The sequence below is a fragment of the Rosa rugosa genome, chromosome 7, assembly GCF_958449725.1.
Source record: "Rosa rugosa chromosome 7, drRosRugo1.1, whole genome shotgun sequence".
Classification (NCBI taxonomy): domain Eukaryota; kingdom Viridiplantae; phylum Streptophyta; class Magnoliopsida; order Rosales; family Rosaceae; genus Rosa; species Rosa rugosa.
The window spans coordinates 8,709,655-8,843,574 of record NC_084826.1 but is presented as its reverse complement, the minus strand read 5'-3'; the positions used below and the strand labels follow the sequence as shown (position 1 = coordinate 8,843,574).

The 133,920-nt window shown below is 38.7% G+C and overlaps 18 protein-coding genes, 1 long non-coding RNA gene and 2 pseudogenes across 21 annotated transcripts; 10 read left to right on the top strand and 11 right to left on the bottom strand.

Annotated features, from left to right (window-relative positions):
* The first annotated feature begins 15,971 nt into the window (after positions 1-15,971).
* LOC133721402 (chlorophyll synthase, chloroplastic) lies at positions 15,972-20,650 on the top strand. The gene is made up of 15 exons (XM_062148004.1): positions 15,972-16,154; positions 16,365-16,409; positions 16,532-16,626; positions 16,848-16,935; positions 17,548-17,633; positions 17,720-17,806; positions 17,906-17,971; positions 18,060-18,143; positions 18,258-18,319; positions 18,706-18,781; positions 18,874-18,936; positions 19,020-19,101; positions 19,493-19,569; positions 19,756-19,803; positions 20,256-20,650. Exons 1-15 carry the CDS (start codon positions 16,049-16,051, stop codon positions 20,316-20,318), a joined length of 1,128 nt encoding a protein of 375 aa, XP_062003988.1. The 5' UTR covers positions 15,972-16,048; the 3' UTR covers positions 20,319-20,650.
* Positions 20,651-20,875: 225 nt separating this feature from the next.
* Positions 20,876-21,743, bottom strand: LOC133721403 (carrot ABA-induced in somatic embryos 3). Its single transcript, XM_062148005.1, has 2 exons — positions 21,515-21,743; positions 20,876-21,408 (listed from the first exon to the last, which is right to left on the bottom strand). Exons 1-2 carry the CDS (start codon positions 21,645-21,647, stop codon positions 21,182-21,184), a joined length of 360 nt encoding a protein of 119 aa, XP_062003989.1. The 5' UTR covers positions 21,648-21,743; the 3' UTR covers positions 20,876-21,181.
* Positions 21,744-23,864: 2,121 nt separating this feature from the next.
* Positions 23,865-24,645, bottom strand: LOC133721404 (late embryogenesis abundant protein EMB564-like). Its single transcript, XM_062148006.1, has 2 exons — positions 24,444-24,645; positions 23,865-24,326 (listed from the first exon to the last, which is right to left on the bottom strand). Exons 1-2 carry the CDS (start codon positions 24,574-24,576, stop codon positions 24,163-24,165), a joined length of 297 nt encoding a protein of 98 aa, XP_062003990.1. The 5' UTR covers positions 24,577-24,645; the 3' UTR covers positions 23,865-24,162.
* A 4,790-nt stretch (positions 24,646-29,435) lies between these two features.
* On the bottom strand, positions 29,436-29,796 carry LOC133722774 (protein SLE3-like). Its single transcript, XM_062149645.1, has 2 exons — positions 29,661-29,796; positions 29,436-29,551 (listed from the first exon to the last, which is right to left on the bottom strand). The coding sequence occupies exons 1-2, from the start codon at positions 29,794-29,796 to the stop codon at positions 29,436-29,438; spliced, it is 252 nt and encodes an 83-aa protein (XP_062005629.1).
* A 5,979-nt stretch (positions 29,797-35,775) lies between these two features.
* Positions 35,776-36,343, bottom strand: LOC133722315 (em protein H5-like; annotated as a pseudogene).
* Positions 36,344-37,819: 1,476 nt separating this feature from the next.
* On the bottom strand, positions 37,820-38,482 carry LOC133722316 (em protein H5-like). The gene is made up of 2 exons (XM_062149196.1): positions 38,282-38,482; positions 37,820-38,113 (listed from the first exon to the last, which is right to left on the bottom strand). Exons 1-2 carry the CDS (start codon positions 38,412-38,414, stop codon positions 37,947-37,949), a joined length of 300 nt encoding a protein of 99 aa, XP_062005180.1. The 5' UTR covers positions 38,415-38,482; the 3' UTR covers positions 37,820-37,946.
* A 1,145-nt stretch (positions 38,483-39,627) lies between these two features.
* LOC133722402 (mitochondrial succinate-fumarate transporter 1) lies at positions 39,628-41,584 on the top strand. Its single transcript, XM_062149296.1, has 2 exons — positions 39,628-40,335; positions 40,984-41,584. The coding sequence occupies exons 1-2, from the start codon at positions 39,931-39,933 to the stop codon at positions 41,518-41,520; spliced, it is 942 nt and encodes a 313-aa protein (XP_062005280.1). The 5' UTR covers positions 39,628-39,930; the 3' UTR covers positions 41,521-41,584.
* A 2,525-nt stretch (positions 41,585-44,109) lies between these two features.
* LOC133720596 (ERBB-3 BINDING PROTEIN 1) lies at positions 44,110-48,257 on the top strand. Its single transcript, XM_062147009.1, has 10 exons — positions 44,110-44,266; positions 44,363-44,489; positions 44,643-44,727; positions 44,836-44,985; positions 45,080-45,233; positions 46,997-47,212; positions 47,297-47,433; positions 47,517-47,608; positions 47,701-47,880; positions 47,969-48,257. The coding sequence occupies exons 2-10, from the start codon at positions 44,396-44,398 to the stop codon at positions 48,046-48,048; spliced, it is 1,188 nt and encodes a 395-aa protein (XP_062002993.1). The 5' UTR covers positions 44,110-44,266; positions 44,363-44,395; the 3' UTR covers positions 48,049-48,257.
* A 658-nt stretch (positions 48,258-48,915) lies between these two features.
* Positions 48,916-49,497, bottom strand: LOC133722773 (uncharacterized). Its single transcript, XM_062149644.1, has one exon. The coding sequence runs from the start codon at positions 49,495-49,497 to the stop codon at positions 48,916-48,918; it is 582 nt and encodes a 193-aa protein (XP_062005628.1).
* Positions 49,498-50,179: 682 nt separating this feature from the next.
* Positions 50,180-54,151, top strand: LOC133720595 (dnaJ protein ERDJ3A). The gene is made up of 7 exons (XM_062147008.1): positions 50,180-50,383; positions 50,732-50,787; positions 51,441-51,514; positions 51,816-52,339; positions 52,419-52,760; positions 53,035-53,388; positions 53,548-54,151. Exons 1-7 carry the CDS (start codon positions 50,294-50,296, stop codon positions 53,830-53,832), a joined length of 1,725 nt encoding a protein of 574 aa, XP_062002992.1. The 5' UTR covers positions 50,180-50,293; the 3' UTR covers positions 53,833-54,151.
* Positions 54,152-57,257: 3,106 nt separating this feature from the next.
* Positions 57,258-57,713, top strand: LOC133722772 (pyruvate decarboxylase 2-like). Its single transcript, XM_062149643.1, has 2 exons — positions 57,258-57,428; positions 57,549-57,713. Exons 1-2 carry the CDS (start codon positions 57,264-57,266, stop codon positions 57,711-57,713), a joined length of 330 nt encoding a protein of 109 aa, XP_062005627.1. The 5' UTR covers positions 57,258-57,263.
* A 3,282-nt stretch (positions 57,714-60,995) lies between these two features.
* Positions 60,996-63,152, bottom strand: LOC133719752 (uncharacterized). 2 transcript variants are annotated; one of them, XR_009851449.1, is made up of 5 exons: positions 62,707-63,152; positions 62,301-62,466; positions 62,182-62,217; positions 61,304-61,620; positions 60,996-61,062 (listed from the first exon to the last, which is right to left on the bottom strand). It is a non-coding gene; the product is annotated as an uncharacterized LOC133719752 (long non-coding RNA). The 2 variants fall into 2 exon arrangements; XR_009851448.1 differs by lacking the exon at positions 62,707-63,152 and having other exon boundaries at positions 62,301-62,623.
* An 11,861-nt stretch (positions 63,153-75,013) lies between these two features.
* On the top strand, positions 75,014-78,084 carry LOC133720462 (pyruvate decarboxylase 2). Its single transcript, XM_062146791.1, has 6 exons — positions 75,014-75,750; positions 76,115-76,278; positions 76,387-77,037; positions 77,130-77,247; positions 77,446-77,634; positions 77,739-78,084. The coding sequence occupies exons 1-6, from the start codon at positions 75,226-75,228 to the stop codon at positions 77,907-77,909; spliced, it is 1,818 nt and encodes a 605-aa protein (XP_062002775.1). The 5' UTR covers positions 75,014-75,225; the 3' UTR covers positions 77,910-78,084.
* Positions 78,085-79,649: 1,565 nt separating this feature from the next.
* On the bottom strand, positions 79,650-83,028 carry LOC133721217 (transcription factor bHLH140). Its single transcript, XM_062147765.1, has 6 exons — positions 82,886-83,028; positions 82,653-82,777; positions 81,553-82,499; positions 80,589-81,249; positions 80,345-80,515; positions 79,650-80,077 (listed from the first exon to the last, which is right to left on the bottom strand). Exons 1-6 carry the CDS (start codon positions 82,914-82,916, stop codon positions 79,742-79,744), a joined length of 2,271 nt encoding a protein of 756 aa, XP_062003749.1. The 5' UTR covers positions 82,917-83,028; the 3' UTR covers positions 79,650-79,741.
* Positions 83,029-84,171: 1,143 nt separating this feature from the next.
* Positions 84,172-87,396, top strand: LOC133722771 (receptor-like protein 7). Its single transcript, XM_062149641.1, has one exon. The coding sequence runs from the start codon at positions 84,172-84,174 to the stop codon at positions 87,394-87,396; it is 3,225 nt and encodes a 1,074-aa protein (XP_062005625.1).
* A 574-nt stretch (positions 87,397-87,970) lies between these two features.
* On the top strand, positions 87,971-88,732 carry LOC133722770 (receptor-like protein 33). The gene has a single exon (XM_062149640.1). The coding sequence runs from the start codon at positions 87,971-87,973 to the stop codon at positions 88,730-88,732; it is 762 nt and encodes a 253-aa protein (XP_062005624.1).
* LOC133721219 (transcription factor bHLH140-like) lies at positions 88,433-91,260 on the bottom strand. 2 transcript variants are annotated; one of them, XM_062147767.1, is made up of 5 exons: positions 91,105-91,260; positions 90,838-90,962; positions 89,744-90,685; positions 89,373-89,455; positions 88,433-88,611 (listed from the first exon to the last, which is right to left on the bottom strand). In XM_062147767.1, exons 1-3 carry the CDS (start codon positions 91,133-91,135, stop codon positions 89,984-89,986), a joined length of 858 nt encoding a protein of 285 aa, XP_062003751.1. In that variant the 5' UTR covers positions 91,136-91,260; the 3' UTR covers positions 88,433-88,611; positions 89,373-89,455; positions 89,744-89,983. The 2 variants fall into 2 exon arrangements, with proteins under 2 accessions (XP_062003751.1, XP_062003753.1); XM_062147769.1 differs by having other exon boundaries at positions 88,438-88,526.
* A 2,637-nt stretch (positions 91,261-93,897) lies between these two features.
* Positions 93,898-97,300, top strand: LOC133721215 (receptor-like protein 7; annotated as a pseudogene).
* A 659-nt stretch (positions 97,301-97,959) lies between these two features.
* Positions 97,960-99,341, bottom strand: LOC133721218 (transcription factor bHLH140-like). Its single transcript, XM_062147766.1, has 3 exons — positions 99,200-99,341; positions 98,967-99,091; positions 97,960-98,814 (listed from the first exon to the last, which is right to left on the bottom strand). Exons 1-3 carry the CDS (start codon positions 99,228-99,230, stop codon positions 98,068-98,070), a joined length of 903 nt encoding a protein of 300 aa, XP_062003750.1. The 5' UTR covers positions 99,231-99,341; the 3' UTR covers positions 97,960-98,067.
* Positions 99,342-101,977: 2,636 nt separating this feature from the next.
* LOC133722769 (receptor-like protein 53) lies at positions 101,978-105,139 on the top strand. Its single transcript, XM_062149639.1, has one exon. It carries the CDS (start codon positions 101,978-101,980, stop codon positions 105,137-105,139), a length of 3,162 nt encoding a protein of 1,053 aa, XP_062005623.1.
* A 15,940-nt stretch (positions 105,140-121,079) lies between these two features.
* On the bottom strand, positions 121,080-122,129 carry LOC133721220 (transcription factor bHLH140). The gene has a single exon (XM_062147770.1). The coding sequence runs from the start codon at positions 121,844-121,846 to the stop codon at positions 121,253-121,255; it is 594 nt and encodes a 197-aa protein (XP_062003754.1). The 5' UTR covers positions 121,847-122,129; the 3' UTR covers positions 121,080-121,252.
* Positions 122,130-133,920: the final 11,791 nt, after the last annotated feature.

Below are 133,920 nucleotides of genomic sequence, written 5' to 3'. Positions count from 1 at the left end.
TTCTTCTTGTTCACAAGTCGATACTCAATATTGCAGATTGAGCAGAGCGAAATCACCGGGAAGTATTGAGATCTTGCTAAAGCGTGACTTTAGCTTGGCTGGGTTGCTAGGGCGTTATCCTTGCTTGGCTGGTTCTGTAACCGTTGTGGTCGCGGCACTACCGTCGGTTCCCGAGGAGACTAGGACCGAAGCACGTTGACAGAGGGTTTGGTGGCACTGAAAGTCGGCTTCTGAGAAGACTAGGACTAGGAGTGTGATCACCGGTAAGAGAAAGAGAAGGAGAGGAGTTGCTCTTAGAGAGGTTGCTCTAGAGAGAACTTAGATCATCTTAGAGATGTTTTGATGTTGTGTTGTGAATGTGTTTGTGTTTTTTGAGAATGAGAGGAGAAGGTGTTTATATAGGGAAGAAAAAGAAGAGTGAAATGATGAGTGGAAGAAAAATAATGAAAGTGGAGTATGAAAGTGATTTGTAAAATATGGAAAAGATAGAGAAATGATGAAATGAAAGCAAGGCATGAAGGTGCAAAAACATGGAAGTGATGATGATCTATTAAAGAGATTGTAGTAGGAAAATATATCCAAGGAAAAAAAGAAAAACATCTAGCTTTCTTCATGTGGGTAGGAAACATGAACATGTGAATATTGAGCTGGTTTTAGGTCAGTTTCTGCCCCTTTATTCCTTCAATTATTTCTCCAACAAACCTTCAGAATGAGCCTTCGACTTCTTCATAAAAAATGTTCCACTATGAGTGTAGATCATCCTGACAAATTTTCAGAGCTTTATTCCATGCGGTTGGGCTGGAAATGCTGCTGGACCTCTTACAGGTTCAGTTTTCCAGTTTTGCTTCTGTAGAAAATTGGACTGATTGTTTGAAGGCCTTCCACTCAAATCTAGCTCTGGCACTCTTCATAAGAAATTATCCTTGGGCTTTCTAGAATTAATCTGGAAAGTTTTAGCTCATTTAGATTTCATTTGGTTAGTCTGCCGCCCCTACTTCCTTGTTTAGCTCGGTTTCTCCTAGCCTAAGTAGGAAAATGTGCTAAAGTTGACTTTTCATGTTTCCATGCTTCTATGCTTTCATAGTAGGCTTTATTTAGCCTCTAAATATATATTTCGAACTTGTCGACAATATATAGCTTGAGCCACTGATATTGGCTCAATTTCTCCAAGACACGCCTTGTCAGGCCAAAATGCTTATTTTGGGTCCAAACAAGAATAGCGACATGCACCCACTTAAATTAATAAATCAGATATTACACTTGTGAATTCTGATTTTTGTCGTAAAGTAAGGTTAGTTTTTATAATGTAAGTCTTTCCTCTTTTTTTTTTTTCTTTTTTTTTTTGAGATAAATAGTTCATAAATTAATATGACCCAAATTCATGGTCATAGAATAGTACAAGGACTACTCCACATAGAAACAATTAGAGCACAGAAGAGTCTATGCTAATCAAAAACATCTCGCCTTGTAGGTAGTGTCTTCTATCTAACCCTACTACGCCAAGCACGCCATTGTGGTATGAGAGAGCCAGATACTTCTACGAAGGCTTCTAGAGAAGCTTCTAACAACGTAGACCATAATCTAAAAAAGCCAACTAGACAGAAACTACCTCCTTCCCCTTAGTAGGTTAATTAGGAGTACTAACTTTTCTTAGCATAGAGAACTCGGGAAGGCCATTAGCCAACTGTTCTCCTTTTTTGCTACCTTTGCTACGCTTCATGGGTGAAGTCTTGACCACTTTGCAATCTGCCTTGGTCTTATTCTTGGCACCATGAGGACGGCCTCGTTTTTTAGTGCCTTCTTGAGCATCATTCATCACAATTAACCAACCCCATAGAGACATTGTCAAGGTTGGTTGTCCTAACTGCAAGACTGAGTTGAGGCTTCTTGGGGGAAACTCCCATCCTCAACACGTTTCCTCCTCATACCAACCAACTGTGTTATACTCTGATCGAGCAACACATCTCCAAAGACAATTTAGTACTGCCATCACCACCTGACAGAACCCGTCATGAGTTTCCCATGAAATCCGAGGTGGCCCTGTGGGGCCCACCTTAGGAATAACTCTATCGAAAATTCAGCAGAGTCACCCCTAAAATGGACTACCCAAAAACCTGAAGAAAAAAAAAAACACATTCACAATTCTAATAAGCCATGCATCCTTATTCTTCTGGAGGTGCCCTGCTCCCCAAATCACAACAACTCCACCATTAACAATTGAAATACGAACCATACAACATAAATCAAATACAAGAGTGCAACTCCCAAACTTTACAACATTTGTCCCACAGGTTATCAGAGCAATCTAAAAGAGAAAAAATAATTCATATTACAAGTAGGTTCAACGATTAACCTACAATATAAAAACAACAGCAGCAGATGCTATGCCCCGAATCCTACTATGCCGAACCAACTACTCTGCAGACTGGGCATTTGAAACCGAAGGGCCCAGGGGAAAGTAGATAAAAACGTTAGTGTGAGTGGACAAAAATAAGTAATTGTGAAACAAAAGGAGTTTATACTTTCCCACGTTTATTCCTTTAAAAGCCCGATGCATGAAACAATTAAGGAACACAAACCAACTAATGTTCAGCTCAAGAAAACCAACTAGCCCCGCTAGTCACAACAACCAAGTAAAAAGATTGAAACTCCGATACTCAAGAAAATAAGACCAGCCCCGCTGGTTAAACAAAATCAGACTAGCCCCGCTAGTCACAACAACCAAGTAAAAATATTGAAACCCCGATACTCAAGAAAATAAGACCAGCCCCGCTAGTATAACAAAATCAGACTAGCCCCGCTAGTTAAACAGCAGTAGAGTATGGGGAAGAAGTCATCACCATTCGAGTAAGGGAGCCTCCCAGGCTCGGGTCGGAGTGTCCCACACTCTTGAGCATCCCATGCTCTGCTCAACTCACCCACAAACACAGAGTAAGTGGGGAGGAGTACTAATAGGTTAGCTAGCAATAAATATGATGACCCAGGTATGGTGGGTTAAAATCATATGAAAATCGAAAATCAGTAAGGCTTCCCTAATATCTCACGAGAAAATACAAATTCCAACGACGTGGCCCCGCACGCCAAAATATTCTCGAATTCATAAATAAATAGGCGAGGAAAAATAGATGAGTAAAATTCTCTCGAAAATCCCATTTTCGAAAACCTTTCAGAAATCTTAGAATCGACAAATGAAAATATAAATAATTCCGGAAATCACCAAGGAAAAAACTTCGTCGAAATTCAATATAAATCACAAATTCAAAATCGATCATAACAAACTTCAATTCGAAATTCCAATTGATATGGTAATGAATACTTAAATCCAATTAATATGCTCGATAATTTAAATCACTAATCCATTTCCCAAATCAAAATCAAGATAAATCAATTTCCCGAAAGTAAATTATAATAATATGATAATTAATTAAATAAATACTATTTTGGAAAAAAACAATTGCATGTATCATTATTTAGAAACAAAAGTCCACTCACAGTATACGGCTAACGTGGTATCCAAGCGTAAGGATCCTCATCGAGTGATGAGTCGGTACCTCATCCTGTACATAAACAACAATTCGATAAATAAGTACGATTCTATAATGAATCCCGAAAACCCCACGTGAATCAACATCTCCATTTCTTTCCTGATTCATGCCAAACTTCACTACTAATATCAATCCGTCGATTAAAGCATTCCATATTGGAAATAAGGGAATTCCGAAGGTCGGATTCCCACAAATCGACATCCGAAACTCCAAACTTCGGGAATTCACAATCAATGTCAAATTTCTCCCAAAATTCACCAAAATCACTTATTCAACCTCTACAACAAATATAGGATTTAATAGGCTAAAAATTGAAGTCAGAAAATAGCTCTACGCGCCAACTACCGTGGCGGCACGTGGGCCCCATCCGCCGCCTGCCACCACCTCCGATGGCTACCAAATTTTGGCAGTAGCTTCGTCTCGACCATCCAAACATTTTTCTCAACTTTCACAAGTCCAGAAAACAACTAGAACTAAGTCAACAATTAAGGAAACAATAACCCATTTTGAGTTACAAAGTTCAAACCTTCGATCCGTCATTTTCGTTGCGTTTTGTGGAAGAAAGCTTGAAGGGGGGTCATCCACGGCTAGGGGTGTGCAAAACACGGTACAAACCGGTCGAAACCGACCGGTAAATATGGTTTGATTAAGGTTTTTTAGTGTTAAAATATGAAAGCCGGTTCAATACCGAACCAAACCGTTTATGAAGTGGCTTGGTTTGGTTTTTCTTTTACTTAAACCGCGAAACCCGAACTGACCAGTATGCATGTATTAAATATAATAGGATAAAAAATTAAATTTATATACATAATATATATATATATATATATATATATATATATTTATTTATTTATTTATTTGTGGGTAGTCTTTTATAAGTAAGTTCTACATCTCCAATTATAATTTCATTCTCAAAATGATATACTACCATATTGAATCCTAGACCCAAAGGCCTAAAACCCAAATAAGTGAATCATTTTGAAACTATTTTGGATTTTGTTCTTTGAATATTAGTTTTGAATTTTGATTATTAAATTTTTATTATTGAGATTGAGTTTTAGTATTTTACTATGAATTTTTCGTAAACAAAACGTTAATGCTATATAGGTTAAAACCGCCTTACCGACCGAACCAAACCATCTTTAAATGGATTGGATTGGATCGGATTAAGCTTATTTTTTTCGATGACCGGTTGTCTAAAATGTCTAAACCGCTTACTTTGGTATAGAGACGGTTTGGAGTCAAAACCGATCCAATCCAATCTGCATGCAGCCCTATCCACGGCTCGAGACTTGCAAGTTAAGCCCAGAAAAACCGTCTGGGTCGGTCGGAATCTGGAAAATTTTCCAGAAAACTCAAGCTGCTACAATGAACTTCACGAGCTCGATTCCTAGTTTCCTGGCCAAGGCGCGACGATCGACCACCACTAACGTGTTGAGGAAGATGAGACGCGTCGGTGAAGCTCAATTAGACGTCGTCTGGTGGTCGGAGCAGAGAGAGAGCCGGAGTTGCAGAGGTGAGAGAGAGCGAGAGCTCGGGGAAGAGAGAGAGAACGCGCGGGGGAGGAGAGAGAGAAAATTAACCGGCCACAGTAAAAAATTTAAATATATACTATCTACCATGAACAGTAACTTTTGTATTTCGCTTATAACTTCCGCATACAAACTCCGATTTTTACGTACCACATATGCACGCGTTCGGTTTAACGTCCTCTACAACCTTAATGAAAAACATTTTCTCAAATTTTGACTCAAACAAAAAGTCAACTTTTACGGCCACTAAAAGGATCAAAACAAAGTAAAAAGTGAAAGTAGTTGTCGTTTACCGTCCAGATGACTAGTAAACGGGTAAATTGAGATACGGGACGTTACACCACCACTGGACTCCACCCCTACCACAGGGCTCTCTACCGCCGGTGTAGCCTCACTACTACCATCAGGACCTGTCTTTCCTTTTCTTGATTTTATGTTAATAGCAAGGTTTCAAATTTTTCCGAAACTATCGAAATTTTCATCGAAATTTCCTTAATTTGGAAATACCGAAACGAAATTCATATGTTATATCATTTCTGTCAGGAGTTTCCCGAAATTTTTTGAAATTTTCCGTACATATCCGCGAAATTTTTAATTTCTGAAATATCTACACACACAGAATATATTTAAAAATTCACACATAAATTTTGTCCGAAATTTCTATGAAATTTGTATGCCACCGACAAAGAAGTTTTTTACTTATATTTTCATAGAGAAAATATGAAAAAAAAATTTCCAATCAAGTTGAATACAACAAAAAACCTTTTTGATTTTATCAGCTACCAAAATTATTTCCAAAATTCATGTACTTGGGAGCAGTATTGTACGATACTAAATGGAAACAGTTCAACCATATGGATCGAACCACGTCGTAGTAACACTTAATCTTAATACTTTATATTGTTTTTGTTGTACTTTTTCATTTTCATTCCCCCCCCCCCCCCTCCAGTTGTATTTTTCTAATTATTAGTGAAAAAGGCGTGATGACCAAGCCTCCCACTAGGTTCCAGCAAAAAAAAAATTGAATCACATTCACATTATCAATATAAGCACAATTATAATTACATATAGATAAAAACACTAGTTTAGCAACCTACTACAGTACTAGTTAATTACTCATACATATTAAATATCACAATTCTATTATAAATGTATAATTTTAGAGAGGCTACATTGTAAATAAATTTATTATAGGTTAGTTTAGCTAGTTTATGTAAAACTTTCATTCAAAAATATCATTTTATAAATGCAATTAATATGATTTATTTATTTTTAACTGAAAACAAAACTTTCTCCAAAATTTCCTTAAATTTCAGGTACCGAAATCGAAACCGAAATCAAAATTTGAAACCTTGGGTAAGACTAGTATTACTCATAAGAGCACTGCATTGTCCAAATTCAACTTGTACGCCATTTATTCAAAGTTGAGTGATGGAACAATGACAATTCAACTTGTACGCCATTGACAATTCAACTTGTACGCAAGGCCGGCCCTGAGGGTTGCCCAGTGAGGCGGCTGCCTCAGGCCACCGGCCGCCGGAGGCCTCCGGTTGATATAATTGTCTGACTTATTTTATATATATATATATATATATATATTATTTGTGAGACACAACCTTGTGTGCCAAAGTGGCATAGCGGAAAAGTTACCTTGACATGCAAATGCTGAGACTTCATAGGTTCGAATCCCAAGCTGTTTATTTTTCTTTATTTCTTCCTCTTACTTCTTCTATTTTTTTTCCCCTCTCCTGTCTTCTACTATCTTTATTCTTTTTTCAAGATAACAGGTCTTATATCTATGAAGATATATATAAGCATAATAAAGCATTAAAACTTAAAAAAAAAAAATTATTTGATTGCTAAAATGTGAAATTCAAGTGAGGCCACACATTTTTTTTTTTCGCCTCAGGCCTCTACAATCTCAGGACCGGCCCTGCTTGTACGCCATTGACAATTCAACTTGCCATTTAGTCAAGGTTAAGTTAGTCAAGGTTGAGTGATTTATATATTGTGGAACAATGACAATTCAACTGGGTTCCAGCCATAAAAAAAAAAAAGTAAATCACATTCACATTATCAATATACAGCACAATTATAATTACATATAGAACAAAATACTAGTTTAGCAACCTACTACTGTACTAGTTAATTACTCGTACGTATTAAATATCACAATTATATTATAAATGTATAATTTTAGAGAGGCTACATTGTAAATAGGTTTATTATAGGCGGTTCTAAAAATAGCTTGGCGCTAATGCCCAGAGGTCTAGGCGGGAGCCTAGGCGGTTTTTATTTTTTTAATTAATTCTTATATAATAAATATAAATAGATAAAAGAGTTCACATATCCTTAATAATTTGATTGTGTAATTTTATACAAAGCACTAAACTGTATATAATTCAAGGAAAATTCTACAATGTGTTAACGTATGACATGCATACAATTGCCTTAAAAGTTGTAAAATGAGTCCTCAAAATAGTAATATTAGTTCTCAAAGTGGTAACATGAGTCCTGAGATTGTGAAACTGATCAGTTATTCAACCTGCCATTTATATATTAATTTGGATAATTATGAAACTGATCTGTTATCCCTAAACTTATCAGAAAAACTGACAATTAAGTTGTAGTGGTCAGCTTTGACCAAATCACTCAATGGAATAGCAAAACAATGGTTGTGAACATAGTTCACATGCTCATAATTAATCTAACCCTCCAATCTCTACCTCCAATTTATGATCTTTCTCCCTCTAACTCTTCGTCACTTTTAGAGTTTTCAGATTGCAGACCCCCTTTTCTCTATCTTTTCCTCTCCCCATAATAAATCAAAGAAGTCTCCGTCTTCTCTGAAGATGGTCGAGCTATGGAGGAGAGAGAAAAGAACTAGGGCTGTCACTTGGTTTGGAAATTACCAAACCGACCGAATACCAACCGATACTTTAGGTTTGGTAAACCGAGTTTTTGGTAACCGAGACTGATAAAACCGAAATCGAAAATTACCGAAAAAGTTAGTTTGGTTTTGGTAAATACCGAATCTACCGATTATCTAAATATTAGCTTTATATACTATGGTTTTCAATAGACATACATGTATATTAAGAAATAAACATAAATTTTTTCATAATAGTATGAACATTACTCAATATACTTCATAATTAATAGTACATGTATTTTGAGTAACCTAATCCAAGATGGTTAAATAACCTAGTTTTATTGAAAATGGCAAAAATTTGATGTCATATATACAAAAGAAAGCTATGATTAGTAGATGAATACGAAGTTTACGGTTATGAAATTGAAAAACCTAATTTTGTTCATTCTAATTTATATTACAAAGAATTAGTTGTACGTTCTAAAGTTGGTAATACCGAAAACCGAAATACCGAATTTGGTAGATATGATTAAAAACCGAAAATTTTGGTTGGTAATTGGTAGCTCAATTTTGAAACCGAAAGCTTTGGTTTTGAAGTTGGTAATACCTATAACCGATTCGAACCGACCGAGTGACAGCCCTAAAAAGAACCTTTTGATGATCGGCATAAAAAACGTGCACGTGAGCGAGAGGAGAGAGGACCTTTGAGCTGTCAACGGTGGGCGTCGACATCGATCGGTCAGAAACGAGAGGGAAATGAGAGAGGCAGCAAGAGTAGTGGAGAGAGATAGAGATCAATGTCGACCAATTTGATTGCCTAGCCCAAACCCGCCCAGCCCGTCCGAAGCTTCTAGGCGCCCGCCTAAATTGCAAACGATTTTCTAACTGTTTAGTCATTAATCTAGTATGCCGCCCAGAGCGATTTTTAGAACATTGATTATAGGTTACTTTAGTCTATGTAAGAGTTTCATTTAAAAATATCATTTTATAAATGCAATTAATATAATTTTTTTATTTTTAACCGAAATTTTCACCTAAATTGAAATTTTCTCCAAAATTTCTTTAAATTTGAAGTACCGAAATCGAAATCGAAACCGAAATTTGAAACCTTAGTTAATAGGGAAATCCCGTTCACAAAAGATTCCAATAAGAAAAAGTTGGTGAAATCTGAAATGAGAATTAACAACATTTTTGAGTGATATAGCTGAACTACTCTTTAGATTTTGGGCCTGTTGCATACAAACAGCAAACCATACGAGCGCTTCGGTCCATGTACAAAACATTGTATAAGATAGCATCCCAAATTTCAGATGTATTTGAATGGCTCCCATTGAGACCCTAAGTCCCTAATGCAAGCGATAAATGTCTTTGATAATTGTATAAGCCCTTCATTGAATATTAAACTTCCCCAAACTCCCAAAGCAAAGTCTGTTTGACGTGCCTTTGATAGGCGGCAAACCGTTCATTTTGACCGCTGTTGTAGTTTGCGTGTTGTTGTTGCTTCTGTGGGGTGTGCCGACACCTTCTTGGTGTAATGTTACTGGAGCTTCGCTGATATGTCTTATGCGCGTCTTGACTTCTTCTCCGAGCGACTGTTAGACTAGAGTGAGAATAGCTCATCTCCAAGAACCGTGAAGTTTCTTGAAGGCCGCATAAGGCCTAAATCCAACTATCGACCCCGAGTGGGTAGTCAATTATTGATAACCAAAAAAAGATATTTTTCTTATTTTCACCAGATTCTATTTCCATTAGGAATATAATGAACAAGGAAAATCTTGTAAGCCACAATATTTATGCTGCAAATCCCCTTAGATTTAGGGAAATCTAAGCCCTAAATCCTTTCTTAAACAAGGAAACTACAGCTAGCCATAATGGACTAATTAAAATAGAGCAGACTTCATTAATTTTTAGGCCACAGGTATTGGCCTTCAAGCATCCAAAACTCCTTAGCAAAGTCAATTAACAGGTTTAAACACTGGCCCCTTCTTTGGTGAAACCCTAATCCCATTACGAAAGTCAGCAAGAAAGGTAGTCTATAATTTCTGCGCAAATCAATTCTAACCTCCTTGCAATATTCACTATTCAGACTCTTCTTCGATACATCGATTTCAAAAAATAATTTTGAAAATATCTATTTTTAAGCTAATATATATAGTTACTGATCAGTTTTGCTACGAACGAAATCTTCTTCAAAGGATGAAGTGCAGTTCATGAAAAATTCATGTTAAGTCCTCTGTTTGATAAATTTGTTGAAGGTCCCCAGAAGTACTATTATTTAATTATCTCTCTCTCTTGTTTGTTCATGTCAAATCCTCTGTTTGATAACTTTGTTGAAGGTCCCCAGAAGTACTATTATTTAATTATCTCTCTATCTTGTTTGCTCGGCTCATCCAGTTAATAAATGCTTACTTTCCCATCCTTGCATGAGTTGCATCAACTAGCTTCCCACTTATAACGTTGAAAGACAGTTGCACCTTTCCAAAATAGAAAGACTCACAGATCTTCAAGAAGATTAGGCTTGGACTCCCATATATAAGTACGTCGCACCGAAACATATGAACCATTCCATCCATTCCATAAAAACCCAGGAATGTTTATATATATGCATGCTCTTTCAACCACAGAAACTAAAAAATATTTGCTTCTCCGTGGGTTGCTCCTTCCCATAGTTGAAAGACATGTCCATTATTATAACTTTTGTAGTCAGTACCAATTTCTTAGATCATTTCTGTATATAAGTGGACAGAGTCCATGCACTGCCGGCCCTGAGATCGATTTCGGGTGCTCGAGGCAGATCATGAAAATGCGAGTGCTACTGTTTACTTCTGTCCATTCACTCACGTACTTTTGTTTTCCCAGATAGTAGTCTAAAAATTCTTTGCGAAAACTCAAAATGATGTTTAATAGCAAGACGCCCTCTGTTTTCGAAATCCTGAAAAGCTAGAAGCATCTTACTGCAGGTTTTGCTTACTGCAGATAGGCTTCTCAATATGAATTCCGGAATTCGTTCCACTGCTATGAATTTGTTTTTTCTCTGTTGTTTGTTCAGTACATAATAATCTGTACTTGCTTCTTACAAAGTCAATACTAGTCAATAGTAATTAATGGAAAAGGCTTTCAACTATGCAAAGGAGCACGCTACACAGAAGTACAGAGGACCACAACCTAGGAGGGAGCTAGCACATTATATACATACATACAGACATATTATATATATGTATGAAGACGAACTTGAAAATTTATTTGTTCGATCTCTTCTACTTTGATTTTTCCTCCTTTTTTATTTTTGTTCTTATTTAAATTTTTGCTCTTTATTTTTTTGAAAGGGTATTGCTCTTTATTATTAGATGCAGTGTGTGTCTGCCGGCGAGCTGTTGTTGGCCTTCTCCAACTTGGGAAGAAGGCGTGCATTGAAGAGTATCCTTCTAAGGTTGAAGAACAAGCCCAAGATTGAAGTGCTTGCTCATTGTTCCAAGATCAAAGTGTGCAAGAAGAAGCAGATGGCATGGTGGAGATCGATTTGCGCGAGCAATATGTCGTTTATTAGCAACCTGTATTTAAGTTCTTTCAATTAGCCGAGTTTCATACATGGCTTGAAAATGTTGGAATTATTTGTAATTTTATTTTCACAGCCTTCGAAGTGGGTCGACATTATGTGTAAAGTGTAATTAATCTTGTTAAATTATAAATGAACGTCTGACCTTCACTCTAGAAAAAAATTCACTTAAAGATATAGTCATTTTCAGAATGTCAATTAGGCATCGAGCCTCATAATTCCATCATCCTCGTCATACATTAACCAAGCCACTCTTGGTCAAATGGCCTAAAATAGGATATGAAGTTTCCCATTATATAATACGGTCAATTCTAGCCTTTAAAGTGGGCCCTATTATTAGAGTTAATTTCTAATTTGGACGAAATCTGAAAAATTAGACACGGCTATAGCTTAGGGGGTAAAAATTCAGAATTGAGAATAGAGGGGGTGAAATGATGACACCTCTAAACCTCATGGGGGTAAACTGAAATTAATCATTGCTTTTACTATTTCGTTAAGATATCTTAATTGAAATCAAGTAACAAGTTATCAGTTTCAACGTGCTGCCTCTGCAATACACATGGAAGCAGAAGCATTACGGGCTGGTCTTCTCATTTTGATTCATGAAGGTTGGGATGACGTCGAAATAGAGTGCGATTGTTCAGTCCTTGCGACGGCAAATGCGCATACAGATGAAGATTTCTCTGAGGTGGGTCGACTGGTAGAGGATTGCAAGTCTTACTTGAGGGAGTTCAGTTCGATACTAGTGCAACACATCTATCGTGAAGCAAATAGCGTGGCTAATAGATTAGCACAACTTGCTAGGTGTTCTTATATTGATGAGTTTTGGTTAGATGAGAATTCTACTATTATTCAAGATATTCTCTACGAGGATATTTGTCATGCTTCTAGTGTTGCCCGGAGTATAGGTTCTTTGTCCCCTCCGCAGCCTAATGATACTAATAATATTGTGTAGGGGTCTTCCCCTACCTCCCCCTAAAAAAAAAAAAAGATTTTTTGTCTATTTACCCCATTTTTAGAGATTTTTTTTCCACTTACCCCATTAAGTTTTTTTAATTCCCTTTTACCTAAAACACTCTAAGGAGGTCTTCCCTAATACCCCATTAACATTTTTTTTTTGTTTTTTATTTTTTTTAAATACCATTTTACCCTCACAATTTTGTTACTTAGAGAGAGAGAAAATGGAAGAGAGAAAAATCATAGGAGACTTCGCCGGAGCCCGTTCACTGGCCGCCGGAATCCGGCCAACTTTCACCGGATTCCGGTCACCGATCGCTAGATTCCGGTTATCGGCCGCCGAAATCTTGTCACCGGCCACCAGAATTTTCTGAAACTCTCATCGGAAATGTTTTTTTTGCCCCAAATAAACATCTATTGCGGGGAGAGTTTCAGAAAATTCTGGTGGCCGGTATTGCCCCCTAATAGACGTCTATTGCCTTCCAATAGACGACTATCAGCCAAGTATTGCCCCCCAATATGACTTTCAGTCGCCAGAATGGGAACTAATCTCCATAAATTTAAACAAATAAAACTTTGATTACAGAAAAAAAAAAAAAAAATAAGGAGATTACATCAATTCAAAACGTCTATTGCCCCCCCCCCCCAGTAGACATTCAAAACTTTTTTGTTCTTTCTTCTGTCCCATTACTTAAAAAAAAAAAATCTGATTTGGCCACCCAGAAAAAGCTCTGGGCACCAAATCATCGTTCTCTTGACACATAATGCTTTCAGGGCTGCTCTTGCCGCCACCGTCGGTCATTTGGAGCGGAGTAAATGGATGCAGTCCGTGTAATCTTCGCCTTCGTTGCTAAAGTGCCGTAACTTAACCTCTCGGTGTATCTGGTATTCCAAAACCTATCGAGCCCATCAGCTTAAACGAAACTCTGAGAAACCCTCCCAGGCACAAACCTCAACGAGCTCTGTCTCCGAGATCGCCGTAACTTGACCTCTTGATTGCCGGAAACCACCACACACTCAATTAGCTTCTCGGCATCCATAGGAAAAATTGGAGGGAAACTGTGCGACAGAGCAATAAGAAAAGCTCTAAAAATCCCTAAATCTTCGCCTCCGTTGCTAATCGCTGAAACGACGACCTCTCCAGAGAACCCGGCGATCTCGATAGCGAATTCCGGCGACAATTCAGTGGCTTTCGACACATAAGTACTACCAAACCCGAGGCGAAGAGGGATTTACTAGAAAGAAGAAATAGGAGGAGCACTTGCTTCGTAACCAGAGAGAGTGTGCATATCGGAGAATGGGGAGAGAGAAAGAGTGTTGCAGATCGGGGAGAGAGGAGAAAGAGATAGAAGGAGGGTCACTTGTAATTAATTAATTAAGTCAAGGGTAAAATTGTCATTTTGTTTTAAACAGGGTAAGTGAGAATAAAAATGTGTGCTGGGGTAATTGGGATAACTTTTGCTCATTGTTTTACTTTGGGTCAAGAACCCATATAAAAAAAAGGGTCCTTGACCCAAAGCACAAAAATTGAATAAAATTATCTCACTTACCCCATCAACAGATTTTTATTCTCATCAACCAAATTTAACGTAAAAAGAAAATTTTACCCTCAGCCTAATTAATAAATTACAAATTATGCCACTCTCCTCTCTCTCCGGCACGACTGACTCACACACACACACACACACACTCTATCTCTCTCTCTCTGGGGAAGGACTGAGCAACAAGAATCTCGCTCTCTCTCCGGTGAAGGATTGGGTCGGCGACATTAGAGTGGGTTTCGCAGCCGGTGAAGTCCGACCCGGCCACATTGGAGCTGGTTTCGACCGTTTCGTAGCCGGTGTAGTCCGATCCTAGTCGCCGCAAAGCCGGCTGCGGCGTTTCGATCGACGAGCAGCATCACCACCACCTCAGGCCAGAGATCGGCGACTGTTTCGGTGTTGGGCTCCAAATTTCCAGTTTCGTCCACAAATTCTTTCTCAAAATTCCAGACTCGCTCCACACTCACTCATCGCCCCAACGTACTCGATCGTCAGTCTCTCTTTCAAGATCGACAACCTCAATTTTGTCTTCATCGTCGTTGGTCTTACTAGTTCTTCATCATCAAACAGGTAATTGTGGCATTTTAGCATCTGGGTATTAGTCGGTTCCTTATGGGTTTGATCAATTTCAATTGCGTTCAAGATGCGATTTTGATTGGGAAAAATGACTGAGCTTTCAAGTAACCTTATCCTCTGAACTCCAGTGGCTTGGTGCCACTTAATCTATCTCGTTAACTGGTGCAAGTTTGCCATCCCAGCTCGGCGGTTTTCGGCGACTCCGGCGTTGAAGTCAGCGACTACGCTTGCAGTCTCGTCGGCGCGGGTGTTCATGCCGGTGGTTCGAGCAATTAAAGGTGCTACAATCACTTACTACCACAGATGGTTGCTACAGTTGAAGGTGAGAGAGATAGGTGGGTGCCCAGATCATTTTCTGGGTGGGCGATCAAATTTTTTTTTTTTAAGTAATGGGACAGAAAAAGAAGGAAAAAAAAAGTTTTAAATGTCTATTGGGGGCAATAGACGTTTTAAATTGATGTAATCTCCTCTTTTTTTTTCTTTAATCAAAGTTTTATTTGTCTAATTTTAAGAAATAAATGGGTATTAGGGGGCAATAGACATCTATTGGGGGGCAATAGACGTCTATTGGGGGGCCATACATGTTTATTCAGAGGGCAATAAATCTCTCCAACCCCATATGAGATCTACAACAACCTCTTTGGAGACTTCCGGCGAGGTTTCATAAACCTCTATTGCCCCCAATAGACGTTTATTAGGGGCAATACATGGCTGATAGTCGTCTATTGGGGGGGCAATAGATGTCTATTGGGGGCAAAAAAAACCTTTCCTGTGAGATTTTCAGCAAAATCCGGTGGGCGACGACCGGTGACCGGAATCCGGCGAAAGTTGGCAGGATTTCGGCGGCCGGTGACCGGGTTCCGGCGAAGTCTCTTATGATTTCTCTCTCTCTCTCTAAGTTTCAAATGGGTGAGGGTAAAATGGTACTAAAAAATTTTAAAAACAAAAAAAAAAAATCTTAATAGAGTATTATAGGGTAAGAGAGAATTAAAAAAACTTAATGGGGTAAGTGGGAAAAAAATCTCTAAAAATGGGGTAAATGGACAAAAACCCTAAAAAAAACAATTATCAACATTACTTTCATTCAAAGTCGCTTAGTAGCTATTTCCTCATGCTTTAAGATCAAACTAGACAAAAATCCAAAGCTTCCTTGATCGTGTTAAAGCCTCATATAGCAACCTTAACCCACATCGATTAAATCCTAATCACGCAACAGTCCAGTATTTACTACTCTGGCATGACAGAGAGTCAATGTTCGTCAAATTTTACTTGTCCGAGGATCGATTCAGTCAACCACCCCACTCATCCGTCGCCACGTAAGCGAGTACAGCTTAAAGCTGTACAACACATTACACCATATACTTTCTCTTTCCTTCTTCAAATATTATTCACAGGTAGAGTTATCGGCTAGTCCGCGCACAGTGAGCTCTTCTCTCTTCAGCAAGTTCAGTTCTCTGCAGCATCTATCAATGGCGTCCGTACTCAATACGGTGCCGTCCGCTAGATTTTCGAACCCTAACGCCAACCGAGTTCGTACTCACTCCGTTTTGGCGCCGATTTCCGTTTCGTTTTCCAGTGAGTTTCTCTCTCTCTGTCTCTCACTCACTCCTTTACTGCTCCGTTTGTTTTGCTCAAGAAAAATTCAAGTTGCAGAAAGCATTGTTTGAAATAGAGAAGCATCATGCTCAATCTTTCGAATCTTAGTTAGTTTTCAGTGCGATTTAGCAATTGACTTTGACATCATCGATTTGTCGTTACGCTGAAAAGAGTTGGGGAATTTTTCAGGGAGGAGATTTACAGTTAGGGCTGCAGAGACTGATACGAATGAAGGTGTATTATCATACTGAGCTTCTATCTATTTTTACTTTTTTTTTTTTGATTTGATGAAATGGAGGTGGATTGTAGTGAAAGGTTTTGTGGATTGATAAGGTTGCTATGTGTGTTGTTTTCAGAAATTAAATCTCAGGCGGCACCGGATAAGGCACCGGCGAGTGGTGGTTCGAGCTTTAATCAGCTTCTTGGAATCAAAGGAGCTTCTCAAGAAACTGTAAGTCATCAATGCTGGCTGGTTGTGTATTTTTTACATGAAAGCTAGAAGCTGAAGTTTCGTTGAGCTGGATCATAACTTTATTGATATTTTTACACAATGGCAACTGTTTTGATGGAAATTATAATATGAGGATTTGTTGAAATGCTTCTTGAAGTGGATATTAAGTTATAGTCGTATGGGATGAGAGTTGACTTGAGACTGTGATTTTTTCTGTACAGAATAAATGGAAGATTCGTCTTCAGCTAACCAAGCCTGTTACTTGGCCTCCTTTGGTATGGGGAGTAGTTTGCGGAGCTGCTGCATCCGGTACGCTCTTTGCATGTCCTGAGGGCCTTTCATTTAATAATTTCTAGCTATCTTATAATGTTGGTTTCATGAGTGGCAATTGTTTATCTAGCTACTGAAGTCTTGTACAAACAACTTCCCATGCAAAACAGTATTCCTGTCTCCCACCTGTTCAATTGGTCTTTCCAAATCTCTCGAGTTTTTTGCAGTAATAGTGTCACATTACAGGTGCATATGCTGTTAATCCTTAATATACCATTCACTCTCTGACTTTCATTGATGAAATTGTCTTTGGTTTGGTCAGTTAACACTAAAATATCTTACGGACCACAACAATAATGTTAATCTGTTCATTCTTAAAGACCACACCTGCCAGAATACTTTTTTTTTTCCTACTTAGTGTGGTCATTTATTTGGATTTCTGGATCCCTTGACATTAACAGTGAGAACTGCCACTTCAAAATAATTAGTCAGAGCATCTATGCTAGTATATGGTGTGTGAGTGATTAAATGCTTTTATAGGGTGCCATCTATTATTTACTGAAAGAAGTAATGATGGAATTCTAGTAATACTTACAACATTTCTTCCCTCGGTCCATAAATAATGTTTGAGGCCGTTTTTCCATGTTGCAGGAAATTTTCATTGGAATTTGGAGGATGTTGCCAAATCTATACTTTGTATGTCAATGTCTGGCCCTTTTCTCACTGGCTACACACAGGTACACTGTCTAGAGGTGAAAAGTTTAAGTTTTGCTTCTGATTGATTGAGATTCATACTCTAATGGCTCCCTTGTCATTTCTTTAGACACTAAATGATTGGTATGACCGAGAGATTGATGCAATCAATGAGCCATATCGTCCAATTCCCTCGGGGGCAATATCTGAGAATGAGGTAACGATGTAACTCACTGAACTATGTATGGATAACCAGGGCAGTGACTGAATTTTCTTATCTTGTTCTTTCTTGTTTTTCGTTCCTGAATTCCCTCAGGTTATTACTCAAATCTGGGTACTGCTTTTAGGAGGTCTTGTCTCGGCTGGTATATTGGATGTGTGGGTAAGTAATGTAAATGGTGGACTGGCTCTTGTTCACCCGTGTAAATATATTTGGATGGATTTCAATGATGAAATGGTCTCCTTTTTAGGCAGGACATGATTTCCCAATAGTCTTTTACCTTGCTCTGGGTGGATCCTTGCTATCGTACATTTACTCTGCTCCACCTCTAAAGGTAGTGCTTTCTTTTAATTCTTTTCTTTCTTTCCTGCATTTAATTACCAAAGTGCTTTGATGTTCGAGAAGAGACTTTGCTTAAGCCCTGACAAAGCTTCCTGATCTGTTGCAGCTTAAACAAAATGGATGGATTGGAAATTTTGCGCTTGGAGCAAGTTATATCGGTTTGCCATGGTATCATATCCTATACATAGTATTCTTTAGTAACTAATTAGAATTAACATGATTCATACAGATGTTAGTGGTGATTTGTTTAGAGGTCCTTTTGTAAATAAGATGCCAAAATGATTAGCATTTCCTATATTTTGCTTGAAATTTATAAAATAATCAGTCACCCAAGAAATTGAATTGGATGGTTATCATCCCTGTTCGTGCAATGGATAGGAATCCTTGAAGGGACAATTATTAGGCCCTGTAACTTTTACTGGTGTAATAGTCCCAGTTTTCTTGATAATCATGAATTATCACCATTATATTCTTGTAGTTTGGTTAACTGGTAGAAGCTGGTTGGACATCTACTGTGTTTGGTGACAAATTTTGTTCCAATCTCCTATTGCTAGGTGGGCTGGTCAGGCATTATTTGGAACCCTTACACCTGACATAATTGTCCTCACACTCCTGTACAGCATTGCCGGAGTATGTTACTGAAAGAAGTATCTTAACATGTGCTTACAATTACATAATCTGATCCAAGTAACATCATATATTTCTTGTTGGGAATATTTCAGTTGGGGATTGCTATTGTAAATGACTTCAAAAGTGTTGAAGGAGATAGAGCACTGGGACTTCAGGTCTGTTATATTCTATATTACAGTACTGTAAACAACTTAGATGCCGGATGATGTGACATTACATGTGGTGATGCTGTTTGCAGTCACTCCCCGTAGCTTTTGGTTCTGAAACTGCAAAATGGATTTGCGTGGGTGCCATCGACATAACTCAGCTATCGATTGCTGGTATGTTGTATTGATTTGTAAAGAGATTAGAAATGTTGAAGTTAGTTTTTGTGATTCTTGGACTTGTGTATTATTACCATGTAGAAATTGATTCTTATTAATCTGTGCTTTTACATTCTGTACATTATATAGCAGTATGTATTGACAGTTACATGAAGCAATAAAACTACATCAACAACAATATCAAAACTGATGCATTAACAACAATATCAAAACTGATGAACAATTATAGCCATATCATTACAGCCATATCAAGCTGTAGATAAGCTGTTCAATGGAGAATATTGATTGTCTTTAACAATTTTGTTTTAGGATAACTTGTTATCCCTTGATGGTTTGCATAGTTAATTTTATGAGTCTGCCTCATTGGGCCATCTGTTGATGATTGCAGGTTATCTGCTAGGGGCTGGTAAACCATACTATGCATTAGCTCTAGTTGCTTTGATAGCTCCCCAAGTCTTTTTCCAGGTAAATCATAGAAAGGAAAAATGTTGATTCAATCAAATGAGAAAGGTGTAATACCAATTTTATTTATACTTACTTTTTAAAGGTATGTATCATGATCTTAGTCTAGAATGGTAGATATTGATGATCAATAGTTTTAGGTATCATTCAGTTTAACTGCTTGCTTATACCAAATTTTATACTCTGCAGTTCAAGTATTTTCTCAAAGACCCTGTCAAGTATGATGTTAAATATCAGGTATTCTTTCATTTCCCTATTCCACATATTTATGAATATAAAATAATAAATTTGATTTACTTTTTCATTGCACTTCGGTTAACAAGGTTTTGTGCTAATGACATCAATACGGGGATTACATTATTCCCAATACGATGGGTTTCACTTGCTTAATCAAAATGCTCCTTTTTCTATAGATACCCTTTGTGTTCCATAATAAATGTTCTTTCATAGTCCAACAGATTATTTTGAATCTAAACATAAATTTAAACTCAGCTTTCGAACATTATAGCGCTAAGAAGATGGACCAGCATTTAGTCTCTATTACCTATAACATGTGCCCGTCAGGCCCTTCTCATGATATGAGCTTCTATAGATCACACGGCTTTCTCAGAGTGGTCTTATTTAACATAATGTGACCCCAATTTGATGTCACTCTCCACAAGTTCAAATCTGCTGTTTGTATATTTCAGGCCAGCGCGCAGCCATTTCTTGTACTTGGTCTTCTGGTAACAGCTTTAGCAACCAGTCATTGATATTTCAAACAGACATGGCGCTTTGGAAAGAGAGAGAGAGAAAAGAAAGTAAACAACACACCACCAAATGCACAACTCTGCCAGTCGGATAGAACAGCTAGTGCTCATGTATGTCTTGCCTTGTTGAAAGGAAGTTTTGCGTGAAAGCAATATATTTTTCCGCTAGTTTTTTTCTTTACTCAGTGTCACAATAGGAAGTTTTTGTTGTATATATGGTACTTGTGATTTCAATCAACTAAAAACCATTGCGAAAGAAGAAACCTGCTATATTTCCCAATTACCCTGCCTCCGTTATTTTAATAAAGTGCTCCTCATACTTCGACTTTGTTTCACTGGAACGACAGTTTATATTTACCATGGTTTTCCAGTATTCACTTTCCGTCCAAAAGGAGCTATAACTGTTCTGTTCTTCCGACATGAAACAAGGTGATACTAGAATTGGAAGTGAAACTTCCACAGATTTGCTAAGTTGATTGATTGGAGTGCAGAACATGAAATTCTTTACTATACTTGTAGAGATCTGAGATACTCGGTACCTCGGGATTATAGCTTTAATGTTAACAAGAAATTAAGAAGAAGAAATGCATTCACTGGGGAACTTGGAAGGATGTTTAAACAATGTCGACACTCAAAATAAAAACCCAACTTACAACAAGAAGTCACCCACATAGGTGCTTCTCTTAGGACTCATAAGACACGAATACATCTACAAACTTGAACGGGAAGCATGAACAGAAGCACCACGTACACCTTCCTACGAAGACACTGGGAACCATTTCTACAACTCTACGTTACAGGACACGCAGAAAAGAAAACACAAAACAAAAGCCTAGTCAGAAGCCGCCATGAGCTTTGAACACACATCAAGGAGTCCTAGTTTTGTACTTGGACTCGTCAATTGGGATCCCTTCCTCAGCAGCACGCTCTCCTCCAGACTTGTCCTTGGTGCTCAATCCTCCTTTCTTCCCCATCTCATGATACCCTTCATGACCTATCTGCTCCCTCCTGGTCTCGCCTCCGTGGTGACCAATCTCCTGGTACCCTTCATGTCCCAGCTGCTCCCTCCTGGTCTCGCCTCCACGCTGGCGCCCTTACCACCACCATCACATAAACACAACATTATCCCAAATCAGAGCTCATTTCCATGAAAATTCACAAACAGAAAACAAACACATAGTGGAAATGTTATATTGTACCTTCAGCCAGGTGTTCTTGAGCTTCAAGGCTCTTGCCACCAGTTCCACCAGGAACAACAGTCTCTCCCTGCCTGGCTTTCGCGTCCAGCTCTTGTCTCTTCTGTGGATCCCTTCTTTCCTGCTCCGATGCCATTCTCTCTCTCACTCTTTTCGAATTTGCTAAGCTACTTCTCACTTCTCACAAACACTGCTTGCTTTCTGAGTACTTCACGTCGAAGATATATAAGCTGTTTCTGCTACTTCACACATGCCTTTATATAAAGCTGTATTACTACTGTTACTATGGAGAGTGAGGGCATGCAGAGATAGGAAAACTTGACACGTAGTAGGGTAGACGCGGCTGATGGGGAGGTGTTGAGCTATGCCTCAGCGCCACGCAGGTGCTTTGGTCAATCGAGTGATGCAGCAAGCATGACACGAGTCCATAGGCCATAGCTATTTGGTGACGCGGTGATTTGCTTTTGGTTCTAACCACACGGTCGCCGAGGCATGGAGATGAAGATCAGCGCGTATTGTTTCACAAAGGGGGTTGGGGATCGGTTTGAGGGATTGTGACGGTCTATCTCGTTCTGTTTATAGAGGCACATCTCAGTATCTCATCACCGCTATAATTTACTCATCACCAACATTTTTTCAGTGAAAATTTTGCTCAAACTTAAACTCATCAATAAATTTTGGGGTGCTTGTTAAATTTTATTTCGTTATAATATTGTTGCTTTTAGCACGACCATTTTTTAATTAATATTAGATGGGAGATGAAACCCCTAACTTAAATTAACTCTGCTCTAATTACCAATCCCTCCTAATGACTTGAGACTAATTGAAGGTCAAATGATGTACAAAACAAAGCTTCCATATGTGGTAGACATGTTTTACAGAATAATTTGTCAAAAAAATTTACACGTGAACATGTCAGTTTTGAGAATTTAGAAACTTAGTGTGAAATTCTTCAGATAGTATGGTCATTAAGTAATTACTTAAAATAAAAAAATACAACTTGATATAGTAAAATTAATTTTATGATATTATCATCCAACAATATAAAATTATCCCACACAATTTATCAAGATAATTTAGATAATTTTAAATCATGCTGAACATGAGACTATAACTCCTACTATATACATTTACGACAATAACAAATGTCACAATCTATATCGAGTGGCTACCAGAGACATTGTACAGTTTGTTCCTATGAGAGAAGTGCAGAGTACGTGGGCGCATTTCCACGGTTCAATCGCTTCTCGAAGAGCTGCCTGGACAGTTCTTGAGTTACAATGTTACATGCGCTGCAGAGACGTCATGCCTCTCACTGTCCATGCAGCCCAATCATCTGCTCCACAGGACCACAACTTTAGAACGGCACAAGCACAGCAACGTGAAGTTTGTTGAAATATGTAGTCGACATTAAGCTGGTGATTAGTTAGCACCATTTTTGTCTCCCTTACAAGGGCAGGAATCAAGCAATTAACTCTCACAAATCTAAAATATTTTTTCGTCAATATTACTAAGACTTAACATGAAGTACATATGCATTACAAAACTCCAATGTCTATTTTTTTTTTAAAAAAAAAAAGTCGCAATCTATATTCAACAGAAAATCAATTTCAAGAATTAGATGCCTAAAAAAAAAAAACAAGTGCAAGAATAATCGTAGGAATATCCGAATCAAAGACAAGGAAGAAGAGACAGAAACCTTTACCAAGCAGACTACATAAAACCTCTGCATATATTTGTGCAAACAAATATTGCACAAATTAATATAGTAACTAAATTAATATAATAACTATGATAATACATGTATATACATATTTAAAACTCGGAGGCCTTGTAAGACCGCACCACTGAATATACTCGAGACCTATCCGTAAATAAAGTTGAATACGCAGAAATCTTGTGTGACCGCACCACTTAACATGCTCGGTGCCTATTCGGGAATAACATTAATTGTCAATTATGTATCGTTCTTACTTATTAGCCATTTACTCTTGGTTTCAAGAGTAACATTTGAGAGTACAGCATCTAATCAAACAATTATCACATTTTTCATAAAGCTTAAATTTCACGTTCGGTAAGTGTATAATGGTCAATCTGATAATAAATTTTGTGGAAGTCCATCCAAACGCATCAATTAATGTGCATGCATTTTAGTAAATGAGTTGTCTCAGAGAGGTTATTTCATCGCAGAACCAAGTTCTTGAAGGCTGACAAGTGACAAAGGGTAAATGGCTTGAATTTCATGATCGCTTCATTATTACCTTCAACAAAGCACATTAGTCCACTACCTCAATACCTTTCAAGAATGTAGGTATTGGTCAGACCTGTTCAGTCGGTGTTCTAATTTATCGGGGTATATATACTAGAGAAGAACAAGAGCTGATAGAAGAACTGGAGGGTAGTAATGAAAACCAACTTACCAGTAATACACGAGCCTAAACTTTCATACAAAGAGAAATAACAGTCGGACTACGGCCTGACCATTTTCCTCTAAAAGGAGGCTACAACAACAAACTTGGACGCAACAAAAGAAGACCTACAAACCAAAAAAAGAAGTACATTGGACTTGCTCCTAATAATACAAACACTACATAGCCAGATTTAGAAAAGCCAAGGTAGGTCTTGAGCTTAGAAGTCCCTCATCATTTCGATCAGCGACTCTTAGTATACTTGGACTCGTCAATAGGAATGCCTTCCTCAGCAGCACGCTCTCCACCGGACTTGTCCTTGGTGCTCAATCCGCCCTTTTTGCCCATCTCAGGATACCCTTCATTACCTATCTGCTCCCTCCTGGTCTCCCCTCCCTTGTGTCGCCCTAATCCATTGCCATGCAATAAGCACGCACACACCATTAGCTCAGCTAATTAAACAAACATAACATGTATAACATAGCGAAAATGGGCACAACCAACATAGATTTACATGCTAATACCTTCAGCAAGATGCTCCTGAGCCTCAAGACTTTTGCCACCAGTTCCTCCTGGAACAACAGTCTCTCCTTGCCTTGCCTTGGCGTCCAGCTCTGCCCTTTTCTGGGGATCCCTTCTCTCTTGCTCTGAGGCCATGACTTTACAGTCTCACTCCTTGATCTGTTAGTAAAATTTTCACAAACACTTGGATAGGTACTTGTCGACTTCAGTTGACGGTGAGTCGAACGTTGAGGAAATGCCAAGTTTAAATAGAGGAGGCTTACTTTCGGTGAGTGAAGAGGCAAAGAAAGGAACAGCAGACACGTATGGGGTAAACGCGGATGATGGGGAGATGTAGGATATTTCTTCACGACACGTAGGAGTTAATAATATGCAGTAAGAATGGCACGTACGAGTTCAAAAGCCCTGTGGTCACCGACAGTTTTAGCCAACGGCACCGTTTCATGAGTGAGAGCAGTCTCTATTATCTCATAAGGTTTCTTCACACCGAAGAAAAAGAAGAGGTTTGTGTAACAGTGAAATATTGCCAATTGCTTTTACATTAACTTTCGATCTGCCACCAGCAATGACTATTCAGCTATTTCCGTCTGTGCTTTTGAAAGCTGATCCTATTATTTTCACTCTCGATCTCTTTTCTTAGTGCATGCAGCATGCAGCATTCCTAAGCTACGGTCTGGTTGTAAAGACCCACTAGTTCCTTACCTATATGTGTTACGACTTACGATCCATCCATTCTCTTATGTAAAAATGGAACTGGCCGCCAAGCTCTGTAGATGAATTATACGTGACCATAAGTAATAAAGGATAAAATCTGGAAAATAAAATTTATTTTCAAAAATGCGGTTAAATTGTTAAATCGGCGTAAGCGGGGTGTCTATTTGGTCTAGAGATATAATAATATCTCATCATGACTGTTTTTATTTCTTTAGTTGGTTTGCTGTTCTTCAGTTTGTTAGGCAGATTTTATTTCTTTGGTTGTCTTGCTTCTTCAGCATGCATGCAAGTTCCTTTCCTCTTTCACTGAAATTTCATTTGTCATCAAAAAGGAAAAAAAAAAATCAAGGGTACTCTAGATCATCGTCAATCAGTTGCACATTTGACAGTAGCAATATCTTCGCAGTCCCAGTTGCCAGCTCTGATACAGACATCACCAGTATTGCAATTCATTTATGAAAATACGTAACAACTATCTTCGAGTAGATAGCCCTTGCTTCATGTGTGGTGGATATTTCTAATTATTCTTTATTTCTAGCACTCTCTGGAATCCGAAATTGGGTACAGTTGTAATTAAGTCAAGTTCCGTTTCAGCTTCCATACTTCTCAAGTGTTTGCACTGTTAAGGAACTTTATGTTGTTGTCATATTTATATAATTTTTGCTACTTGCAAAGGATGATAAGAGGGGATTTGAAATTTTGAAGTTTGGAATTAAGTTACATGTCACTGGACAACCTTCATAACATGCATCAGTACTCCATGCACTGCCATATTACCCGGTGCTTATTTGGGATGGGATATAGAAAAGAACATATATATTAAAGCAGAAAATAACCCGCTAAATGAGAAACCAGAGTTCTGATACCGGAAACAAACACACAACTTGCATATAAAGAAAGACAAGGGCAGACCATCGCCATCCGCCCAGACCAACAGCCTCTAAACAAAGCTAGACAACTGACTTCCATAACAAGAAACAACCTACTGATAAAGTGAAGAATGTAGATCATCAAGGTCAGGACAATCAAGGATCAGAATGCACAGATCTATCAAGTCAACCAAATCAAGGCTCAAGACTTAATCTCAATCAACAAGCTTCATCATCAACAGAATGCACACATGTCACTCATCCAGGCAATGATCAAGTGAGAGAAATTAGTTGCAGTAATAGATTGGAGTAGGATACGTGTCAGATTTCTCATGGTGCTGTTAGTAATTAGTTAGTACAGCTAGCAATTAGTCGGTGCTAATTGATCTGTTAGAGTTAGTTATTCATGTACTAGTATAAAAAGGAACTAATCAGCTCATAATGGTTAGCTTAGCTCAGTTGTAAAAAACAGTATCAAAGAAAGTTTGGTAGCTTTTTTCTCTCTAGCTACTTCGACTTCTTCATTCATCTCTGTACGTAGATTTCTAGGGTTTCTGCAAACTCCATAGCCATTTTCTTTGCTCTTCCGCTTTCACCATGATTTCTAGCACCTACAACGTATGCTATCCTTTACAACTGACTTCGACAACAAGAAACAACCTACAACGTACACATACTACCCTAGACAACTAACTTCCATAACAAGCAACAACCTACAACGTACACATATTAGTTCACAGAGGATACACTACTATTCCTAGTACAACTAGGTTTTAAGTTTATAGCACACATAGATAACCCAGGTTCACTAGCTTAGAATAGTTGCTGATCATTTCAGCGATGACCCTCGTTTTTTCTCCTTCTCCTCAAGTGGATGCACCCGAATGCCATCCTCACGCGAGCACGCTCGTCCCCGGACTTGTCCTTGGTGCCCAGTCCACCCTTTTTACGTCCTTTATTACCATCATGCAACCACACACTACGTTAAGTCACAGAAACATAACAAACCTATCGTGTGTGTGTAGACATACCCACTTGTATTTATACAAAATACGTACCTTCAGCAAGGTGGAGCTGAGCCTCAACGCTCTTCCGACCAAATCCACGAGGAATAACTTCCTCTCCCCTCTTTGCTCGCTCATCAAGCTCAGCCCTCTTATTGGGATCCTTGACGTCCTGCATTGTTGATGCCATGATATCTCACAGTTTGTTGCCTTGGTTTTCACTAAACACTTTGGTTTGCACTTTTCAGCCGACTTTTGAGTTGGAATTGGGAGGAAATGCCTCCTCATACGGAGGAGGGCCAGGAGGTGGCTGACACGTAATGGGGTAAACGCGGATGATCGATGGTGAGATGTACGGCTATGGTTAAAGGAAACAGTTAATTGTGTGCAGTAAGAATGGCACGAGTCCAAAGCTTTGTGGTGACTCACTAGCGACCACACCTTTAACACATAGCTAGCAGAAGAGATTATCTCCAATGGTATAGCCATCTACAGTAATTGATCGAGTTGGTAAAGTAGTATTCATTTTCCTTGTGGCCTCCAGTAATTTAGGAAAGCCGTCAAAGATTGGAACCCCTTAAACCACTCCTCAGATTATGAGCCGTGTGTCGAAAATTCGAAATATACATAATACATCCATGATATTTTATTACAATAAAGAATTAATGATCAATAAATTGTAGTGATCAGTTGAGAAGAAATATGAGAATATTATTATTCTAGGCGTGGAGTTGTGAGAGGACTAATAATATCCCGAGGTTGTTTCTCATTTTTCTTCTCATTTTATTAGAACTAGTAACAGTACTGTGATTCGCATTGGATAGCTAGCGCCTGATAGTTAAATCTCTCATCAATATTCACTGATTCTTATTTGATAATCACTTCTAATTTTCAGAATCAAACCAAACTTCAAACTTCGAGATATAACATTTACTTTACTTGCGAGATTGCTAGTTCACATTGAATCCTAATATCGAATCCTTAATCAATAAGAATCACCGAAGCACTTCAAATAGATGACAATCACTCAAAGGTTCTGAACTGCATTGTTTTTCGTATTCAGCGCAAGCCCATTAATTACTAAGGACACCAAATCATTTCTTCTCGGTTATTTTAAACACCCAATATCCTTAATATTTCCGAGACCACATCAATCGAACATCAATTTGTTTCGATACTGCGCTCATCCTCCTTGAAAATTCATAATCTTCAAATTGAATGACAATTAACCTCAACAATGCCTGCATGATCCAACCCCAAAATCAATGACATGCAAAGATTGAAATGAGTTTGAAGAACAGAAAAGAGTTGGTGGGATATAAGCAGCTCCAATGTAAAAATTGCACATTTCTCTTGGAAATCCCGGAACTTACCTCGGTCACCTCCTGAAATTTTGATCAGATCGGATCCAAATTCCAAATTCCTCTTCCTCCCTTGTTCTCTTCTCTCTTTTTTCGTCTCCTCTTCTCCGTGTCGGCAAAAGACAGATTTTGGTCTCGGTCTCGTCTCTTTTCCTTCTCATGCTTTGTGTAATTTATTTTGCTAATCAGGACAATTTAGAAAGTTCAAACGTTCTCCAAAGATGAAAATCCTCCTTGCTTTATTAAAGTAGAGATAAAGAAAAATACGTCAATAACCCCTCAAGAAAAATAAATCAATAACCCCCACACCCCCTCCCTGTGATTTCGATCTGTCAATTATGTTACTTATATGATGAAACTCTTTTCTTCTTGCTAATTAAGCTATCTTCTATCTCCCGCCGTTGGCCCTCCATGATCGAAGTTGAAGCCCTGGGAACCCGGTGATGAAGTTGAGGCCTTGGTGGAAATTGATCTTCCCAATGAAGGGGGTCCCGTATTTTTTGAGTGTGGGAAACAAAAATTATTGGCCAATTAGACTACCAAACCAGGCTTCTTGGCCTCGGATGCATCTTTATTGCTCCCAAGTAAGCTTCCGCCACAAAATGGTTCATTTCTTTTTCAATCGAAAAGAATTGAAGGATTACAATTATAAAAGAACCACACTCCCTTATGAAGCACCATGCATGAGGTGATTGAAGCCATCAAGTTAGACTTAATTGACCAAAGCTAGCTAGTCCTTGTTTAGAAGCTATATCATAAAATTGTTTCTCTGTGTGTTAATGAAGCGGAGTTGAAGTGATGTTTCTAAATAGCCTTGGTTAGGTCGTATCTCGACTACTTATTTCCATACAAATGGATACTAGATCGGACTATCGCCCGACTATTAGTTTCTAAATACAAACTACACTACTTCAGTACGTGGAAAACAAGCAACACAACAACATGTGCTAACTATACTAGAACCATATTATTCCTATTCCAAGTGCAACTAGATAGAGTGGCCAAGTTCAACGACTAACTTGATTCTTCATCAACCATAGATCATTTCAGCGACGTCCCTCTTGCTTTTCCTTATCCTCAAGCGGATTCAACGGAATACCTTCCTCGCGAGCACGTTCTTCTCCAGACTTGTCCGTGGTGCTTAGTCCACCCTTGCGTCTTCCTAATAATTCATTACCATGCAAGCACACACACCACGTTACTTAATTAAACAAAGCAATTGAACAAACATATATAACATAGAAGATTCATATGCATGTATATATACGTACCTTCAGCAAGGTGCTCTTGAGCCTCGAGGGTCTTCCCGCGAGTTCCACCAGGAATAACAGTCTCTCCCTTCCTTGCCCTCTCATCAAGCTCGGCCCTTTTCTGGGGGTCCTTGAGGTCCTGCGTTGATGATGCCATGATTTCTAAGAATCTCACTCCTTATTTCTAACACTACTTCTCACAAACACTTGGTATTCACTTTTTAACTTATCTGACTGAGTTGAATTGGTAGGAATTTCCTGGTTTATGTAGAGGAGGGCTTGGAAGGTCAGTGAAGAGGCAAGGAAAGGAGGAGCTGACACGTAATAGGGTAAATGCTTCTGACGAGAGAGGTAGGGCTATGCTCTTAACGACACGCAGGCGGCCTGATCATTTCATGACATGCGGAGAGAATGGCACGAGGCCATAGCTTTGTGATGACTCGATCTAAAACCGCACCGTTGCTAGAGAGAACAGAAGAGAGTATATCTCCAATATGATACTGCACCTTATGTTGAAGTAATTTAGGCATCCACTATTATGATGAAGTAATAGATTCAGGTATAATCTGCTGTCATAAAAAAAAATTCAGGTATATATAATATGATGAATTCATTCAAAACCTGTTAGTGATGTTTGAGGGACCACTATTCTCAAATGTAACGTATTCTAAATGTCGTGATCTTAGATTTTACTGGAAAACAGAACTGCATACCTATTTACCTATAGCTCGTCGGCTTTAGTCCTGCCTTAGTTCACCAAACTTTGATAAAATTATTATTTGGGGCAGGATGGCATACATAGATGCATTAATGGTCCTTACGTACATCTTCCTTTCAGATGATATTTTTGAAATTTCTGAATTTAGATGTTTGATTAACATCATTTGCAGTAATTAAATTGTTCTCAGAAATCATTCGTTAAATAGGAAATTTAATAGCCTAGTAGTCGAAATGCAAGTCTTTCTTGGCCTATGCATATGTACGTACCAATTGTTGATTCCTGAATATACGGTGCTCAGCGCGCAACTCCTAATTTAATCAAGTGCCAATAGAAATCTGATAAAGGTATTTGACAATAACAAATTAAATCAGTAAATACCAGGTTAATTAGTTATGAAACGTACTCGAGTAGCTTTACGTTCAAATAGAGAGGTACAACGCGCTCTGCGCTAGCTTCTGAAAAACAAACTGCACTACTTCATTCCGCAACAAGCAACAACACTACCCACGAACGATACCTTACTGCTATTACACCTACTCGATCTAGTTTACGGCAGCCACTGACGAAACCAAGTTACAAATAAGTTTATTTCTTAAGGTTGCCGATCATTTCGGCGTGCGACTATTTGTTTTGTGCACGTCTATTGTAATGCCTTCCTCATTGGCACGCTCTTCTCCGGACTCGTCTCTTGGGCCTATGCCACATCAGCCTCCTTCCTAGTCCGCCCTCCCTTCTCCCCTCCCTTGTGTCGTCCTTCATTTCCATGCAAGCACACAAACACGTTAGCTAAACAAATAGATTAATAGAAACTAACAAAAATAACATGTACAAGGGAAAGTTTAGCCCGTGTGTGTGTGTGTACCTTCAGCAAGATGCTCCTGAGCTTCGACGCTAAAACCACCAGTTCCACCAGGAACTACAGTCTCTCCCCGCTTTGCTCTTTCTTCCATTTCAGCCCTTTTCTGGGGATCCCTTCTCTCTTGTTCCGATGCCATGACTTCTCAGTCTCACTAGCTCCTTTTGTTCTCTTAAGTAATTTTTCAAGGATACTATATGCACTACAACTTAGTTTAATACTTTAATGGGGACTTGAGTTGGGTTGAATGCCTGCTTTATATCGAGGACTGGAGGAGGGGGCTTGGAGGATAAGTGAAGAGGCATATATAACGGAGTAGCTGACACGTAATAGGAATATGGATGTGGACGTTGGAGATAATGTAAAATAATACATTACTTCATCCACTCCTTGTACTTTCATTATTGTTTGGAAAAAATTTTAAGAACCGTACATGCACAACATATGGGCTATTCTGAAGATCAGTACATCAGGTTTTAAAGAAATCAGAAAGGTACATGAAGTTGCAATCCTGACTCACAATTAATTGGTACATTATCGTTACATCATCCGTTAGTTAGTGTGATTTTGGTCAAATTTCTAAGGGCAAATCGTCTCTTTAAGGATTCATAAAAAAATAAAATAAAAATTGCAGAAGAAGGAGAAGGAAGACGAAGGAGAAGGAAAAAGGAGAAGGAAGAAGAAAAAGAAGGAAGCAGAAGGAGGAGGAGCAAAAGAAAATCAGATTTGGGAGTCCAAATCAAACCTTGATATCAGGGAGGGAGGGAGGGAGGGATGAAGATGGAGAAGGAAGAAGAATAAGGAGGAGGAGAAGAAAATCAAATTTGGGTGTCCAAATCAAACCTTGTTATCGAAGAAGGAGGCATGGAGGAAGAAGCTAGAAAGAGAATGGGGAGAGATGAAGACTTAAAATTGCCCTTTGAAAATTGAATAATTGCGTAGAGTTAAAGGTGTTATTGACATCCTGTAATAAAAGTGTGTCAGATTTTGAAAGTCATGTAGCGTTCTGATTTCTTTGAAACCTAATGTACTGATCTTCGGAGGGGCCAATATGTTGTACAATTCTTAAAATTTTTGCTTATTGTTCAAATTCACCACTATTCCTTTTGTTAACTTTTGTTTTTCACTTGTGTGTGTGTTTTGAATGTGACACAATAAAGATCCCAGAAACCAAACTGACCTTTTCGCAATCCTGACAAAAATATTATTTGTCGTTGAACGTACTATTCATTCCTATGTTGGTAACATTGGGAAAGTTGTTGAAAAAGTTGTTATGAATAATTATGTAATAAAATAACAAAATGCAAGTAATTAATGCAAGGAATGAGTAAGGGAAAATGAAGCCCTTGGGGGTATAGGAGGATTTCCAAAAGTAGACTGTATTTCTTGAAACGTATTTTAGCAAAAAGTTCATAATGATTAATTAAAGTGCAAAACTAATGGTTTTAGAAAAATTTCTTTTCAGGGCGAAGACTTAACCCATATTTGATTCCTTAAAAAAAAGTCTGGAAAGAGCTTAGTGGTTGTTACTTTGATTAGATCTAAATACGGTGTTGGATATGTTTCTATCTCCTCTAATTTAGAATCACATATGAGGAATTGTTACCAAACGCCACCAAAATTCACATGAACTTGTCATTACTATGTTGGTAACATTGGGAAAGTTGTTGAAAAAGTTGTTATGAAAATCATAATTAATGCAATAAAATAACAAAATGCAAGTAATTAATGCCAGGAAGGAGTAAGGAAAAATGAATCCCTTGGGATTATAGGAGGATTTCCAGAAGTAGACTGTATTTCTTGGAACGTATTTTAGGAAAAAGTTCATAATGATTAATTAAAGTTCAAAATTAATGGTTTTAGGAACGTTGGTAACATTGGGAAAGTTGCAAAAGGTTTTTTTTATAAGGTTTCTTAGGGCTTTGCTAGGGTTTCTTTTATTTTTTATTTAACGTTTTGCTGCGCTATTTGGGTTCTGGTGGCAGTTCAGGTTCCCTCTTTGGTCTGGTTTCTTTTTGACGTTGCTTAATTCGGTGCGTGATACTCTACTTGGTTTGACTCGGTTTTGATGGTGGTGGCAAAAGAATCTGGTCGGTAGCTCGATGGTTTTGGTATGGTTTTTGGTCTTGGCAGTCTAGGACCACCTGTCGCGGTGGCGACTTCTGTGTTTCGAATAACTCGAAAAAAATTCTGAAGGAATCAAATAACATATCTTTAGATCAAATTCGAAAGATAAAGTTGCACAAATTTTTAAGGACAGATATTTATACTTATTTTTTAAATTCACCAAAGACTGAAGACTTTCTTTTCATGTCTCATATGTGATCTTTTCTTACTTCTCTGTATTAAATCAATTTTCTGCTAACCATCCTTGTCCTCAGACGTTCGATCTACACGCTGCTAAAACAAAGGCTTTCCTTCAATAAGGATTACTGTATGATTTCATCTAGCTCTAATTTGAAATCGACTCTACAATGCATTGATAGGTGAAATTCTGCTCTCTTGCTTCGGAAATGAACTTCTAAATAACTGCTACTTTATTCCCATCTTCCTACCAAATGGAAGGGAGTTATATATCACAAGAATCATATTTAAAAGTTCACAACAGAGAACATGACAATTCTGCAATACATTAAAAATCTCCTGAAAACTCTGTAGCCATGGGGGCTAGGGTTTTCCTTCGCTAATATTTCTCTCGCTTCCTCACCGATTTTGCTGGGGGAGCCATGGGTGATTCACGTGTGGTATGCAATTGGTCCTTCTTGGATGTTGCGACACCAGTTAGGGCTCCTAAGGTGAAAAAAACTTTTGCTTCTCTTTTGACTTCATCAGCAATCCCAACATCAGATCTGCCCCAACCTGTGATTAAGGATGGCAGAACTACTGTTAAAATTTCTGAAGATGGTTATCAGTTGGGTTTGGAGAATTGCAAGTTTATGTTGATCGGTCGTCTGCAACTGGCATCGACAGAAAGTTCTTATGGTCTGCAAGATCTGCGCCAGAAACTTAGTCTCTTTTGGGGCAACATCGGTCAATGGAAGATCATTCCAATGGGTCGTGGTTACTATTCTTTTCAATTTGCATCTGAGGATTGTATGTCAAGAATTTGGGCGATGGTTGCCATTGCTTTGAAGCCTGGAACATTGAGATTCATGCGCTGGGTTCCTAATTTTTCCCCTGCATGTCAGCGCAATACAAATGCCCAAGTTTGGGTGAGGTTATGGGATCTTGGACTCGAGTACTGGGAAGCCCAAACACTCTTTGAAATCACCAATGGAATTGGTGTCCCCATCAGGATTGATGCGAACACACTTGATCGAAAGTAATTTGGTCTATATGCAAGGGTTTTGGTGGATATTGACCTTTCCACAGAACCCCCATTGGAAATTATGGTAGAACGTGAGGGTGGTGGAACCCTAGTTTTGGAAGTTGAATATGAACATCTGCCCTTATCATGCTCTCATTGCGGTAATGTGGGTCATGCTATTAATTCTTGTAATTGGCTTCGTCCTTCTCAAGCAAAGGAAGTGAAGGAGAATGACATTAATTCAAGGAGGGGGCGTAAACGAAGTCGATCCCGTCGACATCGTGCAAAGAAGAGTAATGTTTTTCAAGTCTACGTTGCTAAGAAAGTGGTGGAGGTGGTTCAACAGATTGGAGACCCCTCCTCTGCTGATCCTAATGCATCATCTGGGATTTCACGGATAGTACATAATGACATGGTCGAGACTTCACAGGTTCCAGAGACACAACTTTCTCCTTTGGCTGCACCTTCTCCAAGAGTGCATTCACCAATTCTAGGACCTCCGTCTGTGGGAGGTTTGGCAGGTATTGTAGCTGTACCTACTGTTAATGCTTTCCAGGCCCTCGCAAATGAGTCTGAGACTGATAGCGAGGGAGAGACCACAGAGATACAATCTAGTGATGATGTGCAACGTGGAGCGGATGTTATCATTGAAGAGGATACTATTTCCAAAACTCCTTCCCCTAAGGAGTTACCTAAAGATATGGCTCAGTCAGAATCTGATGTTCATAAAGCTAAGTTCTGTTGGGGTGATTTGGAAAATGAAGAACCTCTTGGTAATCATACATATGCTCAGGCTGAGTTAAGTCCTCTGTGTTCCTGGTTTGATGAGGGTGAAGCAACTGTGGAAGATGAGAATCTTTTTAAGTCTCTCCCAAAATCTCAAAATAAAAAATTGAAGTCCAAAAGAGATTCATGAGACCCTTACCCTACCCGCAATCGGACACCTGTACGTTGTGCGTCTTGATTTTTGATTCAACCGGCTCTGCTTAATCATGTTTATGTTTTAGTTGTCTTTCCGTTTTGTTATTTCTTCTAAAGGATATTGGCTTCATGTCCCCCCTTCGGTACTATTTTTTTTATTTAATAAATTATTTTAATTGCCAAAAAAAAAAACATGACAGAGGCATGAACTCGATCATGACTGGGAGAATGTCTTCACAAGTTGGGAGATAAAACAGCCGTTATTTAGCAGTCCAATTCATAAATAATTAAAGAAAGAAAAGTAGGAAGTAAAGCAAGCCAAGAGTTTCATAGCTAGACAACAAGAAACAACAGTACGCTACACATAATACATTATCGATCCCTACTCTAGTCATAGCAAGACGTAAACAAGCCAAGCTAGCTAGGTCTCGAGCTTAAAAGAGGCTCATCATTTGGATCAACGACTCTTAGTTTTGTACTTGGGCTCGTCAATCGGAACACCCTCCTCAGCAGCACGCTCTCCTCCGGACTTGTCCTTGGTGCTGAGTCCACCCTTCTTGCCCATCTCATGGTACCCTTCATGGCCTATCTGCTCCTTCCTTGTCTGCCCTCCCTTCTCCCCTCCCTTGTGTCGTCCTTCATTACCATGCAAGCACAAAACGTTAGCTAAACTAATGAAAACAAATTAACACACAAAGCATGTCACACTATAGCCAAACTAATACGTACCTTCAGCAAGGTGCTCCTGAGCCTCGAGGCTCTTGCCACCAGTTCCACCGGGAACAACAGTCTCTCCCCGCCGTGCTTTTTCGTCCAGCTCTGCCCTCTTCTGGGGATCCCTTCTCTCCTGTTCCGAGGCCATGATTTTCTTATAAAGTTAAAACTCTCACTACTTTGTTTCTCTTATCTATGAACTTCGATCAATTGACGACGAGTTCAAATGTGAGGTATTAATTGGCTTCTTATAATAGAGGATTAAAGGAGCTTAATTGAAAGGTGACTGAAGGTCTGGAGCGGCAAAGAAAGGATGTACTGACACGGTATGAATGGCTAAACGCGGCTGATGGAGAGATGTACAGGGACACGCCGGTGCTTTTGGATATATAATATATACAGTACGAATGACACGAGTCCAAAGTCCATAGCTTTGTGGTGACTCACTGATTCGATCAGACCGATCCATAGCTTTGTACTTATCTTCTTATACATCTTCCTTGTTTTTTTTTTTTTTTTTTTTTTCTTCAGGGTACCTGGAGATCGATCGAATCTTCTCATCATTATACCAAAATCAAAGTTGGGTATTTCGATCTTTAATGTATAGCTAGATCCCTGCCACAGTTTCATTCGAAAAAAAATAAAAAAGATAAGTTCATCCGATGAATGATCTTAAAAGCCAAGCAATATGCATTCTTAAAAAAAAAAAAACAAAACAAAAACAAAAACAAAAACCACGTACTTAATTTGATTTATAGTGTAAATGCGTTGAAGTAGTAAAACTAAATCGTTGTGCTTGAAAAACACAACCAAGCACAAGTCTTAATTGAATCTTATACGTCCTGCACGTGGATATGCAGTGGATGCACATGAAAGCCGGATACAAAACCTCCCCAAAGTACGCCTCTCCAAAAATTTACTTCAATAAGGTTGAGAGAGAAAAAAAACGAAAGGGAGAATAGTCACTTTGGTCACTCAATTATGAATTATGACCCATTTGATATTTTGGTCACTCAAGTTTTAAATATATCACTTTGGTCACTCAAGTATTACACTGTCATTCACAAAAGTCACCTAAGGGGCATTTTTTTTCACAACGAAGTGACTTTTGTGAATGACAGTGTAATACTTGAGTGACCAAAGTGATATATTTGAAACTTGAGTGACCAAAGTGTCGAATGAGTCATAGTTGAATGACAATTTGTGAAATTCTCCCAAAACGAAAACTCATTTTATATCTTGCGTCACAAGGAATTTGAATTCGATATGAAAATTTGGAATATCCTTCTACTCCGGCATCTGTCGGTCCAGGATCAAAAGCAACCATTTAGCTTCTACCGTAAGGACAAGTGATCTTCTCTATCTTGAGCCAACGTTTCCGGAATTCAAGTCCCGGATACTTGTAGAGTTGTACGTCGTCCAAATTTTGTTTCAGTTCCTGAAGTACGTGTCCCTAGCTATATGGCAATATATGTGCTTATTGCTTCTATTTGGTGTTTGCCCTGGTTTTGCTTTCTGCATCTTGCCCTTGCATTGTTTTATCCTGCTGTGTTACAAATCAAAGTCTTAAATTCCAGTTAATTTTTCTAACTTAATCAGGTACCAAAATCTTTTGGGATGCGATAAAGCGGCACTTGTGATTAAAACAGAAATTACTGGGTACAAACTTTCACTACTTTATTATATATACAACAAACAACAACCACGTTCACTGGTCGTTACACACTTAATTGCAACACACAACAGAAGCAGTACATGCATACTAGCTAGTACAATCCTGTCTAGTCGTCAGCGACTCTTAGTTTTGTACTTGGACTCGTCAATCGGAATGCCTTCCTCCGCAGCACGCTCTCCACCGGACTTTTCTATGGTGCTCAGACCACCCTTTTTGCCCATCTCATGATACCCTTCATGACCTATCTGCTCCCTCCTCGTCTCGCCTCCCTTGTGTCGCCCTAGTTCGTTTTCAAGTGCACACAGTATTAATCTAAATTGTAAACAAACATATATAACATGTACGTACAAGCACTCGGATATATATATTTATATATATATATAACAGAAAAAAAAAATGTACAGTTAATTAAGCACTCATGCACAGAACCGCAGAGACTAATAGATACCTTCAGCAAGGTGTTCTTGAGCTTCAAGACTCTTTCCACCAGTTCCACCAGGAACAACAGTCTCTCCCCGCCTTGCTTTTTCTTCCAGCTCTGCCCTTTTCTGCGGATTCCTTCTCTCCTGTTCCGATGCCATGGTTTCTTAAAATCTCACTCCTTTGAACTGCTACTATTTTCTCACACACTTTTTATTCACTTTTCTAACTCCTGTTGACGACGAGTTGAACCAGGAGGAATGCTTCAATTCCTTATATATAGAGGAGCTTCGAATGTGTGTAGCAGAGGCAGAGAAAGGAGGAGCTGACGCGTAATACGGTAATAGGGTAAAACGCGGCTGACGGAGAGAGTGGGATATGCTACTTACGACACGCAGATGCTTTTGAACAGTTGATGATATGCAGTAGGAGTGACACGAGTCCATGCCTTTGTGCATGGTGACTCTTTACCGTAAGAATGATCATTCTAAAATTCTAGAAATGGAACTTTATAAATCGAACAAAATAATGCCTATTTTCATTTGGGTAAACGTACACTTGGGTTCAGTTCCGGGATGAAGCTACTCGTCAACCGTTCGTTCCCTTCTGTTTTTAAGTTCTATGAGTAGGGTTTTTAGTTCATTCCCTTTTGTTTCCAAGTTGTCCGAATAAGGTTTAATTTTAGGTCAAGTTTAAGGTTTAGCTATTACAAAACCAAGTCAAAATATGACCATTAAAAATCTCATTTCATCATAGCGAGTAAAATAGAACTTCACTCCACTTGCATTAATTTGATAGGTCATCAATCAAAATTTCATAGCCTCCAAGTTAAAGAGATCCTAACTCAAAGGGTTTGGTCTAGCGGAAACTGATTATGTCTGCAAGTTGGACAAATGTGAGCTGGATATTTAAAGAAGTTTAGCGTTCGATCATCCGCTTCTGCAGAACACTTCTTAGAGAGAGTTTTATCCAAATCAGGTCTCACCTAGTCACCTCAGAGTGGTAATACATTTTGCCACCATTTTTTATACCAAAAAAAAAAATTAAAGAGATCCTTCTTTTCAAAATTTGATGTCAAATATTAGAGATTGTTTGTTGAATAATTTTCTTCCAGGATTCTCCCTTCAAAACTTGATCTCCTCAACAATTGGGCCTTCCATACTTGGATCAAAGCTCGATTTGTCATTCTAAACACTCATTAATTAGTAATCCCAATAATACAAATCAATTGTACTTTGTGAGAATTTCTAAATTCCATCCACTTGTTAGTGAACTCTCTAGTGGGCCTCAAATGGGCTTTATGAAATACTCCCAAGTCCACTTGCGTGTTTTAAACTCAACAACAGCAAGGCCACCTGAAACTTCAAAGCTCAAAAGTTTCAAACCCCAACTCGCGACATCGCTTCACGCTCCCTTCACCATTGTTTACGATTTATCAAGATTCTCTGTATTCTAAATTTCAGTGCACACCTCATTTGACCCCTAAAAACTATTAACTTATTATACGCGCCGCATTCGCCGTCCTCTTTTACCAGAAGAACGTCGTCACTAGTCACCACTCCTCCTCGTTCCTCTGAAGGAGACGAAGTTGAAGAGAGAAAAACATACCCAATTCCTCTTCTACTTCATCTCCTCGCCAAAACCCAGATTCCACTTCCCCCCCCCCCCCACAAATCAATGGAGAAAAACCAGAGCGATTCCCCTAACGCCGTTAAGAAGCCCATCCCGCCGTACGTCAAGGCCCTATCGGGCTCGCTGGGCGGGATTGTGGAGGCCTCGTGTCTCCAGCCCATTGACGTCATCAAGACGCGGCTGCAGCTCGACCGGACCGGGGGGTACAGGGGAATTATCCACTGCGGCACCACGGTTGCGCGCACGGAAGGCGTCCGGGCTCTTTGGAAGGGATTGACTCCTTTCGCGACTCATCTTACTTTGAAGTACGCGCTGAGGATGGGATCCAATGCGGTTCTGCAGGGGGCGTTTAAGGACGCCCAGACCGGGAAGGTCAGCAATCACGGCCGGTTCATTTCCGGGTTCGGTGCCGGAGTTCTCGAGGCTCTTGTTATTGTCACTCCTTTCGAGGTAGCTTCATTTCTTTTACGATTACCGTCATTTGAATTTGTAAGGATGTGTTTCGATCTAGGAGGTTGCTATTTTTGCATTGTTGGATTTGCATGGTGGATTGTGAATTGTTAAGGTGTAGAGGTTATCATTTCCAGGTTATTGATTTATTCCTTGTGGTATGGTGGTTTAGTTGAGTTCATGGACTGAAAATTTTGGATACCATATAAGTACGGAAGATCAAGTTATGTCTTTAGTTCTATATGTGGAGAACCTTAACTTTTCAGTTTGGAATTAGACACAGAAAAGCCATTTTCTTTCTTCAGTGTGATACATTTTGAGATATGAATGTCAACTTAAGTTGATGAGGTAATGGGAAGTGGTATGACTATTAAGATGCTACCTTAGTGTTTGAATTCCTTGTTTAAAGGTTCTGACATGGATGCTTGTTGACTATGAGGGATAGTTTGATTAGGATAATGGGAAGTTATGAGATTATTTGGAGACAGACTTAGCTTTTGAGTTGCTCGATGCACATGTAAAATCCATTTTCGTTATTGTTTGCCACGGTCTAAGCATGGATGCATGTTCACACTATTTTATAACAATTAGCTTGATGAGGGGTAGTGGAAAAAGCTAAGTTGTTGTTTTGATATTTTATTGGTGCAGGTAGTGAAAATTAGACTGCAGCAACAGAGAGGATTGAGTCATGAACTTCTGAAGTATAAGGGTCCTGTACACTGTGCTCGTAGGATCATCCGGGAGGAAGGTCTTCGTGGGCTCTGGTCGGGGGCTTCTCCAACTGTTATGCGCAATGGGACAAACCAGGCGGCTATGTTTTCAGCCAAAAATGCTTTTGATGTTCTCCTGTGGAAGAAACATGAAGGAGATGGGAGAGTCCTGCTGCCATGGCAGTCTATGATATCAGGTTTCCTCGCAGGAACAGCAGGTCCCATTTGCACCGGTCCCTTTGATGTTGTCAAAACAAGGCTCATGGCTCAGGGCAGAGGGGTTGGTGAGTTGAAATACAAAGGCCTTTTCCATGCCATCAGGACAATATATGCAGAGGAAGGGCTTCTTGCCTTGTGGAAAGGACTGCTGCCGCGGCTCATGAGGATACCACCCGGGCAAGCCATCATGTGGGGTGTGGCTGACCAATTAATAGGATTGTATGAGAAACAATATCTTCCCCTTGCCCCCTTGTAGGTATCATCTCATTGGTTTGCTTGTTCTGGTTTTTAATCCCATCACTAGCATTCATTCTTCGGTATTTTAGTCCTTAACATTTCTTCTTCGAGTTTCTTTGGTTTCTCATACGAGCAACAGTTCTCTAATAATTTATCAGCAAGTTTTCAAGTTTAATAAGTAGACCGTATAGCGAACCTATTGCATAAAAAAATTCATCACGAGAAAAGAGGGAGCAATGGCATTTGATGTGGTCAGTAGGTGTTCCCATGTATTTTGTGTTAATGTTCTCTACATAATTGATTATTTTGGTTGATATTCAACACCACCTTCATGTTATTCTTTTGATTGACTTGTCAATGTGATATTCATTTTGAAAGAGAAACGGAACAGTATCCTCCGACCACTTACAAGTCTAGTATGACTATTGCCGACGGGCGGCCCGTCAAATTGTTGCTATTCCATGAATGTTGTTCATCAGCATCCAATACGTCCAGAACATCAGCGCTTTTATGAATTATGATGTCCAAGCATAGAACATGAACTCAACTTGTGATGTCTTTGCTCTTTGCCTTGGTGATTCACTATCTCACTCGTTTCCTTTTCCACATTTAAATTTGGTTCCAAATTGTAAGGTAAAACTATGGAGGAATGACATGAACTACCAAGTAGTATAGAACAGATGATTCTGCTAGGTTATATCCTAACTGCACCTAGTCACGACTCACAGCGGAATTAAGGAGGAAATGGGGATCCCTTTTGTGGATATGCCTCGAATGCTAAGTTTTATTTTCATTCCCGAGAGATAAACATATCGGACTAGCAGATTATTAAGCTGGGTTGCGTTGAATTTTATTTATTATTAAACCGATCAAAATTTTAGTCAAATCTGCTCTAAATCCGATTTATTGACAGGTTTATATGTTATACATAAATTTTTTTTTGTTCCATACTATATTTACTCAAGTTAGAGTATTAATTTATTAGTTATTGTACTGCTAAAAGAATGAAAAATTCCTAGTGAGCATGCTTGCCAAACGTGACTTTTCATAAAAATGATTCCATATTGTGGAATCTTGGCAGGACGGAAAATACAGTGTGAAACTCGTCTTTCATAGTTTTTTTTTTTTTAGTTTTTCTATTGGAACTTCCAAATTTACTCACTTGACCTCTATGTTTTTTACATCTCTTATCAAATTTTCAAATACTAAATTTACTCACTAAACCTCACTAAACTTCCTCAAATAACCTTACTCATATAATTTGCAAACAAATTATTATCTTTAAAATAAAAAATTTAGTCATTTCAATGATTTAATCACTCTATAAATCTTAACTAAATATACATTTCTTAATCAAACTTGAGTTTCAAAAATTAATGTCTAATCAATAAGAAAATACCATGAACTATTCTGTTTTTTTTTTTTTATAATTTTTTTTTCTATTTTAGCTGTGCAAAAAAAAAAAAAAATGAAAAAATCATTTGTTTTTATTCTAAAAAAAAATCATTTTTTTTAATGTTTATTTTTTTTCTGTATTTTTTGTACCACATGATTAATTATTTAAATATTTTTAGTTTTTTTTTTTTGTAAATATAATGGATTGACTTAGATTTAGGTCATAAATCATAAGAGGATTTATTTTGTTTTCCCTCACCAATATGCGTTCACCATATATATCATACATTTTTATGTCACATGATCTTAATCATATTTTTAATTCTTATTAAATATATATGAATGCTTTAATGAGTATGTAGTGAAATTGAAAAATGAAAATAGATAAGGAAAATAATAAGAAATACAATCTAATATTATTGAATTGGAAAGTCTATATAAAATAAATATAATATTTTTTGGTATAGTTATTGTCCTTAATAGTCATTTTATAGTAGGTTATATATGTCATTTAATAATTCATAATAGAGTGAGGTCAAGTGAGCAGATTTGGAGGTCCCAATAGAAACTCTTTTTTTTTTTTTTGCTTTTCAGAGTTTCAAAGAACCAAACGAAGTTTGATGGCGAGACAGCATAATTCTGATCTCCTTGCTCATATGGTGTTAACGACGGTGTTAACAGTGCTGATCTCCTTGCTCTTTTGATGACAGCAGAGCCATACAAACCCTCGTTTTTGCCCTTTCTTTCCCCATCAAAATTGTGGCAAGACAAAAATGAGAAAAGGGCAATACAAGCCTCTCATTGCCATTCCCAATTATGGACGAATATATATATATATATATATATATATATATATATATATATTTTTAAGTAAAGGCAGGTGTGGCTGACCTAAAGTCTTGATTAATGAAACTGCATAATACATGAGGATATGATGCCTAAACACCGGATTATAATAAACATCAAAAGAATCTCCTGAGATAATAACAAGAGTCTAAACTAAAATAATGTATTCTAACAAGCACCATCTAACGAAGAGTGCTCTACTTGCCAGTCCATTCAAATGATGTATGAAATAAATTAACAACAATAGAAAAGATCATAAGAATAAGGAATTACCTGTGTAAAAATGTAAAACAAGCAATAACGTGTATATTATTGTGATATTAATTATTAATAATAATAAAAATTAAAACCCTACAAGAAGCAGCGACCAAAATATCCTATATAAGCAAACGCAGCCGCACGTTGAAACCCTAGCCTTCCAGTAAGCCACCTCCATTTGTTCCCAATAAACCCTAACCCGATACTCACTGAGCTCCCACACTCGCCTCCACAGTCTCGTCTCCCCCAAATTTTCTTCCAACCAGGTCCGGTATCACCTCATCCAATCCTTCAATTCAATCCGCTTCTTCTGCTTCTTCGCCGCCGGTTTCTGCTATAACATTTTCCATTTCCGATTTCAGGTTTCAGAATCCGGTTTCCGAAGCTTTGAAACGATGTCGTCCGACGACGAGAGGGAGGAGAAGGAGTTGGATCTCACCTCTCCAGAAGTGGTCACCAAATACAAGAGTGCCGCTGAGATTGTGAACAGTAATTTTCTCACTCTTTATCTCATATTTAGGCATTTAGAATGTGATTTTCTTATATACTAGAGTTGATGAAGTGGACCAAATGCTAATATTGTCTGTGATGTAATCTGGTTTCGTGTTGATCGTGTGTGTTGATTTTTGTGAAAATTGGCAGAGGCTTTGCAGCGAGTGATATCGGAATGCAAGCCGAAAGCTAAGATTGTGGACGTTTGCGAGATAGGTGATTCATACATCAGAGAGTAAGTTTTGTTGTTGGCATTGATTTTTTTTTTTTGTAGTGGACAAAAATGTTTTCGATTATTCTTGGTTATTATTGCGTCGAGTAATGTGTTATTTTTGTTATGAAGGCAAACTGGTAACATGTACAAAAATGTGAAGAAGAAGATTGAACGAGGTGTTGCTTTCCCAACTTCCATTTCTGTGAACAACACTGTGTGCCATTTCTCTCCACTTGCCAGTGATGAAACAGTGCTCGAAGAAGGGGATATTGTAAAGATGTAAGCCCTTGTCTCGGAACCCTCGTTATATTTTCTGACTGTACAATAGATGATGCTTAAGTTATGAAAGTAATGGAGTTTTGTCTTTCTGCAGTGATATGGGTTGTCATATAGATGGGTTCATTGCTATAGTCGCTCATACTCATGCTCTTCAAGCAGGGCCCATCACAGGAAGGGCTGCAGATGTCATTGCGGCTGCTAATACTGCTGCTGAAGTTGCCTTGAGGCTTGTAAAGCCCGGAAAAAAGGTAATTTGTGTGTACTATTAAATCTGAAGTAGTACCTGCGGACTTGATGATGCTGATATGCATTTTGTGGTTGCTACATTGTTTGATGTAATTTGAATGAGTTGCTTTTTGTTTTTTTTTTCTTCTTTTTCTTAAATGTTTTATGTCCATGGTACCCCCTGATGATGAGCTGTTAGTATGAGCTATGGATCTAGATCCAGATGGTGCTTCTTGTCATAGTTACACTGAAGGGGTATTTGTTGTTCAATTGAGGGAGAGGAGTTGGCTTTCATGTAAATTGTCAGTGTATTCATTGTGGGGTTAGTTGATTGGCGTAGAGTGTTAACATTTTTCAGTGTGCTTTATGTGTATTTTCCATGTTTGAGCAACTTTTGTGACTGTCAAACCACACAACAATAGTTTTGTCACTGAATTGAGACTGATGGTTTAATGGCAACTTTGCCGAGGTGATTTATCGTTCGTTGATTACCTCTTTTTCCCTGTTGCCTATATGCTTGGCTTTGGATGGTGTGAGTGAACATATTTCTTTGGTCATTTTTAATGTCCTCTGTGGGCCAACATTACTTTTATTGTCTAGGATCGAATATACTATCAAGGCAACTTTGCCGAGGAGATTATGATCTGTTGATTTCCTCTTTTTCCCTGTTGCCCATATTATCCTTGGCTGCGGACCAGCTATGAGTGGATATGTTTTATTTGTCTACTCTTAATGTTCTTTAAGGCCAAACATTACTGTAGTTTCTTAGAATTGGATATACTTTCTAGGCCACTTTGCCGAGGTGATTATGATATGTTGATTTCCTCTTTTTCCCTGTTGCCTATATCATGTTTAGCTATGGATGGGCTGCTTAGGTTGGACTTTTTTCATTGTCCATTCTTAATGTCCTCTTGGCCAACATTGCTGTAGCCTCTTAGGATAGGTTATTTTTGCAAGGCAACTTTGCCGAGGTAATCTGTAATCTCGATTTCCTCTTTTTCCCTGTTGCCTATATTGTGATTGCCTGTGATCTGATTTTATGGCTGTACGTAGTTTTCTTTTGTACATCCTTATTGCCCTCTATAGGCTGACATTACCGTAGTGCCCTTAGATATACCTGCATGCTTGTTGAGGTGTTCTGTGATAGAATATACCTCCAACAGTGCTTGTTTCATTTTCATTGCATGGAATATAGTTTAGTGATCATCTTTTCAATTAAAATGATATCTCTCCGTGATGATAAGCTATTAATGGCTATGGATTGAATCCAATGAAGCTTCTTTTGTCATAGTTACACTGATGGAGGATCATGTACCCTTTCCTGCCATTTGTCTGACTTTTACATGTGAATCCAATCAATTGCAGATGATTTTCATGTGATTTTAATTGATGCAATTGGAATTCTAGTTTAGCACTGTTTTTTTTTTTTTTTTTGTCATTCATTTTTTCATGTTTCACTTCTAAACTAAGACATTGGTATTGTTCCCTGATTGGCTGATTCTATATGATGAATACTATCAAAAGCTATGGACCAACATCCAAATGAGGCTTTTTTGTCATAGTTACTCTGATAGATTAACCTAATTTTCTTTGCAATATTTTGGTTAAACTGATTGTGTTTTCTGTGAATTCCCTAGAGCATGTTATATCTATATAAAGTTATATGCCTTAAATTTGAATGCACACACCCGCTCATGAAGTCTGCTGAGTGAAGCTGGTTATTTAGTTTTCTTTTGTGTTTTCTATCACATTGTTTATAAGTTCCTCTACTTTTTGGTGTCTACAGAACAAAGATGTAACAGAGGCTATACAAAAGGTTGCTGCTGCTTATGATTGCAAAATTGTTGAAGGTGTTCTTAGCCACCAGATGAAGCAGTTTGTGATAGATGCAAACAAGGTCATATTGAGTGTATCCAATCCAGATACAAGAGTTGAGGAGGCAGAATTTGAGGAGAATGAAGTTTATGCAATTGATATAGTAGCAAGCACAGGTGAAGGAAAGGTAATAAAGTAGTCACGATCAGCCCAACTGGCATTGATACTTCTTATTTTATGGTCTCATCAAAAATTTTAATTTGATTTGCAGCCTAAGCTGCTGGATGAGAAGCAGACAACTATATACAAGAGGGCTGTGGACAAGAGCTATCACCTGAAGATGAAAGCTTCTAGGTTCATTTTCAGTGAAATTAGCCAGAAATTCCCCCTCATGCCATTCACTGCAAGGTATGTTAAACTTTTCTTATTATTTTTTTAAGCTTCTTTTGATTTTATTTTGGCTCTAAAGAGGTCTGTTTTGCTGTCATTAGAGCTTTGGAAGAGAAAAGGGCTCGTCTGGGTTTACTTGAGTGTGTCAACCATGAACTTTTGCAGCCATATCCTGTTTTGCATGAGAAGCCTGGTAACAATCTTCTCTTATTTTTTTGAAATCTCGATTCCATTATCCTCGAAGGTTGTATTGAACTTCTACTAAGAATTGTGATGGTTTTGCAGGTGATTTTGTTGCTCATATCAAGTTCACTGTATTGCTCATGCCAAACGGATCAGACCGGATTACATCTCATCCTCTACAGGAGCTGCAACCCACTAAGCAAGTAGATGATCCTGAAATCAAAGCATGGTTGGCTTTGGGCACAAAGACAAAGAAGAAAGGCGGTGGAAAGAAGAAGAAAGGTAAGCTGGACAAATGTTGAGCGAGTAGGCTATCAATTTGCTGGAGTGTTTTGTAATGTTTGGTTCCTGATGTTTTTGCACATTGCAGGTAAGAAGGGTGATAAAGCGGAGGAGTCTACCGAAGCTCAACCTATGGATGCTACAAATGGTGCTGAAACTCAAGGATGATCGTGTTTCTTGTTACCGAATCATATTTCAGTTTTGGTCTTTTCTCCCCCTTGTATCTGGCTGGATATGAATTAATTTAATACATAGTCTACTTTTCTAGCTGGATTTTCTCTAATTTGCTTTTCTAGTACTCCTTGTATCTTGAAATGCTATCGTTGTTAGACTTTAATTTTGACCCCTATAAATATAAAAATCTACAGTTAAAACTATTCGCCTGTAAAAAATACATTGAATCTTTAGGGTGTTGTGACTGTTGTCTTTTGTGGGTTAGAATAATTTGCTCATGTTCTGCTGTTTTGGACAATCCTGTGTGGTGAAAAATAATCAGTACCAAAAAGAACAATATTAATCCAGGACACGTTCAAATCAATAGTGAATTAGAAATGGAGTTGGCTGTGATGTGGGCAGCTTGGTGGATTTTTTTTATGTTTAAGAAATGCCGAAATTCTATTGATAGGCTGTGGTTCGTGGCCGGTGATGATCGGCGATGTTGCTCCGTTTCGAATCCAACAGAGGCAAATAGCTGACGTGATTTTCATTTTGTGCAGGAAAATAGTAAATTTTAGGTACTATGTCCTTTCCAACCCTAACTTGACCACCCATGAAGAAGAGATGTCAAATTGGGTCTCACATTTAGTTTTTGTTGCAAGATCAAGTCATCAAGATGCAGACTCGTGGAAGTAGTCACATATTAATTTGATCTACGTTTTTTCGAGAGCAATTCACAAGCAAAATTCTCATTGCCCACATGGGGAAAAGATTATAGCTGAGAATGAGAAGTTAATACACAACACAGTAGGTAACTAATCATAATGATCATAGTTCCACAAAATAGTTGTAATACATCACTTCAGCAACAAATGATTTCTAGCAAAGATGCTCAGTGCTTGAGCTATCCGAAATAGTGAACACGTCTGTTGGGTTGCTAGGAAGCCCAATCATAAGCTTTTGTCTCTTCAAATCAGAGTCAGACGCTTCATAATCTAAACCACCTCCATCACGAATCTTTCGACGATGCCCTGATTTCTTCAAATTAGAGTAAGATGTTTCATGATCCAAACCATCTTCATCACCAATCTTTCCAAGGTGTTCTGATTTCTCATGTTCAAAAATTTCTGCAGCACCATCCTCAACAACATGGCCTGAATTCTCTGGGTCTTCCTTCATCTGGATATTTGCCCGGCATTTGGTACAATTGAAGAAAAATGTAACTATTGGAGCTCCCAAAGAAGTCTTGGAGAGGGCGCGGCGTCTTACATAGGTCAAAGTGGTGCCTTGGGGCATGTGATTGGCACAAGTGGTGCACCGGATGCTCACCGGAAGTATCATGCTCATCAGCGGTAACCACCTCTTCTCTCCTTCCCGGAACGGGTAAATTCTATGGCGGATTATGTTAACGCCGGTAGTGAGACCGTAGGGCTTGTCGACCAACATATGCCCAAACCTCATCGCCGCTTCTCTTCAAAAACCCTGATGTTCTCTCTTCAATTTGGGGATTTTCGGTCGACTCTTTGCATTATTTATACTATTAACAAAAAGAGGCTTTGTTAGCTAAAATAGATGTGGAAAGACAATAAAATCCTTAGACTTTATATTAATTTTAAATAATTTTTGATAATTGAGTGGTAATATGACAACTAGCAAAATTAAAAATTATATAAATATAAAATAAATAATTTTCAGATAATTAACTATCTATATCTGTAATAAGTAATAACTACCCACAATTCAGATAACTTCTCACTTTTTTTCCTCTCAAATAACTTCTTTTTTTCCTCAATATAATAATTATAAAAAGTTTTACACTGTAAACAGAAAACTAGTCTAAAATCTAAATTAACAAATATTGATTCCAATGATTTCTCTGAATTTTTTTTTTAATTCTAATGATGTTAATTTCTATTTAAAAATATTTGATAGGACGTGTTCCTAAACAATTGGCTGATTACAATCACCACTCTGACGTGGATAAGCCTGTCCGCGAGAGGGTCCCCGTTCTATAGACAATCAGGAACTCTGCCATTGGTCAGTTTGCGTGGGAAAACATCATAACGCCACGTGTCCCAAACGGCCTTAAAGACGAAGTATCTGGATTTGTTGGGAACCCGCGAACTCATTTATAAGCCCCCAAATTTCAATCTCTCCCACCGTCCTTGTCCAAATTTACCAAACACCAACAAAAGGGAACCCCCAAATCTAACAAAATAAGCAGCCAAAAAATCTGACTCCGAACTCGGATTCCAATATGTTTAACCGGCGACTAGTATCTCTGATCATCGCGACGGCGTCGTTGTTACTACTCACCATCGACGCCAAAACCTTAGACCCCTACAAGGTACGCCTCTCTATTTCTTCATTCCTTCAACCTTTTCTTTATGTTTTTTCCTTGTTCTAGTTCAATGTGAATACATGGAATGTGTCTAGGATCATATATGCTTGTGATTTTGGAATTTGATTACTGAAATCTCGAACAATTTACCAAAGAAAGAAGCGTCGAATTCTGAAACTCCTGGAGACGGAATTTTCTAGATTATTGATGAAATGGTGCAAATTTTACCGCTGTTGCTGTGGTAAATTGGCAAAAGGAATTGAATTTTATGCCGGCGTTTTGTTTTACCGGTGAACCTTTGGTTTTTTGTACTTAATTATTGTTTTCTGAAATTAGCTTTGAATTGTTTATCAGGTTCTTGGAGTGGAGCGAAATGCGAGTCAACGTGAAATTCAGAAGGCTTTCCACAAGTATGTTCCATAAACCCTGATAATTGTTCTGTGACCTTTAAAATGTATTCGTGAAAGAGGCGAGACTGTAATGTGCTTAATTTTGTTTGTGCTTGACTCAATTTGGTCGATTGTCTCGAAATTTGAAGTATTGGCATTTGATATGACCCCTTAGCTGATTGGTGATATATTAAATGTATCAATTAGGAATTTAGGATTGTCTATGTGCAAAGTTTGTTATTGATTTAGATGGGGCTGGCTCAAGTGGCAAAATGTGCTCATTCAAACCTAAATCTGGCATTGTGATCTAGTTGCTGAGCTTGGGTCTTGGTGAGTAGATGGGGATTAAGGGGCTAACCATTAACATGTGGAATCACAGTTTGTGTTGCTCTTTCTGTGACTCTTTATATAGGACGGTGGTTTGTTGATCTTGAATGCATGCATCATTCATGCTTGTTTAAAACATTTTAGTTATTAGAATAAGTAGAACATTGTCTCATTTTTTACTATGGCAGATGTACATTCTAGCTTGTCTAATTGATTTTTGATGACCAATAGCAGCTTCTTGATTGTCATGAAATGGACTACAGTCTACAGATGTTCCTTTGTTTGCTCTGGCTCAAACATGTAATATTCCATTCATCTTACTATTTCACTTGAACTGCGTCCTGTAGGCTTTCTCTTCAATATCACCCAGACAAGAATAAAGCCAAGGGAGCTCAAGCGAAGTTTGCTGAGATAAATAATGGTAACAGTTCTGACTTCTCTTCCATCTTTGTTTCCTTTCAGCTTCCCATTTCTGTTGAATTTTATCTTGTTTTCATACTCAAAGCTCAAACAGTTTCTGAGTTGCTTTTGTTAATGGCCTAATTTGAATGGCTACCATGTCTATATAACTCTTGTGGATTCTGAGCTCCGCCTCAACAATAAGATATAAATACCAAAGTACTTACGTAGAGAAAACCTGATTTTTTCTTTTTTCTTTTGAGTAGACCTTTTCTTTTACTTTCCTGTTTGAAGTGTTGATTTATTTCTTCTTCTTTTGCTAGCGTATGAGATTTTATCTGATGAGGAGAAGAGGAAAAATTATGATATGTATGGAGATGAAAAGGGAAATCCTGGATTTCAAGCTGGTTCGCCAGGGGATCATGGTGGATATACTTACTTCACCAATGGTGGACCAGGACACAACCAGTTTACCTACAGACCAAGTGATTGGCAGAGCATGGGTGGGCAGGGAGGTTCCAAATCATTCTCCTTTTCCTTTGGTGGCCCCAGTGATGGTCCAAGTCCATCCGGTTTCAGTATGAATGACATTTTCTCAAACTTTTTTGGGGATAATTCTGGAGCTGGAGGTCAGTTTGGTGGTTTCACTGGTTCAAGCAGGGCTCGACCTGGCTCTCAGAGTACTCCGAAGAGCATTAGGGCCCTCAATTCACAGGTTTATAAGAAAGAAATAGTTGACCGGGGAATGACGTGGCTCTTGTTCTCTTATACAACCTCTTTGAAGGGGCATCAGCATGTTGAATCTATGATAGAGGAAGTTGCCAGCTCACTGAAGGGTGCCGTAAAGGTATGCGTTTATGCAATCCTTACCATCTGATCTTCCATTGACCACCGCATATGCTCATATTTTCATGTTCTTCTGACAGGTTGGAAGTGTAAACTGTGACACAGAGGCATCACTCTGCAAGGACCTTGGCATATATCCACGCAGAATGCCCAGGGTATTTGTTTATTCATACAAAGCGAGTGAGAAGGGTTTGTTGGTTGAGTATGATGGCGATTGGGGTGCTAAACCTTTAAAATCCTTTTGCCAAGACCATTTGCCAAGGTTTTCAAAGAGGGTCGACTTGAACTTCTTAAAGTCCTCCTCTGTCACAGTTGATAAATTTCCTACGGTGGTCCTCCTCTCCACCAAAAAAGATACTCCTGTTATCTGGCGTGTCCTCAGTGGACTGTATCACAAACGCATCATTTTCTATGATGTACAGGTGTGTTGTCTTTCGTTGAATGGATGGAACTGAGTTATGAGCGAGCTGAAGCCTTCTTAGATAACAATTTTAGACATTCAACATGAGAATCTGCTGGTTAGAATGAAGAGCTATAGAGGATTATGAAATAAATAGCAAAGAGGACCTTTTACTTCCTCGACAACATGAATCATTTTTGTTTTCAGGAAAAGAAGATCCTTAGTTTTAGCAGCCTATATTATTTTGTAATTACCTGTTATTTTGTCTTCAAATTAATAACTATGCAATGATGCAGGTCCAGGATGCTTCTGATCCAACAGTGAAGAAACTAGGAGTTGATGCACTACCAGCTATAGTTGGTTGGCTATCAAATGGGGAGAAGCATGTCTTAAAAACAGGCATCGCTGTTAAAGATTTGAAATCAGCAATTCATGATCTCAGTGGTTTAATTGAAGGTTTTGAGAAGAAGAACAAGAAGGCAGCTTCAGATCAGTCCAAGAAAGCATCAACCGATTCCAGGGAGAATCAGATACCTCTACTGACAAAATCTAATTTTGATGCTCTCTGTGGTGACAAAATCCCAGTTTGCATCATTGGTGCATTCAGATCTTTCAAAGAAAGAAAGAAGTTGGAATCAGTTCTGAACACGGTGAGTATACTTCTCCTCTGTTTGGTAATTAGATTTCCTACGATTCTAAACACCTGATTTTATATGTTATCAACGAATTTCTGTCTTCTGCGTTCTCTATGTTTGGTAAATTGGTTACCACACGACCTGACTATATATGATCTTTTTAAAATGAGTCAGGTCTCTCAGAAATCATTATCAAGGCAACAGAACTCGGCGCATGGCAGGGATTCCATCTCCTACACTCTCTTGGATGCCACCAAGCAGGCATCATTCTTAAACGCATTCGACAAAGCAGGATTTAAATCTTTAGATAAGGTCTTGGTGGCCTACAAACCTCGGAAGGGGACTTTTGCAGCATTTGAGGGTGAAATAACTACAGAAGAAGCAGAGAAGTTTATTAGTGCAGTTCTTAACGGGGACATCCGATTCACCAGAACACGACAGAGCCCCCTTCTTATATGAGTGAAAAGTAAGCCTGGACATAGCTCTAGACCCTGGCTGTTTTGTACATACCTATAGCAAAGAAAACAATTTTTTTAGGCTATAGTTAACGACCCTATGAGTTTTGGTCCTGGTTACGAGATCTGGTTATCCCACAACTTGTGAGGACTGCATTAAGCATTCAAGATGATTAGTATGTTGGTTAACTGCAGCAGTGGCTTTTTGTAATGCCATGGTGCTCTAAGTCCATTACCTTTGGTTGTAATAAACGGTGTAATTTATGTTGGGGAATGCAGGGCGGCCTTAATACAAGGCCGATGGATAATTGGTTATCTCAGGATCTAATTTTTCTCATCTATTGTGTAATTTGCAAAATAATAACAGATAAATAAAAAAAAAATAAAAAAAAAATAAAAAAAATAAAAGAAGATACGATATTTGACTTAGGTTTGGCAAATATGCCACATTCTCGGGGTAGAGCAGTACTTCTTTCTTTTAATGTAAAATAATGCGATTACAAGAATAATCTCACAATAGTGACTAAATTTCACCTAAGTGGTAAAATTTCTCTCTTGATATTCTCTCAAGACGTATACTCTCTTTCACTTAATTGAGGCACTATTTTTCTCAATCTCTCAAGTGAGGAACTCTCTGAGTGTAGCGATTGCCTTTTCTCGCAAATGATGGACTCCCCGGACTCCTGAACTTTCCCAAACTCTCAAATGTTTGAATGAGTTTGGATACCTTGATCTCGAACTCAAACAAGCTCGGATGCCTTAGATTGAAGTTAAAAAGCTCAGATACCTTTGTTCTTGTATCTGATGCGCGCCTTTATCTAGGCATTGCTCTTCATGCAATTCAGCATATGCACGTACCATGCATGCAAGCAAAGTCAAGCTTCCTCTTTGTTTCATGTTAAATGTTGGCATGCTCATTAATTCATGGTTCCCTCCAACATTCAACAATTGCTGCACCACAGACTACTTTGAGCTTAAATTGTTTTTAACAGAGTAGTCTTCTGTACTCTCTTGATCTATGAATCAGGAGCATACTTTTGTATGACCTCCTATTTTCTTAAAAAAAAAAAAAAAAAATCTACACTCCACGTTTCTTTTTTTCTTTTTTTAAGCTTCCAAAATCATAAGAAATACCACCCTGTCATTCAATAGCAATATGAAATTCAACCATCTTGAAATCAACAACAAATTTACCAGAATGCCAAAAGAACAAGAAATAAACAAATATAGCATCTTAGTATTTTATACCATATCTGATGATAAAAACAAGGACAGCAACAACCGTAGTAGTTCCCCATACTAGCACAAGTGCACAACGCTCAGCCACAGAACACCCATGCTTTTTTTTTTTCCTCATTGAAAGCTGAGCTCAGGTTACAAACATGAACAATGGAGTCCTCCTCAACAACAGAAAAGTATCCACTAGTCAAGTCTATGTGGTTATAGACGACTCCAGCAGCTGGTTCAATGCTTCACTCATGTTGGAATACAAAATCATGAGGAACGAACTGAGATTAAAAAAAAAAAGTCACCGTAGTAGACTGCTCTGCCTAGGTCAGGGGGAACCCGACACCAGGCATGAGCTTGACAGTACAAACAGTTCCACAAGCCTTACATTTTCTCGCCATATTAACGAATTTCTTGGCTTTTTTTTTCAGGGATCGAATTTGCAAAAACGTGTTCATTCATTGATACACATATCTCTTTGTCTGAGGTCTCAGAGCAAATAGTGCAGGTCACCTCTTCTCAAAATCCACATCAAGAAAGTGAAAAATCCATCAAATAGAATCAAAATCGAAATCTTGAAGAGGTAACCGAACTTTGCATCGTCCATGCATCCCTGAGGTTGTAGCTTTTGGACGACTCCACGTACGTTTCCTTTTCTAGTAACTTAAATTTTGTCTTTTTTAACAATTTCAATCAAAAAAGGAAAGGAGTGTAGATTATTAGGGTTGAATTTATTTTCATGGTGAAAAAGAAAGTCAAAACTGTAAACTAACTACATTTCATGCATGTAAGGAGTTCATATCTTTCTCAAAAAATGAATACCATGATTTTTACCCAAAAGTGTTGGACTATAACACATGATATTTTGGTCAACATCACAAGTTATTATTTTCTCAACAAAATTTTTTCATCATCAAATAATGATTTTTAAACACTTCTTGAACTGACGAAACTTAATAACTACAACACAAATTTTCTTTTACAACTTTTAAAAGTCAAAATGCATAAATTAGTTCGAGATTTTAGTATCTATCAATTGAAACACGTTCTAGAGATTATGCTCTACGAATGGTAAGCTTATGATACATGATAATTTCAAGAACACATAGTGTACGTTAACAATTTTAACATGTTTTGGCATGCCATTGCATTCCATGAGTGTTTGCATGACATCTCCCAACTTGTCAAACTATGTAAAGCTCCAATTCTATTAAAATGGTTATTTTCTTAATCTCATCATTGGTAAAGCATGATATTTACTATTTAGAATGTGTTCTAATTTGCGGAATATCAATATCTCTAATGGATTTCTTTTCACAACTTCAAAATCAAAAAGTAAGAAATAAGAAAAAAAAATCCGTTCAATATTTCTGTGTTTCACAAGTTCAAGTAAGAATTTGACATATATATATGTGACTGAGTGAGAACCATACTCGTTAGTTACATTTTTAGCTTTACTTTGGCTGAACAATCATTAATTGCATTTTAGGACTAAATTCAGTTTACTTCTTCAAAGTTTGAGGGAGCAAACTGAATTTAGTCCTACGTACATTTTATATATAATCTAAATACACTATGTTTAAACATTTACATGTAAATCCATTATTATTTGATTTAAATTTAAATTAGACGCATAATGTACAAGATACACTACAATCTGATGCATAAATACACAGAGTACTAAAGCCGTTCTCTGATATTTTGAAGAAAGTTAAATTTTACTTTCATTTACATATTTTGTTGGAGTGGTAAATCATCTCAAAATAAGTCAAATTTTTAAATTTATATTGAAAAAACTATTATGTTGGAGATGCTTTCTACTCAAACTTTGCAAGTTCATGTGTTTTTGCCTTTTGTTTATAGACATTGTATTTGGAAAATCTTATATGTAAGCGAAAACACTCTTATCCAAACCTGTTTGGATAAGCTTGTCCATACTCTACACTTTCTTTTTCATTGCGTATCGTAGTTTCATAATCTAAATTGTAAATCATTCTTTAAAGATATTATCATCACGGAAAAAGAAAGATGACTAAGACAACTTATATATATACGCATGCAGATAATTTACGTTTGGCTCATTTTCTCTCTTTCTAGCACCTAATGTACACATGTGCATTAAAGCCAAGAACAACTGTTTGCACACGTATATATCTATCTAATTTTATTATACATGTCTTATAGATGACTGCCCAAGATATGTCGACCATGCTACGAAATGGGCAGAGGAACATCATTTTTCTCATGAACAATGGTGGATACACCGTGGAAGTGGAGAGTCATGATGGACCTTACAATGTGATCAAGAACTGGAACTACACTGGATTAGTTGATGCCATCCACAATGAGGAGGGCAAGTGCTGGACAGCCAAGGTGATTCATCAGTTAGTTAATTAACGAATTATTTAGGAAATTGTTATTTAAATTCCTCATGCATGAACTATTATTGTAGACGATCGATGACGTACGGATCAATATTTTCTATTATCGTAGGTGCGGTGTGAAGAGGAATTGGTCGAAGCAATAAAGACCGCAACTAGAGCCAAGAAGGATTGTTTGTGCTTCATTGAGGTGATTCTTCACAAGGACGATACAAGCAAAGAGCTGCTTGCATGGGGGACTAGGGTTGCTACTGCCAATAGCCACCCACCTAAGTAGCCCTTATTACTCATCTCAATAGACATTAGACAGCCCAGTGTCGACGTACCGAAGAAGAAAAATGGAGAGCCCAGTACTTTAGAAGGGAAAAGGTCGTGCATTGAGCCGTGCCATGTGATCGAATGGTTCAACTTATGTTTCACACATGGCACGACCATCTCGCTTAAGAGTAACTCGTTCTGAAGCCATTACAAGTAAATACATAACTAACACACTCTATAGCTGTATATTTGCATAATAAATATAGAGTAAGCAAAAGTAATTCAAACTACAAATCTTCCAAGACAATTCTGATCTAAATTACAACTCAATAACAACACTAGACATCTTTGCATGTGATACAAAGACAGTGACAGATGATAATTAAAAATTCAATTAAAGGTGAAACCAGCATATATATGTCTTAGAGAGTTAGAGGAAAGGAATAAATTAATTCACTGTAATAAAGGTATATACGTACGAATATTTTATACAATGGTACGAAGCTTTTCACTAAATCTAAATATATTCTTCTTTAACAGTTTTGGATCGTGAAAATAGATTTTCTCTAGCTTCACAGTAATGTCTTTAAGGGACAATGCAACAAAAATTGATCGATGCCTTTCGACTTTGCCACCCATTCTTAGTAGTGATAGGGCAGGTCTGTGGGATGCAATATGAGACGGCCGTCTCAGGCCACCATTCTTGGCGGGCTGTGGAGAATTGAATTCTATTCTATAATTTCTATATATAGTTGTTTAATTGTTTTGCACAGTTAGCTAGAATTAAAATGCAATGTTAATGCAGTGAAGTGTTGTGTTTTCAGTTTTCACTTCTTACCGGTCAAGGTTTGAATCTCCAAAAATCGTTCTTACCATAAAAAGTCCCATTTTATTTCTTAGTCTCATGCCTATAAAATTTTTAGATCAGCCCTAGGTAGGAATGGTACTTTACGTCTGTCGTCATAATCGATCATTTTTATTTTTGATTCTATCATATCGCACTCAACACTAGTGTCCAAAATTTCCAATATTATGGCCAGTAATCCGCCAGTTTGTTGCACACTGACGGGTTTAGATTCAGATTTTTGGACAATAATTTACCCAACAAGGAAGATGGTGAGTATTGAGGAAGAATAGAGGAAGCGAAAGGGAAAAGGTAAGGACCAGAGTTTATTAGACTGCTAAGTTGGCCTTCTTACTTCGATCGATGACCGAACTACTGACACCTATATTAAGTCGGTCTTGCGCTGGTGTGGTTGGTAACTTCGGTGCCGAAAGTCGACCTCTAGATTTTGTCATCCAAGCCATGTCGTGTAGAGTAATCATCCTATAGTACGCACTATACCACAAAGTTAATCAGACGACAGTTCATTAACTGTCGTCTGAATGAAAAAGCTGCTGTTGTCTAGTAGCCTGCCGTCTGATTGACCTCATTCAGACGACAGTTAAAAACCATTGTATGTTCAAAATTCACACAACATATATAGCTAAGTATGTGTCGTCCGAATATTTTCAAATTAAAATAATTAGGTTTAACTGTTGTCTGTTACAAACTCACACGACAGTTCATTTATTAACTGTTGAGAAAAACTATATTACCTCAACAGTTTTAGGAAAACTGTGTTGTGTGTGATGAATCTCAGACAACAGCAACACAACTACATGATGTCTGAAATGAATTTCACACCACACAGTTATAATGACACTGTTGTCTGAAATGAATCTCCAACAACCGTCATTGTTGTTTTAGTTGTCTTATGGAGATCACACAACATCAATTTGTTATTTCTGTTGTCTGAAATGAATCTTAGTCAACATATTATTGTTATATCTGTTGTCTGAATTGAATATCAGACGACAGTAACTTTATTATACATGTTATCAGAATGGAGATCACACAACATCAATTTGTTATTTCTGTTGTCTGAAATGAATCTTAGTCAACATATTATTGTTACATCTGTTGTCTGATCTCAATATCAGACGACAGTAACTTTATTATACATGTTACCGGAATGGAGATCACACGACATCAATTTGTTATTTCTGTTGTCTGAAATAAAGTTCAGACAACATGTATTATTTGTTATTTTTAGATGTGTTGTATGAGTGGATCTCAGACAATGGTTTTGTGAACCATTCAGTTGTGTGATACCTTTGGAAACTACAGTTATTTGACCTATATATGTTGTCTGAATTAACTTTGCACAATTGTTGCAAATATGAACATTCATATCCTGAACAAATCCAAAATATAACATTGTCATATATCAATGCCATCTGTTCTTACATTGCCAATCCAAAACATTTCCAAAAGTACATATCCATATCCAGGTATGATCAAATCCAGCAATTCTAACCAAAAGTAACCTCAATCTAGCAAGTAATAATAATATTGTCTATGTATCTTGTAAAATCAAGGTTACCAAAATAATTCGATCACCAACCACAAGCTTACATATATGTTTTAACAACAAATTTTGCCCACTCGTTTTTGACTTCATCAATATGCTGCTTTCCTTTTTTTCTCCCACTGAAACAAATTGATTTGCACTTAATGTTCAGAAAACTATCCAATAATTCATGATTATATATTTAAACAATTCTAGAAACTTATTGAAATGACAATAGTTGGCAAAACACCACCTCACGTTTTAGCAAGTATATCCTATTATCCTATGAAGGCAATACTATTTTTGTCGTCTCAAACAATACTGAATCAAGACTATTTCTTCATGAGAGCAAGAAGTAAAAATAAGGGGATTTATCAGAGGATTTACACTTACTCTTGAATTCTATTAGAACATCGACTTAAATGGAATTTCGGATTAAAATCAACAAGTTCGGGTTGATCAGAGTTTGTGTTGGTCTGGAAGTGCATTCCTTCTAGCATCTGTAGATTACACATGAAATAGGCATAAAATGATGTTAAAATTACTTGATGAACATTAACAGCTAAGTTGGTTTACATAGATATACACATATTGCTATATACCTGATAATATATGAATCCGAACCTCCAAATATCTATCTTGGTTAAATCCTGTGTCCCATCACTGTTTTGCCCTGTGAATTGAAATTGATTAAAGACATCACAGAAATTTGAAGACTAAATGTATGGAAGTTGATATCTATACACCAAAACAAAGGGGACAAAACGAAGATTAAGATAACTGAACTACAGAAACCACCTATCAGTCAGTCTAACCAATCAGGAAATCAATGCCTCAATCCTTGTACATATTAGCAACTGATATTATCATAAAATCTATCCATATTACAGAGACCAAGATACCCAGAGCTTCTTTGCAGCACCTAGTGCTATTTTGTATCTGGACAGCCAATCCAAATGCTTGTTGGATAGTGATCTGCATTGCATGTACAGTAGACACAAAGAATTGGTGAACAGGTTGATTAATAACCATGAAATTGAAAACTTTAAGAACTCAACTTTTATTCGTGTTCCTTGGGAATTCTGATGTTTCAAATGCTAGTTACTTTCAAATCAGCATTTCATTTGCACTTTTCAAATATAGCAAACTAAATTAATACTGAAACTCAAATGTATAAATCTTAGCAATGTAGAAATTGAATTAATATATGCCATACCATGAAGCACTCCATCCAAGCCTTCATAAGCTACCAGTTCGTATATAAGAACGTTATAATGTGGAGCAGTGTAATATCCATTAAGAGTCACGATGTTCCGGTGCTTTATATCCCCCATTGCTTCAATTTCCCTCTCAAATCTTCGATCTCTATCTGCACTTCCTCAGTTCAATCTTTTCACAACAATGGCCATGGTGTCATCCTGTGTAAGTATATAAATTGTCCCATACTCTCCAGAGCCAATGATGTCCTCGTTGCTTAACTTCAATGTCTTCTTTAAGAACACATCTGATTTGAGCAATTGGATTACTGGTGCCCTGAACAAAACCATTTTGCCCCCGTAAATAGACATTACAATAACCCTTCTTTACAATACAAAGCTTACAACTATCAACAGATGCAATTTAGAGTGAACCTTAACAATTTCCATCATTTACTGAAACCATAATCAAATTCTTAGCATCCAAATCAATTTATAAACAACTCCACAATTGCATATCAATTTTATGTCAATGTTCCGGGACAACCAAACTAACATGCCACTGGGAATGATTCCCAATTATAATCATAAGACATAATTGAATGATCACAGTCCAATACAATTCTACTATAGTTGATATTTTTCCAAAAATCAACTAACAATATATAGCAAAAAGCTAGCTATAAATGTAGAAACCAATTCTCAACAACTCTACTACTTGCGGATCAAATCAAATGAAATTCCAGAACACTACCTTTTCATTTTTTCTTTGAGAATCCATGAAAATTAAAGCATAATCCATAGTGATGACAGGAAAAAAAAATAGAAAATATGCAATTGGGAAACCAAAATTAGTTAAATGGGAATGGGAAAGGAAATAGCAGAGAGCAACGATTACCAGGAACCAAAAAAATTAGTTGTTTGTTCAAGATACCTGCAAAATATAGAGAAAAAAACCCTATCAAATTGGGGATCATAACTGAAAACAAAGGCAAAAAAAGGGAAAACCACATATACCTGAGCATCATTCCATCATCAGTCTTCGAAAAACAACGAAATCATCCCCAATCTCACTGCAATCAGGCTTCAAATTGAAGGCCTGCTCTAAATCCCAGTTGATTCTGCCAGTCTGCCTCCTATGCCAACAACGCAACCTGCCTCGTCTCTTGTTGCTTCTTTAGGACTTCAACCCAACCAAAAATTGTCATTTCCAGAATTCATTTCTTTACTCAAATCATGAAGCATAACTGAAAATACCCAATTTCTTTCTCCAAATGTTCTTGACAACCATACAAGCAAGTAAAATTGCAACAAGAACTATCACACTACGCCCATATTAAGCAAACCTAAAATCATCCAACCAAAATCCATATCCAGTACACTGAGAGTTGAGCAGAGAGAAAGACATAAAATAGAGAGCTACCTGATAAGCAACACGAAGACAAAAGCCCTCAGAAACCGAATTGGAAGCGAAAGTCGAAGACAAAGGTCCTGAATCAACGAATCCGAATTAAAATCGAACGGTAAGTCTTCCGAATCCAGAGCACCGTTGAACTGGTGGTGGCTTTTACTGTTTCTGTCTCCGTGAAGAGGCGAGGAGGTCGGCGCAACGGTAAGTCTTCCGAATCAGAAAGCGATGGGGTCGCCGGGATTCTTGCCTTGCTGAACTATAATGACGTCGTCGCCAAAAGCAATGAAATAATCTGAATCAAAGCTTGAAGTAAGAAAAACCCGCTCAGATCGAGTGAGAGCGAGGTGGAGAGTTAGGGTCGGTGAGGTTGAGAGGGTGAGGGGGATTAAGGGTGAGAGCGATGGTGATTGAGGGTGAGAGCGATGGTGAGTCGGAGGGAGGCTGAGAGAGAGAGTTGACCCAAATTTTTAGCTAAGGAGGGAACTCGGGTTTACTGCTAGGTTAGGTTTTGGGTGTTTTTTTTTTTTTTGGCGGAAAGGTTTTGGGTGTTTTGAGAGGGGAAAAAAATAAATATAAATTAATGTTGTTTTTTTTTTTCGGTTATTCAGACAACAGATATCCTTGTTAGTGTCGTCTGAAATCTATCAAATTTATGAAATGATCATGTGTTGGATGAGTAGAGATGAGACGACCGATTTAAAAAATCTGTCGTCTGACTAACTCAGACGACAGCAAAAACTCATGTGTCGTGTGATGAGTGTCGTGTGATTAACTTATTCTTGTAGTGACGTTTGGAATTATCATTTGACATTTCATGCGGTACGTGATCAAGGTTGATAAGGTTGCTCGGTTTTTATGGAGCTCAATGCGTATATGAGAAAAAAAAAATTACATTAAGGGGATCAATCAATAACCAATAGTTTTTGGGTATGGAGCATCGATCCGAGCAGCGACGAGCTGCTGGCAGCTACCTGCTTCTAGGATGGTTAGGGTTTGATTCAGGCCCTAGGGTTTGTTAGGGTCTGAATGTGGGTCTAGCCATTCTATTTTATTTTTTCCCTTTTGTTGTTGGGCTTGGAAGTGACAAGCCAAGCTTAACACACTGGGTGTAGGTTTTTCTTTTTTGATTTTTTAGTTTTTCGTATGCGGAAAATGGTGGGATGTACTTTTTTAGTATAGCCGTGGTCGGCTTAGCATACCCACTATTGTTTTGTATATGTAGGGCTCTTGAAGTTGGAGTGTGTTACTATTTAGAAGTTTGTTTCCAGTTCGTGGCTGGCTTCTTGTAACGGTTACTACTGCTTGTACTTGAGTCCGATTAAAATAAAAGTGTTTTCGTTTCTTCTAAAAAATATATATATGTTATAAATATTATATATATGTGGCTGTCCACTGTAAATACTCATTAGTTATGTCCTTATGATGTAAACATTACTCCTATATAAAGGGGTCTAATGAGAATGAAATATACACTTCTACCTCCTCCTATATTCTGTTTCTCTATTCTATCTCTCTCTAATTCTCTAGTTTATAACAGGGAAAAAAATGCAAACAGTACCCGACCTTTGGCCCATTAGTAACTTTAGTACCTGACAAAAAAAAAATATCACTTTAGTACCTGAAGTTTGGACCCCGACCCAATATTAGTATCTAGAACACTGTTAGCCGTTACGGCGTTAGTCAGGTGACATATAATAAAGGGTAAATAGGTAATTTGAGTCTCTAATATTATTATTATTTTTTTTCCCCCTCCCTCCACCGTGTGGTCCATAACAAAATTTGCTCTTCGCCAGAACAAAATTTTACTTGGGTAGACTGGAAGAGACGTAGAAGTAGAAGAAGGGAAGAGAGCAGAGTAAGAAGAAGCGGCGGAGGTGGTTGACGCGGCGGAGGAGGCGGAAGAAGGCGAAAGATGAAGGGTGCGACGACGCGGGGCGGAGATTATGGGTTTGAAATCGGAAGAGAGGCTGATGCTTTCTTTTCCGATCTGAGCTTCTGATTTCTTCTTCTTCTTCCTCACGATCTCTTCGTCTTTTGATTTCTTAGAGCTTTCTCCAAGACCCAATCCTTCTCCCATTGCAATTCGCAGTCCTTTGCCAGAAACATATGACAAATTTGAGGTGGAAGAGGAGGAAGAAGAAGACTTTTCTTGCTATTTTGAACCCGAAGAGGATTATTGTGGTTGGGTTGGGAATTTTCCCAATTGGGTTTTGTGTTTGTGGTTCAAATTTTGGTTAGGTTGTCTCTGTTGCCTGAATTTGATTTTGGTCTTTTCTGTTTTGGGGTTAAGAGCTGTAGTGAAGAATTTAGATTTGTTGTTTGATGGTGGAGTCCATGGCGGAGAATCCCGAACCTAAGACGAGGCCAACAACCACAAGCACTGTCACCACGAAGATGAAGATCTTTGTTGCTTTGCCCACATAACACATTTCTGAGTTTTTTTTTTTTTTCCCTTTTTCTGGGTTGAACAAACGTATCAGAGGAGACTGTGGAAGATTGGCAGAGAAGAAAGTCTGAGGTTTGGTTCATTTTCGTCTTCTTCTCATGGTGGTGAAGATGACGAGGGGGGGAATAGGGAGAGAGGATTAGGGGTTAAAGTGAGAGAAAGAGAGAGGGGAGTTGGCACGTCTTCTTCATATCCAAGTTGGGTTTGGTTTCGTGTGAGAATAACAAGAGCCTGAAGATTTTCCATTTAGACCCATTTGATTACCAGAGCATAGTTGATGCTTTGAAGGGCAGTTCGGGCTTGTTCTACACTTTTGAGCCTCCACAAGACCAGCTCGACTATGATGTATGTTCCTTCTATTCGATCCCCATTTTCTTGGTAATATCCCATACTTGTATTCCGGGTTTCGATATTCAAAAACTCTCGGGATTCGAGCGGCTATGTACTCGCCGAGGAAGGAGAAGCAGGGAAATATTCCGGCTATGTACCCGTTGTAGATGAGAATTTGCCACCTATGGATTGGAAATCTGAGCTTGAGGAAGAAGAAGAGATTGAGAGAAACAAGGAGAGTTGGGAGGAAGAAGACGAAGGAAGCGAGAGGAAGAAGAAGAGATTGAGTGAAGAGACGAGAATACCCCTAAAAGTTTGTCACCTGGCTAACGCTGTAACGGCCAACAGTGTTCTAAGTACTAATGTTGGGTCGGGGTCCGAACTTCAGGTACCAAAGTGATATTTTTTTTTTGTCAGGTACTAAAGTTACTAATGGGCCAAAGGTCGGGTACTGTTTGCATTTTTTTCCCTTTATAACACGTTATCAGCACGAATTTGCTCTTATTTTTCTTCTTCTTCTTCTTTGAACTCCATGATGATCCGCAAGCCTTATGGTGCAACATAGTTGCTTATGACCAAGGCTAATGATCTATGAGTTTTTCTTCTTTCTCTCCTAGATGAATATCAATTTTCTTTATGCGATCATTTACATGTATTTGTATGTATCTTTTATATAATTTAATAGTTGAAAATTTATATTTCATATTCGACAATGAGAACTACATGTTCCATTGCTCAAGACTCGAGTCCTCTGACCGAGTAGTCTTAGAACCTATGGTTCTATAGACATCACACGAATGTTTTTCTCGTGTGTTCCCTATGGGATCCATTGTTCATATATATGAACATTTTGAAACTCTGTTTCGTACATGATTTTTATATCATTTTTCATAGAACATACTGTTCTAATAATTATGGATCCTGATATATCTCATCTTTTCTCTTTGTAGAAAGATGACGCATCTCACAAAATTGGACTTTGATCCTCTTAAAATTTCTGACAAGAACTATTTGATGCTGAAATTCACCTTATGGCCGGCTAAAAACTTTGGAAATGCCATCAAAGTTGACAATAAGTCATATGTGCAAGATCCCGCCAAGCCTATGATTTTCTTGCGTTATCATCTTGATAAGATCCTAAAATATGATTACCTTACGGTGAAAGATCCACTTGAGATTTGGCAAGCATTGGCTGATCGATTTGCTCACCAGAAAACCATTGTTCTATCTAGAGCACGATATGAATGGACGCATTTTGCGCCTTCAGAATTTTAAATCTGTCACTGATTTTCAATTCCGCTATACATATGATTACCTCCCAACTAAAATTATGTGGAGAATCTGTCAGTGAAGATAACAAGCTCAAAGTCTCTGATTTTTTTGTGGACAATGGAAAACATATTGATTACATGATTAGCGGCGGTTTTTCTTGACACCGATAAATTTTAAGCCTATGTTTAGGCGTTTTTTTTGTCTCTATTTATTTTGTTTAGTCATTTTAAGCCTATGTTTTGGCACCGATTAAACATAATTATGTTTCATTATCTTTATCTGTTTAATCACATTTATTATGTTTAAATTACCTTTATTACAATTCTTTCATAACTGAATTTGTCATGAGAATTTGTTGCAAGAGTTACAATTATCATGATAATATTTTTAATTGCCATTATCTTGTAGTTATTGTTATTAATAACTCATTTTATTATCAATTTTATTACCATTCTCCGGTAATTATTGTTATAAGTAACTCATTCTATTACCATTTTCGATACTTACCATAGTTATTTATTTTATGCAATCATAATGAACATTTATTACTTATGATTATTTTTGTCATATCTACCTCATATGATTATGTCGTTTGTGAACCCAGGTCTTTTTGGATGCAAACCAAATATATTAACCAACTAGACTACACCAAATTTATGATTATTTTGTTACAATGTTATATTAATGCATGTTTCAATTACTGACTCTAAATGAATCTGTCTCTATTTTAGAATATTCTGTTACTCACCAATTGATATCAACAATATCAATTATATTTTCAACAGAATCGAGGTATGTATTTTTCATGAGTTTGACGACTTCAATTTGATCTCATCTTATTATCTTATCTAATAATTTGATATAAAATTGTCAATTTATAATGAGATCGAAACTACATGTTTCTTGATTCAATTTCATGAGGACTTAAAATTCCTCCGCTGATTGTTATACAATCAAATATATCGAAACCTCTTGTTTCTTGATCTCCAATTATGTTAGGACCTTTGTCCCTTCTCTTTATGAGTACATGTGAACCTCTGTTCACTCCACTCTTAGAACATGCTTCTAATTGTGAAGACTCAAACCAAATGTTTTGAGTATGAGGGCTATGATCCCTAAATCTATTATTTATTGGAGGATATGCTTATACTCATATGGACTACTGTCCCAGACTCAAATTTGAGTATATAATTTTGACATTTGTTTTCAGTGCCAAACAATAATATGAACCACGTGTTCATTAATAAATTCATTTTGAACCATGAATGTTCATGATAAATATAATGACAAACATAGTTGTCTTGCATGCATATAATGCAACTATGGACATGATCCATTGCAATTGTTGATAATTTTTCACAATTGATGCTTCAAAAAGCTAAGGTAACAATCATCTCAAGAGTTGCAGATCTTGATTGATGACTCCAACTAAGCTCGTATTATGTTACCTATGTGGAATACCATTGCATATATTTGGTGATGAAATTTTCACCTAAATTAAGTTGTATTGATCAACTATAAGTATACTACTGTATACTGTATCATGAATTAAAATTTCATTGAGCCAAATAAAATTATTTTGGCGTGACCAATGTGTCATTATTTTATCTACTATGTCATGTAGACTTATCTACATACTTTACATTGTTGTATACAACAATAATTGCAAACTTTCCTAACGAGGATATTATAATTTATCGCATATTTGTGAGTTGTCACTTGAATAAGACAATTCTCCCGTCATTAGGGGGAGAAATATTATGAAAAACGATATGAATTGGTGTGTGATATTTATCCACCATGTCTTATTATTATCTTAAGAAAAATTCTCAATCAATTATGAGAAATTGAGAAAGTGACACTTATTAATGACAAGTTTTTGACCTACAAATTGGTTTGGGCTCGCCACCCACCAATGGATTTACAATCCAAATTTTTTGCACGCATATTTTGCGAATGGTCAAACTAGATGGTCTTCCCGCCGTTAGGGGGAGGAAACACTATTGTAACGGCGTGCATTATGTGGGATATATCCACCAAGTCCAATGTTTTAATCTCCCTATAAGGGAAGATTATACAAGCCCTATAACACTCGTTATGAGGTTATACAAAGATCCACATTCTTTAATTAATTTGTCCTTGAGAGACAACAAATGCCCTAAAAGAGGCATGGGTACCTGATATGAATAAGCTTATTATAGCTGATGCATGCATATATTTTGAATGTGTGATAGATCTCTAATTGATGATCATTGATGATATCTCATCTGTAGTAGCTACTAAATATCATCAAGGGCTGTTTACTACCACGTTTCATTGTATCGACAAATTATACTATTGGCCAAATTGGAAAGAGGCAATTCCAATGAATTTAAATATTGTAAACGTGATGATATACTTGGACTTTATCTACCCTAAAAATTACAAAGGGTGTACTAAAGTGAATTGAAATCACTATGACACAAGTCTCTTTATAGAGACATGGGCTTATCATTCTTCTCCAAGCGATAACTTTTCTATAAGTACAGTGTTACATATAGCTATTATATTGACGAGAGGCTTATAGCAGGTTGTCATGATTATTATGAAGATCTTAAAGGCAAATTGCTAAAAGCAAATCCCCAAATCCTATGTGTCATTATAAGCATATTGCTTAACCAAATCCTTAATGGATTCATATTGCCAAAGGCAAGTCCATGAATGAGTGAAAGAGCTTAAAGCTCACTCATGGAATCAAAAGTCTAAAGCTCATACATACTCATTCAATTAAGGTCAAAGTGACTTATTGCCTCAATGAGTACTATGACAAGACTAAGAAATCGAATTCGAATCATACTCACAATTTTGCAACATATTCTAACTTTCGTGAAGTTATGAATTTATCTATAGCTCATATTGAGCTTATATGAAATTATCAATCACAAATTGATATCTATGGCTAAGTATGTCATACATAAATTTCAATGCTCGGAATATTGTATAAAGGTAAATGTGTCAATTGTTGTTCCTTTATATTGTTATTCTTTAACTAATATCTTTATCTATAATTTGAGCATATGAAATTGGTTCTACTTGAGGTAAGATTTATTATCATAGTTTTATTGGTATTACCCTAACCTTCGCAGGAATTGCAATTCATGATGAGTCCCCTTTTATGCAAATTTTTATGCAAAGCACACATAGTCTCACCTATGTAATCGACACACCATATCTAATATACATGGTGCATGTATTTTATTACATACATGATTGAAGCTTGCAAAAATCAGGGGGAGATTCTCATCAGGGGGAGCATTCAAAATATGCTACCTAGGACATATGCGCGTTGTACTCTTTTTCTCCTTCGACCAGGGTTGTTTTTGTCCCACTGGGTTTTTGTTACCTGACAAGGTTTTTGACGAGGCAACATTAAGCGCGTCCAACACCATATCATTTAGTGGTGAACATCCAAGGGGGAGTGTTATAAATATTATATATATGTGGCTGTTCACTGTAAATACTCATTAGTTATGTCCTTATGATGTAAACATTACTCCTATATAAAGGGGTCTAATGAGAATGAAATATACACTTCTACCTCCTCCTATATTTTGTTTCTCTATTCTATCTCTCTCTAATTCTCTAGTTTATAACAATATATATATTTTGGGTGCTGATACTAATGCCCTCAAGTTTAATGGTGTTTAACTACAAATTTGACTGCAATGACTAAAGTGAATTACAAAGTTAAATGCAAGACTAAAGTTATATTTTTAAGAAGTTAGTAACTAAAATATTAAAATGAGGTATAATTCAATTATTATCCATGTAATTCTTTCTAAACCAATATCATTAGACCTCTCTACCTGCACAGACAATGCCTTTGTATACCATGAACTATTATTTGTTGCCTAAGGGATTGTGTGATGACATACATCAGCTATGTGCTTCTTTCTTCTGGGGAGATACAGATGAAAAAAAGAAGACTCATTGACGTAGTTGGGAGAAAATGTGTCTCATAAAGCAGGAAGGGGGAATGGGTTTTAAAAATATTTATGCCTATAATCTTTCAATGTTGGCTAAGCAGGAATGGAGGCTTATTTCCAACCCACAGTCACTTATAGCGCAACTTTACAAAGCTAGATATTTTCCTCATTGTTCTTTTTGGGACGCTGAGTTGGGGGACTCCCCGTCCTTCTTTTGGAGGAGCATTCTTAGCGGCAGACCAGTCCTTGCAGCAGTTGTAAAATGGAGAATAGGTGATGGAGTGCAGGTTAATATTTGGAGAGACAAATGAGTTTCAAATTGTGCACAATATCTAATACAAAAGCCACATCAGACAGAGTTTGAGTTTGTTGCTGATCTAATTGATAATCAGAGCCGTGCATGGATCCTGATAACTATCAATTCACTTTTCAGCTCGGAAGTTGCTGCAAACATTCTTGCCATTCCTTTGAGCAGACGTGTGTTGCCAGATAAGCTTCGGTGGAGCCCTGAAAAGAGAGGCAATTTTTCTGTGAAAACTGCCTATTAGATTGCTAGAGCGAAAGTTCTTGAGAATGTATTAACTACTACTTCTAATGGTGATCCATACAAAGAGCTTTGGAACAGACTTTGGCGGGCCAGAGTTCCAAGTAAGGTGCAAATATGTGTATGGAGGGCTGCCCAAAATCTGTTACCTACAAGAGAGAGGTTGACTACCAAGGGTTATGATGGTGATACTAGCTGCTTGTTATGCTCACACCGTTTGGAGGACAATGCTCATCTTTTTTGTAAGTGTCCAATTGATGCTGAATTGCTATCTGCACCTCCTTTATCTCTTCAGAACACTTTATTGCCTATGATTAATTTTAAAGAATGGCTGTTAGACTGTGCGACTCATCTCAAAGCTGAGATCTTTGAGAAACTTATGATGATTATATGGGCACTATGGAGAAACAGAAATAGCATGCTTTGGGAGAATGCTTCCCAAACTACCGAAAACATGCTACTGTTTACTATGGCCTGACTAGAGGATTTTAAGCATGCCAGAACTATAACAGCTCCTACCGTGCAGCACAACAAGCCAAGATGGACACCGGCTGATCCTGGACAATGCAAATTGAATGTTGACGGAGCATTTGTGCCTCATTTGACGAAAGGTGGTCTAGGGGGTGTTCTAAGAAATTCTAGTGGACAGGTCCAAGCTGCCTTTGCTCACACTGTTTATCATGTTGGATCTCCAAAACAGGTTGAACTTCTTGCTATTAGGAAGGGGTTGGATTACACAAAGTCTCTACAACTGCAAAATGTCACCATTGAGAGTGATTGTCTTGAAGCAGTGTAAGAGATTTCATGCAGTGATCATGACCTAAATGAGTTTGGAGCTATTTTGGATGACATACATGAACTTATGACCTGTATTCGTGGAGTGCAAATTCTGCATGCACCTGGAAGTTGTAATACTGTGGCACATAGACTAGCTAGCATAGCTTTTGAGTCTGATCAATGTAAAAAAATATTGTAGCCCAGCAACAGAAGCTGGGTTTCGAACCTTGGTTGGGTAGAAAAACACAACAAAACAGCTAATCATAACCGCTGGGCTGATGTTACGCTTCATGGTTATGGTTTCAATAAAAATACATATAATATCATTTGAGTAAGTAGACAAATCGGAGGTCCCCGGGAACCGGTGGCCTGAGATTGCTGCCTCACATGTGGCAGCCCTCAGGACCGGCCCTGGGCGGGGGTGTTGCTTGCGGGTCGGTGGCATGGTGCCTTTAGCAAACTACATTCTCGACTTGGGCTTAGTGGATTTTGGGCCCAAACTCTGTTTATTTTATGTTTTATTGTTTTCTATGGTTAGTTAGAAAAGGCTATATGCCGATAATAAGTCTCTACCATTTTAGGTTAGGGTGAAGTGGGCGTTGTCCCAGTATGCATCCTATGTGTGCCTTGATTGGCCTAGCGAGACGGCAAACTATTTGTTTGATCAAATGGACGCAACCTCTTAGTGGCAGGATGAAATTGAGTGTTGCCGGATTTATTTCAGATTTTCAGTGCGGCAACATAGTGGGAAAGCTGCGCTATTTGTAATGATGCTTCTTCGTGATAGAGTTATCTTTCTGATATGTCACTGCTATGTCAAAGCAAATGGAGTAGTCATTCGTGCACTCTTTGCTAATTAGTGCTTGTTAGAATACACAGATTTTGTGGAGAACCCTGATATTATTTCCGGATGTTCTCTTTATGCTTATTGTAATATAGGCTTCAGGTTCTACATCTCTCATGTATTCTGCAATTTCATTAATTAATATTTGAGAGCAGCCGCACCAACTCCTTAAAAAAATAAAAATAAAAAATTAAGTGATCCAAGCCTACATAATAATTTTTTCAACCGATGGTGATGATGCTAAATTTGCGGAGCATGTTACAGCATAGAGAAATTCTTAGGTGGGGGTTTCCCCACCACGTGTCTTTACGGCCCACCAATCAGAAGAGAGGAAATTTTTCATCTTTTCCAAAATTGCCCCTGCTCCCTGAATTGAAATACCCAAAACACCCCCCCTGCTGGGGGGTGATTGGCCCGCCCCACCACGTGTCCGTGCGGGTGCCCTACGCAAGATTCTCTCTACAGCATAATATTAGGGATCCCTACCATATTGTATTAATTTCTTCTTGGTCGACGACAAAAAACAAAAACTCCTCCCAGCAATACATTACGTCATTGCATGCAGTGAATGAGAAGCAAGTAACACGTCAAAACTTGTTGAATTTGTCGTAAATCCTCATCATCGGACGAGTGGAAAATATACGAGTCCGTGTTTTTTCTGGTTTCTTCTTGCATAATATCAGCGAAGTCATGTGACTCATGTCACTCATCATCATAAAGTAGAAAGCCAGAAATTTGATTTTGTTGTAACCAAAAAAGAAATTTGATTTTGTTCGTAATCAATATAACCAGATAAAAGATTTACACCCATATTTACAGAATTACAGTACTAAGATATTACATTTACTCAAGAAATTACAGAAAGAAAGCAACTGGTAGGGTTTAATATTCAAAACCTTTCATCTGTGCCTGCCAGGGATTCAACTCAGACACCACATGAGACTGACTACGTGTCATTTGGTACATGTGCATGAACAACAGTTGCTGCTGATTAATCTATTTCTTAGTTCTGGAATCATCCAAAACCTGGAATTTGAAATGACCAAAATAGAAAAGCTTTGGTTTTGTAATTTACCGGCAACTCAATTTCTGGTTTTTCAGAACCTTGATTCCCTCATTCAGAAACATCGCTCATAGTATTTAAAAGGACAGAACGTCGTCGTTTTCGGATTCAAGTCTTCGTCGTTAACGCGCGAAACTGACCAATCAGATAGTAACGTGCTGCTCACTGCGACTGAGGGAATCAAACTAGGATTTTACAAAACCAGGCCACTTGAGTAGAATCTCCAAATTGAAAACCAGATTACAGCTAATTGAGTTTAGGATTTTATGCATTACTTTGACTAATAATCATTGACGGTTTGACGAGATTTTCTTCAAGACCACGAAAATTACTTTCACGGAATCACGGTTCAACACCAATTCCATGCATAGGTTCAAAACCAGCTAGAGTAGTTGATTATTGCATTTTTCTTTTTTTTAGTGAAAGACATTAATTTTTACATTTAAGATTATATAGTCGATTATTTATGCTGTAATTAACTAATGTATAATTTGACCTCTGTTCAACTTACATCATTTACCTCATTTTTTTTTTTGCTGATCAAAACGTCCACGTCGTGTTCATCATGTCCCCAATATTTGGATTTAAAGCGATATAATGGGAGTTGCAAAAAATGTATGAAAAGAAAAAGCCATCTAAAAGAAAGACCTCATTTTAATTCAAAGAGGCTCGTTACGTGCCCTGCTCTTGCACCATGACAATTCCAACCCAAATGAGCGGTGTTGCACCTCTATGATTGAAGCTCCATCTCAAAATGGAATAAGAATCAAAATCAAAATTTCCCATCACTAATCAAATTCAACTTTTTTTTTTTGGTCTCAAAAGTAAAGGTTATTGCAAAATCAGATCTCTTCTTGTGCATTCCCCTGATCCCCACAAATGAAAATTTTGATTTTTCTTGGTACAAAAGAATAGATATAATTTTTTTTTGTTCCAAAAAGAATAGATATAATTGGCAATTAAAATTACAATTCTTCTAGTCCTTACCACACAAAATTAGAATTCCAATTAAAATATTTACTTGCCACTCACTCACCAAAAACTGCATTCAAGAACCCACTGCTGCCCACTGCCTTCACAAAAAGGCCATCACATGAAAACCAGCCCCTAGTAAAACCTCCATTGATAACCACCACCACTGTCACTATAAAACCCAACCTCCTCATAAACCCATTTCTCCATTCTCACCACAAAAACCCAAATCCCAATTCTCTCTTAAACCCCCAAAGCTTCCATCTTTACACTCAAAGTTCCAATCTTTGATCACAAAGTTTCAATCTCTAGACCTCCATGGACACCAAGATTGGCTCCCTCGACGTTTGCAAGGCCGACAACCACGACGTCGGTTGTTTACCAAACAGCGCATCTTGCACCGTCCAAAACTCGGTCCCCTCCACCACTTTCAACTCCGCCGAAGCCACCCTCGGCCGCCACCTGGCACGCCGCCTCGTCCAAATCGGAGTCACCGACGTCTTCTCCGTCCCCGGCGACTTCAACTTGACCCTTCTCGACCACCTCATCGCCGAGCCCGGGCTCACCAACATTGGCTGCTGCAATGAGCTCAACGCCGGATACGCCGCCGACGGCTACGCGCGGTCGCGTGGCGTCGGCGCGTGTGCGGTGACTTTCACCGTCGGTGGACTGAGTGTGTTGAACGCGATCGCTGGCGCGTACAGTGAGAACTTGCCGGTGATTTGTATTGTTGGGGGGCCCAACTCCAATGATTACGGAACTAACCGGATTCTTCACCATACTATTGGGGTGCCGGACTTTAGCCAAGAGCTCCGGTGCTTTCAGACTGTGACTTGCTTTCAGGTAAGGATCATAATCAAGTTTGATTTTTTATGATTAATTGGTGTTGGGTTTCAGTGGATTTGGTTAAAGATTCATTGTTTTTGGAAGTTTGGCATGTGGGTTTTAGTGGATCATTCACAGTGTTTTAGATTTCATTCTCGAAGTTTTCTAGTTTTGGTGTGTGGGTTTGGTGAAAGATTTGTACTTTGATCTGTGTTTTGGCAACCCAATAATATATGAATTTTGTGTTGGGATTTCTTGGATTTAAAGTTTGCTATTTTGGGAATGTGGGTTTTAGTGGGTTTGGCTAAAGATCTGTACTTTGATTTGTGTTTTGGAAACAAATAATTTTTGCTGATTTTGGTATGTGGGTGGTTTTTACTAGGCTGTGGTGAATAATCTGGAGGATGCACATGAGTTGATTGATACGGCAATTTCGACTGCGTTGAAAGAAAGCAAGCCTGTGTATATCAGCATAGGCTGCAACTTGGCCGGGATTCCTCATCCTACTTTTAGCCGTGACCCTGTTCCATTTTCATTGTCTCCAAAGTAAATTTTGTGCCTTCTGATCTCATTTGATGAAAAGTGTTGTAAAAAGATTATGATTTTGTTAATTTTTTAAAGTGAATTTATGTAACTTTTTACTTGGTATTACAGATTGAGCAATAAGATGGGACTAGAGGCTGCAGTGGAGGCAGCGGCAGAGTTCTTGAACAAGGCAGTGAAGCCGGTTATGGTGGGCGGGCCCAAACTGCGCGCTGCACATGCCGGTGATGCCTTTGTTGAGCTGGCTGATGCTTCTGGTTTTGCTCTGGCTGTAATGCCATCAGCAAAGGGGCAAGTGCCAGAGCACCACCCCCATTTCATAGGAACATACTGGGGTGCTGTGAGCACTGCCTTTTGTGCTGAGATTGTGGAGTCTGCAGATGCATACTTGTTTGCTGGGCCGATTTTCAATGACTACAGCTCTGTTGGGTACTCGCTCCTTCTCAAGAAAGAGAAGGCAATCATTTTGCAGCCCGATCGTGTGACGATAGGGAATGGCCCTACATTTGGTTGTGTTCTCATGAAGGATTTCCTGCTAGGCCTAGCAAAGAAGCTGAAGCATAACAACACTGCTCATGAGAACTACCGCAGGATCTTTGTGCCTGATGGCCACCCTCTGAAGGCCGCACCCAGAGAACCTTTGAGGGTTAATGTTCTGTTCCAGCACATTCAGAATATGCTGTCAGCTGAAACTGCTGTGATTGCTGAGACAGGGGACTCATGGTTTAACTGCCAGAAGCTGAAATTGCCACCTGGCTGCGGGTAAGCCTTTGGGAGAATTTGATGATGCTTCATTTTTTTTCTTTCTATTATAATGTTATGATACTAATTGGTAATTGGAAACGTATTTTCAGGTATGAGTTCCAAATGCAATATGGATCAATAGGTTGGTCAGTTGGAGCAACTCTCGGGTATGCTCAGGCTGTACCTGAGAAGCGAGTGCTTTCTTTCATTGGTGATGGGAGCTTCCAGGTATGCAACTTTGATCACATTACTAGTCTTGTGAATCCTGCTCTATAGAGATTGTATGCTGATTGCTGAAATGTGAAATGTAAATTACACTTCTTCTGCAAAGCATCCAATAAAATGAAAGTAAAGCATCGTAAAGCATAAGCACTATAACTTTCCACATTCATTTGTTTATGTCTTTTTTTGTTGTATTCCTAATAGGTGACTGCTCAAGATGTGTCCACAATGATTCGAAATGGACAGAGGACCATCATTTTCCTGATAAACAATGGCGGATACACTATTGAAGTGGAAATCCATGATGGACCGTACAATGTGATCAAGAACTGGAACTACACTGGACTGGTTGATGCCATCCACAATGGGGAGGGCAAGTGCTGGACAACCAAGGTCAGCTTTTTAAATACATCTTTCTGTTTGCCTCAAATCCCCTTAATCAAGTGGCTTCATGGATCATAAAACTCAATTGTTAACGAACTCATGCAATCTTTCAGGTGCGTTGCGAAGAGGAGCTGATTGAAGCAATTGAGACTGCAAATGGACCCAAGAAGGACAGCTTGTGCTTCATTGAGGTGATTGTTCACAAGGATGATACCAGCAAAGAGTTGCTTGAGTGGGGGTCAAGGGTTTCTGCTGCCAACAGCCGCCCACCTAATCCTCAGTAAAACTCTTCTGTGTCACATGAATGCCATGGAGCGCTATTCGCTCTCACAAATTTAGATTAAGCTAAGCTCTTATTGTGGAGTTTTTCCTAATGCTTTTTCATTTTACTGAGAACAGTGTCCTGGTTTGTCTGTATATTCCCTTTTGAATATTAATATCTTCGGATTTTTCAATTAATCAATTTCTGTGATCCTAAATGGTTTGTGGAAAACAAGGCGTACCTTGACACGTTTAGGATGACAGATCCTTTTGTGACGACCACAACGTTGTTTAATATCTCAACTTAACATTTGTCCCCTGTGATGTGCAGCTCCTTTGTCCGCATATGCCTGCACTCCTTGACCTAGATTATTAATCCTAAATCAACTAGTAAGCTGTCTTTGTTCTATTATTGCTGTGTCATTTTCAATTTATGCATAGATGGATTGGTCTCAATCCTCAATGGGGTCGGTTAAGGTTGTGGAGCATTCAGTGACTTATGAGAAGGAAGGGAATATTTTTTTTTTTGGCAAAGAAAGGAAGGGAATATTGAGGAGCTATTTTTAACTCACGCGCGTCTTTTTGGTACTGAAAAATCTAGCATTTGGATTTATAGTTGCACATGTAAACATAATATAAGGCATATAGAATCCTATGTGATTTTCTTCTTTCATGTCTGATGATAGACCATGAAATTGGGGGAGTTGGTGGGTCGAGCATCAATTCCTATCACTTTTAGAATGTCGAGGAATTAAAAGAGTTATAGTAGATAAGTTCTCTATAGTTATAGACTAGTATGAGATCATACTAAATTAATTTTATTCATGGATTGAGCAAGTCTATCTCTGTATTGAGCTAGGTATGTAATTTTAGTTCTCTATGATTAGAAAAAAATAAAATCATGTCATGCGGAAATCTCTAATATCGAATATTCATTGTACCGATACTGTTCCAACTTAACCACCTATTAGGTGTTGGGTTTTAATCACAAAAGGCCTTGGTACAATTGGTAAGAGCCACTGTGTTGGGTTTTAATCACAAAAGGCCTTGGTACAATTGGGTAAGAGCCACTGTGTTGTGTTTTAATCACAAAAGGCCACCTATATTAAGTTTTCTGTTTTAATCACAAAAGGCCTTGGTACAATTGGGTAAGAGCCACTGTGTTGTGTTTTAATCACAAAAGGCCACCTATATTAAGTTTTCTGTTGTCACTGAATGTGAGATCTTTTCTCTCTAACACGCCCCCTCACGTGCAACCTAGCTCACGCCCCCTCACGTGCAACCTAGCTCTAGGTATGCACGTGGAATTAGGAATCGGTTCACAAGTCCCACATTAAAGCTCGTGGCCCACCATTGTACTGATACTGTCCCAACTTAACCACCCATTAGGTGTTGGGTTTTCATCACAAAAAGCCTCGGTACAATTGGGTAAGAGCCACCCACTTATAAGTTATATTTTCTGTTGTCACTTTTCCAATGTGGGAGATCTTTCCTCTCCAACAAATTACGGGGGTGTTTAGGATTATTATTCAGATCAAGTCTCAGAGAAACAATCTCAAATAAGCCCTACATTTTTTTTCAGATTTATTATGTACCCATTTGTAAGGAGTAAGGAGCATATAAGCCAAATATTTTCTTTTCAGTCCATCGAATTGATATACCTAAAATATCAGACAGTTCATGGTTGAAACTTGAGAGACGAAACCGTTTTGGAGGAGAAACCAGTTGGACAGACAGAGACCCGAAGTTGTGAGAGAAACCAGTTGGACCATCAAAAATCATCTAGTTCATATTTACATGCAACAAAATTTCAGTCGGACACTCTGGCTTGTACACAACAGGATCCATTGCACAACTATGGATCATTGCTAGAATTGCTTGGTGCAGTTACCAGCCGACCATTGTCAAACAGGGTGCTTGGGAAGTAGGCTTGACATCTGCCAATGTGCAATTTCAATTTGGGAATGGTGGGGTGAGCACTTCTACATCGATTACATCGTAACTCCATAGACATCAGGCTTTCATCATCATTCAGTATTGCCTTTCCGTCACTACTGAGTTCCTCTAGCACATCCACAGAGTCTCGAAAGAAAGCAGTATTAAAGGAATTCCAATGTTTCTTGTTCTTCAAATGTGCTGAATTAAAATCCTGGCTGATTACATGTAGGTGCAGCTGTCGCATTGATGGTTCCTGAAACAGAAGACATCGCAAATGCTTATTAGGCAGTCTCCATTTTCATCCCCAAATTATGCTATGGAGTTATGTTCAGGGACAGATATACCATTCTCAAGAGTACTGAACAGGAGAAGACACAATTCTGAAGACTTATATCTATCATCTAAACTTAATCAGATATCAAAGATTAATTTACTTTAGTAACCCGACCAATTCTTTCAAGAGTAAATGTTAGAGAAAACACATCTAACAAAGTCACCAAGCAAAAGTAAGCATGTGTACCGAGTGATATCCAAGACGAAAGACCAATGTTGAATCATCATGTAAGAACTTTTCAGCCCACTTCAAACCAACCGCATGCATTGTCCTTAGCAACTGAATGTGTTCTTTGCATACATCTGCCAAGCGATCAAGACCAGGATGTCGCGCTACCACCAGGAGATGCTTTTGTGCCTGCAGAATTCCAAAATTTTGTCAACCAGCTAAAACATAGAAGTGGATGATAACTATAATAGGTGTGACTTACCTTTGGATAAAGATCATTTAGTACAACGACATCATCTGATATCTCTAGTACTACGTCCCTCTGCTTCTCTGGATGCATGGCAATGTTGTAGACAGCCTGGGCCCATGTTCCCCAGGATTTATTCTTGCTTCCATCAGAGTGGAGGTTTGATTTACTAGCATTAGAATCAGAGACGTTTTCAGCTTCAGCTTGATCTCCTTTACTCCGTTTGTTCCTTTCAGATTCATGAAGATCCTCTCTCTTGATCTTTTGATAGGTATTTGTAGAGTGATTTGTAGGCCCACTCTCAGAGTGATCTTTTGACTCTGGCAGCTTCAACCGAAGGTTTCCAAAGCTTCCCTTAAATACCTTCTTTTGGGTCCTCACTATTGATGCAAAACTTTCGAAAAGTGAAGTATAAGTGTCATGGAGAATTTTGCAGCCTTTGCTATAGTCATTGTCAAGATAATTTGGTCTCTGTGGGTTCATATTGGGTCCAAGAACATGTATGACATGGGTTACCCCTTCCCTACAAAACAAAGGAGAAGTTGAAGGGAGAGGAACAACCACAGCATTCCCAGGATACAGAGATTTGGCTTGTTCTTTGGTTGCAACCTCTAAAGCTGGACCTCCAGCATTGAAGATTGCAGCATTGACACCACCACCTCCTGGTTTAAGTCGCCTGCACCATTATGTTTTTTGTTTGATCAACTTTTCATATAAGAAATATGTAATCACAATATTCATTCATAAAGATAATAAAGGTGAAGAGACTATATCCACCTTTACATTGCAACTGACTCAACTTAGTAGGCAACAGATGCTAACGTTACTTCCTTAGTCAGCAGAATTATTAATTATATATCATTCACACCATATTTCATTGAAAGGGTAAAATGCTAATAACCTCCAGTTTTATCAAATTAATCTCTTCTATTAGCACCAGAATGAAATATTTGCATGGATATGAAATTTAAAAGCTTACCAGTTAGCAGCATTAGCTATCACATTGCAGCAAAGACCTCCTTCTGAATGAAGCTTAGTGATATCTCCTACAAATGTGAAGAACCTCTTGGAATCAATGTTTTTCTGTGAAGCTTTAGCCCTCACCAAGGACAAAATCTTCGATTTATGAGTCAAGTCCACTAAAACAAGTCTTGCATTTCCAAGTTTATTTACAAATTCTGCAACTTTCTCTACAATAATGTCAGATGCCTTCTCAAGGTCAAACTGAAAATCTGCTGTGGAAATAGATGGAAATGCCAGGGTGGGAGCATTGTCGAGAGAGACATCAGTGCCAGCAGAATCTACAACAGGCCGTTCACCTTTCTTGGACTCCATACTACCACTTTCAATAAAGAAACCTGTTCCTTTCACACTGGTATCCTTTCCCCCGGTAATTTGAGAAGCATTAGAATCCTGAACCTTGTTCGAAGTCGATCCAGTATTAGTAGGAGCATCTGTTTTCTTTAGGAATTTCATTATACCAAGTTGAACTTTTGCACCCGGGCTCTTCTGGCCAAAAGTCCCATGAGGAAGTGTATCCAACGGACCGAGTCCACTATATGTACGAATGGCAGATTCAACATCACTCTCATTCTGGCAAAAAGTGATCCTACCAAACCCTTCGCTCAGATTCGGCAATTCTTTCTTCTGCAGCATTCTATTCACAACAGCCGCAGCTTTTCCGCCTTGCAAGTTCCCCTCATGTCCCGTTCGCTTCACCGACCGCGATATACAAAGCTTAGCAGGAAGATCAAGCACCACAGCATGAACATCCACTTGAGGACCACCAAGCTCCACAAACTCATATCTTTGCTCTTTCTCCAGATTGCATCTATCTATAAACACACTCTTTCCTTCCCGCAATGCACTCCTCGCACTCTCTATACACTGAGCTTTCGTTCCGGCTTTCCCATTTTTGATAGTATCCTAACAAACACAAGTAATCCAAAACAACCCAACTGAAAACACAGCATTGTCTAGTCACGCATACTACAATAACCCCTCAAATTATAGATTCAAAACTCACTGAGGCATTTCATCGAACACATGGTCTGCGATATAAGACAATGATAAATGTACCTGGCAGATCCGAACCCAGGGACGAACAGAGGAGCCCATGACTTGTTCGCAGAATGTGGACTTGCCGCTACCGGGTGCACCCATCAATACTACGATTATGGGCTTTCCTTGCTTTTCTTGTTCGCCTGTGAATTTGGGGAAAATGTGGAAAGGCTCTTAGGGTTTATATGATCAAAGAAAAGGTGACGACGACCCTGAAAGAGTGAAACGCAGAGTGTTGAAAAAGGGCGTACCTTTGGTTGGTTCATCAACATCCATGTCCATAATTTCCAACCCTCAAAACCCCTGTCACTTTCGATTTCAATTTTCAAATTGAGGGCTTAAACTGAACCTTTTCCTTCTCCCACCTATTGGCGGTGCTTGGCTACCCGAAGCTTGACCCGCCCCGAATTGGTTGAAAACACCTCTATGCGGCTGACACGTGGATGCCACATGCTGTTGCGCTTGTCATTATTGCGAATTGTTTTTGACACTTAAAATTCATGTGACAATTTTGTCTATGGATATGAGAATGGTGTCAAAATTTTTGTCTCGGGCAAGGGTTGGGATCACAGGCACGTCGGTAAATAGTAACTTGTTGATTTTTATAAAACCATAAAAGTTATGTATTCGAATATTACTCATATCATGATGGGATGAGCATGATCGTAACCGCTCTGATATGTATTCATCCTTTAAAATTTCCAAGAAGAGTGATAGCATGCTCGTGTGGTTTCAGTAGTATGTTCCAAGCAAAGTCTTGAGCTTTACAGTTGCTCTTCCAACCCTCATACTTGTCATCATTTACATCTGATTCTACCTCTTCTGGCCACTAGCTTGGTTCTGGTGTCGGTCCCAGCCGATACTCGATAGATGTTTAAATATAGCCATTGGTCGTTCTATTGACTGGAAGTGGCCCCGTCTCCGCACCCGGTTTGGCCATTGCTATGCAATACCTCAAATCTCATGGAGGTTTTTCCCACGAAAAGCCCGACTTTGGGAGACTTCAGTACCACGAATCTCATGAAAGCCCTTTACACAATTTCCATTTCCAGCACCTCAGTTTTCCACAAATCTCATACACACATACAGGATCTACCACCATCTCATTTTTAACAAAATTTCCACGTAACTTGCCAAAAAAGAAAAACCAAAAAAAAAAAAAAAAAAAATTCACGTAGAAAATATAAAGCAATTAAACCAGAATTGGGTAGACCATGCCAATAACTTTCATAAGCAATTCAGATTCAATCAAAGCACTTGTTCATGATGTACAAAAGGACTCGCCTTCAATAATATCTTGCTATCTAGTCCTTATTTCTTTGGTACTAAAATCAACGTCCTCACTTTAATGCAATTTCCTGGCAAGAGGAACTGTGGAAAAAAGAAGAAGAAACTGAAATTACAAATCTGCAATAAATATAAAAGGGAACACAATCATGAAATGAATGAAGCCTGGCTGCACCAGGAATGCAACCGTTGTTAATGGCCTAGCCTATTCTGTTCTTTAATGCTTTGGTCTCACACAAAAAGAGTTTCAATGACAATTCCTTTGTTCTCATGCCATTTCTTAATACTCATTTACTATGTTTCACTCAGTGTCCTTATACTGGTGGTCTCTGGCCAATGTGACAGCAACCAGCAGCAATCTTTGCTGCTCCAATTGAAGAAAAGCCTCAATTTCGACTCTGCATTATCCACAAAACTTGTGAAGTGGAATACTGCTTCAGATTACTGTTCTTGGGAAGGTGTTTCCTGCAAGCAGGGTTGTGTTAACCATCTTGACTTGAGCAACGAATCTATTTTGGGTGGACTTGATAATTCAAGTGCTCTTTTCAGTCTGCAGGACATCGAACACCTGAATTTGGCCTATAATAACTTCAATTATACTCCGATTCCATCCGAGTTCAACAAGCTAGCCAGTTTGAGTTATTTGAATCTGTCAAATGCTGGCTTTTCCGGGCAGATTCCCATTGAGATTTCGCAGTTGACAAGGTTGGTGTTTCTTGATTTATCTACCTTCTACTTTCCCGGAACTCCTGCACTGCAACTTAAGCATCCAGATTTGAATTTGCTTATTGGAAACCTTAAGGAGATAATCGAACTTCATCTTGATGGTGTGAACATATCAGCACAGGGAGCTCAGTGGGGTCAAGCAATATCATCTTCACTGCCAAACCTGAGGGTGTTGAGCTTGTCCAGTTGCAATCTTTCAGGCCCAATTGATACTTCCATACTGAAGCTTCAATCACTCTCAGAAATTCGTATAGAGAGTAACAATCTGTCTACTGCAGTTCCAGCGTTCTTGTCAAATTTCACAAATTTGACTTCTTTACGCCTCATGAATTCAGGGTTACATGGTACATTCCCAGAGAAGATCTTTCAGGTACCTACACTGCAGATTATCGACTTAATTGGCAATAAAGAGCTACGAGGTTCGTTGCCAGACTTTTCGAAAAATGGAGCTGTTCGGTCCTTGTTCCTAGCCGGGACAGCTTTTTCAGGGTTATTGCCGGAATCTATTGGAAACCTCAAGATGTTGTCCAAAGTAGATCTTTCAAATTGCAGCTTCACGGGACCAATCCCAAAGTCGATGGAAAGCCTTACGGAACTGGTTTATGTGGACATGTCAGCGAACAAGCTTAATGGTTCTGTTCCATTGTTGAGTATGGCCAAGAATCTGACCAACATAAATCTTTCTCACAATGAGCTAGAAGGTCAGATTAACTCTACTCACTGGCAAAATCTTACAAATCTGGTCAATCTCAACTTGGGTAACAATAAACTGGATGGCAGTATTCCACTGTCTCTATTTTATCTTCCCTCGCTGAAGCAACTACTGCTCTCCAACAATCAGTTCTCTGGTCAGTTGCTTGAATTTGCCAACATCTCTTCTAACCCTCTTGAAACACTTGATTTGAGTAGCAACAACTTGGAAGGGCCGGTACCCAGGTCTATCTTCAATTTCCAACGGCTGAAAATCCTTTCACTTTCTTCAAACAACTTCAATGGCTCCTTCCCTCTCAACAGTGTCCAACAGCTCAAAAATCTTTCGAGTCTTGATCTTTCATATAATAGTTTGTTGATTAGTTATAATAGTATCAATTCCTCGCAGTCTTCCTTTCCTCAGATTACCACATTGAAGTTGGCTTCAGGCAAGTTGAGAACATTCCCTGATTTCTTGAGAAGCCAATCCAAATTAAGCACTCTAGATCTTTCACTAAACCAGATTCATGGAGAGATACCCAACTGGATTTGGAAGCTCAGTAGTCTTGCTCAGCTAAATCTTTCTTGCAATTCCCTGGTAACTCTAGAAGGTCCTTTATCCAATCTTGCTTCTAGTTTGTCTGTGCTTGACCTTCATTCAAACCAGCTTCAGGGACAAGTCCCAATTTTTCCACCATTTGCCACTTACCTGGATTACTCAAGAAATAATTTCACCTCTAGCATACCGGCTGACATTGGTGATTTCCTTAATTACACCATGTTCTTGTCTCTTTCAAGCAACAAAATTGAGGGGAGCATTCCAGGATCAATATGCAATGCGTCATATCTTCAGGTTCTTGATCTGTCCAATAATTCTTTCAGTGGCTATATTCCCCAGTGCTTGACTGCAATAAGTGGAAATCTTGTAGTACTTAATTTAAGGAGAAACAAACTTGCTGGGACTTTTCCCGACAGATTTCCTGGCCATTGTAGTCTGAAAACTCTAGACTTCAATGGAAATCGTCTAGAAGGTCAGTTTCCAAAATCTCTAGCCAATTGCACATTGTTAGAAGTTCTGAACCTTGGAAACAATCAGATTACAGATACATTTCCATGCTTGTTGAAGAGCATCTCCACCTTGCGGGTCCTTGTTTTGCGATCAAACAGATTTTATAGACGCATTGGATGTCCCAACACCACTGGTACCTGGCCACTGCTTCAAATTTTTGACATAGCACACAACAACTTTAGTGGTGAAATACCAAAAAAAAGCTTGACTACATGGCAGGCAATGATGGGCAACGAAGATGATGCCCGGTCAAAGATCAATTTCCTGCAATTTCGAGTCCTAATAGTCAGTGACTTAAATTATCAGGATGCTATAACAGTTACCACCAAAGGACTAGAGATGGAGTTGGTCAAGATTCTAACTGTCTTCACCTCTATTGACATCTCGTTCAACAATTTCAATGGATTAATACCGGCACAAGTGGGACAACTAAAAGCGCTCCATGGCCTCAACTTGTCCAACAATGCTCTCACAGGCCCTATTCCACCATCATTGAGTAACCTGACACAACTCGAGTCCTTGGACCTTTCAAACAACAGCCTGAGCGGGCCAATTCCACCAGAGCTTACAGCGCTTACTTTCCTTTCATTCTTGAATCTCTCAAATAACCAACTGTCTGGGAAGATACCAATCGGAAACCAGTTTTCAACATTTTCTCCATCTTCCTATGAAGATAATGAAGGATTATGTGGGACACCTTTGGCTGTAAGCTGCAGCAATACCAGCTACTCACCAGATGCAACTTCAATGGTTGAAAACAAAGGTGGTGTTTTTTTCTTTTTTTTCGATACGGAAAACAGAGAGAGTGTTGAAATTGGATTTACATGTGGGTTTGGAATTGCCATTGCATCACTTTTCTTTTGCAAGAGATGGAGGATATGGTATTACAAAAGTATGCAGAGCATCCTCTTCAAGATATTTCCTCAGCTGGAAGAAAGATTTGGGGATCACACAAGGCATGTTTACGTAAATCCAAGCTGGAGGCGTTGAAATGATTATGAAGAGCAATCCATGTTACGCACCTGAGTGACCTGACTCCCTTGTTGGCTTCTATGTGCTAATAGAATAAGAAATGTGATTATTTTATGCTTTGTTTCTCTTTGATGTGTTTTTACTGTAAGGTCTTTTTTGGGCTTATTCTTTGCTTTCTTCTGAATGGTCATGCACAAATTAGTACCATCCTTAGCACTTGCTTTCCTCGAAAGTTTTGCCCATATAAACTTGTCTCCCTGGGGATACGGACAAACAACCTCACTGGCACCATTGCTAATACATTTCCTCAATGGTGTAGCTTAAAAACCCTAGACCTTAATGGAAATCAAATACAAGGCCAGCTTCCAGAATCTTTAGCCAGCTGCAGATTGTTAGAGGTTGTGAACCTTGGAAATAATCAGATCACTGGTACCTTTCCACGCTTGTTGAGTAAAATGGCCATTTTGCGTGTCTTCATTTTGAGATCCAACAAACTTTATGGCCGAATTGGATGTCCGAAGACCTATGATACATGGTCAATGCTTCAAATTATTGACATATCTCACAACAACTTTTGTGGTCCAGTACCAAGATGTGTGAGAAATTGGAAAGCAATGATGGCTACGATTCCAGGTCAGAACTCAAACACCTTCAGGTTCAGGTCTTTAGATTCTCTGATCAGTTGTCTTATGATGATGCAATAACTGTTTCCAACAAAGGTCAAGAGATGAAGCTGGTAAAGATTCTAACCATTTTCACCGCAATTGACTTCTCGGGCAACAAATTCAGTGGATCAATACCTGAGGAAATTGGAGAACTGAAATCACTCCATGTCCTCAACTTGTCTAGTAATGCTCTCACAGGTGAAATCCCATCATCTTGGGGTAACTTAAGACATGTTGAGTCCTTGGACTTGTCAAGGAACAACCTCAGCGGCGAAATTCCACCACAGCTTACAATGCTCACTTTCCTTTCATTCTTGAATCTCTCAAATAATCTACTGGTGGGAAGGATACCAACCAGTACTCAGTTTTCAACATTTCCAAGAGACTCCTTTGAAGGCAACAAAGGATTATGGGGACCTCCTTTAACGGTGGACAACACAGCAGTACTATCAGCATCAACATCAAATGGAAGCCATCAAAATTCTGGAAATAAGATTGATTGGGACATTATCAGTGTTGAAATTGGAGTTACATTTGGATTTGGAATTTCCATTGCATCTCTTATGTTCTGCAAGAAATGGAGGATATGGTATTACAGAGCTACATATAACATCCTTGTTAAGATATTCCCTCAACTGGAAGAAAGATTTGGCAATCACAGAAGACATGTTCACATGAATCAAAGGTAATGGAGACGTTGAAATGATCACGAAAATAGTGATGCAGCTGGACTCCTTTATGCCTGATAATTCTGGTTTCATAATGTTTGAGTTAATAAACTATAGTCTTTTTTGTTTCCTTTTCGAGTAATTGTTATTCATGATAGCTGAGGCTTCATCCTTTTTTATTTCATTATGCTTTGGTTTGGTCAAATGTTTAAAACACTAGTTTGGCTATACAATCTGTTTAAGATATCGCTTGTAAGGTGCATTGTTGTTTCTTTCAAGATGGTTTATATGGAATGTAATTACAGCACTTTGTGGCCAATACAGATAGGCATGAGCTCTATAAGGGGTTTTACTGGTGGATCGTAGATGAGATTACAACTTCCTGTAAATTGCTATAGCAACAAACAGCCATACTAATTAGTTTAATATTCTATCCAATTACTAAATAAACTTGAGCAGTTACATATACAAACCACATGTAAAAGAATACTGCCACTTGGTCAGTGGCATCAGATTAAGAGCTTAAAACTACCATATATCACAGCTAGTAATAATCATATGGACAAATTCAACCAATATAAGATGAAAATCGCATACGTTTTAATAAGAATTAAGAATAACAAAGCAACGGTTTGGGTTTTCTTCATATATTTTTGCTTACCGTTTTGGGTTTGCTTTGAAAACACAGGACCTCCAGCGTTGAAGATTGCAGCATTGACACCACCACCTCCTGGTTTAAGTTGCCTGCACCAGTATGTTTTTTGTTTGTTCGACTTTTCATATAAGAAATATATAATCAGAATATTCATTCATAAAGATAATAAAGGTGAAGAGACTATATCCACCTTTACATTGCAACTGACTCAACTTAGTGGGCAACAGATGCAATCCTTAGTCAGCAGAATTCTATATTATTAACACCATATTTCATTAAAAGGAGAAAATGCTAATAACCTCCAGTTTTATCAAATTAATCTTCTCAAATAGCACCAGAATGAAATATTTGCACTGACATGAAATTTAAAAGCTTACCAGTTAGCAGCGTTAGCTATCACATTGCAGCAAAGACATCCTTCTGAATGAAGCTTAATGATATCTCCTACAAATGTGAAGAACCTATTGCAGTCGATGTTTTTCTGTGAAGCTTTATCCCTCACCAAGGACAAAATCTTTGATTTATGAGTCAAATCCACCAAAGCAAGTCTAGCATTTCCAAGTTTATTTACAAATTCTGCAACTTTCTCTACAAAAATGTCAGATGCCTTCTCAAGGTCAAACTGAAAATCTGCTGTGGAAATAGATGGAAATGCCAGGGTGGGAGCATTGTCTGACGTCAGTGCCAGCAGAACCTACAACAGGCCGTTCACCTTTCTTGGACTCCATACTACCACTTTCAATAAACAAACCTGTTCCTTTCACACTGGTATCCTTTCCCCCAGTAATTTGAGAAGCATTAGAATCCTGAACCTTGTTCGAAGTCGATTCAGTATTAGTAGGAGCATCTGTTTTCTTTAGGAATTTCATTATACCAAGTTGAACTTTTGCACCCGGGCTCTTCTGGCCAAAAGTGCCATGGCGAAGTGTATCCAAGGGACCGTGTCCACTATATGTACGAATGGCAGATTCAACATCACTCTCATTCTGGCAAAAAGTGATCCTGCCAAATCCTTCGCTCAGATTCGGCAATTCTTTCTTCTGCAGCATTCTATTCACAACAGCCGCAGCTTTTCCACCTTGCAAGTTCCCCTCATGGCCAGTTCGCTTCACCGACCGCGAGATACAAAGCTTAGCAGGAAGATCAAGCACCACAGCATGAACATCCACTTGAGGACCACCAAGCTTCACAAACTCATATCTTTGCTCTTTCTCTAGATTGCATCTATCTATAAACACACTCTTTCCTTCCCTCAATGTACTCCTCGCACTCTCTATACACTGAGCTTTCGTACCGGCTTTCCCATTCTTGATGGTATCCTAACAAACACAAGGATCCAAAAGAACCCAAATGAAAATACAGCATTGTCTAGTCACGCATACTGCAATAACTCCTCAAATTATAGGTTCCAAACTCACTGAGGCATTTCATCGAACACATGGTGTGCGATATAAGACAATGATAAATGTACCTGGCAGACCCGGACCCAGGGACGAACAGAGGAGCCCATGACTTGTTCGCAGAATGTGGACTTGCCGCTACCGGGTGCACCCATCAATACTACGATTATGGGCTTTCCTTGCTTTTCTTCTTCGCCTGTAAAATTGGGGAAAATGTGGAAAGGGTCTTAGGATTTATATGATCAAACAAAAGGTGACGACGACACTGAAAGAGTTTTTTTTTTTTTTTTGGCGGAACACTGAAAGAGTTTAACGCAGAGCGTTGAAAAAGGGTGTACCTTTGGTTGGTTCATCAACATCCATGTCCATAATTTCCAACCCACAAAACCTCTGTCACTTCCGATTTCAAGTTTCAAATTGAGGAGTTAAACTGAACCTTTGCTTCTCCCACCTATTGGCTGTGCTCGGCTACCCGAAGCTTGACCCGCCCCGAATTGGTTAAAAGGACCTCTATGCGTGTGACACGTGGATGCCACATGCTGTTGCGCCTGTCATCGTTGCGAATTATTTTTGACACATAAAATTCATGTGACATTTTTGCATGTAGAAACGAGAATGGTGTAATTCTCGATAGTAGATTATGACATATTATGTTCATTCTCGAGAAATTTTTTAGTAGTTTCAATGAAATTTTTTATTTTTATTTTTGAAACCCAACTTTTAGAGAGAGAGGCTCTGCTTCTCTCTCTTCCTTCTCTATCTCTTTTCCTCCGTCCGTTCATCCCTTCCCGACCCGTCTTCGTGGTCGCTCTCTGCCCCGGCGGTGGCAGGCATGCTTTTCTTTCTTTTTTGTTCCTTATTCCCATCACTCTAATCCTCCTAACCTTTAGATGTCAGATTACCTTTCCCCATCTATCCCTTTCTCCGCTTATCCATCTCTTCTCCCTTCCTTCGCTGTTTTCTCTTTCTTTTCCTTGTTCTTCTCCTCCTATATTTCAAATCTCAGATTCTTCACAATTTCGGTGCACATCTTTATCACCCATCAGTTTTTTAAACGAAGGTTCGCCGATTCGGTACTCCGAAATCGGTGTTGAATCGTATGTCTTACATTGGCACGTCGGCGTTTCCGCTGCTGCCGATCTCGTTTCCTCTTTCTTTTTTCATTTTTCTTTGGCTACCGTTCTGCCTGGCGATTCCTTGCCCGGCGTTATGCTGATGGTGTTAAATGGTGTTATGTATGGTTTTGAGATTTGGATGATGGAGTCTTCTGGATGGGATCTGGTTTCCCGGCTCTTGATTGCAGGTTTTGTGACGTCTCTGTGTCACGCAGTGGTTTGGTTTGTGGCCAGGTTGGCACAAGCTTTTTCCCACCTATTGGCGGTGCTTGGCTAACCCGAAGCTTGACCCGCCCCAAATTGGTCGAAACGACCTCTATGCGTGTGACACGTGGATGCCACATGCTGTTGCGCTTGTCATCGTTACAAATTCTTAACGACACATAAAATTCATGTTACATTTCTGCATATAGATATGAGAATGGTGTAATTCTCAATCCACATAGATTATGACATATTATATTCACTCGTGAGAAGTTTTTGGGTTGATTGAACAAAAATTTTGTCTCAGGCAGGGGTTGAAATTACATGCGCATAGTAATTTAAAACCACACAATATTTAAAAAATATTTTTTTTTCTAGTAATTATTATTACGAGGCTAAACATTTTTCTCATAATTGTCATTTTTTCAAGTATTTATGTTCCTTTCGATGTTCTCTCTCTGTTTTTTTCTTTCTTTCTTTTTTAAGGCTTAAATAGGCATGGATGAAAAGTGGAGTAGAGTCCCACCAAACTAAGCTCATAGAAGTAACACTAAAATTCGCTAATACATCGGCAATTTGATTTCTCCGGAAATATGTTAAATGAGAGGAAATTCATTTGACAAATACGATACAAGCAATTGCGCCACTCAATGCAAAATGCACATAAAACTAAACACCAATTAAAATTCCAAAGGATTTGAAAGCAAATGACTTGTATAAATCAACTCTATCCCTATGGTCTAGCTAGTTTCCTTTTGCAATTTGAACCAAATTAAATTCTAACATTTTGTACTATAGTTTATTTCCGATTAAAAATTTAAGAGACATATAATGTCAGAAAACTGTAGCTTGTTGATTTTTAAAATCATAAAATCTATGTAATCGAATATTACTCATATCATGATGGGATGAGCTCCTGCTCTGATATGTATTCATCCTTTAAAATTTCCAAGAAGAGTGATAGCATGCTCGTGTGGTATCAGGAAGTTCAAGCAAAGTCTTCAGCTTTACAGTTGCTCTTCCAACCCTCATACTTATCATCATTTACATCTGATTCTAGCTTCTGGCCACTAGCTTGGTTCTGATGTTCTTTGTACCAACATTGAACGATCTCTTCAGTCTTTCCCACTTGCAATAACTCTTGATATCTCTACACGTACATCAGTCCCAGCCGATAATCAATAGAACGACTTGTATATGTTTAAATACCAAGTCATTGGTCGTTCTATTGACTGGAGGCGGCCCCGTCTCCGCACCCGGTTTGGCCATTGCTATGCAATACATAATAGATGGGAAAGACTTGCAAGTCAAGCCAGCCATGCTCAAATCTCATGGAAGTTTCTCCCACGAAAAGCCTGGCTTTGGGAGTAATAAAGCACATTGCGATATGGGGAAGACTTCAGAGTCAAGCCAACCACGAATCTCATGAAAGTTTTTTCCACAATTTCCATTTCCAGCACCTCAGTTTTCCACAAATCTCATACACACACAGGACCTACCACCATCTCATTCATTTAGCAATGTTAAATGATCCACGTAACTTGCCAAAAAAGAAAAAACAAAAACAGAATTTTCACGTAGATAATATAAAGCAACCAGAATTGAGTAGACCAATAACTTTCATAAGCAATTCAGATTCCAGACCAAAAAAGCAATTCAGATTCAATCAAAGCACCTGTTCATGACGTCCATGATGTTACAAAAGGACTCCTTCAATCCTTCAATAATATCTCGCTATCTATTCCTTTCTTTGGTACTAAAATCAACGTTCTCACTTAAGTGCAATTTCCTGGCAAGAGGAACTGGGAAAAAAAGAAGAAACTGAAATTACAATTCTGCAATAAATATAAAAGGGAACACAATCATGAAATGAATAAAGCCTTGCCACTCCAGGAATGCAACCGTTGTTAACGGCCTAGCCTAATCTGTTCCTTAATGCTTTGGTCTCACACAAAAACAGTTTCAATGACAATTCCTTTGTTCTCATGCCATTTCTTAATACTCATTTACTATGCTTCACTCAGTGTCCTTATACTGGTGGTCTCTGGCCAATGTGACAGCAACCAGCAGCAATCTTTGCTGCTACAATTGAAGAACAGCCTCAATTTTAACTCTACATTCTCCACAAAACTTGTGAAGTGGAATAATGCTTCGGATTACTGTCTTTGGGAAGGTGTTTCCTGCAACCAGGGTTGTGTTACCCATCTTGACTTGAGCAACGAATCGATTTCGGGTGGACTTGATGATTCAAGTGCTCTTTTCAGTCTGCAGCACATCGAACACCTGAATTTGGCGTATAATGACTTCAATTATACTCAAATTCCATCCCAGTTCCACAAGCTAGGCAGTTTGAATTATTTGAATCTGTCAAATGCTGGCTTTGCAGGGCAGATTCCTATTGAGATTTCACACTTGAGAAGGTTGGTGTTTCTTGATTTATCTACCATTTATTTTCCTGGAATTCCTGCACTGCAACTTGAGCATCCAAATTTGAATTTGCTCATTGGAAACCTTTCGGAGATAGTTGAACTTCATCTTGATGGTGTGAACATATCAGCACAGGGAGCTCAGTGGGGTCAAGCAATATCATCTTCACTGCCAAAGCTGAGGGTGTTGAGCTTGTCCAGTTGCAATCTTAAAGGCCTAATTGATTCTTCCTTGCTGAAGCTTCAATCACTCTCAGAAATTCGTATAGAGAGTAACGACTTGTCTACTCCAGTTCCAGAGTTCTTGTCAAATTTCACAAATTTGACTTCCTTACGCCTCATGAATTCAGGGTTAAATGGTACATTCCCAAAGGAGATCTTCCGGGTACCTACACTGCAGATTATCGACTTGATTGGCAATGAAGAGCTACAAGGTTCGCTGCCAGACTTTCCAAATAATGGAGCTCTTCAGTCCCTGTTCCTAGCCAGGACAAACTTTTCAGGGTTATTGCCGGAATCTGTTGGAAACCTCAAGATGTTGTCCACAGTTGATATTTCCTATTGCAATTTCACGGGACCAATCCCAAAGTCAATAGCAAGCCTTACAGAACTGGTTTATGTGGACATGTCAAAGAACAGGTTTAATGGTTCAGTTCCACTGTTGAGTATGGCCAAGAATCTGACCAACATAAATCTTTCGTACAATGAGCTAACAGGTCAGATTAACTCTACTCGCTGGGAAAACCTTATGAATCTGGTGAATCTGGACTTGCGTTTCAATCAACTGAATGGAAGTATTCCACTGTCCCTGTTTTCCTTTCCCTTGTTGCAGAAACTAGTACTCTCCAACAATCAATTCTCTGGTAAGTTACATGAATTTGCCAATATCTCTTCACTGGACACCGTTGATTTGAGTAGCAACAATTTGGAAGGAACAGTACCCATGTCTATCTTTAGTCTCCGAGGTCTTCAAATTCTCTCACTTTCTTCAAACAACTTTAGTGGCTCCTTCCCTCTGCACAGTATTCAACAGCTCAAAAATCTTTCAAGTCTTGATCTTTCATACAATAGTTTGTCAATTAGTTATAATAGTACCAATTCCAGGCATTCTTCGTTTCCTAAGCTTACCACATTGAAGTTGGCTTCTGGAAACTAGAGAACATTCCCTGATTTCTTGAGAAGTCAATCCAGATTAAGCACTTTAGATCTTTCACAAAACCAGATTCATGGAGAGATACCCAACTGGATTTGGAGGCTCAGTCTCAATCAGCTAAATCTTTCTGTGAATTCCCTAGTAACTGTAGAAGGTCCTTTATCCAATCTTGCTTCTAGTTTGTCTGTGCTTGACCTTCATTCAAACCAGCTTCAGGGACAAGTCCCAATTTTTCCACCATTTGCCACTTATCTGGATTACTCAAGAAATAATTTCACCTCTATCATACCGGCTGACATTGGCGATTTCCTTAATTTCACTGTTTTCTTGTCTCTTTCAAGCAACAAAATTGAGGGGAGCATTCCAGGATCAATATGCAATGCGTCATATCTTCAGGTTCTTGATCTGTCCAATAATTCTTTGAGTGGCAATATTCCCCGGTGCTTGACTGCAATAAGTGGAAATCTTGTAGTACTTAATTTAAGGAGAAACAAACTTGCTGGGACTATTCCTGACAGATTTCCTGGCCATTGTAGTCTAAAAACTCTAGACTTCAATGGAAATCGTCTAGAAGGTCTGTTTCCAAAATCTCTAGCCAATTGCACAGTGTTAGAAGTTCTGAACCTTGGAAACAATCAGATAACAGATACATTTCCATGCTTGTTGAAGGGCATCTCCACCTTGTGTGTCCTTGTTTTGCGATCAAACAGATTTTATAGACACATTGGATGTCCCAACACCACTGGTACCTGGCCAATGCTTCAGATTGTTGACATAGCACACAATAACTTTAGTGGTGAAATACCGCGAAGACGCTTAACTACATGGAAGGCAATGATGGGCACCCAATCATCGATCAATCATCTGCAATTTCCTGTCTTTCAATTCACTGACGAGCTAAATTATCAGGATGCTATAACAGTTACCACCAAAGGACTAGAGATGGAGTTGGTCAAGACACTAAATGTTTTCACCTCTATTGACATCTCGTGCAACAATTTCAATGGATCAATACCAGCACAAGTGGGACAATTGAAGGCACTGTATGGCCTCAACTTGTCCAACAATGCTCTCACAGGCCCTATCCCACCATCATTGAGTAACCTGACACAACTCGAGTCCTTGGACCTTTCAAAGAACAGCCTGAGCGGGCCAATTCCACCAGAGCTTACAGCGCTTACTTTCCTTTCATTCTTGAATCTCTCAAATAACCAACTATCTGGGACGATACCAACTGGTAATCAGTTTTCAACATTTTCTCCATCTTCCTATGAAGATAATAAAGGATTATGTGGGCTACCTTTGGATGTAAGATGCAGCAACTTACCAGATTCAACATCAAAGGTTGAAAACAATGAGTCGGGAATTGGGTTTGATTGGCAGTCCATATTCACTGGGCTGGGGTTTGGAGTCGGAGCAGGAGTTGAAATTGGATTTACATGGGGGTTTGGAATTGCCATCGCATCACTTTTCTTTTGCAAGAGATGGAGGATATGGTATTACAGAGTTATGCAGAGCATCCTACTGAAGATATTCCCTCAGCTGGAAGAAAGATTTGGGGATCACAGAAGGCATGTTTACGTGAATCCAAGTTGGAGGCGTTGAAATGATTATGAAGATCTATCCATGTTATGCACCTGACTCCCTTGTTGGCTTCTATTAGCCCACATGAAATAAGGTATGTGATTTTTGGATTTGTTTCTCTTTAATGTGTTTCAAGTGTTTTTTGGATGGTCTTTTTTGGGCTTATTCTTTGCCTTCTTCTGAACTGTTATGCACAAATTAGTACTATCCTCAGCACCTACTTTCCTCGAAAGTTTTGCCCATATAAACTTGTCACCCTGGAGATACTCGAAAGTTTTTTAGTAATTCGAATGTGCAAGACTTTGAATCAATAGCATCATCCTTGGTGCATTTCAACTCAAAATGGTTCTTTCTTATTATTGAGAAATGTGTTTCTGCTATCACATTTTAATTTCGTTATCCCTTCATTTCGAGATAATATTTTATAGTGGGTCATATAATTAACTTGTTCCATTCATTTTTGTTGATTTCTTTTGAAATTTTATTGGATGGGTTTAGAACTAAAAATTTCATGAAGACTTCCATTAGAGGCCGTAACTCATTTAAAGCCCCATTGCAAGTCTTCGCCTGCAACTCTGTAAGTCTGTAACAGAGCAATCCTACTCTTTCAATAAGTGCAAACTGTGCAATCCTACCACTTTGTAAGTCTTCGCCTGGAGTCCTGGACTCCATACTACCACTTTCAGTATTTTTTTTTTTTGGCTGAAAGATGAGTGAAAGAGAGGAGTAACCTCCCTAACACTCTAATGAATTAATCAAAGAAAAAGTAGATAACAAGACAAGGGGATAAAACCAAAACCTCTCGAAGCAAACTAACAATTAAACAAACCTAGCAAAACCGTGAGGAAGACCCATAATGTCACTATTACAATAGGACAAAATAAAAGAATGAGGCACACCCCACCACACTAGTTGAGTTAATGACGTACCATGATTAGCCAATCCATCTGCAACTTTATTCCCTTCACGAAAAATACTACCTCTTTCAGTAAACAAACCTGTTCCTTTATAACTGGTATCCCTTACCCCAGTAATTTGAAAAGCAATGGAATCCAGAACCTTGTTCGAAGTCGATTCAGTATTAGCAGGAGCATCTGTTTTCTTTAGGAATTTCATTATACCAAGTTGAGCTTTTGCACCCGGGTTCTTCTGGCCAAAAGTGCCATGGGGTAGTGTATCCAACGGACCGAGTCCACTATATGTATGAATGGCAGATTCAACATCACTCTCATTCTGGCAAAAAGTGATCCTGCCAAATCCTTCGCTCAGATTCGGCAATTCTTTCTTCTGCAGCATTCTATTCACAACAGCCGCAGCTTTTCCACCTTGCAAGTTCCCCTCATGGCCAGTTCGCTTCACCGACCGCGAGATACAAAGCTTAGCAGGAAGATCAAGCACCACAGCATGAACATCCACTTGAGGACCACCAAGCTTCACAAACTCATATCTTTGCTCTTTCTCTAGATTGCATCTGTCTATAAACACACTCTTTCCTTCCCTCAATGTACTCCTCGCACTCTCTATACACTGAGCTTTCGTACCGGCTTTCCCATTCTTGATGGTATCCTAACAAACACAAGGATCCAAAAGAACCCAAATGAAAATACAGCATTGTCTAGTCACGCATACTGCAATAACTCCTCAAATTATAGGTTCCAAACTCACTGAGGCATTTCATCGAACACATGGTGTGCGATATAAGACAATGATAAATGTACCTGGCAGACCCGGACCCAGGGACGAACAGAGGAGCCCATGACTTGTTCGCAGAATGTGGACTTGCCGCTACCGGGTGCACCCATCAATACTACGATTATGGGCTTTCCTTTCTTTTCTTCTTCGCCTGTAAATTTGGGAAAATGTGGAAAGGGTTTTAGGGTTTATATGATCAAAACAAAAGGTGACGACGACCCTGAAAGAGTTAAGCGCAGAGTGGTGAAAAAGGACGTACCTTTGGTTGGTTCATCAACATCCATGTCCATAATTTCAAACCCTCAAAACCTCTGCCACTTCCAATTTTAATTTTCAAATTGAGGGGTTAAACTGAACCTTTCCTTTCTCCCACCTACTGGCGGTGCTTGGCTACCCGGAGCTTGACCCGCCCCGATTTGGTTTAAAAGACCTCTATGCGTGTGACACGTGGATGCCACATGCTTTTTTTTTTTTTTTTGGAGAATGCTGCTGCGCTCGTCATCTGTTACAAATTATTTTTGTCACATAAAATTCATGCGACATTTTTGCACATAGACTTGATATGAGAATGGTGTAATCCTCAATCTAAATAGATATATGTCATATTCATTCTCGATAAATTTTTTAGTAGTTTCAATCAAAAATTTTACCTCGGAAAGGGGTTGGAATTACAGGCGCGTAGTAATTTAAAACCACACAATATTTAAACTTATTCGGTAAAAATTAGTTTGTGATTTTTTTTTTTAGTAATGATTATTACGAAGCTAACCATTCTTCTCATAATTGATTATTACGAAGCAGTCCGTAGGTGATGGCGGTGCGACGGACCGGCGCAGGTTTGGGACGGCGGTGACGCAATCAGGTGCCGGCGTGGGGCTCCAATGTTGGTTTGATCTCGGATGGGGCTATATGACTGGTGGTGTGGGTGGTGGCACTTGGAATAGAGTGGACGGAACCGGGATTGGCTATTTCCGACGAGGGAAGGCGGGGCTCTGGCTGGGGTCAAGGTCAGGGGACGGCTGGGTGCCCAAAGAGTTTTTGGGTGCCCAGTTGTGGAACTGGGCCAGGCCATTTTTTGTTTAGACTGCTCAAGATGGGTTTTTGCTTGGGCTTTAGTTTCTATTTGGATTCGTATCTGGGATCCAGGGGACTTTTCATGGACTTCTTCTTCATCTACATTTTGGATTTGGATTATCAGCTACTTAGGTAGAAGATTGCTCTCTATTCAACGTATTATCTTACATGGAGTAGGCAAGGTCGGTCACACTACCGCCAGTTACCTTGATAGAAAGTCATCCTCTGTTCAACGTATTTCTTTACGTGGAAGTATGGTTGACCATACTATTGGTACTGTTTTACAGAGCCCGGGGTCTTCCTGGTGCTTCATCAAATGCTTTATTGCATCCCTTAATATCCTTGTTAGGTTTTATTTCCGATGCCTTGTGGCATCTAGTATTGCTTTTGTTATCCTTTATTTTGATGTAGTTTCTACATCTATAAGTTGTAATCGTTCTTATTTTTATTAATAAAATGGTTGACTATTTCTCTCAAAAAAAAAAAAATTCTTCTCATAATTGTCATTTTAAAAGTATTTATGTTCCTTTCGATCTTTTTTTCTGTTTTTTTTTTTCAAGGCTTAAATAGGAAAGGATGAAAAGTGGAGTAGAATCCCACCCACCAAACTAAGTTCATAGCAAGTAGCACCAAAATTCGCTAATACATCAGCAATTTGATTACCTCTCGAAATATCTAACATGAGCGGAAATTCATACGATATATGCAAGCAATTACGTCACTCAATGCAAAATTCCCATAAACAAAACACCAATCAAAATTCCAAAGGATTTGAAAGTAAATAACATGTGTAAAATCAACTCTATCCCTATGGTCTAGCTAGTTTCCTCTTACAATTGAAGTATTTAACCAAATTGAATTTTAACATTTTATATTATAGTTTATTTTCAAGTAATATAACAAATTTAAGAGACATATAATGTCGGTATGCTGTAGCTCGTTAATTTTTATAAATTGTTAAAACCATTAAAGCTATGTATTCAAATATTACTCATATAGTCATGATGGGATGAGCAATGAGCATAACCGCTGACATGTATTCATCCTTTAAAATTTCCAAGAAGAGTGATAGCATGCTGGTGTGGTTTCAGTAATATGTTCAAGCAATGTCTTCAGCTTTACAGTTGCTCTTCCAACTCCCATACTTGTCATCATTTACATCTGATTCTAGCTTCTGGCCACTAGCTTGGTTCTGATGTTCTTTGTACCAAAATTGACCGATCTCTTCAGTCTTTCCCACTTGCAATAACTCTCTTAATTTTTATGTGTAGAAGTCAGTCCCAGCCGATAATCAATAGAACGACTTGCATATGTTTGAATATGACTTCAGTGGTCGTTCTATTGACTGGAAGTGGCCCCCCGTCTCCGCACCCGGTTTGGCAAGCCAACCACGAATCTCATGAAAGTCCTTTCCACAATTTCCATTTCCAGCACCTCAGTTTTCCACAAATCTCACACACGTACAGGATCTACCACTGAAATATTTAACAAAATTTCCAGGTGACTTGCCAAAAAAGAAATAACAAAAACAATTTTCACGTAGATAATATAAAGCAAACCAGAATTGGGAGACCAATAACTTTCATAAGCAATTCAGATTCAATCAAAGCACCTGTTCATGACGTCCATGATGTTACAAAAGGACTCCTTCAATAATATCCCGTTATCTAGTCCTTTCTTTGGTACTAAAATCAACGCTCTCACTTTAGTGCAATTTCCTGGCAAGAGGAACTGGGGAAAAAAAAAAAAAAAACTGAAATTACAATTCTGCAATGAATAGAAAAGGGAACACAACCATGAAATGAATAAAGCCTTGCCACTCCAGGAATGCAACCGTTGTTAAAGGCCTAGCCTATTCTGTTCTTTAATGCTTTGGTCTCACACAAAAAGAGTTTCAATGACAATTCCTTTGTTCTCATGCCATTTCTTGATACTCATTTACTATGTTTCACTCAGTATCCATATGCTGGTGGTCTCTGGCCAATGTTCCAGCAATCAGCAGCAATCTTTGCTGCTCCAACTGAAGAACAGCCTGAATTTTGAGCCTGCATTATCCTCAAAGCTTGTGAAGTGGAACAATGTCTCTGATTATTGTTCTTGGCAAGGTGTCTCCTGCAAAGGAGGTTGTGTTACCCATCTCGACTTGAGCAGCGAATCGATTTCAGGTGAACTTGATAATTCAAGTGCTCTTTTCGGTCTGCAGTACATCGAACACCTGAATTTGGCGAATAATAACTTCAATTATACTCAAATTCCATCCCAGTTCAACAAGCTAGCCAGTTTGAATTATTTGAATCTGTCAAATGCTAGCTTTGCAGGGCAGATTCCAATTGAGATTTCGCACTTGACAAGGTTAGTGATTCTCGATTTGTCGACCTGGTACTTTCCCGGTCTTCCTTCGCTGAAACTTGAGCAACCAAATTTGAGATTGGTCATTGGAAACCTTTCGGAGATAAATGAACTTTACCTAGATGGTGTGAACATATCAGCACCGGAAACTCATTGGTCTCAAGCAATATCATCTTCATTGCCAAACTTGAGGGTATTGAGTCTGTCCAGTTGTAATCTTTCAGACCCTATTGATTCTTCTTTACAAAAGCTTCACTCGCTCTCAGTCATTCATCTAGAGAATAATTATTTCTCTTCTCAAGTTCCAGAATTCTTATCAAATTTCTCAAATTTGACTTCCTTGCGTCTCGGTTATTCTCGGTTAAATGGTACTTTTCCTGAGGCCATCTTCCAGGTACCTACACTGGAGACCATTGACCTATCAAATAATGTCCAGCTTCAGGGTTCTTTACCAGAATTCAAGAAGAACAGATCTCTTCGGACCCTCGTTCTAAGTAGAACAAATTTTTCAGGGTTGTTGCCTGATTCCATTGGCGAGCTCAAAATGCTGTCAAGAATAGATCTTTCATTCTGCAATTTCACGGGAGGAATTCCAAGTTCAATGGAAAACCTTACAGAATTAGTTTATTTGGATATGTCAAATAACAGGTTAAATGGCTCAGTTCCATTGTTCAACAAGGGAAAGAATCTGGAGGAAATAATTCTCTCTCACAATGATCTATCAGGTCAGATTAATTGCATTCAATGGGAAAGCCTTATTAACCTGATCAATCTAAACTTGGGTGACAATAAACTGGATGGGACTATACCCTTATCTCTGTTTTCTCTTCCCCTGCTCCAGAGACTACAACTTGACACCAATCAATTCTCTGGTCAATTGCTTGAAATTTCTAATATCTCTTCCCAATTGCTGGACACTCTTGATTTGAGTAGCAACAATTTGGAAGGGCCAATACCCGTGTCTATCACTAAACTTCAAGGGCTTAAGATTCTTTCTCTTTCTTTCAACAACTTCAGTGGCTCCTTTGCACTTGATGGCTTTCAGAAACTGAAGAATCTTTCACGTCTTGAACTTTCATACAATAGCTTGTTGATTAGTTATAAAAGTACCAGCTATTCGTATTCCTCCTTTCCTAATATTACCACATTGGCTTTGGCTTCATGCAAGTTGAGAAAATTCCCTGATTTCTTGAGATACCAGTCCACATTAAGGTATTTGGACCTTTCACAAAACCAGATTCATGGAGAGATACCCAACTGGGTTTGGAGGCTCAGTGATCTTCATAACCTAAATCTGTCTTGCAACTCGCTGGTAACTCTAGAAGGTCCTATACTTCATACCAGTTCTACTTTCAGTAGTCTGTCTGTGATTGACCTTCATTCTAACCAGTTTCAAGGACAAATCCCAATTTTACCACCGTCTGCCACTTATCTGGATTACTCAAGGAACAATTTCAGCTCTACCATACCCTCTGACATTGGTAATTCCCTTAATTTCACTACTTTCTTCTCTCTTTCAAGCAATAACTTCCATGGCATCATACCGGGGTCAATATGCAATGCATCATATCTTCAAGTTCTTGATTTGTCCAATAATTCTTTGTGTGGCAAAATTCCCGAATGCTTATCTGCAATGGTAAGCGGTCTTGCAGTACTCAATCTAAGGAGAAACAACCTTGTTGGCAGCATTTCTGATAACTTTCCTGGAAATTGTAATTTGGAAACTCTAGACCTCAATGGAAATCTGCTAGAAGGCAAGTTTCCAAAATCTCTAGCCCAGTGCGCCAAGTTAGAGGTTTTGAACCTTGGGAACAATCAGATGACAGATTCATTTCCCTACTTGTTGAGAAACATATCCTCCTTGCGTGTTCTTATTCTGCGGTCCAACAATTATTTTGGGAGATTTGATTGTCACAAGACTAATGGCACCTGGCCAATGCTTCAAATTATTGATCTTGCCAACAACAGTTTTACTGGAGATATTCCAGGAAATTGTTTGACAACATGGCGCGCAATGATGGTTGATGAAGATGCTTCACCATCAGTTCTGAACCAAGCTGAATTCCGGGTGTTTCAGTTCAGTGAGCTGTATTATTGGGATGCATTAACTATCACCAGCAAAGGTCTAGAGGTGGAGTTGGTAAAGATTCTCAATATCTATACATCAGTTGACTTTTCTTGCAACAAATTCAGTGGATCGATACCTAAGGAAATGGGAGGACTCATATCACTCTATGCTCTCAACTTGTCCAGTAATACTCTCACTGGTGAAATTCCATCATCATTGGCTAACTTGAAACAGCTCGAGTCCTTGGACCTCTCAAAGAACAACCTGAGTGGGCAAATTCCGGAAGAGTTTGCAAAACTTAACTTCCTTTCATCCGTGAATCTCTCTTATAATCAACTTGTTGGATTGATCCCAACCAGTACTCAGTTTTCAACACTTCCAGCATCTTCATTTGAAGGTAATAAAGGTTTATGGGGGCCTCCATTGACAGGACTCCCAGGAAAGAACAGAACTGTGATGCCACCGCCAACAAATAATGGAAGCCATTCACATGTTGGACAAGAGATTGATTGGGATTTTTTGAGTGTTGAAATTGGATTTGTATCTGGCTTTGGAATTGCTATCGGGTCACTTTTGTTCTGCAAGAAATGGAGGAAATGTTATTACAGAGCTATGTATAGCATACTTGTTAAGATATTTCCTCAGCTGGAACAAAGATTGGGTAATCATAGAAGACATGTTTACATCAATCCGAGGTGGAGAAGCTGAAATGATTATGAAGATAGTTATGCACCTGCAATCCTTCATTCCCGATGAGGTATGGTTTATAATATTAGAGATAGTATAGATTTCTCTGTTTTCTATTCAAATAATGTAATTCGTAATCTCTCAGCCTCTATACCTTTGCGATTTATGATGCTATGGTTGATCAATGTATAAAACTCTGGTTTGGCTCCCTACATATGGCTTGTAAGGTGCATTGTTGTTTCTTTCAAGATGGTTTGTATTGGATGTAGTTACAGAACTTAAAGATGAACTTGGCATGACATAGCTATGAGCAGCTCCATAAGGTTGATTTTCTGGGATGGAACTTCATTCTTGTTGACTAAGGCATAATAGTTATCATTTGCAAATATTTTTAATGTGTCAATCAAGCTCTGAATTTGTTTTTTTTTTTTTTCATTTTATTTATTTTTTTATTTATTCTGGTGGATCCTAGCTGAGATCACAATTTGCTGCGAATTGCATCAACAACAGATACCATATACCAAACCACAGCTGAAAGATTACCATATATCACAATTAGTTCTTTTAAATTCCATAGATTTCTTTAAAAGTTCTACTAATTCCATATACAATATACCCCCATAGTTATTTATTAAACTTGGACATATAGGATGACAATCACAAGTTTGGTTTTTCCTCACAAATTTTTTTGCTTCCCGTTTTGGGTTTGCTCTGGAACATGTACGGCCTGTCGTCGTCCGCCTGAGAAGTTCCGTCACCGGCCGCCGGGAACAACAAGTAGTCCGCCTGAGTAAGACTCGTTGTTTTTCTTTACTTTTTTTTTGCCAAAATAAGAGATTTTTTCTTTCTTAAAAGGGTGTCGGGCAAAACAGAATCGCCATAAACGACGTCGTCCGGCATTAGAAATGTTTTTTCTTTTTTTTCTGGGTCATTACCAAACTCTGGGTTCCAGTCCCTTGAACAAAAGCTTCACACTCCACTAAACCAGCAATGACTGCATATCAGATTGGAGATAACATAAGACCATTTTAGGACTAATTATGTTGCCCATATTTTCTTGGAGGCATAACATAAGACTAATTTCATTAGATGACTGCCCGTTGAGCTTTATATTAAAGATTGATTTGACTGAGGCAGTTATAAATTCATGATTTAGTTTTAATTAGTGTTGCATTCGATCTGCACGTCTCTATAGATCTATCAGCAGTTGATATTATCAATATTAACATTAGCATCTTTTGAATTGTTCCAGTATTAACTTCAATATTATCAAGATTAGCTACGTCATTGCAAGTTTGCAACTCTTCTGATATATACTTCAAGAAGACGCGAATAACATTTGATGAATTTTAACAAGTTGGATAAGACCAAGACGCGAATAACATTTGATGAATTTTAACAAGTTGGATAAGACCCACAATTACATGGAAAGCTATATTACTTGCTTTTCAGGGCTATACTTGCTTGTTTTGGCTTTGGAAGTTCTGCTCTGTTTGGTTATGTGGTTTCTTGTTTTCTTTGTATTACTCTGTTTGCTCTGTTTTTTTATATATCTTGTCTGAGAAGAAAGGGGAAGTTCTTTTGATTCAATACCATGTCAAGACTTGTAGATGCCTTTTCCCACTAATTGATCCACGGTCCACTGTTTCACAGTTTTAGAATTCAACTTATAAAATGTCGGCAACAATTATGTAAGAAACAGAACACTTGCATTTCAATGCTTCATGTATGTGATTTGACGGATTTATACAAAAGTTTCAAACAAAGTGTCCCAGAACTACATCAGGTGGTGTTCCGTCGCTTCATCCAGATCGAGGATGAGGACCAAATCCAACTTGGAGGTGGTTGTTAATAACGAACGCATGCAGGTGAATTCATATGTTAATGGTAGTTTTCGATCAGTCAATGATTCCAATTTTATATAATAAATCCTTAGACTGCAGTCTATGAAGTTTGAAACCAGCAGCAAAAGGACCCCAACTGCATCCATACGTTCCGGTTTTATTAATCAAAAAGTACACAATTGAAGGACTCCATTACTATTGTTCAAACACAGGCCGTAGGCATACAACTTGTTTCAGTTGTTTGGTGATGGGGGATAATTAATTTATTGACGCAAAACCAGAATGGTTCCAGTTGTACAATTTCCGGCCGTCATATACAACAAGTCCTAATCTGCTGCCCATTTATTTACTTAATGAAACACAGAGATGACTTTTACATAAACATGTGAACCCACTCAAGTCTCAAGTCTCAAATCTCAACCAGGAAGCCGGTGATCATATGTCAATTATAGTTTGGAAAATATAGACAAAAGCAACAAAGATAAAGCAAATCAGATCAGCATGGAAAAATCACAGAAATCTCAAAATGGAACTCGAACTTTAGTGCTCATCATTTATCACTGTTGCTCTGCTTTTTCACACAGAGCAGAACATTAGTCTTGGTAAAAGAAAAAAAATAAGGAGGGAGACTAACTTCATTCTAGCTCAGAGAAAATAGATATTTGTTTTATCTCTAATGGTGGAAAGATCAGATACCATGTGGTGGAGGGATCCTTCGAGAAGAAGTGATAGAATTGAATTGAAGAAAGTAGTTAAAGCAGTTCTTAAGAGATTGTCCTGGTGTTCCACTAGTAGTAAACTTGGTAAGCCAATTACGAAGAGCTAATTTTCCCAATAGATTATTTTCATTTCTTGTCTGGATTTGGGCTTTTACGATCATCCCAGATGAGTTTATATCTTCAGATGTATTACAAATTGTTCAAATTCTTCAGTTAATGAACCCGGATTGAAGCTAATATAAGAAACACAGTAATATTATGTAAAAATTAGCTGTGACTGTGATAAAATGAGTTGAAGCGAATGAAACACAAATTCTGCTTTAATAACATCTAATTTTAGTCCTCAGGTTTGATAAATCAACTAATCTTGATCCAACCATAACATTTCGTCTAACACCATTAGTGAGGCCGTCACATGCGGGAGTAATTTTGCCTTTTACATTTAAACCACAATCTACATCATATATCCAAATCTTTTCGACATCAGCATACAACTCTTGATGCTTTTGCTGATTCTCGTCAGACAAACACCATTAGTTTCTACATTCTTATGCTTTATTTCCAGCCATGTGGTACTACTGAGAGCACCATTTGACACTGGTCTTGCTCTCTCATTGTATTGCTTGTCACTAGTCCAACTACTCAAAACAGCTAAGCGAGTGGCAAACTGACCTCGAAAGTCATGCATGACCACAATTGCTTAGACAAGCGACTCCTTCTAGATAATCCTCCCTTGTAATCCAAAATTCAGGAGCATCCTTCATAATTCCTGCACTTAAAACTATATGCTGGTAAAGCATCATCCTATTGTCAAAATCCATTCCCTTTCAGTGCCGACTTTGATCACCCTTCCATCTGGCAGAGTGCAAGTCTTTACAAGTACGGTTGTCTCAAGTCCCAATTGATACACCCTTCTGTAATCGACTAATTGTAACTTATATAGCAGAGCTTCTCTTTGATTCCCCCAACACTCTCAAAATCAGCATCGCATACCCCCTCCGTGAGAGCAAATCAACAAGATAGGATGTTATGTGCCTGCCAGGTACATTCATTCGCTTTGTAAGAAGAGTAAATGAGTAGCCATCAACAACTGGAACCACATGAGCAGAAAAGGTCATGAGTCTTTCAAGGCCCTAGCGAGAATTATTCTTAGGGCTCGTATTTGTATATTGATAAACTCAAATATGTCATTTTTTCTAAATTGTCAAGGGTCAAGGGTGCAACAAAGTCTATATAAATTCTAATTTCATAATTTTTTGAAGATCAACACAACTACACTAATAAAATAACATTTCTTTCTTAACTAAAATGAAACTAAAAAATTAAAAAACAAAATATCTTTCAATGATAATGTCAAACTCTAATTCAAAATTCCAACAACCAAAAAAAACCCTACTGCAAAACTCAGCAAAATCATTAACAAAACATGCATTAGTATTGAGGGTTAACCAAACTCAAAAAAACCCTAAAGGCTCTCACGGCGGTGCTCTGAATAATCTCTCTTCAAATAATACATCTTGCCACATCATAATCTTGCAACACCAACTTAACCCAAAAATTTATTATTAGATCAACTCTTAACTCTTTCTTATCATATTATATTTTTCTATCATTTATTAAAGAGAATTTAATATTACTTTAATTATCGGATTTCATAAGTCGAAATTACGATTTCAATATATTTTCTTTCTATTTTTATGGATTCAATTATATTTCTGACTTTTCTTATTAACTTGTTAGTATAAGAATGATTAATTACCTTCCATTCATTTCATTAAATTTACGTAGAAACAACTTTTTACACCACAACATAACTATATATATATATATATGAAAAATGGATAAAAAAATTTGGCCCGTACTTAGTATCGGCAATAGGTCTGAATATGTATCTAAAAATATCAAATTTATATATTTGTATCCTGTCGAAGTAAATACTCATATGAGTGTGAGGGTCTTACATTTTTAGTTTGCTTGAGGCCCTGGCAAAGTGGCGTGTGCTTGACCAAGACATGACATATCATATTGGGATCACAAATTTTAGGCTTTAATTGAGGCCCACAATTATTTTCTAAGAACCAAAAACATTTGAGGCCACAAATTTTAAATCTTATTTGAGGCCGACAATTTTAAAACCAAAAGCATGCACAGCGAGAAAACTGAACAGTAAACCTAAAACATCCAAACAAACTGATCACCATGAAAAACCCTCAATCCGTCCTCCTACTCCTCCCTCTCATCTTCCTCTTCTTCCTCCATCCAACCTTAGCCGTCGAATCCCCCTCCTCCTCTCCCGCCCCCACCACCAACCCTGCAGATTTCATCCGCACAAGCTGCGCCACCACCCTATACCCCGAGCTCTGCGACTCCTCCCTCTCACCCTTCACCTACACCGTCCAGTCAAACCCTACTAGGCTTGTGATGGCAGCCGTTGCCGTGAGCCTAACCAAACTCAAAAAAACCCTAAAGGCTCTCACGGCCGCCCAACCCCTAGAAACCCTAGCTCCTAATTCCGGCCTCTGTGTCGGCCTTTCTGCAGCCAAATCAACCGGATTTCCGCCGGCCTCACTACCTAGCATGTCTAATATTGACTCTGTCACCAGAAGTTTCGCCACTTCGCTCGCCATTGCGAGCAATGATGTGGTTGACATCTCTGCTATGTCGGATGGAGGTGCGCAGCGAACATCGCAGTTCTATCTCCTTGCATGGCCGCTCTCCCCAAAACCGACAACAGCCATGGACCTGAGACGTCATTTCAGGCGTGTTTGGGTACTGAACCAGGGTTTTACCGTCCAACAAAGGACTCCAACTCGGTTCTTGTTCTCTTTTGACCTTCGCAGTGACTGCAGGAAGGTGATGATGGGGGGGCCTTGGAGTTTTGGCCGAGCTCTGGTCGTGATGCAGCCATATGATGGTATTGCTCCGCTGCAATCAATACCAATGCAAGACCTATTCTTCTGGGTTCGCATAACAAATATGCCACCGGCATATGAACAACGGAAAACTATTGCCAATGTAGCCTCTGTTGCAGGGAAGTACCTGGACATCGATGGAAAGTTGTTTGATGCTACGGGAGAGATTAGGGTTCGTGTCTCCCATTCAATCTTGAAGCCTTTCTTTCCGACAAAAACCCTAAAGTTTGCTCGAGGGGTTGAGCAGGAGGTACAATTTCTGTTTGAAAATCTAGTAGGCGAGTGTGATATTTGTGCTCGTGTTTTCCATGAGAATGGTCCATGCAAGCCAGATACTGTACCATCTAGTGTCAAGACTGTTGAGCAATCTGTGGCCCGAAAGCTCGAGCTCACTAATCAGTTTCTGGGATTCCATGGTTCTCAGTTCAAGGAAGGGACTTTCAGGTTTCGGGGCATCACTACTCCTATCCTGCCACCAGTGGGGCGTTCCCTGTTTGGTGGTGTTGAGTCCAGCAGGCCTAGGCGACCGGTGATCATCAGGAATGCTGAATCAAGGGTAGCCAGTGATGAGAATTCCCGTGCTATTGTGCCGGTTGAGACTGAGAGCCAGGCTAAACGAGGTAGACCTTTTCCCTCCCCACACAAATTGCAATTTTTGATGTCTGACTTACTTGAAGGTAAAACCAGTCCGGTTGCTTCTGCAAAGAAAGTGAAGATGCCTGAATTTTCTTCTAAATTCAGTGCTAAGTCTCTGGGCCTTGTGGAAAGCCCTGGAGGTATGTTGGTGCCGGCTGAGGTCATGATGCCAGTACTTGAGCTGCCGGGGACAAAGAAGAAGAAAGGAAGGCCTTTGGGATCTAAAAATAAAAATCCAAAGACAAAGAAGGTCTCTGCTGAGGAGGTCTTGACAGTGCTGTACTCGGGTACACCCCCAAGCCCTAGTTTGAAGGGCAAGGAAAAGATCTAGCGGGCTGTGGTAGGAGCCTATTTACTATGTCTCTCTATTTTTTCATAGTTTATAGGCTCACTTTTAAATAAGTGAGCGGTTAGTTCGAATATAGATGGTCTGTCTCTATGTATCAAAGTAGTTCTCTTACTACAACTTCTTGATCTGTCTAGTTGAAGGCAGCAGAAGGATATGTAATGGCCACCTTGGCATGCGTTAATGAAATCCACATTTCCCTCAAAAAAAAAAAAGAGGGTTAACCAAACTCATTAAAAAAAAAAAAAAAAAAAAAAAACATAATCTCTTTCTCATTCTCTATTGGAGTCTACAAAAGTAGAAGACATACATTTTTATTATTATTTCAAAAACCCTAATTTCTAGAGATCCAACAAAAAAGAAAAGGAAAAAAAAACACAGAAGAGAACCATAGGGAAGAAATATCATATGCAGCAATGACTAGATGATCTTGTGAGAGAAGATGGATTGAGAGAGACGTGGAGGGAAATGTTGAGAAAAGAGAGATTGTCTTCTTGTTTTATGGAAGAAGAGAGAAAGTCGTTGGTTATGTTGCAAAGAAAGAGAAGAATTACCTGGGAGGGAGATCCCAACTTTAATTCTAACTAGTCTGCAATTACATACTCTGCATGTGTAAGAAAAACTTTCGTTGTAAAAAAAAAAAACAAAAAATAGAAAGTTATCTGCACATAGTGGGTAGTTATCTGCAGAGAAAATGGATTCAGTGGATAGTTATTCATGGGGTTGGTAGTTTTCCCACGTATTTATCTATTTCCCTATTTTTTTTTCAATTCTTATTTTTTTGTTTCTCTTGTAATTTGACTTTATTATCCCTATATGTTTTATGAGTATGAAAGTTTATTAATATTTCAGGGTTATTTTGGTACAATTTTTCAGTTTTGGATAACAAAGCCTCTTCTCTTAATAATAGTATAGATTAAATACAACTCCTTGATTTTTTTTTCAGTTTTTCAGATCGGTTTTTATTTATTTTTTCTTCTTTATCATTCCCAAAAAGGCCTCATAGCAAACACATATATACACTAATATATACATTAGGCTTTCATAATCAGTGCCCCATTCTAGCACCAAGGCCGAGCCTGCACATGAGTAACACCGTCACCAAAGTCAACAACTAATCCTATCAGCAGAAAGTGATGCAGTTGAGACTTGGAGCTGTAAACAAGGAATGGGTGACTATGGTTTAAATGTAAAAGGAAAAATCATTCTAGCATGTGACGCGCAAGTGATGGCCTCACTAATGATGTTAAATGAAATGTTATAGTTGGACCGAGATTAGTTGATTTATCAAACCCAAAAACTAAAATTAAATAATTTTAAACCACAAAAACAAATATAGCTATGAGGGCAAATCACGGGAACCATTTATAATATTTCTCCTATATTTCTTACTAAAAGACATAAACTAAAAGTAAATAAAAAATTGTGACACCTCCAAGGTATCCCAACTCAAATTGCATTCTCCTTTGCTTGAGAAGAAATATCATGTACAATTATTTTTGCGTCATCCTCAAGCTCTTCCCATGAATTCTCTAAATCAGATTGTAGTAAAAGGTAGAATACACTGGTATACAAATGTTTCATTTAAAATACTCTTAAAGTTATATAGTTCTACTATGAACCAAGGTCCAGGTAGACCATAGGCAAAATGAGGGGCAAAATGGGGCATTTGGGTGCAAAAAATGCTGATTTTTTTGCCTTGGTGCAGGTGGACCAAGGTGCACACAAGACATTTTGGGTAATCATTCTCTTGAATTATCAAGTACCCAACTGATTTGGCTAGATTGTCAATGTCTTCCGGACATGATTGATTATTGTATGACTTAATCTTTTCAAAAGATGACACTGAAATTAGTTTGAAATTTTTCATGATCATAATGCAAGTACCATCAGGTTGTCCATCTTTTCCCCGATATAATGCCTCCTGTCCATTTCCATGACCCTCCAAGATGCCTGACGTATCAATCTTTTCACACCGTGCATATTATATCCTTGTTTCTGGTACTAAAATCTACATTTCTCACTATAAGAGTGACGCATTCAAAATAATATGCAAATTTTACAAGCAAAATGGAGATGACATATGCTGCATAAATCCAAAGATCTATTAGCATGCTAATACAGACTATCCTGGTAAGAGCAATCGGTGGAAACTATTACATAAATTTAATTCGGCCCTAAAATACTGTTTAAAACATGAAAAAAAGTCTTACTTAGTTTCAAAATCTAATTAATTAAACAATGATAATTGGCTGGTTTGCAACAACCACGCCTTACATCCAGGCTCCAGCATATGTTAACCAGGCAATGTAATACTATAAGAATGATTAATGTTTGGACGACAATCACTCATACTGGTCTGTTTTGAAGGCTCTAACTCTTCAAATTATTCTTTGATAGATGCCAATTAGGCTATGGGAGTTAGCTTCCAAGCTAGATTATCGTTAACATTTGTCATTATGTAGAAGTCTATGATTACGATATCAACACTTGATAATACAGAGAACTAACCCCTTATTTAAGCTCCCCGGTCCCCACCAGGCACCAACCTTTCCGATTCTCCTTAATGCCAGTGTAATTTCTCGCTGAAAACAGTTTACTTCCTAAATCACCATTTAAAAATCATCTCTGCATTATTATCCAAAAAAAAAAAAAAGATCTTCTCTGCACGATCAACGAATTAGTGGAAGCTTTATTCGCATTAGTCATCCAAATAATTATTTAATACATAGATAGATGGACTCTCATTTCGTGATGCGATCGCCTTAAATTAGTAATATGCAATTTTCCAGATGCAACTTGGTAAACCCATAAAACTTTTAACAACATATACTAAAGGAAAAAATAGGGAATAAGTCGATATCAAACTTGGGAAAAAAACAAAGAGTACTTCTGGTTCTGGGTTTGAATATTCCAAGTTTGCAACTTGCAAAGAAATACTGTGGGAAGGTGTTAGTCAAAAACAATAAAGAAACGCCGCCCCTGGAACAAGTCCACATTAATACAAACAAAAACGCGCTTCTGAGGTGTCCTTTCTGACCAACCCCACATTCTCTCCTCTCTCACCTTCTTCTTCCTCCTCCCATTTTACACTTCAAGTTTCTCTTCCGTGCCAGCTCTGCTAGATTTTTGTGATTTTCCACAACTTGATTCCAGAAGCCAAAGGGTTATGTTCATGAGTCTTGACCTTCATGAAACCATTGTTAAAATCCTAGCCTCTTCTGTTCAGTGTTTTATGGGTGTCACTTATCCCAGATTGCAATGAGAATTCCATTGCTTCCATGGTTTTTCTTGATACCCTTTTGCTATTTTGCACTGTTCCATACAGTTGTGGTGTCTGGCCAATGCGACAGCAACCAGCAGCAATCTTTGCTGCTCCAATTGAAGAACAGCCTCAATTTTAACTCTACATTCTCCACAAAACTTGTGAAGTGGAATAATGCTTCGGATTACTGTCTTTGGGAAGGTGTTTCCTGCAACCAGGGTTGTGTAACCCATCTTGACTTGAGCAACGAATCGATTTCGAGTGGACTTGATGATTCAAGTGCTCTTTTCAGTCTGCAATACATCGAGAACCTGAATTTGGCTTTTAATGACTTCAAACAAAACCTGATTCCATCGAAGATCAACAAGTTGGCCAGTTTGAGTTATTTGAATCTGTCGAATGCTGGCTTTGCAGGGCAGATTCCGATTGAGATTTCGCACTTGAGAAGGTTGGTGTTTCTTGATTTATCTACCATTTACTTTCCTGGAATTCGTACACTGCAACTTGAGCATCCAAATTTGAATTTGCTCATTGGAAACCTTTCGGAGATAGTTGAACTTCATCTTGATGGTGTGAACATATCAGCACAGAGAGCTCAGTGGTGTCAAGCAATATCATCTTCATTGCCAAAGTTGAGGGTGTTGAGCTTGTCCAGTTGTAATCTTTTGGGCCCTATTGATGTTTCATTGTTGAAGCTTCATTCACTCTCAGAAATTCGTATAGAGAGTAACAATTTGTCTACTCCAGTTCCAGAGTTCTTGTCAAATTTCACAAATTTGACTTCCTTACGCCTCATGAATTCAGGGTTATATGGTACATTCCCAAAGAAGATCTTCCTGGTACGTACACTGCAGATTATCGACTTAATTGGCAATCAAGAGCTACGAGGTTCGTTGCCAGACTTTCCGAAAAATGGAGCTCTTCAGTCCCTGTTCCTAGCCAGGACAGCTTTTTCAGGGTTATTGCCGGAATCTATTGGAAACCTCAAGATGTTGTCCAAAGTAGATCTTTCAAATTGCAGCTTCACGGGACCAATCCCAAAGTCAATGGAAAGCCTTACGGAATTGGTTTATGTGGACATGTCAGCGAACAAGCTTAATGGTTCAGTTCCGTTGTTGAGTATGGCCAAGAATCTGACGGACATAAATCTTTCTCACAATGAGCTAGAAGGTCTGATTAACTCTACTCACTGGCAACATCTTACAAATCTGGTCAATCTCAACTTGGGTAACAATAAACTGGATGGCAGTATTCCATCGTCCCTGTTTTCTCTTCCCTCGCTGAAGCAACTACTGCTCTCCAACAATCAGTTCTCTGGTCAGTTGCTTGAATTTGCCAATATCTTTTCACTGGAAACCGTTGATTTGAGTAGCAACAATTTGGAAGGAACGGTACCCATGTCTATCTTTAATCTCCGAGGGCTTAAAATTCTCTCACTTTCTTCCAACAAATTCAGTGGCTCCTTCCCTCTTAACAGTGTTCAACAGCTCAAAAATCTTTCCAGTCTTGATCTTTCATACAATAGCTTGTCAATTAGTTACAATAGTACAAATTCCTCAGAGTCTTCCTTTCCTAATATTACCACATTAAAATTGGCTTCTGGAGAGTTGAGAACATTTCCTAATTTCTTGAGAGATCAATCCAAATTACGTTATTTGGACCTTTCACAGAACCAGATTCATGGAGAGATACCCAACTGGATTTGGAAGCTTAGTAGTATTTTTCAACTAAATCTTTCTTGTAATTCATTGGTAACTTTCGAAGGTCCTTTTCTCAATCTCACTTCTACTTTGTCTGTGCTTGACCTTCATTCCAACCGGCTTCAGGGTCACATTCCAATATTTCCACCACTTGCCACTTATCTGGATTACTCAAGAAATAATTTCAGCTCTAGCATACTGGATGGCATTGGTGATTTCCTTAATTACACAATGTTCTTGTCTCTTTCAAGCAACAACTTAAATGGTAGCATTCCAGGATCAATATGCAAAGCGGAATATCTTCAGGTTCTTGATCTGTCCAATAATTCTTTGACTGGCTTCATTCCCCAGTGTTTGACTGCAATGACCGGTACTCTTGTAGTACTCAATTTAAGGAGAAACGAACTTGCTGGCCCTATGCCTGATAGATTTCCTGGCAATTGTACTTTGAAAACTCTAGACTTCGACAGAAATCATCTAGAAGGTCAGTTTCCAAAATCTCTAGCCAATTGCAGAGTGTTAGAAGTTTTGAACCTTGGAAACAATCAAATAATGGATACATTTCCATGCTTGTTGAAGAACATATCCACCTTGCGTGTACTTGTTTTGCGATCAAACAGATTTTATAGACGCATTGGATGTTCCAACACCACTGGTACCTGGCGAATGCTTCAAATTGTTGACATAGCTCACAACAATTTTAGTGGAGAAATACCAGGAAGATGCTTGACTACATGGCAGGCAATGATGGGCAACGAAGATGATGCCCAGTCAAAGATCAATCACCTGCAATTTCGAGTCCTACAATTCAGTGACTTAAATTATCAGGATGCTATAACAGTTACCACCAAAGGAGTAGAAATGGAGTTGGTCAAGATTCTAACTGTTTTCACCTCTATTGACATCTCGTGCAACAATTTCAATGGATCAATACCGGCACAAGTGGGACAACTGAAAGCACTCTATGCCCTCAACTTATCCAACAATGCTCTCAGAGGCCCTATCCCACCATCATTGAGTAACCTGACACAACTCGAGTCCTTGGACCTTTCAAACAACAGCCTGAGCGGGCCAATTCCACCAGAGCTTACAGCGCTTACTTTCCTTTCATTCTTGAATCTCTCAAATAACCAACTATCTGGGACGATACCAACTGGTAATCAGTTTTCAACATTTTCTCCATCTTCCTATGAAGATAATAAAGGATTATGTGGGCTACCTTTGGATGTAAGATGCAGCAATACCAGCAACTCACCAGGTGCAGCATCAAATGAAAAAGAGTCAGGAATTGGGTTTGATTGGCAGTCTATATATACTGGACTGGGATTTGGAGTCGGAGCAGGAGTGATTGTTATTCTGTTAATGTTGTGGGAGGAAGGAAGAAATTGGATGGACGACAGCATTGATAAAATTCTTCTGGTACTTCTTCCAATGATGGGATTCACTTACAAAACTCGTCATGAATGGGATGATGATGGGGAAGAAGATTATGAAGAAGATAGCATGTATTTCACAGGAGACTATGATCAAGATGAGATCGAATCAGAAGACAAAGGAATTCAGGGTCCATTTTGTGTGTTTTGTTCGAAACTGGATATCAGTAGGAAGAGTCCCATCCATAACCCAGATTGTACATGCCATTTGTCACCACCTATCTCATCTACTTCTTCCTCCTCGTCCTCGTTCTCTTCATAGATACTTTTTTTTTTTTTTTCTTAAAATGTTCATTCGGTTTGCTTTCTTTTCTTCGCATTTTAGTTCTCTGGTATATACATACATTCATAGCTATCAACCCAAAATGAGGGGACAGGAACAATATCTGTTTATGTGATGTTGTAATCTTCATGGTCTAGCTAGATTTGAACTGGGTTTCTCTGTTTTAGTGTTTTACAGGAACAAGAATAGCGTAGATTGACGGTGATAATGCTCAGTCAGGCACTTCATCAAACAGGTAGAGAGCATTAAAACTACTTAAACGCTATAAGCATCTGAAGGTTGTAAATTAACAGAATCAAAGAGTCCAATTAATACCTGAACACAAGCATGCCATCAATGTTCTCTCTCTGCTTTACGAAAAAAAGGATGTGCACAGTGCAGCACATGATTCCTGCAAAGCCAGGTTGAACTTGGTAAAACATTCTCTCTGCTCTTTCTAATGTAAAGGATTTGAACCGGAGCACATTACACTGCCTCCGAGTCCCGCCAAGTGCTCTTAGGCTCTTGCAACTAATATCGTACGGGCTTGTTTAGGCTTAATATGGGCTCAATCGGAGAAAAGGGTCCAAACTCTGGAACTATCCTTTGCTTGCAGCCCAATGGGCGGTTGGAACTTCAATTCCTTTTTTTTATGGCATTGAGAGCGAAGAGATTTGAACTTAAGATTATATGCAATATTGTGGTAAAGATTTACTAATTAATGGTCAATCACTCGATCATTTGTGTAACCGGAAGTTAAAAGCATATGTTGTGATTTGTGAACTTTGTGATAAAATTTTTACACGAGCTAGTACTAGTTCATATTTAAAGCCTGCATTCCAAATGGTACATATCTTAGACCCTAGTCGACTTTGTTTCAATCAATCAAAACTAGTACATATACTTTTCAGTGGTTGCATCTTGCTAGTTAGCTAGTAACTTTTTCACGTTAAACAATTTGGAGGTTTGATTCCTTTTAAAGATTCTCATGCTTTTCTTCTTGTTTCACCTTTGGTGTCCTTACTTAGATGTAGCTAGATAAAGTACTATTTTGATTGAACAAAGCCCTTGGACACTTATTCGAAGGGTAACTTATAGCATAGGTACCATATATATATATATATATATATATATATATATATATATATATATATATATATATATATATATATATATATATATATTATTCACCATTCTTCTTTAGATATATAAAATATAATTTAGAATGATTTTTGGTGGTAGTTAGACCTACAAGTCTTGATTAAATCGATTCAAAAAAGAATTTAATTATGTATTGAACGAGAAATTGATTTTTCAAATGACAGTTTTATACACTTGACATAAAGTTTAGTATCTGCTAATCGGATCATATGGCTTGTTAGACCTTTCAATTATAATACATCATTTTAGGGATGTTATGAGTATACCTAAGCAACAAAATACTAAATATATTGAACTCACACATTGTCATGTTCCTGTTAAGTCTAACACACCACATGGTATGTACAAGTCCCCCCTCAAGTAATCTATCTTTTCTAGTGTGTGGCATTCATTGTTGGCCTGTATACTCTAAGATGGAGAAAATTTTATATACACCCCCCAATCTACTTAATAAACACCCCTCAATTTTTTTGTCTCATTTTTTTTATCAAACTTCCACCTATACCCCTTTTCATTAAGAAATAAAAGATTTATATATCAAAATTTTAATTTTAGATATTTTCTATTTAGGGTTAAACACAATAATATAATCTACCTCTCTTCAAAATCCTACGTGAACATCAATAGCATATGAAATTGTAATCCACACGAAGAATTAGAAGGGAACCAAATTAGTTGGGCAAAATTTCTAGTCAATTTTCTGTTGACACTTTATGAATTCATTTTATCATGACTTGCTCACGATAAACATATTTAGAGAGGTTATACAATCATCAATTATATTTTAGATACATCATCATCAATCACTTGGTTTGTAAAAAATCACCCTGGCTCAGTTTTTACCGACTATAATATTGACCGACCAAGATTGTATGGATCTTGAAGGGTATGACACATATTGAATCTTTGACAATTTTAAGTTTTTCAATTTGAAAAACAACAAATGTAAAGAAGTTAAGCTATTTAATCTTTTATCAATGTCACAACTCCCAACCTCTTTAATTACCATATTGGGGGTCGAAATTATTCAGCAATTAAATTCACAATAAATCAAAAAAAATTTGAAAGAATTTATTAAATAGATATTTATGATACATAGTCTTTTTTCTTTTTTTCATTTACTTATTTAATGAGAATGAACATAGATGGAAGTTTGATAAAAAAGTGAGACAAAAAATATTAAGAGTGTGCATTAAGTAATTAAGGGAGTGTATATAAAAATTCTATCTAAGTTATTAGCTAGTGATAAAAATTTTAAACAAAAATGTTTACATCTAAACATTTTTTTTTTTTTAAAGGGATCTAAACATATTTACTCATAAATATTAAATAACTCGCGGAGAGATGTAGTTTGAAAAACAGTTCCTTAATTTCCTTTGATGGGGCGGGGCGGCGTAGTCGCGAGACTGCTTCTTGTGGTGGATTGTCCGTGTTAGTTTTTGGGGAACTGAGGAGACCTATATGATTGAAAGAAATACAAAAGAATTTCAGTGGATCAATTCATTTCGATATAATATACCCGGACAACTCCCATAAAACATGTTTAGCAATGTAACAACTCGATCAGACTTTAAACCACCGGATAAACACGCGCTCTAAGGATCATTCTCAGCTTCATGAACCCCTTGATTTGCTTAGACAAGATAGTAAACAGGACAGTCTTTTGCCATTTTTAGAGTAACACAGACAATTAATTCGTTAACATTAATCTTGTTATGAAATACACCACTACTACCTCCACCATCAAATCAAAGCTACCTAGCTAACCCAGGACGTACTACTGCTAATACATAAATATGCTTCATATTACAACAAGCACAGAGAAAGGGACAGAGACTTGGCTAAATTGAGATAAGCTAGCTACAATACTTCATATAGGCTTCAATGTTAGGCGTAGCTTCTTGACCTTGGAAGCAAGAATATTCCGGCATTACTGGAACCGATGGCTGCACCGAACTAGTACCCACGAAACTATTCTGCCCATAGCACAAAGCCTGCTGATGAGGAGGATCAACTGGATGGCCGTGATGAACCGGAAGCTGGAACACATTTCCAGATGTAGGGTCGTGATCGTAGTACTGATTATCATCATCTCCCGCAAAGTTGATCATGGTCTGGTGAAGCCATATCTGACTCTTCAAGAACTTCACGTACTGAATGGCTTCCTCCAGCATGGACACAGTGTCCAGCTTGGTTCCACCGGGGACCAGGCTCTGCAGGATCTTGAACCTTTCGCTGATGCGGTGCCTCCTCTCCCTCGCCGCCACGCTTTGTGGGTCTGTCGACAGCTTCACTTTGTTCTTGCTCTTCTGATCATTACCACTAGTACTCTTCTTCATTTTGTCTTTGTTGCGCCCGCCATTGATGTTGATGTTGGTGTTGGTGTTGGTGATCACTGAGGAAGAAGAGAAATTGGAACCATCTGAGCTAGCTGGGAAATAGTACTCCATCTTTGCAAACAAACCTAGCTTATTTGGCTCAACTTGATAGGGGTTAACTGCTTATGGCATGGGGACAGTCCTATGATATATATAGAGGGAGATGAAGAATGCAAACGGATATAGATTTTGTATTTTGTATTTTTATTTGGATGATTTTGAATGAGTGAATGAGATGTCGTCATATGAGTCAGCCAATCTTTAGCGCAGGATTCGGGTGTCTACCCTAGATGGCTAGGGTCATAGTCCTAACCAGAAGGCCCAGGAGGGACTCTTTAATTTACTCTAGCTTTAGCCTGAGCTAGGATGCAAGGATTTCCCATATGCTTTATTTCCTTCACATTTGGTAGAGATATACTTGATTTGAATTCTGATGATCTGATCTTCCTCAAACAAAAGGGAGTCAAGGGACCCCCTTACCCTGAAACAAAAGAAACAGTGACCAGAACCAGTCGGTAAAGGAGTGAGAGTGAGTTTTGTTTGTGTGGAACAGTGACTCTTTCACTGATTTGGTTGTTTTGTTTAGCTGGGTTGGAGTCAAAAACTCAACTTGGCCTTTTGTTAGGTTAGTCATGATGAATGAAGGGAAAGAGAGAAGGGGGTAGGGTTTCAGGGTAGGGTTAGGGTGGGGGGGGTCCTTTTTTGTGAAATCTAAGTGGGAGATGTAACATATAAAATGTTGCAGGTGGGTGTATAAATCCGAGGACCAAATCGTTGCCGGGCTTTTAAATGGTACGGTTTTATGCTTTTTATAGTTTTTATCCTAAGGTTATACACTGTTTGCTGAAAGAGGTGCACTGTTTAGGTCACCTCAGAAACACCTCTTTAGGAAGAAATTAAAAAGAAAAGGGCATCTGGTCTTATCATAAGCTCTTCTTTTGAAGAAAACTTGATTCAACTACTGCTAGATTCAAGCTAGATCCCCAAGAAGTTGCGGTGAAATTAGTTTAACCCAAGTTCCCATGCTAATTAGTAATCTAAACCAGAGAGTAGTTTGCACACCAGTGTAATAAGGACCAACAGAAGTGTGTACTTCATTGAGTTGATTCAGAAATGAAAATGAGAATATGTGTTCTCACAATGTAGTTTAAGTTATCAATTTATTAGTAACCATTGTGAAACTAATGCTCACTAAAAATAAAACGTTCTACATTGTAACTGAAACAGACTCTAGACCCCTTTTTTTTTTTTCTTTTTTTTTTTGAGAATGGTAGAACTTTTATTGAATATATGGGATAAATGCTGCAATATTTTTCAATTTGTACATTTAGCCTAAAAAGAAACTCTTTTGCTATCTAATCTGTATTAGGCATCACAAATACAAAAACATATAAAATTCTTCCATGTTTGTGTCCTATAATTTTAGCTAGGGATGATATATTTGAGGATTTTTACTAATTTGCTACAAGCTCCGTTTCAGTCACTTAGCAAAGTTCATTACCATATTCCTATGTGCATTGAGCATAGGAAACTGATGAATCGGAACTTTCCTTTAAGACAAAAAGAAAAAAGCAACGATTTGAAGATAATAAAAATCAAAAGAAGCAAAGCGGGTGGATCTGGGGACCCCCAGGGAAGGACATATGAGGCTCCAGTTTGATTACAGAATGGGGTAGGTGGAACCCTAATAATTTTTACTTGTGTCAAGTGTCAACTGATGAAAAATTTACCTGCTTTATATCTGTCTTCGACAACCACGCATCAGTCTCAAACTTGTGGTAGCTGATGTATGAGGTGATCGTGATTCATGACACTGACCATATATTATTTGAGATAAAATTTTCTAATTTCTACAACTATTTGATACATGCATGTGAGACCATAATTAGGTCAGCAATGTAGTCATACTCATTCAGGTAACATGTTCTGTTATCTTTACTTTTGCACTAATTGCCACTAAATTTTAATTAACCAAGAAAATTCCACGATCTATAGTGAGTTCACTTAATATAAAGTGTTAAGATAAACTTTGAATATTTATAATTAATCATCTCGAAATACAAATAATATAACATTGATTATAAATTACAATGTACAGTACAAAGTGGGATAACATTAAATATAAAAACATAAAATCAATTTGAAACGCATAATATTTAACATAGAGTTAGAATTAATTTCAAATACATATAAGTAATCATCGCAAACACTAATTTGTTTAATGAGTATCATTTAACATCAGTTATCATGTATAAAGTGTTAAAGTCAACTGCGAATACTCATTCATCTCCAAACAAGAATAAAGTTTCTGAAGTGTAACGGAAAATTCTGTACATATAATCTCTAAACACAAAGTACTTCACCACTTGCTATGTATAATATGAATGTTAACCTCCGAATACGTATCGATCATCTCGAAACAAGAACTAGCTATGATCATGTTCTCTTGCTTTTATTGTGGATGCGATGAATGACAAACTGCTTTATACCCATCTTAACTTGCATTAATTGATCGAGTACAAAACCTAATGAATCTGCAAGAGTACGTACTATTTGATTGAGGAAATCGCAAAGGACCAAAAGAGTTTACTCAAAGATGAGTAGATTACTCAACAGTACAGATAGTGTTAAGGGTTAAAAGTGTATAGCTACAGTATTCTTTGTACTTGTACCTATTTAGCTATTTACACTTTTAACCCTTAACAGATAGAACACAGGGACTGCACAGCACCAAGAGTAGAGTTGGTAACCTGCGGAGTAATATATAGCCAGTACTTGATATGTGATCGAGTTTGGGTCCCAAAAAGAGTGGCAATGGAAGAGACATCGATATCATGGATGAAATAATACACTGTTCAGGTCCTTGAAAGTTACTGTTACGAGCCCGGCACGAATACTTTTTTAGCTTTACAAGTGAATCCCATCTTACTGTGTCGTTGGCTCGTTGCAGTTTCTGAGCAACAGTAACACGTTTGCGAAACATCGATCTTTGTTCTGTGTTTACTGTTTAGCCCTATTTCCCTTACTTTTGGTATTACTGGTTTTACACTCCTCAAACCCTTCTTCACATCACTTTCTGCATTTAATGGACGTTGACTTGTGCTTGATATATTATGCTCTTTAATTTGCCGACCGATTTCAAGTTTCATCCAAGTTAGTGTTTATCATATTAAACTCATCCTATCGATCACTATATCAAGTATGAAAATTTTATTTTTAACGAGAATTTTTAGTTAATTATCGTTTCATTTAAATCGAGAGAAGAAAATAAATATTTTTAAGGTTAAATTGTTTTCATTGGATTTGGATCTAGTCGCGATTCTTGTCAATAATTAATTCAGTGAACACCACAGGATGTAAAATACCGTGAATGAACTATTAATGTTCATTCAATCTAGTACTACTATATAGTTTGAGGTCATTATGAATTAATTTACATCTTATTCTTAAATAAAATAAATAAATAAATAAAATAAAAAACAAATGTTTTTTTTTAAGTGTTTGAGAACTCTCCAAAAATCCTAGGTTGGCGGCGGATTTTTCAGATCGAGAGATCGCTCTCGTCCGGTGGCGGCCCTAACATAAGCCTCGCCTACGCCGCTTGGTCTACTGCCGGACGAGAATATGATGTTAACATCCAGGGAGCTCTGGAGGGGTGTTGCTTGGAGTTGTTTGAGGGCTGTTTTGGCTTCAGATTTCTGGTATGAAATCTCTGGGATGTTGATGGCCATGTGGTGCAGGATTGGAGGGCCTTGTTTCGCTTCTTGGATCGACAACAGTGCTGGTTTTGGTTTGAAATCTGCGGCAGCAAAGATAAGAGGGAACGACATCGGGGCAGGTTCATGGCGACGTGGTTGTGGCAGCATGGTTCGTGATGATCTAGGTCGTGGTGGCGGGATCATGGCGGAACGGTGGTGGCGATAGGGGTCGGAAGGAACTACAGCGCTGGCTCCGGGTTGCTGGAGATGGAGGCCAAGTCTGGGCTAAGGCAAGCCTAATGGGCTTTTAGTGGACCCTCTTTGGAAGTTGCTCTGTACTTTATTTTGGGCTAGGGTTTATGTCCAAGGCCCATCTCTATGTTATTTAGTTTATCTAATTACAATAATTTTCTTGTATTAGGAAACTATGCATTTGTATGCATTCTATGTACCTCTAGTGTCTCTGGAGTAGTACCAAAGGAGAATTCTCGCTCTGTCTACGTATTTAATTGTCTAACGAGTGGGTTTATAGTTATGTACAACTGTGGGTACTACAACTGTCTTCTTGTCTACTGCGGAAGGGTATGTAATGGCCTATTCTGATTTGTCACGCAATATATTGACACCCGTTTTGGGATCGATTCAAAAAAATTTACATCTTATTCTTCTAAGGTAAACCAATTGTTGATCTCCTCTTCTAACAGATTAACAGTTTCATACACTCATTTCATTTGGAAACCAGTATGAACTAATATAACCCTAATCATTTTGCTCTGGACACAAGAATGAAATAACCCTGAAGGGAATAAAATGTCAAGAAAAGATAAAAGATTCAGTAGTTATGTTCAGCCCTACAAGTTACATCGTATGTAAAGCACCATCCGTGAAGATGAGCATGGAGACGTATCATAACAGGAGCTGTCCTAAATAGTACGTACTACTCCTAGTCTGCCATTTTTCACTTCACCAAGTCACCGAGACGATACAGAAAGCTGCTATCTGGAATTTTTTTAAAGCTTGTGTTGTAAGACAACACGTGCCTAGTCTGGTTCTGTGTAGCTTTTACTTTGAGCGCATGCCCTAAAATTGTCAAACAACTCCAGAACTCCAGAAGGGTTTGATTAGATGGTGCGTTGCGTTTGACACACCATTACCATAATAGACCACTCAAAATGAGCTTTTGTCAGTTCATGATGCATTACCATTACTCAGATGGCTACTACAGTCGCATTTTCAATAATTGTAAATTATGTACTCTTAAAACCTTTTTTTCTTCCTTTCAAAAAAAAAAAAAAACCTTTTTTTCTTTTTTTTTTGGTTACAAAAAAAAAAAAAAAAAAAAAAAACCCTTTTTCTTTGCCTATATATTCGTCTAATCTAATAAGAAAACCCTTTTTCTTTTTCAAAAAGAAAAGGGAAAACGTTATTGTCCTTTCCTTCTACTTGCTCTCTGGTATTGATTATTGTACCAGAAACGAGAAAAGCATTCGACCATTATTTGTGATCAAACAACTTGATTATATCATACAATATACTCTCATTCGTTTTTGGTCCGAAGCTCTGCTGAACCAGTGGCGGAGCCAAGATTAGATTTCAAGTAGGGCACACAAAATATCAAAACTCCATAATAAAAATAAAAATAAAAATAAACACATTCACAAAATATCAAAACTGTTCAAGTAAACTCTAATTTGTGTTTGGCCCAAACCCTAGGTTACTTGATCTTACCACTAGAACCTAAATTAGAAGGATCTAGATTCCTATTCAATGTACGATTACTTTCCTTGTATGATTAAGATTCTATGCATTGTAATCCTCTATATAAAGAGGCCCCTATTATCAATAAGAATGGACAACAAATCTCTCTCAATTTCAGTTTCTCTACAACACGTTATCAGCACGAGCCCTAACCCTAGCTTTAGAAACCAAAACCCCAGAAATTGATCAAGCTCCACCAGATTTGCCTTGCCTGCGCTACTACTGCCCCCGCAGCCCCCGCGTCGCAACTCAACGCTAACCCTACCAGGTTAGCCTCGCTGCCTATGTAGCGCCCGCAAGCCCTGCTTGCCTTCTACCTTCGCGCGCGCTCGCCTGCCCTCTCGACCGAGACTCACCAGCGGCCTCGCGGCATCTCCACAGCATCTCTATCCTCGCGGCCTCGTGACATCCCCGCAGCAGTCGCATCCCCGCAGCGGCCCCGCAACTGTCCTCGCGACCTCGCGACATCCCCGCAGTGGCCCCGCAACAGTCCTCGAGGCATCTCCGTAGCGTCCTCGCGATATCCTCGCAGCGACCCTGCAGTATCACTGCACAGCCCAACCAACATCTTTTCCGGTCAAGAATTCCGGCATCTTTTCAAGGTAAACTTTTCTAAAAGTTCCTGTTTTTGAAGTTTTTCAATTTCTTATTCTTTTTCTCGGGGACTTTCAACATACCTTCTTCTACCCCACCCCCCCCCCCCCCTTTCTTCTTCATAGGGGAGACCAATAGCCGAACTGTGGGGGTTCGTGCTCACTCCAAGCTTGGAGCTTCTAGAGTCCTCCAAACTTAGAGTTTGTTGAGAAGAAAACGATCGACCACATACATCGTCGTTTTGATCTAATCCAAAACCCCTATTGGAATCGAATTTTCTTGGAAGCGACTACACTCAGAAAATCCCTAATTTCTTGGAAGCGACTACGCTCAGAAATTTTATAGTTTTTCGTGGTAGCCTTCTTCGCTCCAAAACTAACCCTATTTTCTTGTTGTTTTTCAGGATGAGTAACCTGAACAAGTTGAGCTTCGCTCCACTAGAGACAACAGGTGCAGGATACCACAAGTGGGTCCGTGATGTGCTCCAGCATCTTAAGGCTGATGGGATCCTAAGTACGATCCAAGAGCCAAGTCAGGACGTGCGTACTCTTTAACAAGCTGCTGCTTTTGAAGCAAATAGAGCTACGAGAGAGGCGAATGAAGCTAAAGCCATCATTCTCATGACAAGGCACATGAATGACGCGCTCCAAAATGAGTACCTCAATGAGGAAGACCCAAGAAGACTATGGGTAGAACTCGAGCAGCGTTTTGGCAACGTCCGTGATTCCCTGCTTCCAGACTTAGAAGTGAGATGGCATAGTCTCCGCTTCTATGATTTCAAGTCTGTACTTGACTACAATTCGGAAGCACTTCGTATCAAGTCTATGATGGAATTCTGTGGACAGAACATCACTAATACGATGTTGATCGAGAAGACTTTCTCCACCTTCCCCGTCTCTGCATTGATGATAGCCAAAAACTATCGGATTGATGTCAATGCTAGACGTATCACAAGATTTCATGAGCTCATTGGTGCCTTGAACGTAGCTGAAAAGCACGACAACATACTTGTGAAGAACTATAACTCCAAACCTGTGGGAACCAAGTCAAATCCGGAGTCTAATTATAGTCGCGCCTCCAAGGGAGGACGCAAGGAGCGAAACCTAAGAGTAGGGATAATTCTGGACGTTCTGGTCCATATTCTCGCCCTAAAGAGGAAGGAAATCGCCAAGATAGGCGTGCACGGAACCGTGGAGGTAAACGTGTGAAGAGAGAGAGAGGCCAAGCCTCCGGTTATGGTGGTAACGCCACCAAAGGCAATAACCGTCCACAAAACGCTCCCAGAGCGCCTCGATCAAGGGAACCTGGCCATAATGATGCTTGTCTCAGATGTGGATCAAGTGGACATTGGGCAAAGAAGTGTACTGCATCCCAGAACGTTGCAAACACATACAAGATGTATCGTGAAGCAAGGGAGGCAAATTACATGGAACAAGAAGATCAAGATGGAGATCTCGATCTAAGGGTGGAAGACTACAAGGATCAAGACCCAGAAACTGGCGATTTTGATTAAGTCTTTTTATTTCCAAGAGATGTAGACAATTGACATATTATTTTTGTAGTAGATGCCAATGCTATTAGTCTTTCTTCAAAGTAGGCGTACTCAATGTGAGTGTGATGTCTAGGAAGGTTTTGAGATAAGTGGTACTTAAGTGAGTCTCGCTCCACCGACATCTCTCTACTCACCTGGTCACATTTACATTGGAATTACCGAAAGGAGTTAGACGACTACCATTGTTTTGCATTAACTAGTTTATTGGATTAGATTTCCTTTGGTTAAAGAAACGATGATGTAATTCTGTTTGGCTTATTAATAAAAGTTGAGTTCTTTTCTTTATGACTCCTTTTTAATTACGAGCTTTTCTTTTAGGAATGGATGAACTTTAATGTCTTGCGGATAGTGCGACTACGCACACCATTCTACGACATAGGCAATTATTCTTGGAGATGTTGCCTACATATTCATCTGTGACTACGATGGCTGGGCCATTATGTTTAGTTCAAGGACATGGAATGGCCCAATTCCTTTTGCCTAATGACATCTTGATTAAAGTCACTGAAGCTCTCTACGCTCCTAAGGCAAATCGAACCTTATTGAGCTTTAAAGATATTAGAGCCAACGGATTCCATGCGGAAACGCATAGTGAGAACGGAATAGAATTCCTTTGCATTACCTCTAATGATTGCGGAAGAAAGCGCATCTTAGAGAAGCTTATGTGTCAATCTAGTGGACTTTTTGTCACTACAATTCAGACACATATTGGCTTTGGCATGACCGACTAGGACATCCTGGTCGTGATATGATGCTCCGTATACTAAAGACTTCACACGGACATCCATTCTTCAGAGTGAGAAGAAGCAAGAATCGAAAATTGATTCCAGGACTTAGCAAGACCCCAACAATTGCAGAATCTGGCGCTGCAGCCGTCTTAGGGCTCCATAGGGCCGTTCAAGTCCCATGTGATGACGCCATCAATGGCGCCAACCATGAGCATGACGCCATGGTTGTTCCTCCCAATGGCCATGACGCCATAAACAGAAATTCCCATGGCTCGAATGCCATGATGGGAGATGTAGTCACACATTTTGCTTCTAATAGCGCTACAGTCGCTCAGGCCCAACCAAAATCCTCCTTGGTTGCTTCTAAGGCCCCTCTCTCTTTCTGCAAAGCCTGTTCATTCGGGAAATTAGGACCGAGACCGTCCTACGCAAAGGATCCCAAAATACTCATTCCGTTCTTACAGAGAATCCAAGGGGATATCTGTGGACCAATTCAACCATCATGCGGACCTTTTAAATACTTTATGGTATTGGTTGATGCGTCGACACGCTGGTCACATGTCGCGCTATTGTCCACTCGAAATGCTGCTTATGCTAAACTACTCGCCCAGATTATCCGTCTACGGGCTCACTACCCTGACCATCCTATTAAGTCAATTCGACTTGATAATGCTGGGGAGTTTACATCGAAAACATTTGACGACTATGGCATGTCACTGGGAATTGATGTAGAGCATCCAGTTCCCCATGTTCATACCCAAAATGGTCTCGCAGAAGCCGCTATCAAACGACTACAAATAATAGCCCGGACATTGGTTATGTGCACCAATCTCCCTGTTTCTGCTTGGGGATATGCAATATTGCATGCAGCGACGCTAATTCGTCTACGACCCACTACAACCCAATCTTACTCTGCGTGACAGCTAGTGACTGGGTACGAGCCTGATATCTTGCACTTACGCATTTTTGGGTGTGCCATTTATGTGCCTATTACGCCACCACAGCGTACTAAGATGGGTCCACAACGGCGAATGGGCATTTATGTTGGATATGAATCTCCAACGATCGTCCGCTACCTTGAACCCTTGACAGGCGATCTCTTTACCGCTAGATTTGCGGATTGTCACTTTGATGAGACAGTCTTCCCATCGTTAGGGGGAGATAAGAACACAGATGTTTAACAGGAACGACAGGAATTGTCGTGGTCTGTCCCCACTATGTCTCATCTCGATCCCCGTACCGCACAGTCCGAACTTGAAGTACGAAGAATAATCGAGCTCCAGAACGTAGCAGACACTCTGCCTGATGCGTTTTCTGATGTTGCCAAAGTGACAAGATCACACATACCTGCTGCAAACGTGCATGCAAGGATCGATGTCCCAAATACTGGACATCACGCCTCTCCTGTGACACCAGGAGATGGCGTCATTTCCCAACATGGCAATGATGTGGCATCTATGGCTGCAGGTCCCGCAAGAAAGCGCGGTAGACCGATTGGTTCGAAGGATACTCGCCCTAGAAAGAGAGCGAATGAGGCACAAACAAATCCTTTGATCATCGATACTCAAAATCCGTCCTATGAGAATGTTCCGGATTATGGTTATGTCCAAGAGACATCATTGGGGAACGCCTCAATGTCAGAACCTATCCCTGATAATGTAGAGATCTCTGTTAATTACACTAGTGTACATGGGACGTGGGAAAGAAACTTCATCATCATTGATGATGTATTCGCGTATTCAGTGGCGCGTGAGATTATTGAGACCGATGACATCGAACCACGCTCCGTTGATGAATGCCAACGTAGAGCTGATTGGCCAAAGTGGAAAGATGCGATTCAGGCAGAACTTGATTCTCTAGCGAAAAGAAAGGTATTCGGACCAGTTGTGCCAATACTGCCCAACACCAAACCAGTTGGTCACAAATGGGTATTCGTTAGAAAGCGTAATGAGAAAAACGAGATTGTAAGGTACAAAGCTCGCCTTGTGGCGCAAGGTTTCTCACAACGCCCTGGAATCGACTACGAGGAGACCTATTCTCCCATAATGGACGTCCTAATGTTCCGCTACCTTGTCAGTTTGGTAGTTTCCGAAAAACTGAACATGCAGCTTATGGATGTGGTTACTGCGTATCTATATGGGGATCTAGATACAGAGATATACATGAAGATTCCAGACGGAATTCAGTTACCCAAATCAAGTGGCTCTAAACCACGGAGCGCGTTTGCGATTAGATTGAAACGCTCACTATATGGATTGAAACAATCCGGACGGATGTGGTATAACCGTCTAAGTGACTACTTGATTGGAAAGGGATATGTCAACAATGAACTATGCCCATGTGTGTTCATAAAAAGGACAAGTTCCGGATTTGCAATAGTTGCGGTTTATGTCGATGACATGAACATAATTGGCACCCTTAAAGAGTTAAGGGAAATCGGTGAACACTTGAAATCCGCGTTTGAGATGAAAGATCTTGGGAAAACACGGTTTTTCCTCGGTTTAGAACTTGAGCACCGTAGAGATGGTATCCTGATTCATCAATCAGCTTATACCCAAAAGATGCTTAGGCGTTTCAACACTGACAAGATTAAGCCTTCAAGCACCCCAATGGTCGTCCGTAGTCTTGATCCAAGGAATGATCAATTTCGTCCAAAAGATGACGACGAAGAAGAGCTAGAGGCAGAAGTGCCCTACCTAAGTGCAATAGGCGCATTATTGTACTTAGCACAATGCACAAGACCGGATATCTCATTCGCTGTGAACTTACTAGCTAGATATAGCTCTGCGCCAACACGTCGCCATTGGACTGGTGTTAAAGATATCTTTCGATACCTAAGTGGTACGATCGATATGGGCTTGTTCTATCCCTACAGAGAGAAGATGGATTCGGATCCATCAAATACCAGGGACGCCACACATGGTGGATTGCGTTCCCTCTCCCCATCCCAAAACGATATAAGTGTTTTGGAATGTTTTGCTGATGCTGGGTACCTCTCTGACCTACACAAAGGTCACTCCCAAACTGGTTATGTTTTCACCATGGGAAAGACCGCGATATCTTGGAGGTCTACAAAGTAGACCTTAGTCGCTACCTCTTCGAATCATGCAGAGATTATTGCTCTTCACGAAGCAGTTCGTGAATGTATATGGCTTCAGTCCATAGTTACGCATGTTCGATGCAATTGTGGTTTGAAATCTACCACAGATGAGCCAACAAGCATTTATGAGGATAATGTTGCTTGCATTGAACAAATGAAGCAAGGCTACATCAAAGGCGACAATACCAAGCACATATCGCCTAAATTCTTCTACAATCAGCAACAACAGAAGCTCATCAAGATCAAAGTGAACCAGGTTCGATCTGAGGACAATGTGGCAGACTTGTTTACTAAGTCATTGCCCAAATCCACGTTCGAGAAACATATGGCAAGAATTGGCTTGCGGAAATTATCTGAACTCTCATTATCGTAGTCATCAGGGGGAGGCGCAGACATCAGGGGGAGATGTCTACATGTTCGTCTCGAAACGTGAAGGGTGTGTTGTGCTTTTTTTCCCCTTCGACCGAGGTTATTTTTGTCCCACTGGGTTTTTGTTACTAGGCAAGGTTTTTAACGAGGCAACTAGAGAAGCACCGCGTTTGGGCAACACAAGGGGGAGTGTTCAAGTAAACCCTAATTTGTGTTTGGCCCAAACCCTAGGTTACTTGACCTAGTGGTAATAGGGTTAAATTAGAAGGATCTAGATTCCTATTCAATGTACGATTACTTTCCTTGTATGATTAAGATTCTATGTATTGTAATCCTCTATATAAAGA

Excerpts from the sequence above, each read along its gene's own strand:
- LOC133721403 (XM_062148005.1), bottom strand. The coding sequence starts at position 21,647 with ATGGCATCGGAGCAGGAAAGAAGGGATCCACAGAAGAGACAAGAGCTG. Across the intron at positions 21,409-21,514 it reads TCAAGAACACCTGGCTGAAG|GGCGCCAGCGTGGAGGCGAG; the intron begins GTACAATATAAC and ends GGTGGTGGTAAG.
- LOC133721402 (XM_062148004.1), top strand. The coding sequence starts at position 16,049 with ATGGCGTCCGTACTCAATACGGTGCCGTCCGCTAGATTTTCGAACCCT. Across the intron at positions 18,144-18,257 it reads ACTCTGCTCCACCTCTAAAG|CTTAAACAAAATGGATGGAT; the intron begins GTAGTGCTTTCT and ends GATCTGTTGCAG. Across the intron at positions 18,782-18,873 it reads TCCTGTACAGCATTGCCGGA|TTGGGGATTGCTATTGTAAA; the intron begins GTATGTTACTGA and ends GGAATATTTCAG.
- LOC133720596 (XM_062147009.1), top strand. The coding sequence starts at position 44,396 with ATGTCGTCCGACGACGAGAGGGAGGAGAAGGAGTTGGATCTCACCTCT. Across the intron at positions 44,986-45,079 it reads GAAGGGGATATTGTAAAGAT|TGATATGGGTTGTCATATAG; the intron begins GTAAGCCCTTGT and ends GTCTTTCTGCAG. Across the intron at positions 47,213-47,296 it reads CAAGCACAGGTGAAGGAAAG|CCTAAGCTGCTGGATGAGAA; the intron begins GTAATAAAGTAG and ends TTTGATTTGCAG.
- LOC133722771 (XM_062149641.1), top strand. The coding sequence starts at position 84,172 with ATGACAATTCCTTTGTTCTCATGCCATTTCTTAATACTCATTTACTAT.
- LOC133721220 (XM_062147770.1), bottom strand. The coding sequence starts at position 121,846 with ATGGAGTACTATTTCCCAGCTAGCTCAGATGGTTCCAATTTCTCTTCT.
- LOC133721217 (XM_062147765.1), bottom strand. The coding sequence starts at position 82,916 with ATGGACATGGATGTTGATGAACCAACCAAAG. Across the intron at positions 82,778-82,885 it reads TGTTGATGAACCAACCAAAG|GCGAACAAGAAAAGCAAGGA; the intron begins GTACGCCCTTTT and ends CCAAATTCACAG. Across the intron at positions 80,516-80,588 it reads TAAATGATCTTTATCCAAAG|GCACAAAAGCATCTCCTGGT; the intron begins GTAAGTCACACC and ends GGAATTCTGCAG.
- LOC133720462 (XM_062146791.1), top strand. The coding sequence starts at position 75,226 with ATGGACACCAAGATTGGCTCCCTCGACGTTTGCAAGGCCGACAACCAC. Across the intron at positions 75,751-76,114 it reads AGACTGTGACTTGCTTTCAG|GCTGTGGTGAATAATCTGGA; the intron begins GTAAGGATCATA and ends GGTTTTTACTAG. Across the intron at positions 77,038-77,129 it reads AAATTGCCACCTGGCTGCGG|GTATGAGTTCCAAATGCAAT; the intron begins GTAAGCCTTTGG and ends ACGTATTTTCAG.
- LOC133722772 (XM_062149643.1), top strand. The coding sequence starts at position 57,264 with ATGCTACGAAATGGGCAGAGGAACATCATTTTTCTCATGAACAATGGT. Across the intron at positions 57,429-57,548 it reads GCAAGTGCTGGACAGCCAAG|GTGCGGTGTGAAGAGGAATT; the intron begins GTGATTCATCAG and ends CTATTATCGTAG.
- LOC133722402 (XM_062149296.1), top strand. The coding sequence starts at position 39,931 with ATGGAGAAAAACCAGAGCGATTCCCCTAACGCCGTTAAGAAGCCCATC. Across the intron at positions 40,336-40,983 it reads TTATTGTCACTCCTTTCGAG|GTAGTGAAAATTAGACTGCA; the intron begins GTAGCTTCATTT and ends TTATTGGTGCAG.
- LOC133721404 (XM_062148006.1), bottom strand. The coding sequence starts at position 24,576 with ATGGCCTCAGAGCAAGAGAGAAGGGATCCCCAGAAAAGGGCAGAGCTG. Across the intron at positions 24,327-24,443 it reads TCAGGAGCATCTTGCTGAAG|GGCGACACAAGGGAGGGGAG; the intron begins GTATTAGCATGT and ends GCAATGGATTAG.
- LOC133722316 (XM_062149196.1), bottom strand. The coding sequence starts at position 38,414 with ATGGCATCGGAACAGGAGAGAAGGAATCCGCAGAAAAGGGCAGAGCTG. Across the intron at positions 38,114-38,281 it reads TCAAGAACACCTTGCTGAAG|GGCGACACAAGGGAGGCGAG; the intron begins GTATCTATTAGT and ends AAAACGAACTAG.
- LOC133722774 (XM_062149645.1), bottom strand. The coding sequence starts at position 29,796 with ATGGCATCATCAACGCAGGACCTCAAGGACCCCCAGAAAAGGGCCGAG. Across the intron at positions 29,552-29,660 it reads TCAAGAGCACCTTGCTGAAG|GAAGACGCAAGGGTGGACTA; the intron begins GTACGTATATAT and ends ATGAATTATTAG.
- LOC133721219 (XM_062147767.1), bottom strand. The coding sequence starts at position 91,135 with ATGGACATGGATGTTGATGAACCAACCAAAG. Across the intron at positions 90,963-91,104 it reads TGTTGATGAACCAACCAAAG|GCGAAGAAGAAAAGCAAGGA; the intron begins GTACACCCTTTT and ends CCAATTTTACAG. Across the intron at positions 90,686-90,837 it reads CCTGGGTCCGGGTCTGCCAG|GATACCATCAAGAATGGGAA; the intron begins GTACATTTATCA and ends TGTGTTTGTTAG.
- LOC133722769 (XM_062149639.1), top strand. The coding sequence starts at position 101,978 with ATGCTGGTGGTCTCTGGCCAATGTTCCAGCAATCAGCAGCAATCTTTG.
- LOC133722773 (XM_062149644.1), bottom strand. The coding sequence starts at position 49,497 with ATGAGGTTTGGGCATATGTTGGTCGACAAGCCCTACGGTCTCACTACC.
- LOC133721218 (XM_062147766.1), bottom strand. The coding sequence starts at position 99,230 with ATGGACATGGATGTTGATGAACCAACCAAAG. Across the intron at positions 99,092-99,199 it reads TGTTGATGAACCAACCAAAG|GCGAAGAAGAAAAGAAAGGA; the intron begins GTACGTCCTTTT and ends CCAAATTTACAG. Across the intron at positions 98,815-98,966 it reads CCTGGGTCCGGGTCTGCCAG|GATACCATCAAGAATGGGAA; the intron begins GTACATTTATCA and ends TGTGTTTGTTAG.
- LOC133722770 (XM_062149640.1), top strand. The coding sequence starts at position 87,971 with ATGTGTGAGAAATTGGAAAGCAATGATGGCTACGATTCCAGGTCAGAA.
- LOC133720595 (XM_062147008.1), top strand. The coding sequence starts at position 50,294 with ATGTTTAACCGGCGACTAGTATCTCTGATCATCGCGACGGCGTCGTTG. Across the intron at positions 51,515-51,815 it reads GTTTGCTGAGATAAATAATG|CGTATGAGATTTTATCTGAT; the intron begins GTAACAGTTCTG and ends TTCTTTTGCTAG. Across the intron at positions 53,389-53,547 it reads TGGAATCAGTTCTGAACACG|GTCTCTCAGAAATCATTATC; the intron begins GTGAGTATACTT and ends AAAATGAGTCAG.